This window comes from Marmota monax, unplaced genomic scaffold (assembly GCF_021218885.2).
Source record: "Marmota monax isolate L192 unplaced genomic scaffold, Marmota_monax_Labrador192_F-V1.1 WCK01_AAM20220418_F8-fsc00012, whole genome shotgun sequence".
In the NCBI taxonomy this organism is placed as follows: Eukaryota; Metazoa; Chordata; class Mammalia; order Rodentia; family Sciuridae; genus Marmota; species Marmota monax.
In genome coordinates, this window is record NW_026695227.1 from 33374243 (window position 1) to 33516181 (window position 141939).

Below are 141939 nucleotides of genomic sequence, written 5' to 3' on the forward strand. Positions count from 1 at the left end.
TAGGATTGGGTCACATTGTTCCCTCCATCCCTCCCTCGTCCTCTCTGATTCAGATAGTCAAGTCTTCTGAAAAGTCAAAGCCACATTTTCTGGAACAACCCCAATTCCTGCCCAGGAGAAGGATGGGGAAGATGACCTTGGCCTGGCCTTGCCCTTATGCTTTTTCCCAGAGCTGACCTGGATTCCCTTAGAGCATCATACACACATGTGTGATTCCAGGGATAATCAGGCCACACCCTGAAGTAGGTCTGGTGGTGCCAGAAAACTTGGATTCATTTTAGAATGTTGTCTGGGACCATGACTTTCTCCTTCCCTGGCATCTGACCCTATTTTTCCCATAGAGTAGAATTCCTTTTTTCTCAGGCTCTACCACATGGACTCTTAGGGTGGCAAAGATATGGGATTCCTCCATACACACATCCCCACCCACGTTCCACTCCCTCCCTCAACCTCCTGCTAGACAGCTAGCCAGCCTCTGCTTGAAACTTGATAACTCTCCAAGTGGCCTCGCCCATCTCAGGATCAATAGAAAGGTGCTTCTGACATACAGCCAAATCTGCTATAGATCTCACATGTGCATCTGGGTCATCAGCTGGGACTTACCCCCCTTTCCTATGGAAGCTCTTCAAATCTTTGCAGTTAGCTGTTCCATTACTCCCAGCGACTACTGTCCAGGTCCTCCCATCATCCCTCATGTAGCCAGGCTTCTGATTTACCACCACCATGGTCCTGGTCACTTTGTTCTCAATAGGCTCCTATTATTTATCACTGTCCTCAGCATTCAGAGCCTTCAGAGGGTCCAAATACAGAACAATCCCTCTTCCTGGCTGTTGCCTTCCTAGTTCCCATGGCTTTCTCCAGCAACCACCACGCCCCATTGACTCATGTGTTCTCACTGTCAGCTGAACACTGTCAATCATTTTTATGTCCACAGCTGTCTGTCCACATCTTCCCTGCCTAGTCCTTGTGCGCTCATTTTTTACTTTAAAAATAGGACTTTGCACTGTCCGCCCTCCTCTTCTTCCCTTTGGGCAGTCCTTCTGCCCACCTGCTCTCTTCTCAGCCTTTCCCCAATAGGCCTGCTGCCAAGACAGGTGAGACGGGAAGAAATTTCTCAGAGTGACTGTCGGGTGTGCCTGGGAATGCAACGTCTTTTCAATATGGGTTCGAATGTGTTCGAATGAACCCCATATCCAAATTCCATCTTTATTCCTTCGGGGAACAAGCAGGCAAGTCATAACTATTATGTGAGTCCTTTACTTGGACTCCGAAATGCCATACAGGATAAGGCGATGGCTTAACCTGCTCCATTTTTAAATTTCTGCAACTTTGCTTCTCTCAAGGCATCAACCAAAATGTTCCTGCCCTTGACCCCCACTCGGTAACTGGACCTCAGCCCCTTGCCTCCCTGTTTGGTTTCTCCCATCCTGCTGTCCCTTTTGCTCACACACATCCATTCTCTCTTACCTTCGAGTCTCTGGGCATACTAGACCCCTGTCAACACCTGCCCCTACTCTTCTACTTTCCAGTCTTCTTGAAGTCTGTTGGGACCAAACTCCCTTCCCCAGCACTGGCACCTATTGCTGGTCCCACTGCTCCTTTCTGGTGGGTCTACCCATGTCCTCAGAAGGCCTTGCTTCCACCCTCAGGCTAGGTGGTCCATAGAGGCATACACACTGGCTTCTCCCCTATCAAAGCCTCCCTCTCCCCCATAATAGATCATCTGAGTTGTGAGCACTTTAAGATTCAGAGACGTGTTCATCCAACACGGCCTTCCCAGTGCCCAGGTCACTGCCTGCCACACCAGGAGCTTAATAAATGCCTGTTGAACAAACATGTAATTGGCTTTTGAATGATAGGCCACTTTAAAGATTAATAAGATTATGTCTGCAAGGCTCTTCAAGATTATATATTACTTGTACAATAAAAATGATAAAAATAATAAACCTTAATTTCCCAAATATGAATAATTTCAAAGACAAGAAAAAAATAACTCATTTCCAGACCAAGTGACATTTTGAGACCACAGAAAAATTTATTTTAGAAAGACTGGAAATGCCAAGCCCTTCAAGGTACACCTTTCAACCAGGAAATGATGAAGTCAAAGGTACTTCCCAAGGGACCCCCCACAGAGCCCCTCAGATGCCCCAACAGAATCACGGATGTGGAGGTTGGTGTCGAGACTCAGGAAGCCAGTGAAGGGGACTCCAGATCCTAGAAGCAAAGCCACACTCCCCCTCTCAAGCCACATGTTGGCTGACATTTTCCCCTGCCAGACCCCTCCAGCATGTCTCAAGCACCTTTTATAAGACCCTAAAGTAGAAGTCAAAGTCTCACAAAGTGCTCAAAGAGAACAGAAGTGAAAAGGGACTTGTGAGGTCTGGAAAAGGGCATTAACTGCCTGGGACAAAAACAGGCAGCTTCCAGACTGGCTCAGGACTGGAACCATCCCAAGTCAGATCCTCACAGTCCTCAGGCTTCAAGCCCTGGGCACCCTGGGTGGATCAGAACAGGGCTGCAGATGCCCAGCCCACTAGGCAACTCTCTGCAGACCCATAATGGAGCAGAGTGCAGGAAGGGGCAATCTTCCAAAGATGGAGCTGTCTGGAGGGCAGGACAGAAACAGAACTCGATCATCTGTCCGTCATACCTCCATTCACTGCTAAGAACAATCCTCCCTTTAGACAAAAACAGGGGGTTTGACATACTCCCACAGGGGGCTGTAAACCAGAGGGATAATGCTTCTCAACATAGAGATTCAGAATCAGGACAGGCATGACCTACAGGCATCTCAGATAGTCAGTACATCAACCATCAAGGTCAAAGTATGAGGTTACAAAGAATCAGGAACTGACCCCTGGTAGTTTCCTCTTACCAAGCCAGCTACTTGCCCATAGGGATCATTTTGTGAGCAACCTGAGGGATGGACTGTGGATCATGCAGCTGCCAAGGTACAAGAAAGGAAGCCTGGGGTTGAGATGCTTGGTAAACCTGAGGTACTCTCAATCATCCACCTTGCAGAAGCTCTGCGACTTTCCTGTCCATCAACTATGTAGTGTCCCCAGGGTAAGGAGCAGGGTCAGACAGGGGATCCCGAGTGAGAGTGTAACTGCCTTTGACCACAAGCCAGTGCCCTCCAAAGACAGAGCTGCTATTTGTGCTTATCCACCCTGCTTCCTCGCCTAGAGTGGAATTTATTAGCAAAACTGCTGAGACCCATCAGGAAAAGCTAAGTGAGAGGGAGTCAGGAAGGGAATAGCGGGGAGGCGACAGGAGAAGAGCCAGGGGGCGCATCCTGTGTGTGAGCCCTGAGAGGCGCTGCTCTGCCCCTACTCCACGATTCGCTTGCGGGAGGTGTTGGTGGAGGTTTGGATGATCTGCACGCGCGAGGAGCCGCCACCGTATTTGCTGCTGCTTTTACTGCTTCCTCCATAGCTCCCGCCGCCGCCACTCCCATAGCCGCCTCCACTGCCGCCTCTGGCGCGCCCTCCTCCGTAACTTCCCCCGCCCCCGCGGGAGCTGCTGCTGCTGCCGCCGCCGCCACCGCCACTGTAGGCGCCACCTCCACCACTGTAGCCGCCGCCACTGTAGCCGCCGCCGCCGCCGCTGTAGCCTCCACCTCCACCACTGTAGCCTCCGCTGCTGTAGCCTCCGCCGCCGCTGCTGTAGCCTCCGCCGCCGCCACTGTAGCCTCCGCCTCCGCCACTGTAGCCACCGCCCATGGATACCTGGCTACTCTGCACCGCTGTTGAGGAGAGGACCGCGTAAATGGTTCGGAAGGACCTGGCAGGGGGACTTAACTGCACTACCCCTTCAACCTAAGGGCTCCTACATCCTTGATCTTTGGTGGCATCAACTTGCAAATAGATAACCGCCGACTTGCAAATATACACTTTGGACATCAAAAGTATTTCCATTTAAAAATCGCTCTTCATACTACAAGGATGTCAGCGCTCCTTTAAGTAACACATTCTCCTTGTTTATTGAATATATGCCCTAAAGAGTTCTAGTCACTGCTGAGATTAGGTATCACAAAAGTTTAAGATACACAGACCTAAAAATAAATAAATAAATAAATCATAACCATTGCAACAAATTCTTCTAGGCTTTGTGGTGACATTAGTATACTTTGGTATTCTTTCTTCTAGATTAGAAGCAAAAGCGCCCAATGCCAATCCCTGCTGGTCACCTGGCAACCCTACCAAGCCCATCCTCTGCCCAGTGCCAACCAGCCTCTATCCCTGGACTCTGGTACTTACAGATGCTCACATGGCTCTGCAGCTCTCCTGACATCCTGTAAAACCAAAATACAGTCATTAACCACACTCATGAAGCATCAGGACATCAGTGAAGGCAACCTGAAGATAATAGAAGCAGAGATGTCCCCAAGCCTCGGGAAACTGTGTGCATGGGCAGAGGCCAGGGAGACAGTGGGGCCAGAGGACATTTTCAGCATTTTCACGAAATCTTTTAGCATTGGGGTTGTCCACCTGGTGGCATTGGTGTGAGCTGGGATATGGAGACACTGTACTTGGAGGTGGGTGATGGTCACAATGACTTTTCCTATACCCTGCCAATTCACACATCTTCTGTTTCTAACTCTAATATTTCTGCTTACACTGGACCACCAATCTTCCCAAGAAATCTGAGAAGATTATCTTCTCTCCATCCTGGAAGCACACGGTCCATGACTACATCCTCATTTTGGCTGAGAAACATGACTGCTACACCCACCTGCTCTCCTCTCCCTCCAGCAGCTTGCGGTAGGTGGCAATCTCAACATCCAGGGACAGCTTGGCTCCCAGCAGTGCCTGGTAGTCACGCAGCAGCCGGGCCAGCTCCTCCCTGGACTGCTGCAGGGCCTCATCCATGTCCTGCAGCTTCTGCTTGGCATCTTGGAGAGCTCGCTCTCCTCTCTCCTCTGCATCCGAAATGGATGAGTGCATCTGTTCAATCTATGCCAGAGACAGTTGGAGAAACACATAGTGTTGAGTTTGGGGAAGCTGATCTAGCAGAACATTATGGAAGGCAAGAGGACTGGCCAACCCACCCTGAGCACTTGTCCTACCTGTTTCTTGACATTGCCAATCTCTGCCTGCAGCCTCTGGATGGTGCGGTTGAGCTCAACAATCTCCATCTTGCTATTCTTCAGGTCATCTCCATGTCTCCCTGCTGTGATCTGGAGCTCCTGGTACTAAGGTCAAAGGTGACATCATGGTCAGCACCTGCTACTCACCTCAAACTCCTCCAAGAAGGGATGGGTCTAGGCTGCTCTCCCCTGGGAAGTTCCAGAATAAGCCCATCTGGAGCTGTGGTTCTACACATGTACACATACATATCCACACTGAATCTCTCACCTGAGCCCCAAATATGCACATACATACACACACCTCTGTACTAAAGGCCCTTCATTCCCACTCTGGGTAGGTTTGTATTCCAGCCAAAGTTGCTTCCTGATGCCCTTTTTCACATGCCTAAGCCTTCACACTGGTTCTTACCCTCACTTTTTATACTCCACCATATTCCTTCATATTCTTTTCCAGAGTGATTTCCCTAGCAGGCAGGGCCGCCCATCCTCAGAAGCCCTCAGCATCTTCCACATTCATTCACATTTTCCTGTCTCTGTTTCTGTGTCTCCATTGCCCCCAATAGAACTCAACCCACAGGACATGGTGGGGGGAGAGTTAACTCAAGCGAATCTGTATTCTGATGTTTCACTGCTGACTCTGCCTCTCCTGTTTGATGCCAAAAAAAATCTATTCCATCCCAGAATACCTGTCTGCAGGTCAGTGGGACAGACATCAGCTGGGATTGGAGTTGGCCACGGACAATAACTCATAGCAAATCATCAAATGCCAGTTGTTCAGAATTTAGTTGACTGGGCTGTCAACCTTTGTCTCTTCAACACAGAATCTTTATCATCCACAAAGGCCAAGGTTGATTTATAGTAAAGAAGTAACCAAAGACTAAATTGTGAATGTATTTATTTAATAAGTGAAGGAATCATCTCAAAATGAAATACCATGCTGTTAAAAATGTAGACTATGTAGTGGAACAGAAAGGCATTCATAATTGATAAGTAAAACTGAAAGGAATCAAACTCTGTTTTAACAGGTACCATTATGAAAAAGATTAAAATAATTCTAATGATTAAGGGCAAAGGTTTATAGATAGTGCTCTTGAATTAGGTTCTGATGTCACTTGATATATGTAGGAATCTCATACTGTTATCTGTAAAATGGGGATAATGAAATCCTTACCTCATGGGGTTATTGCAAGGATTAAATAAAATAGTGTATATAAAGCATTTGTGTGGTGCCTGGCCCTTATGAGTTCTCCCTATACGTTAGCTACAAAGAACTCACAGAAAACATCTGAACACATCATATTGGTGGTGAGATATGGGTGATCCTTACCATAATTTCTAAAGTTTCTATAACAACTTTAAAATAAGAAGAAGAACTACCAGCTCTGGGCAGCATCTGCCTATTTCAGGGGTGTAAGCTGTGGGCAGAGCTCACCTTGGTCTGGTACAGCGCCTCGGCTTCATCCTTGCTCCTCTGTGCAATCAGCTCATACTGAGCCCGCACTGCATCAATGATGCTGTCCAGGTCCAGGGAGCGGTTATTGTCCATGGACAGGATGACATTGGTGTCACTGATGTGGGTCTGCATCTGGGACAGCTCCTGTGAGACATGGAGTACCATTGACCCCTTCCACTCTCCTAGAGTCTCAGTTTCTCTTAAGGTTCCCTGGGGAGGCCAAAAGCCTGGACCAGGAAGGAGCCTCAGAGGAAAGTTCTTTCAATTGTTGTATGCAAAAAGAGGGAATGGGGAGAGTCTTAATTGCTTCAAATAAAGTAATGGGACCCAGGTTTACCCTCCAGGGGGGAGGCAGGCTTCTGAACTTAGAGCCCTCATGGCCCCACCTTCCCATCAGGCCTCACCTGTGTCCTCCATCCCAACCTTACTCTTGCTTGGCCGCCATCTTGAACTGTACCCTCTGACAAGCATATTAGCTCATGTGCTTTCAAAGGAAATAGAAAGGACTGCAGTTATGGAGCCATTTGACTAGCTGGGTTACTGAGAAAGTGGCTCAGTTTTCTGTTCTGTAGAATAGAGACACCCAGAAGATAAGTAGAGCTCCTATCAGCACCTGGCCCAGAGCATGTGTCCCCAAGTTAGACATGGGTGATAGGAGGACCAGGGGTGCGCAAGTGTACTATCCCACACCCCTGCAGTTTGTCCTCGCTCCCTTTAAAATCCATAGTCATCTCCCACAGAGTTCTCTAACAGCCCTATTGATGTCCCAGAATGCATGACAATTTCTGGCTGGTTTTGTTCCTGTATGTCTTGGTGTCAACCTCATTTCCCAGACAGATTGGAAGACATGAAGCAGAGACAACTTTTTTTCCTCCAACCTTAGGATCTCACTGTCTCCATCTCCACTGCCCCCACCCAGGAACACGGAGGACTGGAGGGTGAGGAAACAGCTGACTCCAGGCCCACAGAGTTGAGTGACTGGGAAGATAAACTCCTGGTGGGTACTACTAGATTTCAGGCCTCCCCTCTTTCAGCACATTCCCCTTATGAGATGTGAGATAAGAACAGGGTTTCCTATAAGGACTGAACTTACTGTGTCAAATAAATATTTCAGGAAATTGATCTCCCCAAGCAGAGTGTCTGCTTTGGACTGCAGACCCACTTTGCCCATGAAAGCAGCATCCACATCCTAAACAACAAGCAAAGATGGTTTGCTTATCCACCACATTATCCACCACCAGGTATTTTCTACCACACCTGTCTTTCCACCCAGGAAAGTGACAAATCCTCTCTGGGTTTTTCCTTGTCTAAAAATGTCATCACCTTACTCAAATAAGAGGCCTGCAAACCATGGCTTTCTCAGTCAGAAGGAGATAGACATCAACCTCCACACCTTGGTCAATCACACACAGCACCCTTGAACCTCCCCAAGTCCCAAGCCCACATATGACTGACATTCAAAAGCTGTCAATTAATTTAGTTTCATTTTCAGAAGCCTGGAGAGGCAAGAACCAGAGGGTTCCCAAAGAGTCACATTAGAGTCAATTTCAATTTTCCCTTCAGTATAAGGGCTATGCATTTGGGCAATGCACACCAAGCTGGCCCTAGAGGTCATCTTGCAAGTCACAGGGATTTTTCATCCCACCCAGTCTTCTGCATCCACAGCCCCCCCAGGGACTTCCCTTCCCCTCACCTTCTTCAGAACCACAAAGTCATTCTCAGTGCTGGTCCTTTTGTTGATTTCTTCCTCATACCTGTGGCGAGGCAAAGAGCACAGAGTGGCTGCAGCAGCTGACCTTGGCTTCCTGATGTTTCCCCCACCAGCAGCAGAAAGTTCAGACTTCCCCAGACCTCTATCTACTGTCCTGGACTTGAGAGTTCTGATTACAACACAGTTGTCTCCTGCCAGGGCCTGGTGTTCTCACTGATAAATGGCTGGAGCCACCTCCTGGTTCTCTAAACCAACAGAAGGGACAAGGACCCAACAAGGAAAACCCAGAGCCACACAGAATTCCCCCCAAAATACCCATTTTTATTCTGATGTTTTACCTTTGCAAAGTGTCAAACTCAATCATTTTTTTCCAGTTAAGAATCACTTTTACTAAATTTGTAAGAGAAAAAAAAATATCTATAATTCTACCCCCAGGGTTTTATTTTTTCCCTTGTTGATTCATATACATTTGACTCCACACTGGCATTACACAGGAAGAATGTCAAAGTGATGTTAAGAGAAACACCCCACATGGGGAAGAAGAGAGAGGGAAAGGCCACTTAGTCACCTACACAGTTGCTCAGAGCAGCTGATCTGAAATTTAACAGCTCCTGCCCCCTCCCCACCACTGCTATTAATATATTGAGTAGCCTAGCATGTGCAAGTATAATACTAAGAATTGATTAAGCCCAATTTCCTTTGAACTAATGATTCTCAAAGTGTGGTCCCCAAACCACCAGCATTAACATCAATAAAAAATATGTTAGAAATGCCTAAGAGCTGACCCTACCCCAGACCTACAGAATCAGAAGCTTTGGGGGAGGACTCAGTGATCTGATTGCAGCAAGCTGATGCACACTGAAGTCTGAGAACCACAGACCAACCCATCACAATAATTCAGCAAGGTACTTACTATCCTCACTTACTAATATGAGAACTGAAGACAGATTGATTTGTAAGCAACTAATAAGTGTCAGAGCTTATTTAGCTCCAACAACCATAAAACTATGCTCCCCCAACCCACTCAATACAATTGACAAGTACCATCTTACCAGGGCTGCCATATGCAAAATGGCACCCCCTGCAGTTGTGCAATGCAGAGCCTGAATGACTGCACCTGATGGGCCCAGTCCCACCTCTTACATGTAGACACTGAAGCAAAATATCTTGCCCCTATGAATCAGTTCCCTGCTACGATCCTCCCAGACCCCTTTGCCCCGCCTTAAGCCTCACTTGTTCTTGTAGTCCTCCACGACATCCTGAATGCCCCTGATCTCCGTGTTCTTGCGCATCTGCTCCGAATTGAGAAAATCCACCTGCCTCCTCAGCTCACTAATATAGCTCTCCAAGACAGGCTCCAGGTTGTTACTCCGCGTCGAGGTGTTCACCTGCTGCAGTAGCTCCCATTTTGTTTGTAGCACCTGGTTCTGCTGCTCAAGGAATCGCACCTAAAAAACAAAGACCCCAGTCCACCTCAGGCCATGGGTCAGAGCAGCTCTCCCACAGGAAGGGGAATCAGCAGCCCCATGCACATGCAGACCTCAGAGAATCATATGGCTCCTCCAGAGGTCAGAGAGCTTTCCCCCATCTGCGACAAGGACACACAGAAGACAATGTAGTTTTTGATGGTGACCAATGCTTATAAGGTCAATTTGTCTAAAACTAACACTGAGCCAAGTGCTGTGGTGCCCGCCTATAAATCCCAGTGGCTAGGGATGCTAAGGCAGGAGGATCACAAATTCAAAGGCAGTCTGAACAATTTAGCAAGGTCCTAAGCAACTCAGCAAGACCCTGTCTCTAAATAAAAAAATGAAAAGGGACCAGGGATGTGGCTCAGTGGTTAATTGCCCCTAGGTTCAATCTCTGGTACCAAAAAAGAAAAAAGAATAAAATCAACACTGAGATTCACTCTGGTTTGAAGGTGCATTGCCTCCAACTGAGTACCATGTTCATTTAGCTATAACCATTGACATCATTCAATTTATCCATGCCAACATAAGGAAATAATGTTTTGAAACATCTGAAACTCTAACAAATCCAAGGCTCTTTCTCTTGTGGCTGACATGGGTCATGCAATTGAGGACAGGAAGAAGTGAGGAGAAGAAAAAACTGGGCTTGGAATATTAAAATATTCTAATTCCTGAAGCCAGGTGTAGTGATGTACATCTGTAATCCCAATCACTCAGGAGTCTGAGGCAGGAAGACCTAAAGTTCAAGGCCAACCTCAGCAACTTATTAGCAAGACCTTCAGCAACTTAGGGATACCCTGTCTCTGAATAGAAAATAAAAGGGTTAGGGATGTTGCTCAATGGTAGAGCATCTCTAGGTTCATGCCCACTCTTCAAAATAATTTATTAATTAATTTAATTAATTTCTGAGAAAGCTTATCTGAGTGCCCCTAGAGCTACCACCACCCCTGCTGCCTGTCAGCAAGGTTTTCAGTAAATTTACCATATTTAAATGTTTATAGACCCCAGAGAGAAATTTAATAATAAATATTCTCATTTTCTAAATTGTATAATATATTCAAGTTCCCTGAAATAAGAACTTTGGGTTGGCAGGTGTTGGAAATACCCAAGTTGCTTTTCCCAGGAAATAGAGTAGACATCACCCGGTATCTTCATTCCTTCCTCAAAACTGGACACAAAGATGGTATACAGGGGCCAGAGAGGTGGCAGCTCAGACCTAGCACATGAACTGCCCTTCACACCTTACTGACCTACACTCACCTTCCCTCTTCTAGTTGCCAACAGAGGGAGCCTCCCCTCCCATGCATAGATGGAGATGGTGGTGCTGCCTCTGCTTTGCTCATGCACATGGGTATGTGTACACACACACACACACAAACACTCTGTAATCCAGTTCCCTTCTCCAAGAGCTTTGCAAAGGGCAACCCCCTCTGTTTTGTATGGTCAGAGCAGAACCCTGCCAACAGTCCCCTACAATGTGGCCTTAAGGGGAGTATCTAGAATCTCCCAGCCCCTGAGACACTGTCCATCTAAGGGTTAGTCCTTGCCTACTCCTTTTGGATTCTGACTCTACATTGGAAAATGTAAATAGAGCATTATTTCCCACGGCTCATTTTTGCTAGCTTTATCAAAGTCAGAGATTGGGCAACAGGTTTATCAGCTTCGCTCATTAATGCCTGATGAGACATTCCTGCCACTATCTATTTTTACTCCATGTTATGCTCCCAGTCAATTCTACACTCATTCACAGCCCTGTGTTGGGTAGCATGGCATTGTGGAGACCCAAAGAAAGAATCTTGTTGCAGGAACAAAGCTAGATCATATAGGTCCTTATGGGATTGGGCTTTTATTCCAAAAGAGATAAGAAACGTCCTTTAAATGGATGAGTGTTGTGCTCTGCTCTGGTCTTGAGAGCAGGCTGCACAGAGCTAAGGGGAAATGCAGGAAGACCACTTAGAGAGCTTCTGCCTCCATCCAGACCAGAGTCCGCCTGGCTGAGGAACCTCTCTTCATGGTCATCACAGGCCACGCCCTTGGGAAAGGACTGGAAGCCAAAGCCTCTGATACCTTGGCTTTTGCCCAAAGCCCATGCCATAAAACTGGACAGACACTCTGTCAATGACAGGAACCGTAACCCAATGAGAGTCTCAGGAGATCAGTTGTCAGAAGCCTGTGGTCATTTCACTGACCACAATGCTCTTCCTCCCTCTCCTCCATTAGTATAACCTTGACCTCCTACTGTTATCTCCTTCGGCTTCACATCCTTGCTCCAACCAAACGCTCCCAGCCCTTTCTGTTCCTGAGGTGCGATTACATTCACCCAAATTTCCCATTCAGGGTGATCAGAGGAGTCAGAAGCACCTGGCTCTGTGGAACTCCTGTTTGTCTGTAAGCCTCAACACTCTACCCCACCTCCTCCTGTGCTCACATGTTCTGTACCGTCCCCTGTGTTTGCCCAGATATCAGGTAGTGGCCACTGTGCCGCTACCTCTAGACAAAAGGAAATGCTAGAGGAAGCTCTTTGCCATAGATATTCCACCAGCCTCTGCCTGGTGACATGGGCCTGAACCAGACCTAGTCTGAGATTTAATCAGGGAACTAGAAAGAGGGTCTTCCATGGCTCCATCTGGCCCTTTCTTGGTCCTGGTAAGCTACTAGGAGGAACTCAGGGTTGCTACATGGTATGTTACTGACTTCAGCTCCCAGGGATAACCAGCGGCCAGCACATCAGCCTAGGCCTTACCATGGCTTGCCAGCCTGCTATTTCTGCCTGTCTTGGCAGTTTCCCCTTCTCTTCTCCCCTCTCCTTTCTATTATGCATTTTTCTCCAGGATTTTTAACTATTTGAAGTTCCCTGAAGGTATTGTATCTTTATGCCTCCTGGGCCTTCTGCTTAAAAATTCCCTTTGCCCTGAAAGCCCGCAGGGCTCTTCCCCCACCTTCAAGATTCAGGTCAGACCTGGGGCTCCAAAGAAGCCCTCCAAAAATCCAGCAGGCAAAGCTCATGGGAAGCAGCAGGAGGATTTGGAGGGAGCTCATGGCACTCTTTTTGAGATACCATGGCCAGAGAGTACTACCCCTGTTACATACTCCCCATACACTGTTGTAACTCTCCCCTTTAGATGTGGGTCTCCTTGAGAGCAGAACTTGTGTCCTGTTCACCCCTATAGCACCTGTTACAGTGTCTGACATATAGTAGATGCTTAGTATTTGTGGGTTCAATGGGTGGGTAGATGGGTATAGTACTGGATGGGTAGGAGGATGAATGGATGGATAAATAAGTGGGAAGTATATAAATAAGTGCAGTGATGGGAAGATGGATGATAGATATGTATGGATGATGGATGGATGGATGGCTATGGGAGGATGAGTTTGGGGGTGTATAGATGGGTGGGTACAAGGACTGATGGATAAATATGTATGGGTGAGTGGATAGACGAATGGATGAATATGTGTGAGTGGAAGGATGGAAGGAAGGCAGCTAAGAGGGAAGGCTATGTGTAGATATTAATGGGAAGATGGATGGATGGATGAGTGTGGTGTATAAATCAATGTAGTAGATGGGTGGTGGAAAGATGAATAGATGGGTGGATGTGTATGAAGGGTGGGTGGATGGATGGATGAATGAGAGCATATGTGTTGGTGGGTGGGTAGATGAACTGAAGGAGGGCAGGAGGGAAGGATGTGTGCATGGATGGATAAGAAGTGAATAATAAGAATGAGATCACTGCACTGAATATCTATCAGGTATTTCACATCCTTTATCTGTTTTCCTGCCAAAAGGGAAAGTAGATATAAATCCCTCCAAGAAAACAGGTTGAAGCCTAAATGAGGTAAATTCTTTCCTATCCTAGGACAAACACACAGAAGTGATCACTGATTATTATCATCCAACTGAAAAGTGCACACTTGGTGAGAGGTCACTTGGTCAGTGACCAAAGGTTCTGCCTATCTCTAAGGTACTCACCCTATCAATGAAGGAGGCAAATCTGTTGTTGAGAATCTTGATTTGCTCCCGCTCCTGGGTCTTGATCCTCTGAATTTCAGGGTCCACCTCTAGGTGAAGTGGCTCTAGAAGGCTCTGGTTAATGGTCACCTCTTGGATGCTCCCTGGTGGATAAGAAGGACCAAAGCCCCCAAGCCCAAAATTGCTAGCCCCAAACCCAGCACCCCCAAAACTACCTCCTCCATAGCCACCACCTCCAAATCTGCCACCCCCAAAGCCACCACCTCCAAAGCCACCACCTCCATAGCCACCACTTCCAAAGCCACCACCCCCAAAGCTTCTGCCCCCTCCAAATCCTCCTCCTGATCCCCGACCCTGGCAGAAGCCACTGGCACTCCTCCCCACCATGCTAAAGGAGATGCTTTTACTGCCACCCAGATTGTAGAGGCTCCTCGAGCCAAAGCCCCTTCCATGGCTCCCATAGCCTCCACCGCCACCCCTGCCCCAGGCCTGACTCACAGACCCCACGGTCCGACTCCCACCACCACCAAAGCCCGAGGAGGACCTGGCACTATGGGCCCGCCTGCTCCTTGAGCTAAATGCAGACTGAGAACTAAATTGGCGACTCATGGTTGCTGGAGCAACCAGAGCACAGACAGGAGCGAGAGCGCAGCTGGAAGGAGGCAGAGATCAAGAGGGAAGGAGCTGCCACTCCTTTGGAAGAGATCTGGCTCAGTCCCTATATATACACATCTGCTGGGCTGGGCACCTTCAGAATCTTGGGAGGGGAGTATTAATGTGTAGTTTGCCTGCCAGAACATCTGTTTCAAACCTCACACCTATATGAAATTACATTGCAGAAAAACTTCCCCAACTTGATCGTTTATCATTCATCTCTTACCACTGGGAGATGGGACAGCAATAATCTCTGAGGATCTAGTTGCTGGAAACTCCTGCACAATTTCCCCCAAATCATTAGTTGGTCTCTTCCTAAGAAACTCCACTTGTTTGTTTGGGGGTGTGCCTGGGAGATCTGGGGCAAAGCTAGGGGGTGTCTAGTGACCTTGGGACCACAGTTGGGATTACGTGGATACTCCTGAAGTCATAGCACTGTCTTGGTGGGCAACAGGTTTTTCTTTTATATCTTTGTTTTACAACAACAAAGTTTTTGGTTAAGCATTTACCAATACCTAATATTGTCTTCTAGACCAGGAAACAAAATGTCTCTTTTTCTGTTTTATCATTCCTATCCTGTTATAGACAAATTTTTTTGTTATAGACAATATTTTTATAAAATAGCATAAAATTAATTACTCTTTGGTGATTTAAAAGCCAGAGATGCACAAAACATAAGCCCTATTTTTTAATTTTTCTTCATTTTTAGATTCAGCAATTAAAAATTGTCCTATTGACAAAAATTACAGTTGAAAGTCCTTAAATGGTTACTCTAAAATTCTGTACTTATCAATAACTAGTAATAAAGAGTCCATGGCCAGCAATGGCCTGTGCTCCTCCTCGTGGAACATATAACATGCCTGGGATAACCTTATTTCATGAGCATCATTGGCAGCCAACAAAAATGTGTGTTGCCTTCTGGGCCAAAATATCTAGTGGTTCTCATATGAAATGTAATAATACATTTTTTCAACTTGAAGGGAGAAAAACCCCTAAAGGCCCAATCTCCACAAAATAGCTAAGTGATGGTTTGCCCACCTGGATACAATTATTTAAAGTCATAATCCTGAAGACTTCATAACAGAACTGGAAAACATTTATGGACACAATGTTAAATGAAAGGAGCAGAACATACAATAGGGTCTGGGCTATGATCTCATAAAAAGGAAGAGTCCAAAGAAGGCACACTTATAATGCAACATAGAATGGCAGCTATCAAGAATACAAACAACAATAAATGTTGGCGAGGATGTGGGGGAAAAGGCACATTCATACATTGCTGGTGAGAATACAAATTGATGCAACCACTATGGAAAGCAGTATGGAGATTCCTCAGAAAACTTGGAATGGAACCACCATATGACCCAGCTATCTCACTCCTCGGTTTATGCCCAAAGGACTTAAATCAACATATTATAGTGTTGTAGCCACATCAATGTATATAGCAGCTTAACTCACAATAGCTAAACTATGGAACCAACCATAGTGCCCATCAACAGATGAATAGAAAAAAAAATGTGAGATATATATATACACACACACACACACACACACATATGTATATATATATGCATATATATGATAAAATCATATATATATATATATATATATATATATGATGGAATATTTCTCAGCCTTAAAGAAGAATGAAATTTTGGCATTTGCCCATAGATAGATGGAGCTAGAGAATATCGTGCTGAGCAAAATAAGCCAATCCCCAAAACCAAGAGACAAATGTTTTCTCTTATATGCGGATGCTAATTTACAATGTGGAGGGTGGGGGCGGCGCCAGGGAAGAATAGGGTTACTCTAGATTAGGTAGAGGGGAGTAAAGGGAGGGGACGGGTATGGGGTAGGAAGGATAGTAGGATATTTATTTAGAAAGAATAGAGAAGAGGTTAATTATGGGCATTCTTTACAGGTGGGCTTGGAAGTGAGTGGTGGAGGAAGGCCTTGCTGCACGTGGAGAGTGGGCACAGGCTCTGGAGTCTGCAGGGAAGGCTCACGAAGGTGTCGGGGAAGGAGCCCATTTGGGGCCTCTTCAGATCAGATATTGTTACCCTATGTACATATATAACTATACAACTGGTGGGATTCTACATCATGCACAAACAAAAGAATGAGCAATTATACTCCATTATATATGATTATCAAAATGCATTCTACAGTCATGTATAACCAATTAAAACAAATGAATTTTGTTTTAAAAAGTAACATAGAAAGTGAATTGATCTACTACAGATTGTAGGAGGTTTTCTCCCAGGATTTTAAATGTCCTTTTCCTTTGTATTCAAGCACTAAATATATATATTTTTTTTTGCAAAAGTTGGGGCTAAAATCACTTGGAATGGAACCACCATATAACCCCCAAAAGTTGGAGTAGAAATCCCAACAGAGGCGAGAAAGGGCAGATGGTAGGAAGAACAAGAGTTGGCTAGAACAGCAGCAAGGAGAAGCTGCCTAGGGCAGGGAGATTTCCAGGCCTTCTTGTCATTCTCCTCTTGCTGTCTGTGTTTGTTAACCATTTAATGGGTCATCTCCAGGAGACACTATAGGCTAAAAGAGATAGTGAGCCCCAAATCAGCTCCCAGACCTGCTTCTTCCTGGCTGTGTAATATCAAGCAAGCCACCAACTCTAGAGCTTCAGATACTCACAGAATCACAGTGTCTATTTCTCAGGGATTTGTTGCTGGAAGACATGTAGGAAAAGGCAGAGAGAACTAGAATACACTCAGCAAACATCAACACGGCTTCTCACAGATCCTGGTAGCATGACAATTATCTGACTTCACCAAGATTTTCAGTGTTTAAACCAGGACAATCTTGGGCAAATCACAATGGCTGGCTTCCCTAGTTCTAGACATCTTTGGTCTACACAGCCCTATTCCTAACCCTAACACCTGTGCAACTCATGGTGAAAAGTGAAGCCAGGCACAATGGTAAAGACAGCCAGAGAAGGAAAGCTCAGGGGAGGTAGGGGATGGAATACTGTGGGAAAGCTGCCTGAGGGTGAGGAGTCTGAGTCAGGTGGATGGGGAGAAGAGGCCCCAAGTGGGGCCTCTTCAAGAGCCTTCCCTGCAGACTCTAGAGCCTGTGCCCCCTCTCCATGTGCAGCAAGGCCTTCCTCCACCACTCACTTCCAAGCCCACTTGTAAAGAATGCCCATAATTAACCTCTTCTCTATCCTTTCTAAATAAATAGGAAACTCCTTGATGTTAGGTCCAAAGCACATGAACCAGAAGCCCCTTACCTCCCCCAAAAGTGCCTATCCGATTGCTGGGCAAAGTCAACCAATAGCAGAGACCCGCCCACCTAGGTTAAAGTGAAGGCCAATGAGTGGACATCTGGGAAAATCAAGAGCTTGGGCAGCATATGTAGCAACCCTTACTGAGCTGTTTGAACCCTGCTCATTTGATGTTTACAGCCCTTGACCATAATTGGGGAACATGGAGGCTAGCGTGGTTAGTGTTGTTTCGTGGCAATGGTTACAGCATTGAGAACTATAAGTGCTGTGGGTTTTTAGAGAGAAAAGTACCTGGAGAAGACTTCACAGAAACAAGGTCCTGGCCCAAGCCAGCCTCGAAGGATGTGCTGCATGCATCAGGCCACGTGTGCTGGGACAGGGGTTTGGGACTAGGGAGAGACCAACCAAGGCCTAGAAGAAGAAATGGACACCATGAGGAGGGGATGGAGGGGCTATAGCCCTCCTGCCTTGAAGGAGAAGGTGGGGAAAATTGGAGCTAAGTTTGTGACTCATGGAAGGTACCAGCAAAGCCTTGGAGAGGAATGTTTTTTCAAGACTCACCCAAGTGTGTATTTGTCTTCATGCTGACTAGAGGAGGCCATGTTAAACTGGATAAAGTAAAAGAGGAAGCCCCAGACAGCAGAGTGTAGAAAGCTCCTTTTGATCTCTAGCTGTGACCAGATGTCAACATCCAATACCAACACCTCAGTCTACCTCCTGTTGGCTGGATGGCCCCTAATGGGCCACTGTCCCTCCCTGGAAGGGTGGGGATGGGGAGGTAGGATACCCTGATAATACAACTAACCAAGGATTTGGTAGATGGCAGCTATCCCCTCTTCCCTCTAACAAGGAAAAAAAAATGATTTAAAATTAAGCAGGAAGTTTTGCTTGTCCTGAAGGAGATGTTTAACCTCAGATCATCATAAGAGGATGAGGAAATTTGCTGGGCCAAAGCACTGTCCCTGAGGTAAACCCCTCAACTTGTGCTACAACACGGAGCAGTGGTTTCAAACTTGCTGCACAGTGCGATAAGCAGGAGAGCCCAATACCACTCCTGCCTGCTCGCCCCCACCTCCCAGGCACTGGGAATTACTGGTCTGGACTTTGGAATTTTTCAAAGGTCCCAAGTGGGCAGACAAATTTGGAGACCACTAGCCTGGAGGAAACAAGACAAACAAAATGACCTTTTGAGATTCCATTGGGTCCAAGGTCAAAATCATGATCATCATCATCATCATCATCATCATCATCATACTAGCCAAACATTTATTGAGTGCTTTTAGTGGGCTGAGAGTGGTTTCAATAAATCTAAATATCAACACCATAAGGAAGGTATTTCAATTGTCCTCATTCTACAGACAGGAAAAGGAGACCAGAGATAAAGCAACTTGTCTAAGAACACACAGAAGAAAGTGGTGGTATGACTTGAACCCAGGTATTCCTCCTCCAGAACCCACCAGACTGCCTAGAGGAGGGGGTCCTTGGAGAGAAATGTGCCGCCGCTTCCTCTCCTCCCCTTCTCCACTCACCGCCACCAGCTAGTGCTGAGAGCCACGGCCGAGTCTGTATGGCCCCTGGCATTTTGCCAGCTGTATCAATCTACACAAGTTGTTTGTCACCCCCCCCCCCCCCCCCGGTTATTTTGCTGTAGCCGGACTGCGGCAAGCTAGCACTCTCCTTAAAATGAAAGTGAAAAGTCAGTTGAGGGCTTCAACTGGCCCCACCTGCCTCCCAGACACTGAAACCCAGGACTGCCAAGAGGGTGAGGCCCAAGCCATTATCAGCCACCCAATCGCAGGCTTAGCAGCAGCTGGAGGCAGAGTTTGAAAGGAACTGTTGGTGTGGCCAGGAGAGGCAGCCCCCACAGCCCCATTCCCCACCTCACGCTGCATCTCCCAGGGTCTGGATGGAGGTGAGTATCACAGGGGTGTGATAGAGGCGTGGGGGTGGAGAAAGGGAGGAAGAAAGAATCTCACTCCTTGGCCCCACCTTGGAGAGAGGGGTAAAGGGGAAAGTAATGGGGCCTTTATTCACCTAGAAATTAGAGCTTTTTGACCTGTGGTCAGCAGAAGAAAGACAGTGATATGACGCAGATGGGGAGAACAGCTTCCTGGACCGAACAGAAGTTCTTAGCCATGGCTTCCCACACTCAGACCACTCTTCTCCCTGCATGGAGATGAACTCACCAGCCCTGTGTCTTTATTTTACAAGGAGGAAATAGGTACAAAGAATGGGGCTTAGTCAAAATTACAGGAAAGGTTGATGGTGCAGCTAGGACTGAAGTTGGGTATCCTCTCTCCCAACCCCAAAAGAATAGGAAGGCTCTGAGAAAGCCCCAGGCAGCCTCTGCCCCTACAGAAAGGGGCAGATGGAGCTCCACCTCCAGTCCCCAACAGGCCCTGCAAACAGGAACATCCCTGGAGATCCTCTTGATTTCTTAGTTAGAGTGGGTGTAGGGGGCACCAACCTAAGCCTCAAGTTTCTCCTCAGGACCTGCAAAGAAGCCAGGACCTCACCTTTAATATTCCTTTGACTAACACCCCAGGATCAGCCTGGAAGCTGAGGATCAGGCCCTCTCCTTCCTTCCCAGCAAACGTAATAGGTGCTCTTGGGCCTGGACATTGTCTAGAAGCCCTCACAAGCAATCAGAGCAGCTCCCCAAATTCCCATGGTGAAGGTCCAGAGAAAATATTGTTCCAGACATTTTAAGGCCCTTGCATCCAACATGTGAAAGTCATGACTCGTTATACACCCTTTTATAAAGCTGGCAAACATCTCATGTCCCAAGGCAAAGGGAGCAACTGAGCAGGTGGGGACACAAAGGAAAATAGGGCTGCGGGTAAGACTCAGGTTGAATTCCAAGAAAAATACTGAGGTCTCAACAGAGGAATGGGGTTGTCTGGGCAGAGTACACTTCCATCTGATGGATCAAGAGGACAGACTCAAGGTTACAGGGCTAGTTGATGGTAAAGTAGGGACCAGAATTCTCAGTTCATGCCTCACCTTGCCAATGGAGGGAGAGAATGAAGTGCTATACAGACATGAAGAATTAACAATTTATCATTATTTCCTCCATTTAAAGAACAGAAAGGTTCCCAAAAATGGTGATCAATGGAAATGACCCAGGATTGTGCTTTACAATGTACCAAGAGTTAAATAGATGGCATCACTTAATCTGCACAACCACATTTTACTGATAATTTTTGGGTGGAGATGGGGATGGCCCAGCAGCCCACTCACTGGGTTCAGATCACACCTGGGCCACCTGATTCCAAAGCCTGAGAACTTGTCACTGAACTCTATCACTTTCTGCTTTATGGGGCAATTTAGGAAGGTTTTAGAATTTGACTGCTGGAGTGTGAATCCTGGCTCTACCCCTTACTAACTATATGAAACTCCAAAAGTTCATTCATCTCTCTATGCTTGTTTTCTGATTTGTGAAGTTCAGGTCCTGGTACTGCCTACCTCACAGGGCCATGAAGACCAGATGAGTTAAGTTAACTCAGCAGAAGTTCTTAGCACAAGACCAGGCAAATAACAAGAGAGCATCTATTTCAGCAATTGCTCTGTTGCCACACAAAGCAAATTTCTATCAATGGAACCATTTTCCATCTGGTTTCTCTTAACAAGTTACAGCATCATTATGAGGAGGAATACACAGCCCTGTGACACAGGATGCCAAAATGCTTTTCTCGAATCATCTATGTAAGTAAACAGGGCAGTGTTCTGATAAGTTTGTAATAAGTCAAAAGACTGTCATTAACTGCAAATGCCCCTGTCTCCAAGCTGCAGTCAGGGTATATAGCTGGGAGTGGCCTTGCTTTTCTTCTTCTTGCTTATTATTTAGGAAACTTGTTTGTGCCCTTAGACCAACATCTCCATTTCTCCCACAACCAGCTTTGTTCCTATGAGTTCAACTTTTTTTTAGATCCACCTCCTACACTATTTGTCTTTCTCTGTTGGGTTTATTTCAGCAAACATAAAAGCCTCCAGGCCCATCCATATTGTCACAACTTGTAGGATTTTCTTCTTTTGTGTAACTCATGAATATTCTATTGTATATTATATATACCACATTTCCTTTATTCACTCATTTGTCAATGTATACTTTAGGTTGATTCCATATCTAGACCACTATGGATAATTCTGCAGTGAACTCAAGATACTTATTTCATTTCCTTGGATTCATAACCAGAAATGAGATAGCTAGATCATATGATAGTACTATTTTTAAGTTTTTGGGGAACTTCTATATTGTTTTCCATAATAACTGTGCTGTACCCATTTATTTACATTCAAACCAACAGTGTCCAAGGATCTCAACATTGCTAACCATCAGAGAAATGTAAATGAACCTCACCCCTGTTGGGATGGCTACTATCAAAAAGATAAGAGATGAGTATTGGTGAAGGGTGTGGAGAACAGGGAACGCTGTTCGGTGAGTTTGTTTTTGAGAGGTAAGGCCATAGCTTCTCTGAGTGCAGGTCACAGGGGGACAGCTCCACATACACCCCTCCCTCTCTGTATAAGATGACTACAGGTAAGCCTTTCACTGTAGAGCTAGAACATTCTCTGTTGAAGCCACAGCTATGTGTTGTGGTTTTCTAGTCTGGGAAGTCTATGCCTCTCTGGCAGCTATGTTTACTCAACGAAGAGTTTCTGTGATCACCATAAGGAGTGTCCTCTCTTTCTGTTTATCTGACATCCTTTGTCAGTCCTTTATACTAGTGAGAACAAGACTTTGTAAGGAAGGTACTCATATATGTACTCCTTTGCCATTTTGTCCATGGTCTCTCTCTCTCTCTCTCTCTCTCTCTCTCTCTCTCTCTCTCTCTCTTTCTCTCTCTGGTACCAGGGATTGAACCCAGGAGTGTTTAACCACTCAGCCAAATCCCCAGTCCTCTTTTTTATCTTTTATTTTGAGACAGGGTCTCGCTAAGTTACTTAGGTTGGCCTTAAACTTGTGCCTCCTGCCTCAGCCTCCCAAGTAGTTGGGATTACAGGCATGCACCACCTCAACCGACCTTGTCCTTGCTCATGGTTTCTGCTGCTTATTTGCCCCACATCTGCCAGCAGCCTCCCTAGTCCTTCACTGAATCTTCATTCTATCCAAGTCATCACTTGCTGCATAAAAATGTTTCAGTCAATGATGATGTTGGTCCCATAGGTTATAATGAGGCTGAAAAGCTCCTATCTCCCTAGTGATGTCGAAGCCATCCTAATGTTGTAGTGCAATATATTACTCATATATTTTTGGTCATACTGTTGTAAACAAACCTACTGTGCTGCCAGTCATATAAAAGTATAGCACTGCAATTATGTAGTGTGTAGTACTTGACAATGATAACAAACAACTACTGGTGTATGTATCTACTCTACTTTTATCATTATTTTAGAGTGACTTCCTTCTAATTATAAAAAGAAGTTTACTATAAAACAGCATGCCACATTACAGAGGCACAGTCCCCCACATCCCCTGTTCACTGTGTCTCACTGCATCGCTCTCTCTCGTGCTTGATTTAATCTCATGTTGTTTAGTTCATCGTGGCCCTGGAAGCCATCAGATAGATAATATGCTGTATGTATAATGAATAGCCTGTGTGTGTGGTAGGCTACACCATGTAGGTTTGTGCAAGTACACTCTGTGATGTTCACACTATAACAAAACCACCTAAAGATGTATTTCTCAGAATCACATGGCTCTTCTGGATGTGCCTGGATTCTGTCCACAGACAGGGCAGGGTGGGGGGCTGTTACCAGGTCACTTGAAGTTCTTCATGTGTTATCCTACCTTAGTGTTTGAAGGTTCCACCCCACCTCATATCAAACATGCTAACAAATACCCCCTGCATACCTCCTTTTTCACTATAAAACATCTGAATTTTTATAAATGTTTGGAAAATATTTGATGACAAGCTATTTTATTAAAAATAGCTATTTATTATTATTATTTGACTACAAGGTGTTATCATTATATTAAAATTTAGCTGTAATTTCTCGACAATTTTAGACATGTTTACAATTACTTGAAAAGCAAAGAAATCTAACACACATTTTTGCAAAAGTGGTGCGATTTTCATGAATCTTTAATGCCATCAATTAGAGAAATGGATGTATGTCATTCAAAGTGCCCAGTGGGTAGAGGCTCTGCCCACCCCCAACCTTGGAACTCTCAGTACTTCCTCCCCAGGGTTCCCCTGCAGGCTCAGGCCTGGGTTCTGTGGGTGAAAAGGACTGTGGGTAACCCACTAGCCTCAGAGATAGACACAATGACAATGGAATCCAGAATGAAAACTCTCCATGTCTGAAACATGGGCATTTTATTAAAGATACATGAAGAACAGAGAATTCCTTTCTTGGGGGCAAAAAGGGACAAGTACTGGTCATAGGAGATCCAAGCACCATCAGGAAGTGGGGACCAGGGAACCCTTATCTAGAAAGGTAGGGAGAGAGCTGATTGGGGCTCTCCTAAGACAATAGAATATGTGGCTGGGTAGGGACACCTCTCAATTCAGTCTCCACACAATCGACTTCTTTCTCCAACCTCTCTAACTGTGTTTGGACTCAGTATTTCTAGCACACATCAGCCTACACTCTCCAGGGAGGCCAGAGCTGAATCCATGCAACAACCTTCATTCAGCCTCACCCAGAACTGTGCCATTAAATCTCAATGTGCATGACCCGCCAGCCATGGTTTCTATTGCTCCCAACTATGACCAGAAAAGTCAGCTTCAGAAACCCAGCAGGGGGCTTCTAGGTCACCTAAATTATCCCCTCATGCCACAAGTGGGAAAACCAAACCACAGACTTATGCAAAGTGGCCCAATGGGAGGTGTCCAGCCCTCTCTCCCTTGTAGCAAGCGACCTGTCTTCTAGCACAGTAGCTACTGTCTGCTGAGCAGTCACTTTGCTCTAGGCCTCTGCTTTCTCACATTAATTCTTATAACTTCCTGATAAGGCCATTATTTTAACCATCCAAAATGGAAAACTGAGATACAGATTGCCTGAGAGGCATGATACTCATCCCACCATGAGTGAGAGTGCTGGGACTTGCACAAAGACTTCAGAGACTGGAAGTAGGAAGGTTATACTTCTGTGGGCAGAAATGTAGGAGAAGAGTCAGAAGCAGATGGGCCAGCTAGGCCTGTTCAGATTTGGGGGACGGAGGAAGATGTGTAGAATCCACTGGGCCTGCAGAGTTCGATCTCTCTGCCTTGTCTGTTCCAGGCACAGCTTCAACACCTCAGTGCCATCAAATCAGAAGTACATATCTTGGCAGGGCCTGATTGGTGGAAAGCAGCAAGAAGGATCTAGGTTAAGGATTTCTCAATCTTGGCACCACTGATGTTTTGACCTCCTAGATGGACTGGACCATCCGGGTAGGTTGATGGGGAAGGCAAGATTTTCCAAAGCCATGTGATAATGTCACCTACCTTGGTCTGATACAGGGCCTCAGCTTCAGCCTTGCTCCTCTGGGTGATTCTCTTCTCCTGGGCCTTGACCTCAGTGATGATGCTGTCCTGGTCAGAAAATGGTTGTTGTCCATGGAGAGGACCACAGATGTGTTGTTGGTTTCTGGCTGCAGCTGGGACAGCTTCTGCTGAGCCAGGCTGACATGGCCACTCCCAAGCAGACCCACATCAGGAGGACAGGGAGCCACCAGCTCAGCAGAGGGTTGGTTGCTCAGGACTCGTGGAGGGATAGGCGTTGGAGACTTTCCCAGAAGGCAATGGCCATGTCTATCACAGAAAATGAAAGTTCAGGGCAGAAGTTCAAATTGCCCAGGGAGAGAACAGAACTACTGTTGAGATGGGCAGGTGGACACTCAAACTCCTGCTGGTGGGTTTCTTCTCATTTAGAAGTCTATGGACAGAGAAAATTAAATTTCTTAGACTTGCAGAGTTGGAGGGACACTGGAAATTATCCAATCCAAGGAGAGCAAAGAGGTGAAAGGGCTTCTCTGGCTCTGAAAAGTTCATGAATGAGTTCAGGGTATCTCAGAAACCCATCCCCCAATTATTTATATACTATTTTATCAAATTCTCAAAACAGTTTCTTCCCCAAATAAGTGATAAACCAGCATTTTAAAGACTTGAATACTGAAACTCAGTGAAGGTGGGTTAAGCTCCCACAAGCCCCAAACCAGTTGGAACAGAGTTAAACTAAAACCAGGTGTCCTGGACCCTAGGCCAGGTCACTGTCATCTGCCCTGCCCTGCCCAGCCCAGGAAACTGAGTAGCATGCACTTCTCCTGGAAATCCTCTACTAGCTACTCCAGGGCCCTCACCCTGTCCTGCCTGTTCTCCTCCTGAGCAGCCTATCAGGGTGGCCTTGAGGTTGCTGATGTAGTTCTCCAAGAAAAGAGTCAAGGTGGTGGTTGTTGGTGTTGGAACGGAGTCCTGCTCCTGCGGGAGGCACCACTTGGTCTCTGGGGCCTCCTTCTGCTGCTCCTGGAAGGGCACCTGCAGCCCAAGAAGAAGAGAGCATCCAGAGAGCTATCTGGTGCCAACCACAGTCATGACAGTTCATGATGTCCCCAGAAATAAAGTCCCATCAGCCTCCCTGCCCCTCCAGCAGGTCTGCATTTTAATGCAACAATAGTTTGATGCTAATCCGATGTGAAGAGATGTTGGTGTAATACAGGTGGGTAGAGACTTAGTTTGCAAATAAGGAAACTGAAGCCAAGATAATCAAGGTCACACAAGGTAGTAACGAAACAACATGAAAACAGAGGTTTCCTGACACATAGGCTCACTATATCATCCATTCATCTATCATCAAATAACAGGGGATTCCAGCATCCTACAGCAGAGCAGACCCCAGGAAGATGTTTCCAGTCCTGGGAACACTGCATTAAGGGAGGAAATAGAGAAGACCATAGAGAAATAGCTCTCAGGTTGACCTTTCCTGAGAACAGGGTCTCAGATGCCCCTCTGCCAAACCCTGGTCTCTGAGCCCTGCTTTTAGACTTCACCACTAACTAAAGATATCTCAAATTTCATTTGCTACAAAACGTTCATGCACCCAAGTTTGAGGGCAAACATATAACCAGGTCAAATAAATATTAATCAACTGAGCCTGAGGGATCTTAGAGGAAGATTCCAAGTCAAGTTGGGGGAGGAGCCAGAGGCTGAGAATGAGCAGAGGCTGAGGAATAAAGAGCAAGAAGAGGGGCTGGAGTTGTGGCTCAGAGGTAGAGTGTTCGCCTACCATGCATGAGGCACTGGGTTCGATCAGCACCACATTAAAAAAAATAATAATAAAGATATTGCATCTACCTATAACTAAAAAGTGTTTAAAAAAAATGATCAAGAAGAGCTTGATCAACTCTTCTTGATCTTTTTTTTTTTAAATACTCTCCAACTCTGCAAGTCTAAGAAAGGAGGATGCATGTGGGCAGGGAGAAGGAGAGCCAATCCAGGTGGGGCAGAGGACCAGACCATTGGCCACAGAGGCTACCAGCCTTTCCTCTTCCAAGCTCAGGTAAGGAAAATGAATCCAGGATTTCCAAGTCCCTCCCTCAGCTCGTGGGAGAGACTTCACCTAGGAAGCCCAGGTTCCTCACCAGTAGTCCTTAGAATACTAATGGTTTATTCTCATGGCCATGGACAGGGGCCTGTATGAGAAAAGTTGTTTGTCACATATGGTGCGAATGTCAGTCACCTTGTTACATGCCCCCACTTCCTTCTGCAGCAAAGACCAGCCTCAATGACTCCACTCCTGATCACAAACCCCAGGTGCTCTTCAGGAAGTGAGTCTTTTAGGGGCAGTCACCCATGATAAATGTCCCTTCCCTTCCTTCTCTTCTGATTGAAACTATCAGTCCCCCACAGGCTCCCCAGTGTCCTTCCCTTACTATATCATCACCTCCCCTTGATCCACCCCTCATTCCTGGAGGCTCAGCACCTCTCCACTTCCGGTGAGCTAACTGGGGGAGGGCCAGTTCCTCCCTCGGAATGAACTCAGTGTCCTCAGACTACTAGACAAGGAAGAGAAAGAGAAGCAAAACACACAAAGCGTAAATTCACACTGACACAGACAGACAGACAGACAGACACACCCTCTCATCATACTTCCCTGTCCGATCTGTTCCTTAGGAAACCTTAAGTCACCTCTGGACACTGTCCTCCTGGCCACCTTCAAAACCCTCATCCTACCCCATTCATTAGGGCTCAGATTCTTGCCCAAAGCTTCTCATAATCTAAGAAATCAAGTCATGGCAGCAGAATCCAAATAAGGGGCATGACTGAGAGGAAACTAGATCCCATCCCCACTGGCCACCAGCTGAATCTTCTTTCTGGACCCTAGCCTCCTCCTCCACAATCTACAGCTGCAGACTTGAGCAGGGAGTTCATCCTAGATCTATTAAAGCCTCAGGGCTCAAAGGGGTTGTGGATGTGACAGAAGGGGACACCAGTGGGAGATGTCTCATGGCCATTGCCATCTCACCCCTCCAAACCCATCTCTTGAAGAAAGGACTCTGCTTCTTAGAAGTGGAACTCCTGGCCCAGTGCCTTCTGGGTCACTGTCCAGGCTGGCATCCCTGATGCTGAGGGTAGTCAGGCTTGGAAAAGGGATGGGGACTCACGACACATAAAGCTGCTCTCTGTTCACATGTGCAGCTGATACTGACTCCAAAATCCAAACAGTGCCTTGGGTTCCAAGTGTGGTTTTGAAACCCAAGAGCAAATGAGCAAATGAGATGTCCCATACTGTCTTTCTGTCCCCAGTTATGGCTTTTCAGATGCTTGCTATTGAACTACAGAACAACTAATTAGTTTCCACTTTCGACAGCTGCCCATGACCCGCCCTTTCTAAATGCACTAAGTCAGTTTGCATTTTAAATATGAAGAACAAACTCCAAAGAGATTGGAGTGGATGTTTGAGGCTTTAGTGAGGGCCCACCCCAAAACCTTCTTTGGCAGTGGCAAATCCCACTGCTCACCCTCACCCTGCAGGCTATAAGAGCCCCGCTGTCTCCTCCACTGCCTCTCAGGAGAGAACCAGAGTGTGCTGCTGCCCAGGCACAGCCAGCCCTGAATTAGCCCAGCTGGGCCTTTCCCTGGGGTGAGAGTGCTGGAGAGACACAGGCCCTGTGCCTCCCCCCAGGGCCATGGCTATGCCTCCCAAGCTGGCACAAGATCAGGGCCCCTCTGCTCTGGGGAAGCCTCACCCTCTCTGGGGAATTGGGAGTCAGAGAAACAATCACTCCTGCCTCAGGACAGCCCTAGCTTATCAGGGAAACAGGACACTTAGATGTGGGAGCTCAGGGCTAAGGACAGGGCCTGCCAGCACATGGCACAGCCACTCACACGGGGCTGGGCTGGGCACAGTGAGTGCAGCTGGCAAAGAGCCCTGCTGTGCAGGATGGTCCAAGGAGAACTTGGGGATGTGGCTGTGGCAGACAAGGGAGGGTCAGAGGAGGGGCAAGGATTAAGCTCTCGTTCCCTGGGGAGACTGCCCTGGCCTGTGGTCTGCAGTTGGAGGGAGCATTGCTCCCAAGGAACTTTAAGACTAGGAGAGCTCTGAGCAGTCTTGTTGAGGAGGGCCAGCTTCATGGCATCTAAAGCTCAGGAAAGATCTTGGGGCAGGTAGCTGCGGCTGTGAGCTGGGCTCAGCTCCAAAGGAGAGGGCCCTGAGGAGTGAGTCAGCCTCTTTCAAGCACCCAGACCCAGCCACCCAGCAGGCCAGCAGAGCAGGGCACGGAGAGCACCCTGGACAGAGCGGGAAGCCTGAGTTCTAGCTCCAGATCCCTCCAGGGTGCTTTTAGCCACTCATAAAATGCAGCCGCTCATACTCTGCTTTGCCTACTGAGTGTTAATTTGGAGGGTCAGGGGAGTCAAATATGTTAAAGGGCTTTATCAACTAGATAGTAGATGCTGTGTTAACTGAGGGATTGTAACCGCAACAAAGTCCAGTCATGGAATGCTGGCCAGGTGGCAGGGTCTACAATTAACAATTATAGATCTCCTCCCATTCAAACCTCATAGCAACCCTACAGGGAAGGGTTTGTAGCTCCATTTTACAGATGAGGAAAACTAAGGCTCAGGAGTTAAATAATGTCTCCAAGAACCCACAGTCAATGAGTGCCAGAGCCAGGCCTCCAATTCAGTTTTGCCCAATCTGGAGCCCATGCTAGGGAGCAAGATGTGCAGCACTTGATCTCCGGAAAAGACTCGCTGTGTGGGCTCCCACAAGGCAACCTGTTTGTGCCCCTGCCCAGCCTCAGCCTGTGGGACTCTGGCTACTGAAAAACTGATGTGGAAATGGACCCCACACTCGCATAGCGTGGTCCTCCAAGACCACTTTGTGTTGTTTCCCCATGAAAGGGGATGGTTTGAGGGAGCACCCCACTCCTGCCTTGATCAGGATCCAGGATCTGAAGGGTGATGATGGGACAGGAGAGGGCCACAGTGTGCAGCCATGGACCACAGTGACACTAAACAGTTCACAACTGGTGATGTCACTGCATCCTTGGCTCTAAGGAGGCTCCAGTGAAGGCTTGTCCTCCCTCCCCTCATCCCTCACCCACTCCTCAGCCACCACTTCCGAGGCATATTCTCTGTGCTGGGCACTGTGCTGGCCTCCTCTGGCTGGCTGGCCTGCCATCCTGTGAATCACGAGGGTCTTGTGACTTAAAACTCTTTCTCTCTTTCCCTTCCACCCTAAATCAACACATCATTCAAGATCCATAAAAGGACGCAATCCCACCATGAGGCTTATATGACCAGCCAGGCCCTTGAACACTCCTGTCCTCTGGCTCCTGGGTCATCCATTGCCCCTATTGTGCCCATAAGTCAGATGAAAACATCTCATTTCCCTTTAACCAATGTGGAAGCCCTGGGAGGGCAGGACCCATACCTGGCACATAGGTTCCACCCCTAGAATTCAGCCAGCTTTATGCAAAAAAAAAAAAAAAAAAGTCACAGCTCAATGACTGATATGCCAACACTTAATAGTAACTGACATCTGTGGAGTGCCTTTAATTTTTAAAGCCCTTTCACTTTATTTAACCTGACAGGCAAATGGGCAAACGTGCCACACGTAGACACACACCCTCTTGTGACTCATAGACAAAATCATTTCATACAACCTGTGACCCCAAGTGAAAATGACAAATGAATTAAGCATGAACTAGGTTTGAAGACTGATGCAGTTAGAAGGTTGATTCTGTCCCCATCTATTATTGGCTCTTTTCTGCCAAGAGACAAATTAGAAAATTAGAGCAGGGAGTCAGGGTCAGGCATGAGAGCTCCTCTAGCACACTGTTCAGGAAATCCAGACAGAGGTGTCTGGCTCTCACTTCCCCCTAAGACTTCATTCCTTCCCAGAGGTACGACATTGATGGATATCTGTTCAGTCCTCCTTCCAAACAGTCGCTCATCCACTCAGCAACCATTTGTCAAGCACCAACAGACATAATGGGGGACCAGTACGTTCTGGAGGAGACCTCAGTGCTGTCAGAGGAAGCAACTGGCATATACACAACTCTTGACAGACAACTGGATCAGAACCATGGGCATGAAAGGAAGAAAGGATATGGAGGCAATCGTAAATGGAGCATTGAGGGATGAGGAGGAGTGGACCCAGTGGACAGGCAATCCAAGAAAGGCAAATTTTCTCCACCTGATTATGCCTTAAAGCATCCTCTGCCTTCAACAGGTTGCTCTCTGAGGACAGCTTCTTTCTCTCCTCTTCCATCCTCTGCCCCACAAACACTGCAAGGTGGCATTTAATAACATTCATCAAAAAAAAAAAAAACCCCACAGTGAAAAATGCAACAATTTGTTAAAAAAAGAAATAGAGACCTTGCAGAGGAAGACAGTGAGGGCAAGTTTCAAACCAAGCTGAGGGCAGAGCTGGGAGAAGAGGGGCTGAGATCCCATGGCGGACCATGTGCTAGAGGCCCAGCACCCACACGGAAGCAAGTAGCCCAACTCTGCCCTGGGCCTGTGGCCTGGAGCCTGGGAAATGAGGAAGCAGGGTTGCAGACAGCTAAGCAGGTGGATTCTGGGGTGGACCTGGCCATCTGTTGGGGAGAGGCAGAGGTGTCAGCTCAGAATTTGGCATAAGAGAACTGGCTGCTGCTGCTGGTGGTGGTCTGAATGATCCTGGTGGAAGAAGCAGAGGTGCTATTGGCTCTGGAGCTCTGGACCACAGGGACATGTCTGCTAGCAGACTGGATGCTCTGGCCCCCAGCTACCCTGACCACACTCTGGCCACCATGGCTGGAGATGCTGGTGCCACTGCCTTTGCTATTGTAACCAGCAACTTCAGAACTAATGGTGCCAATGTTGTGAGCTACAGCTGCAAGGAGGTAGCCAGTTCCCTCTGTGCCCCCATGAGGTATTGGAAGGTGTGAGGAGAGAGAGATGGGATGGGAGCAGTATGGAGCAAGTGTTCAGGGCTGAGAGGGGCCCTGGGAAGGCAGCTTGACCTTCAGAAGTGTTAGAAGATGAGGTGGCTACCATAGCTGGTGAGCAGGTGAGCTCAGCTGTGACAGAATCCAACATACAGAACATCAGTGAGTGCATTTTTCTTTTCCTCCAGTTCCAAGAAGTGGAAAGGCAGGAAACTTGGCAATGCCTTTATTTTATTGGGCATCTCTAAGGGCCAGCTCACCCTTCTGCCCAGCATCAGTTAAGATTATCTAGCAGGTTGTTTTTCTAGGGCAAGAGAAGGGAAAGGGAAGTGTGCTGGACCTCTGGATCACCTGTGTATATGGCGGAGGAGCACAGGTCCCTATCTGTCTGTCCCTTCCCAGGATTTCCCAAACACTGAGGATGGAGAAGAGCAGCCCTCTGGAAAGTAACTTTGAGGAAGTGGCCTCAAAAGTCCCTCAAAACTCTGGGGACTCAGGATCTGAGGCAAGTAGTAATAAGTGGTGAGGTCCAAGAAGCCTTCTGTCAATGTCTGAATCAAAAATTCACTTCTTCCCAAATATATGACCTTCACAGCTGGGCATCTGAGAGGCAGAAGTGAACATGGCAGGACCCCTGAGCCCAGTGCCCTCACCCTTAAGTAAGGGAGACAGAAAGATAGACTTTTAAAGTACCATGAGGCTATGATGTGATGAGGTAAAGAGCAGGGCACTGTGGATTCCAGGAGAGACTGAGCAGGGAAGGGTGGGGCTTGGCAGGAGGAAAAGTTTTTAGAGGAAGAAACATTTGGTCCATTTTTGAAGTAAGGGTAGGAGTTTGAGAGATTGCTAATGAGGATGAGAAAGGACATTCCAGTTGCCACAGTGTGAGTACTGAAAAGGTGTTTGATGACTGATGAGCAACTCCAGACAGCTGAGCATCAGGAGAATGGCCAGATCTCCTAGGCCATCCAGGGTGTCACCCAGAGACCTGGGTTCATCTCAAGTAGAGGATAAGGTATGCTCTGAAACTTCATATATTTGCATGAATGGAGGGCAAGGAAGTAATAGGACCAGGGCCTTACCTCCCCTTTACTGTCACTCTAACTTTGCCAGAACTATCAGAAAGCAAGCTTGATATTGGAAGGAGCATTCTGTGGAGTATGGCCAATCCCAGAAACACAGAGCACACCCCACAGCCATCTGTGGAGTATGGCCAATCCCAGAAACACAGAGCACACCCCACAGCCAAGGCTCAGCCTCCACTGCTCCTTTGCTGAGGGACACCTGCTTCCTGGTGCCACCTCCACCTGCAGCCTCTGGACCATTCTGTGGAGCTCCACCATGTTCTTCTTGGTGCTCCTCCAGGGTCATTATGCCTACCAGCTGTGGTCTCCAGTTCCCCCTAGATGGGAGGGAAAAAGAAGAAACTATCCTGGAAAGTCACAGGGAGCTCAAAAGGAAAATAGAAGATCTGACCCTGGGGGACAAGCTTTGACATGTTCAAAAGAGTTTCCCATCAAGAAGATGCTTGGAAGGAAAACCCTTTGGATCAACTTCAAGTGGTTCTTGCAAAACATAAACAGGAAAGCCTGCTGCTCACCCTGCTGGGTTTGCTCTGCTTATCAACTTGCCCAGTGGATGATAAGAAGGAAGAGGAGGATGGTAGCAGTGGTGATCAGGGGCTTCACTTTGGGCCAGGGAAATCAGTGGGGTGAAAGCCAGCCCACACTCTCCTTGCCAGGATGTGGCTGACATTGCTGCACCTGCCCACAGGGGCACTTTTTCCAATTAGTTCAAAGGTATTCTGTGGGCTAGCTCTGGCCCTGCTGGTATTCATGATGATGATGGAAATAACAGCTATATATTTAAAGCTCTTACTGTTCACCTGAATGCTTGATCCCATTATTTATCACCTGAAGTCCTCCCAGCTCCTTGTCTGTGGCCCACAGAGACCAGATGATCTGCACCCACATCAACCATCCTACCAGCCCCAGCAGCAGACTGTCCTTGTGGTCCTGGAGGCAGTGAATGTAGAACTCAAGGAAAGGCTGCATGTCCTTGGCACTGGCCTTGGAGGTGGCCATCTGCTGCTGCAGGAGGCACCAGTGGGTCTCCAGCACCTTCTCCTGCTGTTCCAGGGACCCCATCTGTGGTCCACCTTGAAGAAGAGGTAGTGGCCTGCCCAAACCCTGCTCATGAGCCAACCTGCCACCAGAACCCCAGCCTCCAAGTACCCAGTCCCAGGGGCACCAGGAGCACAGCCCCTCCCCACAATGGTGCTCACCTTGTCAAAAGGAAGCAAAACTGTCATTGTGGATCTTGACCTCTCACCTCCACAAACTGATGGTCAATCCCCATATTCTAGGGTTTCAGGAAGCTCTAGTTGATGGTCACCTTCTGATTGTTGAGGATAAGTCCTCCTAAAGATCCAAACAATATACACAGTTTGAAAGAATCTAAACAGCATTATGCTGAGTGAAGGAAGTCAATCTCAAAAAGTTGCCTATTTCACTTAGGTGAAATTCTCAAAAAAGACAAAACTGCCCATCCAAGAATAGAGGAGATCTTTCCATCTTCTAAGGTCTTCTTCAATTTCTTTCTTCAGTATTCTCTAGTTTTCACTGTAGAGATCTTTCACCTCCTTGGTTAGATTTATTCCCAAGTTTTTTGTTGGGTTGGTTGGTTAGTTTTTAGGTTATTGTGAACAGAATGGTTTTCCTGCTTTCTTTCTCAGAAAATTCATTATTTGGACTATATGAAAGCTATTGACTTTTATGTTGATTTTTTTTTGTACCAGGGATTGAACTCAGGGGTACTTGACCATGGAGCCACATCCTCAGCCCTATTTTGTATTTTATTTAGAGATAGAGTCTCACTGAGTTAGTTGCTTAGCCCCTTGCCATTGCTGAGGCTGGCTTTGAACTCAGGATCCTCCTGTCTCAGCCTCCAGAGCTGCTGGAATTACAGGAGTGCACCACCACACCCAGCTTAGGTTGATCTTATATCCTGCTACTTCAGTAAATTTTTTTAAAAGCTCTCTGACTCTTTGATGGAGTTTTTTGAGTCTTCTACATACAGGATCATGTCATCGGCAACAAAGATTATTTGACTTCTTCTTTTCTTTTTTGTATCCCTTTAATTTTTTTTCTTGCCTGGTGGCTGTGACTAGAGTTTCAAGAACTATACTGAGTAGGAGGGGTGAGAGTGAACATTCTTGTCTTGTTCCTAATTTTAGAGAAAAAACTTTCAGTTTTTCTCCATTTAGTATGATGTTGACTTTGGGTTTGTTTCACCATACACAAATCAATAAATAAATAAAATGATATTGAGATAAGTTCCTTCTACCTGCAGTTTCTTCAGTGTTTTTAACATGAATGGGTGATAACTTTTGTCAAAGGGTTTTTTCTGCATCTTTTGGGATGATCATGTGACTCTTGTCCTTAATTCTATTTATAAAGTGAATTACATTTATTGACTTGTGAGTGTTGAAGCAAACTTGCATCCCTGAAATGAAATCCACTTGATGGTGACATACAATCTTCTTAATGTGTTCTTGAATGTGGTTTGCTAATATTTTATTAAGGACTTTTACATCTGTATTCTTCAGCATTGACTTGTAGTTTTCTTTCCTTGTCGTGTCTTTGTCTGGTCTGGTGTCGGGATGATTATAAGGTCCTTGCTTAGCATCTGGATGGCCATCTTAAGTGACAACCCCCATTTTAAGGGAAAAGTTTCGCTTTCCCACCCAAGGGCATTTCTGAGAAAGGCTCACCACTCCCTCATACCAACCCAACCCTTAACCACCCACATTAGGACCCGCCTGGCTCTGATTACTGGGCCTCCCCCATAAAAGTCCCAGAACCCAAGCCTGTGTTGGCTGTCTCTCCTGTAGAGAGATGGCCTTTATTTGTCAGAGCTGTATATATGGCAGATCTCTGCCTGGATGTATCTCTTCCTGGTCTCATCTTTCATTTCTCACTTACCCGTCTTGTTCCTCGCTTTCTCTTTAATGATATTGACTTCACAGAATCAATTTGGGAGTGTTCCCTCCTTTTCTATTTCATGGAATAACTCCAGGATGCCAATCTTGGCATCAGTTCTTCAGAGATCTGATCAAATGCAGCTGAGAATCCATCTGGTCCTGTTCTTTGTTGTAAAGCTTTTAATTGCTGCTTCGATTTTATTGCTTGATATTGGTCTTTTTTGGTTTTCTATATCTTCTTGGCTCAATTTGGTTAGGTCATAAGTATCTAGAAATTTGTCAATATCTTCTGGATTTTCCAATTTATTGAAGTATTTTTCAACATAGTTCCTAATGATTCTCTGGATTTCAGAGATGTCTGTGGTGAATGATCTACACAAACAAATATGTTTGATATTTTCCTAATAAGAAAGTTTTTAAAAAGCCACTTCCTCAAAGCTAATTATGACACTTTTCTTCCTCATTATAAATAAGCAGTTTTTGTACTAAATCACATTTTTCTTTTTAAGACACTCGGGTGAAAATATCTTTGCATATATAGATCAAATGTGTAAATTTGATGGTTTGGAGCTTGAGCCAAAACTAAGATTTAATAGAGATTAATATAAAACTCTACACTGTATTTTTTATTTATTCTAATTAGTTTTATATGACAATAGAATGTATTTATGCATTTTGATATATCATACATAGATGGGATATAATTTCCATTTTTCTGAGTGTATATGTTGTAGAATCATATTGGTCATGCAGTCACATATATACATAAAGCGATAATGTCTATTTTGTCCTACTATCCTTCCTATCCCCACATTCCCTTCTCTCCCCTCCCTTCACTTCCCTCTACCTAATCTAAGGTAACACTATTCTTCTCTAGTGCCCTCCCCACCTTATTGTGAGTTAGCATCCACATATTAGAGAAAACATTCAGCCTTTGGTTTTTTGGGATTGACTTATTTTGCTTAGCATGATATTCTCCACTCCATCCATTTACTGGAAAATGCCATATTTCATTCTTCTTTAAAGCTAAGTAATATTATATATATATATATATATATATATATATATATATATATATATATATATATATATATATATATATATTATTAATCCATTCATCTATTAAAGGACATCTAGGTTGGTTCCATAGTTTAGCTATTGTGAATTGAGCTGCTATAAACATTGATGTGGCTGGATTACTATAGTATGCTGATTTTAAATTCTTTAGGTATAAACCAAGGAGTGGGATAACTGGTCAAATAGTGGTTCCATTCTAAGTTTTCTGAGGAATCTCCATACCGTTTTCCATAGTGGTTGCACCAATTTGCAGTCCCACCAACAATGTATGAGTGTATCTTTTTCCCCACGTCCTTGCCAACATTTGCTGTTGCCTGTATTCTTGATGATTGCCATTCTGACTGGAGTAAGATGAAATTTTAGTGTAGTTTTGATTTGCGTTTCTCTAATTGCTAGAGATGTTGAACACGTTTTCATATATTTGTTAATCAATTGTGTGGGGATATGGCACTGATGGGAACTTTCTGGACTTCACAGGTCCAGAAGACTGGAAGGGGCTTCTTTTTTGTGTGGACAGGAGAGTACATCTTGGAAAGGCTGACTCTGCTGCAGTTCTTCACTATTGTTAAGTACTGACAGATTAGGAAGACACACCTGACCTTCCAGCGACCTTGCTTCTCCTGAAACACTTTCTTGTGTTCTGTAAACCTATGACTCCTTCCAAAGTAGACATCTCTGTGGGGTGCTTTTGAGTTAGACTATTCTGGGGCAAGACTATGTCAAGAATTCTGCTTGGAAGACCCCTTTCCTCAACCTACATGTTCCTATGCCAACAACTTGGCAAATAATACTATCACAAAGCCCCCCAACCTGAATACACAGGCAGGCTTTGCACAAGCAGTCACTTGGTAAGAGTCACCATCCTTCAACCCCAATGGCTTGCCTGTATGGTGTTTTTGACTACCACAATGGAATGAAATTAGAAATCAATGATTTTAAAAAAAACTACTGTAAATGGAGACTAAATAATACACTATTGAATGATGAATGGATAGTAGAAGAAATCAAGGATGAAATTTTAAAAATTCTTAGAGATAAATGAGAACACTGATACATCATATCAAAATCTCTGGGACACTATGAAGGCAGTACTAAGAGGAAAGTTTATTGCATTGAGTGTATTCATTAAAAGAATAAAAAGTCTACAAATAAATGACCTAACACTACATCTCAAAGCTCTAGAAAAAGAAGAATAAATCAACACCAAAAGCAGTAGAAGACAGGAAATAATTAAAATCAGAGCTGAAACCAATGAAATTGAAACAATTGAAAAAACTGACAAAACACAAAGTTGGTTATTTGAAAAAATAAATAAAATAAATAAACCCCATGCTGATGAAAAAGAAAACTCAAATTACTAAAATACAAGATGAATAAGGAAATGTCACAGCGGACATGTCTGAAATATAGAGAATAATTAGAAACTATTTTGAAAATTTATAACCAATAAAATAGAAAATATCGAAGATATCGACAAATTTCTAGAGACATATGACCTACTCAGACTGAATGAGGAGATCATACACAATTTAAACAGAACAATTTCAAGTAATGAAATAGAAAATGCCATCAAAAGCCTCCCAACCAAGAAAAGCTCAGGACCAGATGGATTCTTAGCCAAGTTCTACAAGACTTTCAAAGAAGAATTAACACCAATATTCTTCAAAGTATTCCATGAAATAGAAAAGGATGGAACCCTTCCAAACTCATTCTACGAGGCGAATATAACCCTGATACCAAAACCAGACAATGACTCATCAAGGAAACTTCAGACTAATATCCCTGATGAACATAGATGCAAAAATTCTCAATAAAATTCTGGCAACTTGCATACAAAAACGTATTTAAAATATAGTGCACCATGATCTAGTGGGGTTCATCCCAGGGATGCTGGGTTGGTTCAACACATGGAAATCAATAAATGTAATTCATCATATTAATAGGCTTAAAAACAAGAATCATATAATTATTTCAATAGATGCAGAAAAAGAGTAGACTTTTTATAGCATGTTAAGTCTGTTTGCAAGTTTGCTAAAAATCCTTTATATATAAATCAATTTGTTAGGGCTTCAGTTGGGTTGGGGTGAGTTTGCTAAGAAAGTGTTCCTTCAAATTCTGCAGTTCCAACTCTATCCTTCTTTCTGTCAAAAACTCTCCTACCAAAAAAAGAAAGCTATTCCACTGCACTAGCTCAATTTGAGAGGAGGAGGTAGCAAAGAGCTTTAATGATCACCTGTCAGGCTTTAGTTTAGTAAAATACTTGGTAGAACATTTATGTCCCACTTTCAGAAAGAAGGAAAAATACCATAGTTTAATTCCCAATATGCACTTTTGTTTTTGTTTTTATAATTTTTAAGAATAATTTTCTGTACTGGAAAAAATGATGGTTTCCATGTATATTAATATGGAAATATGTTATTTGGTAAATTTCTTTCATGCTCCCTGTAAATTCTATGAGGGCAAAAACTATATGTGCTTTTATCTCGATCCTTGGGCCTGGTGCAGTGTCTGGAGAATTATAGGCACTCAGTCTAGTTGCTGAATGACTAAATGAATAATAGTAATAGCACAGTAGATTAGGCACCAAAAAAAATCAAGTTGAGGGTTGGTGGTGCAAGTCAGAGGTAGAGCACTTGCCTAGTATGTGTGTAAGGCTCTGGATTCAGTTCCCAGCACCACAAAAATAGCAGAAAGCGGTATATTTTGTGAGATGTTACTCTTTAATGTATATGCACATGTACGTATCTCTGTATGTGAATACACATGAATGAATGTAGGAAAACATCATGGGGTGATAGAATAATAGGAAAAATCTTTTTACTTTGCTAAATTTTATTCATTTTTGCTTTAAGTACTTGCTGCTTTTATAATCCAGGGAAATATTTTTAAAAAGAGAGAGAGAGAAGTAGAAGATAATAAAGGACACAGAATGGAAAAATAAAGAAGCTGTTGGTATTAGAAGATGAGTTGTTTAACTCTGAAGAGATAGCTGGGAGGATTTCAAGTGTCAATTTGGGAAGGAATTTGTCACCCCTCTGGCCATTCCACCAGTAAAATACTTATTCTACCTATCTTAGCTGCCTTCAAAGATAAAGAGCTTTCTCTGTTCTGTTTTGTTGTTGTTGTTGTTGTGTTTGTTTTGGTACCCAAAATTGAACCCAGGGGCACTTAACCATTGGGCCACACTTTTTATATTTTGAGTTGCTTAGGACCTCGCTTAGTTGCTGAGACTGGCTTTGAACTCTTGAGCCTCCTACCTCATCCTCCTGAGCCAGTGGGATTAGAGGCATGTGTTACCATGCTCTGCTCCCAGTTCTGTCTTTAAATGGAGAATGGATTTGAGAAATTCTGCAAGGCTGAGAAAGCTCAGGATTACCAGTCTCACACAGACTGTATTCCATCCTCCCCAACCCCTAGCCTGGCCTCAGACACAATGCCCTCACCCTGGAAGTTTCTGTGATACTACTCCACTGGCGTGTAGGTGTCCAGAACATGGTATATGATGCTGATCCAGGAGTTCTGGGAATTGGCCCTTTTCCAGACTCTTTCTTCCTAGGCCTGTCCCAGGCTTCCTCTCCAACATGTTGTTCTTGATTGATCCTTCTCAAAGTTCCAAGTAGTTTCCAGTCTTTTACAACCTTCCTTGTTAGCCCCTTTCACCACCCCTCCCCACAACGGTTCACAAAAATGTCAACAGTTCACCTCTGTCCCGCCTTGAAGTGTGACCTATCCCATCTTTCTCTGAGGTCAGCAGGAATAGAGTCTTCCTCTCCTTATAAAATCTCTATTTATTCTTTTAATTGATCACCAAAATGTCACTGGTTTCCCCATCCCTTCTGCAGGGCCCTAAGATAACACCCAGGACTGAGGTCTTGACATATGGAGCAAATGGATAAAGAGACAAGTAACTGTCCCCAAACCCTCTTGCTCTCATCTCATGAAAGTTGGGTTGAGGCAGGACAGTTGAACCCTTTCTTTTGAGTTAGGCAGCACATGGAGCAGAGCTCCAAGCAGGTTTTCCTGGGGTTGGTGATGTTTCTTGCAATATCTCTAAAGGAGTAATGAGTGTTGAAATCTAGAACTGCCTGCCCATATTCCCAAAGTACCAAATCTGTGCCAAAGATAAGTGGCAAAGGTAAAAAAGGAACTGCTTCTTGCTTGTAAGCCTTGAAAAGATGAGCAAGGCCTTATTGGATGCTGATGTGTAGAAACTCTAAAATGTCTCCTTCTCCACATCTTGAGATCTTGACTTTTATATCAGATGGGGTGAGATAAGGTCCATTGCAGGCTTGGGAATAGGAAGGTCAGGCTCCTTAGACATCAGACAGATGTACAGAAGCCCTCTCATTAGTCTAGCCCTAATATGACTTCTGGGGATAATCCATGATCTAAAGTGACTTACAAACCAATAGTTTACCATGTTCAAAGGCATGCAGATGGGATTGGATATGGGGATAAGGAAAGAAACACAAACTTTAAATGTCATCACTCTGAAGCTCTTGATTTCCTGGGTTTCTCTTTGTGGCTGCTCCATTAACCCTGGGTTGGGTTTAGCTTTCTGAGAACAGCTGGGAAGTTTGGGTAGAAAGGCAGTCAAGCATCTTCCCCATTTCTAATTTTACATCCATCAGGAGTGAGCTACTCTAACAGTTCCACCCTCTCTCTTACCTGATGAGTGAGCATGCAGAGCTATGCTTCTGTATCCATTAGGGTCTGGCTGTCCATAGCAAGCTTAGGTTTTGCTATCCTATCTACCATGAGGTATCTGATCCCATAGAGAAGTCCTTGGTGGCCCTGTGCTTCCTCAGCCATGTGGGAAATCTGGCCAAATCTTGAAGTCCTGTAACAGGAAACCCATTGTCCAAAGGTGTGTGACTTATCACATTCTCTAATATTAGTTGGCCATAAAGACAATATGACTCTTCATTTGTTCATTCTTTGGTCCCAAAACCTGTGTAGGGAAAAGAGAGTGTTAGGTTCCTTCAGTTCCTAGGAGATGAGTTGCAGATGGAGAATTTGTTTTGGGTGCTGAAGTGAAGAGGAGCAAAGGAGTTGAAATCCCAGTGGAATCCATTCTCTTTGTACAGAAACCTCTACTTCCAATATTGGATTATGGAGCCTATCCAACAGCTAGAAGATGGATGAAATGACCTCCCTGGGAGGGGGAAGGACCTCACTTCAACAACATCAATACTCTCAGCTGGACGTGTCACAAGAACCCAACCTAGTGGATACAGGAGAAGCCAAGGTTATTGGGTATCTTTTATTCCCATTACCAAACTTCTGGAAGAGCACCCTCATGCCTGATTTCCCTCCACTTTTGGTTCTTGGTCTGCTCTATATTCCTTGAGTAAAAGGCAAACAACAGAATGTGAAATTCAACACAATTTATTGAGAAGAGGAAGTACAACACAATCATCACCAGAGGATCCTTGGCTCAAGGTACTAAGGGGATAGAGTTGAGTCAGGATGTGATGACTAGACATGGAGAGGGCTCCCTGAGAACCCACAGTCTGAAGATGTTGACCTTCTAGCTCAAGCTCTGACCCCACTGCCCTGTCCTTCTCAGGTGGTGCTGACATGCACCACTGACATACACTCACTGCTGCAGCAGCCACTGACCTCAGACCACCAACTCCTCATGAGAGAGGAAAGTGGTGGAGGGGGAGTAGACCAGGCTTGATGGCCCGGACAGGCTCAGGTGTTGCTCAGGCTTCAATTGTTGCTGTGCCAAGTCAGGGAATCTTCCAGAGACAGTATCATCCCAAACTATAACTAGATCTCTCTGGCCTAGAAGAGGACTTGGAGGTGGAGATAGAGATGGAGATGGAGATAGAGATGGAGATGGAGATGGAGATTGAAAATCCCCTTCTCCAGGGGACTTGAGGGAAAGTATGGTTGAGTCATATGTACCTATTGACCCCAGGCAAAGTGTGGGAAGTGATTTGCAGGCTGGGAGGGCAGCAGGCGGGGATGGAGACTTGGAGAATTGCTGGCTGGAGCTGGATGGCCAGAAGAATGGAACACTGGTGCTGCCCCAACTGCCCATTCCACTCTGCCCCATGGAACTGCTGTCTCCACAGCCAGTCCACTCCACTGCTACCACTCTGGTAGACCCTGCTGTTGCTCCTTCCCCCACTGCCACAGGCACTGCTGACCCCTCCACAGCTGCTATCCCTGGAACCACTGCTGCAGCAGCCACTGATCTCACTGAAGCCTCCATGGACATTTCCAGAGCTGCTGCTTGTGCTGATGATGTTGTTGACCACCATTAAGGGAGAACAGACTCTCAATTCAGGAGAAAGGCCTGGGAAGCTGGAGGCCCAGCTATTTCAGACCCACCCCTGCTTAGCTGTGTGACTTTGAAGAAAATGTTTGGCTTCTCTCAGTCCTCTATTTGCAAACAATAGTGAATGTGGCTGGCTCTCTGGTCCCTTTTTCCATGAACAGGAACCAGAAGTACCCACAGAAATCTCTTGTTCTCCAACCTAGGGGACACCCTACAACCACAAGGTTTGAACTGCTAGCTTACACAAGGAGCAGAGTGTATGGTCATGGCCAAGACCCTGTGGGTGAATCAGGCCATCTTTCCTAAAGATCAGTGCATGAGAATGTTTCCAAATGCCCGTTTTACAACCCAGGAAGGATATTTTTGAATGTGGTACTTACAAATGCTTACAGTATTCTGACACTCTCCAGTCATCCTGAAAAGGGAGAAGAAATGATTTATTTGAGCAGAAAGTCAATAGCCAAACAACTTGGGACTCATATCCTTGGGAGCCCTCTTCCCATGTGTCCCACTAAGGATCAAGCTCCTAGGAAAGGAAAGATTATTCCCAGTATGTTTCCATGACCTTATCTCCCCAGAAAAGAGGGCTGAACCTTGCAGTATCCCCAACAACCATGTTCTATCTTTTCATCTTCCCACTCTCTTTCCCTTAGCCCCAAAGATTTATTCCCAGCAAACTACCAACCCTCACTTGATTAGTTTCACCACTTGATTAGTCCTCATCTCTCACCCCTGCTAAGATCATTTTCAATTTTCCTCTTCCCAGAAGTCTTCCCCATGGAGCCCTAGTGAGACGATGGGGAAGGGCAGTGTAGAACTGACAGTTGTTCAGAGCAGAGAAAATATGAGAGGGGCCATCACCCAATGCATGATAAATTTGATAATGTCCCACCCATAGTACCCCTGTTCAAGAGCTGGTTCTTATTCATGGAGCAGATCTGTCACATATCTGAGCAGACATGGATGTGCTTGTGCACCTTGCCACTGTGTGCTTCTGGTATCAACTACTCCCTCCTCATTCATCTCTTAGTACACTTAACTCATCTTTACTCTCACTCCTTCCCATAGAGACTTCCCATAGAGACTCATAAGAAATCTTTTTTTCCTCATACTTTGGTCCTACTTCCTCCAACAGACTGGGAGCTTCCTGAAGACAGAGACTCTGAATATAGGCAGAGGGTCAGCAGAAATATCCCTGTATCCCCAACCCAACCCTCACAGTTGATATCCGCTAAGATTTACCTGCCAATGTATGTTATATGTCAAGAATCTATATGTATCAACCTCTCCCCCATGTAGACTCAGCTTCAGGGATGGGGTCTCAGAACTATCCATACTGAACTGTCCAATATGACAGCCATTAATCACATGAAGCTGCTTAAACTAATTAAAATTAAATGTAAAATTCAGTTCCTTAGTTGTGCTGGCCACATTTGAAATCTCCAAGTGGATAGCACAGGTACAGAATATTTTTATATTCTAGAAAGTACCAGTGGACAGCCCTGGTCTATAACCTTTGTCATAATCCCAGAGCACTTTCCCTCACACTTTGCACACAGTGAAGATCAATTTCTATTGATCTTCAATTCTATTGATCTTCAATCAATTTCTATTGATTCTTTCTGCTCAAAAGTATGCACTTCAATATTGATGTCCATGATACATTGGAGAATTAGATGATAATGACTGATGAAATAGAATGAGACTTCCATTCTTCACTCTTGTTCAGGAGACTCCTTGCCCATTGTCTGAATTGTTCTCACCTAATCTTCTCCCCTTTCCTTTCACTAAAGGTTATTCTAAAGTACTATCTGGAGAATACTCACCTGCACTCCTCACCCTCCAGCAGCTTGCAGAAGGTGGCAATCTCCATGTCCAGGGCCAGCTTGACATTCATCAGCTCCTGGTAGTCATGCTGCAGCTGGACCAGGTCATCCTTGGCCTTCTGTAGGAAGCCTGCAAGTCTTGGAGCTTGGCATTAGCATCCTTGAGGGCCAATTCCCCATGCTCCTCAGCTTCTGCAATGAATGCCTTTGGCATTCTGGGGCAAGAGGAGGTAGAAGATGAATTAGCATAGTGACCAGGAAACAAATACCTGATTGTTTGCTTTCCCTCATCCAGCATTCCTCCTTCCCCTGCCTTAGAAATCCCAAGAATCTTGCTTTGAAAACAAGTCAGTTTTACAATTGGTTAATTCATTCTTGGCCCATTGAAATCAACTCATGACTCATGGAGAAACAGAACACTGATTTGCTTTCCTAGGCTGGCAAAGGTAGTAATGGTCTGATTAGTTACTGACTTTTTTTTTTTTTTTTGCAGGACTGTTAAAACCTCCCTTGCTTAATCACTTTATTCCGAATACAAAGATGCCATCGAGGTTATGTAAGGAATATTATAAGTAGCTCCACAGAAGGCAGAGCCTGCTGAGAACTTAGTATTTAAAGACAATATTGCAGTGGAAGATTTGCTGAGCAAACGAAAATGGGCAACCATTTCTCCTTAGGGGGCACTACAAGAAGCCCAGCCTCCAGGAGGAACATCTGGGAGAAGAAAGGCTCCCAGAGACTATGCCATAAGATACCATGAGAGTGTGTGGCAAAGGAGTCCAGATGGTACTTCCTTTTCTCCCCAGAGCTCCAAAGACCTCCAGGATCACATCTTTGAGCCTGGACCCCCACCCCCACCCCTTGCTTCTTGATGTCCTCAATGTCTGCCTGCAACCTCTGGATCATCCTGTTGAGCTCCATGATCTCGCTCTTGGTGCCCTTTAGGGAGAGCTGTGCTCTGCAGCTCCCAAGCTGACAGAGGAGAAAGTGATAATGTAAGCCTTACAACATCTTGTCATACTCTTGATGACAGTCATAGGGACCTAAAACCAGAGTTTGGGAATGGGTGAGGGTTCCCACCTTGGTCTGGTTTAGTCTGCGGCCAACACAGACAGGAACGGTTCGGTCACGCAGGAAAATCCTCAGTGAGTTTAAATTAAAGACACAGACACACAGTTACCTTTAAACCAACTCCAGGATGGCTTCTCGAACCCTCAGCCTCAAGCTCCCCAGGGGGGCAGCGAGGTTTTACTGAAGAGGCTATCGAGAGAGAGCGAGCACTCTAGAGAGAGGGCTTTTATTGGGGAACAAAGAATTCTGGAGAAAATCCCATCCAATGAAGGTCAACGGGGGCAGTGTTGCAAGGTCAGGTGTGATGATTGGATCTTTGGGGCAGTGGTGAGACACGCCTCCACATGGACAAGCCCTCAAACCCAAGAAGGGTGGGGAAAGCTCTGCCACGTTAAAAGTGACTGAGTGCCTCACACCCAGCCAGGGAGGAAACTCAGTCACGTGCAAGGATGGTCTGCCACAGTCTGGTACAGGGCCTCAGCCTCAGCCTTGTACCTCTGGAAAATCTTGTACTGGGTGCAGACCTCAACAATGAGGCTGTCCAGGTCCAATTTGCAGTTCTTGTCCATGGAGAGGACCACCGACATGTCGCTGACATGGCTCTGCATCTGGGACAGCTCCTGCAGGGAACATGAATGATTACTGACCCCAGAGGATGCTGGGAATCCTCTACCAACAGAGATACCCCAAAGATGGAGATAGGGGGTAGGACAGCTAGAAAAATAAGCTTATATTTCAGGTCAGACTATAGTAAAGGATGCCAGACAACAAGTCTAAAACAAAAAGACAATGTGTAAATATAGTCAGGTTGTCAGCCTGAAAGCATCAGCTAGCAAGCCTTGATGGATGGGTCTGCGTGGGATCACAGTAAGGAGGGGAGTTATGAAGAATCTGGCTGTGATACTGGACCAGAGCCAGAGAGAAGGTGTAGAGTAAAATGGGCTGAGATGGAGAGAGGCCATGGACCACGACCATGGGCAGGTCCGTGCAGGCGGGGACAGCTAAGTTAACATTTCCTGCTTGAAACAGAGCTGAGTTCTGAGCCCTGTTGCAGGTTTTGGTAGTGTGTCCTGCCCCTGGGCCATCCCCCAGAGTTTTGACAGGGAAGATGACAACAGGCTGTCTCTGGAGCTTAGCAAACAAAGGAATCACCGTTTCACAGACAGTCCTCAGGAAGTTGACTTCCTCTGTCAGGCAGCCCACGTTAGCCCCTTCTGGCTCATGTAAGCTGCATCCATGTCCTGAAAGAAAGAGTCGGAAACCTGAGGACTGACCCGGTCCCCTCCCACCCTCCGCGCTTTCCAAGCCCTCGTCTCTCTTCCTCGTTCCAAGTATGACTTCTCAGCTTCCCTTTTAAAAGAAAGAAAATCAAAGTAGTTTTTTTCCTTTCAATTGCTTTGACCAGTCAAACCTAATGTTGTAACAAAATACAAACTATATTAGCCAATTAGAGTAACCATCTAGTTTTAGGATAGAAAAATCATATTTACCTAGCATGTGTGTGATTTTGGTTATATAGTGTGCCAAAAACCCAGTCTCCTGAATAAAAATGGATATTTTAACTACTTCATCTTTATAATGACTAGCTTAATTAAGCTATAGTTGATTGTGGTTATTAATATCCCCTAGGGTACACATGCAGGCTAAAATCTTGATTGATGCTTCACATAAAACATGCACTTTTAGTTCACATTACTAACCAGCTCATTAGTCACAGTGGATATGAAATTGTCCTCCCCACCAGCAATGTACTCAGAGCAGCTTCCTTAATCAAATATTTCTATAAATGTAATGAAAAATGTAATCCCTGCCCACAACAGAGGGGAAGCAGGAAGCCTGGATCTGGTCCTCCCACTTGCCTACCTTCTTTTTTTATTTATTTATTTTAATTAGGTATCTAAGACAGCAGAATGCATTTTTGAATGTCATTTGGACAGTGACGTTTCAGAAGTGAAAAAAAGAAATAAGTGTCTCACACACTCATGCAGAATCTCCTCCTCCAGCGACAGAACCTGCTTCACGCACATGCAACCTGTGCAGTTACACAAGACCTGGGGTTCAGAAGCTCCTCACGCTGGCTTTAATGCCCTGCTGGCGCCATCTTGAAATTCTTAATCATTTTTTTTTCTTTTTTTTTTAGAGAGAGAGAGAATTTTTTAATATTTATTTTTTAGTTTTCAGCGGACACAACATCTTTGTTTGTATGTGGTGCTGAGGATCGAACCCGGGCCGCACGCATGCCAGGCGAGCGCACTACCGCTTGAGCCACATCCCCAGCCCAACTCTTAATCATTTTTTAACAAGGATCCTACACTATCATTTTTCACTGAGTCCTGAAACTCCTGCCTGAAGACCTCTCAGAGTGCAAGGTGTTGCCTCACCCTCTCCAACTCCAGGGATAAGGTGAGGAGTGGGTAGTTAGGGAAGACATCGAGGAGCCCGGTCACTTGCCTGGGTTTGTTGATCAACTTCACAGAGCCACAGTATATACACAGGGAACCCATAGAGATGTCTGCTCCCCACCAGGTGTTTCTGCCTCTGTTTGCTCTGTTTCTATTTTCCTTAATTAGGTAGCTTCTTGTAGGAATTTGGGCTAAGAATAAATCCATGTCTTCGGAATACCTCAGGGCCGTGGACTCTTGCCTGTTAAGGACTAAAATTTCCCACCATGAGGATGGATTTTGGGAAGACTAAAGAACAGGAACCATTATAGGAGCAAAGAGGTTTCTGAGAAATTTAGATGTGAGTGCCTCTGGATCCCCAGATCCCAGCATAGAACCTGCAAACAATGAGTGGCCACAAACTTGTGTGGTATAGTTGGAATGGAGCCTTCCCAGAACAGCTGTACTCATCCCTGTGGGTCCTGACCCCTGGGGCTGTAGGGAGCTCTCCCCCTTGAGAGGCCCAGTTGACCTCCCACAGACTTCAGGATGTGAAACTCACAGACCAGAGGGCGTGAACTACAATTTGGAACATGCAGGAGGCGACTGACACTGCAGAATCGGGATAGGATACATTGAAATTGGATAGGACACATTGAAAGAGTGCTTTACAGAAGGCAGCCCGAGACCATCCGTGTAGAATTCCCAGGAACAAGGGAGCACTCAGACCCCTGGGCCTGTCCCACACCTACTGATTCAGATGATCAAGAACTAGGACACAAGACAAAGAACTAGGACATTTTGGGCAAACTTCCAAGGTGATTCCTATGTACAGTAAAGTGTACTAAAATGCCCTATATTTTGGGAAGACTTTTTTGTCCATCTGAGCTGGTATAGAAGGGGACCTGCTGGAGAATGAAAAATATATAATAATCAGGCACATAGGAGTGTCAGTCCCCACCCTGTCACCCCGTTTTGCTTGGTCATGCTTCACTGGATATACCCATCCAAAAGCATTGACTGAAGGTGCAGTCAGGAACAGCTGAAATGCCAAATTAGGAGCACACCCCCCTGCTAAACCCAAAAAGGAGAAACTCCGCCACTGGGGCCCTTACTTCTTTTTAAAGTCTTCCACCAGATGCTGCATGTTCTTCAGGTCTCCCTCCAGGCTCCCCTCTCCCCCAGAAACAAATCCAACTGCTTGCGCAGGAAGCTGATGTAGGATTCAAAGAAAGGTGCCAGGTTGTGGGGGCCCAAGCCAGAGATTATGCTCTGCTGCTGGAGCAATTCCCACTTGCTCTCCAGGACCTTGTTTTGGTGTTCCAGGACCCTCACCTGCACCAGAGGAAAAGGCAAAGAGCCCCTTGAGTTGAACAAGTGGGGCCACCACTCCAAATGGTAGAAATGGGGGGCCTAGGAATGCGGCTCAGTGGTAGAATGCTTGCCTTCTATGCATGAGGCCCTGGATTCAATCCCCAGCAACGCCAAAAGAAAAAAACCAAAGGGTGGAAATGTGGAGAATGGACCCAGTTTTTTTGTTTGGTTGGTTGGTTTTGTTTCGTTTCGTTTGTTTTTTGCTTGTTTTGTTTTTAGTACTAAGGATTGAACCAGGGGTGCTTTACCACTGAGCCACATCCTCAGCCCTTTTTATTTTTTATTTTGAGACAGGGTCTCACTAAGTTGCTTAGGACCTCATTAAATTGCTGAGGCTGTTCTCAAACTTGAGATTCTCCCATCTCATCCTCCTGAGTGGACCCAGTTCTTAAATCCACAATTGCCTTTGTGCTTTGGAATTTGGGAAGGATGAGGATTAGAAATGGGAGAGCTAGAATTTGTTGAGCACTTACACTGTGCCTGCTATTTTCACATGTCTCATTAACCCTCACAACCACCTATAAATGAGATGTTATAATCCCCGTTCTGTGGATAGGGAAACTGAAGCTCAAAGAGCTTAAGTTGCCAAAAAAAAAAAAAAAAACTGGATACTAAGAGCCAAACCCAGAACTGCCCTGGGTCTACTGGGATCCTTCAAAACACAGCTAAAGATCAACATGAATAAACGTACTCTAATTGTCTATAGTTGTAAGCTTCTTTGACCACTAGAGAGAAAATGTGGTTGATGAAGTCTCACTTTTCCTTAGAAGTTTCACACAGCTGTCCTTCTCTGGAGAGTTGAGCACAGTATGATATGGAAAGCAGACCAATTGACAATACTCCTCACCGAAAGGCAGCCCCAAAATTCATATCCATGCAAATTTCATTATCAGTTGGTTGGGAATATTAAGCAATTGCTTTTCAAAAGGAATTGAAAGTAAACTGTCCTGATTTGGTAGCTCAAATCTCATTCTTCAAAAAACTAAGAGCATGTTAGGAGCCTATCCTCATTCGTGCTCAACTTATTCCTACAGGGAATTAGGACCAGGAATTCTTTCCCCTATTTCACATCTAGAAAAACAGCCAAAAGAGCAAAAGAGGCCTGCTCCCTGTCCTGGAAGGAGCAAGGCCAAGGTACCTGGCTCTTGGCCTTGCTCCAAGTCTGGCAGGTCCCTGGCATCTTCCCACACCGACCCCCAAGGCAACCCAAATCCTCCACTCTGGGCTTTGCCTCACCTGGTCAATGAAGGAGACAAACTTGTTGTTGAGAGTCTTGATCTGCTCACGCTCCTGGGCCTTCCCTTCCCCAATTTGGGGGTCAGTCTCCACACTGAGGGGCTGCAGGAAGCTCTGGTTAACAGTTACTTCCTGGATTCCTCCAGAGAAGCTTCCAGGGCCAAAGCCACCAAGACCCAAAACCTCCAGCTGCCCCAAAATTACCAGCTCCCCCAAACTCACCTCCCATTGCTCTGCCACCACCAAATCTCTCCATATCCACCCCCAAAGCTACCTCTATAGCCACCACCCAAGCCACTGGCACAGATGCTATATCCTCCACCAAAGCCACCAGCCCTTGAGCCCCCAGCTGCCACACTGAAGGAGATACTCTTTTGCCACCTAGGTTGTAGAGGCTGCGACTGCCAAAGCCACCTGCTGCGCCCCGGAACCCAGAGGCCCCACCACCGGCTCCCCTGGAGCGAGCCACACCGCTCATCCTGCTGCTGCCGGACACCACGGCCGAGTGGCCTGAGAAGCCCTGGCTCCCACTGCTAAAGGATTCTTGCCGGCTTGTCTGCTTATGGTGAGGAGCTTAGACATGAGCTAGAGATCACTTATCAAGAGCTAAGGTGTGAACACAGAAGCTGAGCACAGGGGACACTGGCTTTTATACTCCGAGCCATTTGGCCTGTCAGAAGGAAAAGCAAGAGCTTAGCTGAGAGTCGTCCTGGGTTTGGTTTGCCTTGCAGGAAACAAGCTACTTCTTAGTTCCCAACACACCTCAGATATAATCCCCGGACTAAAATGGCTTTGCTTTCTTAGCTTAATCACCCAAACTTGCCTCTGTTGACAAAAGATGGAGACCTTTGTCCGCCCTTCCTGGGATTTCTTCAGGGAATCCAAGCAGCCCCAAATCCAGCAGGATTAACTGGCTTTGACCCCAGGAGTTAGGGGCCACAAGGATAAGGACCAAGGAGCTGAGTCCTCCTCTAGATGGGCTGGTCCCTCCTTGTGATGCCAGAAGGCCCACAAGCTCTGGTAATAGCTGAGCTGTTTTTGCCTTTGGGCATTCTCTCCTGTGGCATGTTACCTGTGCCAACTCTTCAGAGAGGGCCTTAAGTGAGGCAGAGGGTGAGAGGCACACTGACCCCATGGGCTCCACTCTGTCACTACTCAACCAAGGGCATCCATCTAAGCAGGCCTGGAGTTGGAGCTTAGAGCTGCTTCTTACAAGAAAGAAACTAAAGAGGAGCCAACATGTCCAGCCCCTGGGGAATGGGAGGCTTATGACATGGAGTAAACTAGCGTGAGGCATAGAAAGAGGAGGTGGCATGTGCAGGGAAGACCAAGTCCTGCGTGTGATTTTTAGATCTGGCAACAAGAGGGGACAGAATATGGGAATGCTTCGGATGACTAGAAGAGTCAGTTCAAGAACCTCCACTTGTCTTTGAGTGACAGAGTGTGTCGTGTTAAGGTCCCAACTCAGATCTGAAAGGTATGATCTCCTCCCCACTCTACCGCCTGGTCTGGGTCAGGAACCCTTTCTGTTCTCCCAACACACCCTGTACGGTTCCTGTCACTGGTCACTGCCCTTCTAGGTCCTCAAGGAAAGGGATGGAATCCCACCTGTTCTCACTGTCCAGCTCCTACCTAGAGCAAGCACACCAAGGACATGTTCACTGATAATGACTCTTGGCTAAGAACAGAAATATCTAGGCCCCGCCAGGAATGGTGGTGCACACCTGTAACCCCAGTGACTCCAGAGGCTGAAACAGGAGGATTGCCATGTTCAAGGCCAGCCTGGGCAATTGAGGCAGAATTGCAAGTTTAAAGCCAGCCTCAGAAACTTAGCAAGACTCTAAGCACCTTAGCGAGACCCTGTCTCAAAATAAAAAGTAAAAAAGGGCTGAGGATGGATGAAGCTCAGTGGTAAGGTGCCCCTGGGTTCAATCCCCAGTACCCCCACCCCAAAAAAAGAAAAGAAAATCTAGGCCCACTTCCTGGCCCAGTCTCATGAATGAAAATCTGCAAATAAAGAGCTTGGTGGAGGGGTTTGTATTTCTTTACATATACACATATACATGCATGCATATATATATATATATATATATATACACACACACACACACATATATATATACATACATTTATATATATATATATAAAGAAATACAGACCCCTCCACCAAGCTCTTTATTTGCTAACTTTATATATAACATATGTGTGTATATATATATATATATATATATATATATATATATATATATATAATTTATATATATACAACTTATATACATACAATTTATATGTAACTTATATATAAAAATTTTTTAATTTATATATGTATAAAATTTTTAGTTGAAGATGGACACAATACCTTTATTTAATTAATTTATTTTTTATGTGGCTTATTTTCATATGCATGTATTATGTATTATATGTGTTTATATATATATATATGTATGTGTATATATATATATGTATTTTTCTATTCTATATATATAAAGAAATACAGACCCCTCCACCAAGCTGTTTATTTGCAATATATATATATATATACACACACACACATATATGTATGTATACTTATATAAAATTTATACATATAATTTACATATATAATTTTTAATATATATACTTTTTAGTTGTAGATGGACACAAAACCTTTATTTAATTAGTTTATTTATTTTTATGTGGTGCCTCACTTGTGCTAGGCAAGCACTCCACCAGTGCACTGCAACCCCAGCCCAGGTCTGTATTTCTTAACAAGCCCTCTGGATAATCCTTAGAATCCAGGAAGTTGGAAAGCCCTTGTTTAGACCATAGGTATTCCCTCTGGGACAGGGAGTGGGAGATGGAGGACCCTTGATGGAAGAACTCGCACACAGTTCTTCTGACTTCTGGGAGCTCAGCCATCCCCCATCCCCACGCCACGCCCTCCATGCCCAGCCCCACCACACATGGCAAGAGCAAACTCCACTTGCTGAGTCCATGTGAGATTTCACACAGCATGACAAGAGTAGGAGGGAGCGACTCTAGACTCCCCACACAACAGATGGCTGGCTATCTTCAGAATTCCAGTCAAGGTAGTAGCTAGGATCCGTCCCTCTGTGATAGTTTCCGGACAAGCCAGGCTAAGCAGAGGATTGGTCTGAGAACTGTGAAGGAATGGAGTCAAGGAGTTTCAAGTGCTCAGGAGCTTATTCTCACTTCTCTGGTCTGCAGCTTGCCTATGACCTGTCCACCTGGTTGGACCCTGCTCACCACTTACCAGCTCTTTGACCTTGGACAAGTTTTCTTAACTTTTATGTGTCCAGTGTTATCAACTGTAAAATGGGGCTAATAATAATAGATACTTCGGGATTGTAGTGAAATTAAACAAGTTAAATAAATATAAAAATAAAATGCTAGTGAAGAACTTGACACAGTAAATACTGTGGGATTAGCTACTGTTGGTACTCTGTCTGAGGACATGGAAGAAATAAGTTATGCTGGGCCCTGGCTGCTCTCAAAATGACTTTGTAACCCTAAGGATAGTAGGAAAGGAAGCTGATCATGAGTAGAGGGAAAGAAAGGCAACTGGAATAGTAGGTTGGACTCAGGCTGGGTAACCTTGGCCATGATTTAACACATTAAGCCTGTGTTCCAATCCGTCAACCCTTTTCTATCTCACTGGTTTGTCATGAACTTTGCAGAATGCAATGCAAGTGAAAGTCCTTTGAAATTATTTTAAATGCCACATAAGGGTAAGGTAACTGTGGTCTAACAGGAAGCCTGTCATGGAATTGAGAAGACCTGGTCTCAAATCCCACATCCACTTCTCACCACATGATAACCTTGGACAAGGTACTTGACTTCTACTCTCTTTCCTTATTTGTAAAAGTAGACATCCACCTTCTTCACGGTTGCTCTGCAAGGTAAACACGTAGTGTCCAGCAACAAATGTTTGGATTTTTAAATCAACATTATCATCCATAATCAATGCACAAGGAAGATTCTGTGCCATGTTTTTCTTAGAAACATTTACTCCCACCCATTAATTAGGATGTCAGTCCTTCCTGGTGAGGTCTTTACTCATATTCTTTGGAATTCCTTTCAAAGCAGATCAAATGACCTCTCTGGGAAAAAAACTGAACCAGGCTCAGCTGAAGCCCTACGTGAGAGCCCTTGGACTTGGTGTCTCCAATTCTTTCCCCCTTCCTGGGCTCCAGTGCCAAGGCAGCCACTGGCAGCTTCCTAAGTGTGCCTCATTGCTACCACCCTGGCATGTATGGGAAGAATGTGAAAAAGAGAGGTGATGGAAACATCACTAAAATGTGTGTGTCTGGGTTCAGTTCCCCTCATTCATGTCCCCTGAGCCTGCCAAAGCATCCCCTTACCTAGCAAGTTGCTATTGTTTTCTCAGCAGTTGAATAAATCTGTCGTTGGCAATATTATCTTTATTCATTGTAGGAGATAGTAGAGGAGAACTTCCCAGAGCTACTCAAATTTAACAATGTATTTTTCTATCTTTATTGGTGGGGAGGAGTGGGGGGAGGTTCCAGGGATTGATCAGATTCCCAGCTCTATTTTGTATTTTGTTTAGAGACAGGGTCTCACTGAGTTCTTAGCGCCTCACTTTTGCTGAGGTTGGCTTTGAACTCATCATCCTCCTGCCTCAGACTCCCGAGCTGCTGGGATTACAGATGTGTGCCACCAAGCCCAACACATCTTTCTATCTTAACCCCTAGTGCCATGCTGTTGAATACACTTGGGGAAACACTAGTCCAGCTACCCTTTAAGGGTGGGTGAGAACGGCACGTGGACCAGCCTCATGGTAAGAAGAGCTGCTCATCCCTGCAGAGGACATAGCTCAAGCAACACAGCAGGAAGCTGAGAGCAGACTGAGGCCTGAGGTTAAAGAAGCAGGAAGAAGGTCCCTGGAACACTATAAAATGGACAGGTTCTCTGAGGACCAACTCCCCTGTCCCTGTGTATTTCTCACCATATCTGGAAAGTCACATATCTTGCTGGGACTTTCCAGAAGCCATGCTGGATTTTGTGGAACTCACATAACTGCATCTCCTCCCTCTCTTCCCTTGTCACTTAATGGAGTGGAAAACATGGAGATCTTGGAGATGGGCAGAGTCCCCTCCTTGCTACACTCCAGCTGCATGCCATCTGGGCCTAAAGTTTCCATTCAGCAAATTGGAGTTAGCATAACCTCCTCTTAGGACTCGCAGTGGGGGCTGTCAGAAGTAATGTTAGAAAACCTTTACAAATGTCTGGGGGATTGCTCAGTGGTAGAGCACTTGCCTACATGCACAAAGCCCTGGGTTCAATCTTGAGCACTGCAAAAGAAAGAGAGAGAGAGAGAGAGAGAGAGAGAGAGAGAGAGAGAGAGAGAGAGAGAGAGAAAGAGAATGCTCTTACACAGGACATGTGTCCAGCACTTGCCCTTGTGATGGAAATGTCAATGTACAAAGCCTTCTTGGGAAGTGTCAGTTTGAAGCCAAAGAGGAAGAAGGAATTCTGCAGGGTAGCCCAGTCTAGGTCAATGCAATATTGAAATCTGTGGTAATTTTTGCAATAAGTTGCAAGGGATCATGGTATTTGCATTGGGAGCAACATGCCTCCCTGCCTAGCCAAGCCAGTTTCCTGCTGTAGAGGCTCATGGGTAATGCAATCCATCAAATAATAAATATTTGTTGAGTATTGCATACGTCACAAAAGTTTGAGGATAATATTTTAGAGAAAACAATTTTCCCGGGGCTGGGGTGGTGGCTCTAAGCACTTGCATAGCACACGTGAGGCGCTGGGTTCAATCCTCAGCACCACATAAAAATAAATAAATTAAACAAATCTGTGTCTGTCTACAGCTAAAAATATTTTTTAAAAAAGAAAAGAATTTTGCCTCTTCAAATACTTTCTCCTTTCACCTGTGAAAATATTGTAAAAATAGCATTGCTTAAGTGCACGTCTTCAGTGCAGCGCTGACTTAGGCTACTTACAGGTATCCTTTCTATTTGTCATAAAAATTCTTCAAGGTCAGGATTTTCATTCATATTTTACAGATGAGGACATGAGGTTAATTAACTTGTCCAAGTCAATCAGCTCACCGAGTCAAGATTTTAATCAGATTACCCAACTCCAAAGGTTGTCTTAAATTCATGGGACCTTTTTATTTCTGTGTGGATATCAGCAAGTCAAAAGACATTGCCACAGAGCAAGAAGTCCACTTTGACATTTAAAGAACCCACCCAGAGAATGTGGTGGTTAAATCTGCCTTGAAACATCAACTAGTGTAGATGAAAATGTTTGAAACCTTACGAATGCCTCTCTAGCATCAAAGAGAAACACTCTTGGTTGTTAAGGCATCTCCCCACTTCAATCTCTCTGGCTTCTCCAGCTGGAGATGGAAAATTCTCTGGAGTTGAAGGTGGACCTGCCTACCTGCTTAGGGCCTTCCCTGTGGAAACCTCTCCTGTGGACACAGGAAACTTAGGTTTGGTTGGTGGCTCCTCCGTATTCCAGAAAGTTGTTAGCGCCACTTGCCAGAGCTGCACAGCATACTAAAGAGGAGCACCCAGAGGCCAGGAAGATCTGGCCCCACTTGGCAGCATAGCACAGTGATTAAGCTTGTGGGCTTTGGATTTGAGACCCAGATCTGCCACTTCCACTCAAGCATGTCACTCTGCCTCTCTAAGCTCCAGTGTCCTCAACTGAAAAAAATGAGGGGTAATTACTACCTGCCTCCCATGGCAGCTGTAAGGATTAACTGAGATGACATGCAAGATGCCCAGTGTATGACTTACACCAGGAACAGAAGTCAGTTTTTTAATCTTGTTGGTTTTGTTAAATACAACAGGCACCAATTGCATCCAGGAGTCCGCCCTCCTCTCTTCAAAATCTCAGTAGCACAGTGAGGTCCACTGTTGCAGGCCCTGGGCTACTCGTGAAGGAGCATAAAGATGAGTAAGGAGCCCCTGTCCCTTCAAGCAACTCCCATTCTGGTGTGGAGAGCAGACACTGAGACTTGTCATTTTAATAGAACATGGCACGTAACAGAAAGGTATAAGAAAATCCTGTGGTAGCACAGACAGGCAACCAGCACCATATGGGATCTGGGAGATTTCACAAGGCAGCGCCCAAGTGACTACCAAGGATACATGAGTGGCCAAAGGGGGAGTGAGCATTCCCAGAAAAGGGAACAGAGTGACAAAGGTGCAGGTTTATACCAGAACTGCAAGCCCTTCACAGGTCACGGCACAGGCTTGAAAATCCCTAAATAAAGCCACACTGTTTACCTGGCTTGTTTCCTATGGCTTTGGTCCAAAATAAAAGTCATTTTCATCTTAAAACAAACTTCTCCCCAGGAGTGGTGACATATGCCTATAATTCTAGCAACTCAAGAGGTTAAGACAAGGAGGATCAAGACCAGTATGGACAACTTAGCAGACCCTGCATCAACATAAAAAATAAAAAGGATTGGCGCTATCTCACGGTAGAGCACCCTTGAGTTCACTCTCTAGTACCAACAGAAAGATAAGGAGAAAGAAAGAAAGAGAAAAAGAGGGAGGGAGGGAGAGAGAGAGAGAGAGAGAGAAAGAGAGAGGAAGGAAGGATGGAAGGAAGGAAGGAAGGAAGGAAGGAAGGAAGGAAGGAAGGAAGAAAAAGAAAGAAATAAAGAAAGAGAAATAACTTCTTTCAAATCCAGAGACCCTATCAACTCCACTATAACAATGTCACTCCAGCTAGTGACCCTCTCCCAGGGAGAGGGTGACTGCAAAACCCTCTTGCTTGGGTGCAGGTTTTCCAACAGTAGCATTACTGGCGTTTCCAGATGGCTATTTATTTGTTGACCTGCACACTGTAGGATGTTCAGTATCATTCAGGCTTCTGCCCTCTAGATGCCAGCAGACCCCCTCCAGTTGTGACAACCAAAATATGTCACCAGACATTGCCATGTGTTCCCTGGAGGTAGAATCGTCTCCATTGAGAACCACAGCTTTATGGCCACCTAGAGCCATCTTTTCCTGCCCCCTTGTTCTCAGGGAGTTTGTGGAGCTGTCAACGTTCTCTCATGTCACCATGGATTCCAAGGGTATCTGGAAAACCTCCACTGGTGGTTTCCTAGGAGACCTGCTTTACCTCCAGCCTTCACCTGGGCTGAAGGGTTGGTAGCGATTAGCTTGCTGTCAGGCATGAGAGATGTGTGTTCTGTACTTTGTCTGCCAAAAGGGCTTATAAGGGATGCAGACAAAAAAGTCAGACAAAATATGGGAAAGAGTATTTTCCAGAATTGAGTTTTTTGCAGTCATCCCAAGAGTATTGCGAGGTGTTTGTGTGTCTGGCCTTTGTCAGCAAAGAGAATATACTTGGGCTGAAGTGCTAAGAAGGCAAAGAAGAGGTGGCCCAAGTCCCAGAAGATGAGATTTCTGATGATTAGCTGACAAAATCTCCAACCAACTCTAGGCAAAACAGAGAGGAGTCATGAAGAGATTTACCTCCAAATTGTCCAAAAGTTTACGTGCAAACCTTCATCACCAGCAGTCAGGTCTGGATTACCCATAATCAGGTGTTAAACTACTTCCATATTCTTCTGGAAAATGATCCCAGTTCCCTTAACCCAGGCTTTTGTGGGTGTCTCACTATCACAGCAACACCTGCTCTGGCCTGCAGCCTGCATCCCAGAAGACAGAAGGAAATAGCCTGAAATCTGCAAATACACCTTGTTCTCCTCAATGTCAAGGAGCATGTGAGCCAGTGAGTAACGACTTCTTAGAACAGGAGCTTGCTCTTTTGAGCACTCCTTCCAGTGGGGAGTCAGGGAGAAGTCGGCAGATGGAGAGAGTCAAGGATAGAAATTGGTCCTCTGTGATATCATATGATGATAATGCCACTCCACACCCAGGGAAGAGGATGAGGATCAAAGCATAGGAGAGAAGAGATTCTTCACCATGGAACAGTGGCCCCAAACCCCAGGCATCGAGTAGGTGGTATCCAACAATCACTGTTCTTTCTCCTTGTGATAAAAACATGCCTTGGAGGACAGGAAAAGGATGGACAGATGAAACACCCACCAATCCCTACTCAAAGAATGGAAAATCTAGTCAAGTACAAGAAAGCAGGGGCTGGGGTTTGGCTCAGTGGTAGAGTGCTTGCCTAGCATGTGTGAGGAACTGGGTTCGATTCTCAGCACCGCATATAAATAAATGAAATAAAGGCCCATTAACAACTAAAGAATATTTTTTTTAAAAAAAAAGACAAGAAAGCAAACCTGCCCAGCAACTGAAGAGCACACGGAATTGCACAAAGAAACTGTGTAAGTGACGAGGTGAAGGGAAAAGAAAGGGCACTGGGAATCAGCTCAAGTTCCCTGGAAGGTATTTGCAGGCTGCACTAGAAATTTTCAGGGCTGGACTCAGAATATCAGCCAAACATGGAATTAACAGCTTCTTCAGTCTTTGGTACTGGTGCCAAGGTCAGCTATCCCGGCCACTCCCCTGATGCCTCTAAGACATAGATCTCTCCACCACCCACTCCTCCTGAGCCAAGGTCTCCTTTAAGAAGCTTCATGGATCCCCACCACTAAAGGACTTCCTAGGTAGTAGGGTCTCCTGCAAACCCCACAGGAGGAACAAGGCCAGTGGGCATAGGTGGGAGTCCAGGGAGAGCAGCAGAGGACACTGTCTGAATGGGAGACCTGTGGCAAGTGGATACTGTGGAAAGTGGGCTTTGACCTAGGATGGAAATACTGCTTCCCTGGCCTGGTCTGGATGAACGTTTCCAAAGATAGCCTACGTGCTCACTGGTGCCCAGGCAGCAGGCCATGACCCGAAGGGAGCCTCAGAGACTGGGGAAGTGGAGGAGCCTAGACCAGGATACTTGGATCCATTCGTAGCTCACGTCCTCACCTGCTATAAGACCCCCAACCCCTTCATCTGAAAAATGCAAATTGAGGCCTTGGGCTCCTTGCTCCTGAGTCTCTTCCACAATGATCTTCTGGACAATCTTCCAATGGCCAGCTAACACTCCACCCGGGCTCCTAGGGCAGGGCAGGGCCAGAACAACAGAGCTTTTGTGGCTCAGGCACAAGGTGTTTTCTGCAGGCTATCAGCAATTCTTTCCCAGTGGGTTCTCTGTGGAAAATGCTGGGTTAAAGAACAGGATCATGGATACTGTTTTGCTACGGGACTGTTCAGAACCTCTGATTTGTGCTTCAAAGAAAGAAACTCTAATGGGCATGGGACCTTTAATTTCAAAGTGTTTCAACAGGCTAGTGCTCCGGGTCAGACTTTGAGACAGGCTGCTCTTGAGGAATCCTGCAGTACACACTGTCCCAAGGCACCTTGATGGCAGAAACATTTTCTGGATGTCAGCTGGAATGGGGACCAGAGGAAAAACCCTCTGTCCCCAAGGCCTTCCTACTTCCTCCAAATGAGAGGAGGTAAGAAGAGATGGGTGTTCACATGGCCCAGCCTCCCCCCAGGAGCTGTGAATCCCCTCAGTCCCTCCCCACAGGGCTCAAGGAATAAATGAACAACCAACTGGTGCCCAATCCAGTCTCATTCAGCCGATGGTGGGGACAAACTGTCTTGTGTTAGAGCAGGGAGTGCTCCAGCTGCTCTGTTGACCACAGAGTCCACGTGGGAGAGGTGGAAGGCAGAGAGCCCAGGGAGGTGACCAGAAGGGTAGGTCCAGTGGGAAGAAGGATGTGAAGGAATTCTCAGAGGCCTGGTGTGAGACACAATGCACTTTATTGGTGACAGAACAGATGAGCAGAGGGTGCTGCATGTTATATACATCAGAACCATGGTGACCCTCCCAACCAGAGAGGGAACACCAAGGGCAGCGGAAGGTGGCAGCTGAGGCCACAGCTGGATAATCACAGGCGCAGGCTGGAGCCAGAGAGAGGAGGCTTGGCCAGGGATGTGAAGGAAGAGCAAGAGTGCTCGCCTTCCAGCCCAAGAAGCCGCTCCTTGGAGGCAGGGGCAGGGCACTGGGGGTATCACTGACATTGGGAGGGGAAGAAAAAAACAGGTGGGGAGCGAGACACTGGGCTTGCTGCAGTGCGGGTGCCCGTGAGCACTCTTTATCGGATGTAGCGCTGGGAGGACTGAGAGATTTGGGAGGACTTGATGCTGCTCCCGCGGGTACTGCCTGAGCTGAAACCTCCGCCACTGATGCCACCACGACCTCCAGAGCTGGAGCCAAAGCCACTGCCACTGCTGAAACTGCTGCCGCCACCAAGTCCACTGCCAACACCAAATCCACTGCCGCCGCCGAGTCCGATGCCACTGCCAAGTCCACTGCCACCTCCCAGGCCGAAGCCACTGCCTGCACCACCTCCTACACCAAGGCCACCGCCATAACCGCCTCCATAACCACCTGCTGAGGCCGATGTTGTGCTGCTGCTGTTGACCACAGCTGTCGGGGAGGAGAGGACAGCAGTCAGTGGCCCAGTGCCCACAGCACCGTGTTATAATTAATTAATGAGCCACCAGGCTCAGGGAGATCAGGAGTGATTGGTGTATCTGATGATCACTGTGAGCCATTCTAATGTCATCAGTTATACACTCCAGTAATGTTGTCATTGTGAAGTAGCCAAGGGTTCCTTTTACATATGGTCAACCCTTGATGACCCCCTTGGGTCAACTGTCTGAATTTTTCCCCCAGTAATGGGCTTCTTATTGGATCCCTCTTACTGACCATCTATACCAATTAAAATTGCCCTGAACCCAGAACAATTTCAAAAGCCAATCCACTAGCCCCTCCATTCCCAGAATACTCCTCCAACTTATATAGGAATGTTTTCTTAATTGATCACTACTTTCCTGTATTAGTACAGATATTTGAGAATCAACTCTGATTGTCAGGGTTCCTTTAGCTACTTACAGATGCTGACAGCACTCTGGCACTCTCCAGACATCCTGTTTAAACAAGAAAGCAAGAGAAAGGCAGCTCTGTCACTAAGCTGTCTCCAGCAAGTTCTTAGACCAAGGAGAGGAATAGCAACTAGAACTGAACTCAGAAGCCTGGCAGGTTGGAAAGCTCCATCCACCCTTCAGTGGACCATAACAAGGAGACCTGCACACACTGTCTGCATTCATGCATTGGCTTCCTGTGGACAGAGTGGGCTGGTAAAGGCAAATAGCTCTCTGCAAGATCTAAGGAAGGAGCTTCTTGGGCCCTGCTGTGTCAGGTGGGCTTCTCTCTTTCCATCAGGCCACCATCTCCCTTTACCTGGTCACTTACATGGCCCTCAGCATGTGACTTGGTTCAGGGAGATGGGACTGGAGGCTCACCTGCACTCCTCGCCCTCCAGGAGCTTGCGGTAGGTGGCGATCTCCACGTCCAGGGCCAGCTTGACATTCATCAGCTCCTGGTAGTCCCTCAGCAGCCGAGCCAGGTCATCCTTAGCCTGCTGTAAGGCAGCCTGCAAGTCTTGGAGTTTGGCATTGGCATCCTTGAGAGCCATCTCCCCACGCTGCTCAGCTTCTGCGATGGACGTCTGCAGATTGGCATTCTGGGAAAGGGGAAGTTAAATGAGATGAGCCCAATAAAAGGGTCCAAGGCCTTCTACATCCTAGAATGAATTACCCATTCTAAAGTCGGGGAGCATCACCCCACCCTAGCATCTCCATTTTGTCTCCATCCACAGAGTCACCAATCATCTAGACTAGTTTGCTCTTTGAACTCCTTGGAGGTGGATGCTAGCTAGGATGACCTCCAGAAGTCCATTCCTAGTTAAGAATGGACTTCCTCACCCTCATCACTCACTAGGCAGCCCAGGAGCCAGCATTCAGGATGACCCCACCTGCTTCTTGATGTTCTCGATCTCTGCCCGAAGTCTCTGGATCATCCTGTTGAGCTCCATGATCTCACTCTTGGTGCTTTTCAGGTCATCTCCATGCCTGCCAGCTGTGCTCTGCAGCTCTCCCAACTAGAAAGCAAAAGGGAAGACTTTGCCTGATGTTCTATACCCAACACCCCCTACCAAACCTTGAGATGCTTAGTAAACATTTCTTAAAATGGCATTGAATTGGGTTTCAGCAGGGAAGAGGACAACTGATTTGTTATGGTAGAAAATTCTTCCAGCCTGTAGTCACTGAGCAAGCGAGAATCAATCCCCTGTGGCCTGGCAGAGGACAGTGCAAATATCTCCCCCCACACACACCCAGGGAACAAGACTTCTGCAACTGAACAATCACTGAAGGATATAGAACCAAGAAGGGTGCCCCCAGTAACCTTAGGAACTCACCACCTAGGAGTCCCATAGGCCACAGCCTCCCTGACATCCTCAGTGAGTCCTCTGAGAAATGCCTCACACGCACCTTGGTCTGGTACAGGGCCTCAGCCTCAGCCTTGCTCCTCTGGGCAATGTCCTCATACTGGGCACGGACCTCAGCAATGATGCTGTCCAGGTCCAGGTTGCGGTTGTTGTCCATGGAGAGGATCACAGACGTGTCACTGACATGGCTCTGCATCTGAGACAGCTCCTGCCAACACAAAAGGAAACTATTAACTTTCAGGGTCTCTGCAACAAGAACACAGAGCCCCAGAGAGTCCTGATCAACAGTCCCACTCACTGACTCTTAGTTTTAAAGGTATATCTAGCCCACCCTGCCCCAGCCCTACAGAGAACTCAATGTCTACAGACCATACTGCCAAACCCCTTCCAAAGGGCCTCATCTCTAGGTTCATCGCCAATAGTTTTCAAAATATATACCAAAATGCCACAGTCCCAAATCTGAAAACATCTCCCCCTCCCTCTCTTAGTAGGAAACATTCTCACTGCATCATAGAGGGTCCTCAGGAAGTTGATCTCATCCATCAGGGCATCCATCTTGGCCTGAAGCTCCACCTTGTTCATGTAGGCAGCGTCCACATCCTGAGAGAGACAGGAGCATAAAGGCCTTATTCCTCCAAAGAACAAGCTGCAAACTACAGCGAGAGAACCAGGGGAACCATTGCTTGGGATGGTCCTTGTCCAAGATGGGGCACCACAACCAAGAGGTGATTCCTAGCTCAGAGTTCAATTCTATCAAAAACTAAAGGCCAGTGAACTGACTCTCTCAAGGATCTTTCCAACTAATGTGCATGTGATTTCTGCTTTTTTGCTCCAATGGCCTGAACTTGGAAGCCCCCTGGCAGCAGAGTAAGGAGATCCCCGAAGCCAGCTGGAAATCTGCAGCTACGAGACCCAGAAACCTCACACATACCTTCTTCAAGGTCACAAATTCATTCTCAGCAGCTGTACGTTTATTGATTTCATCCTCATATCTGTGAAAGTAAGAAATAGATGAATTTGGTTATTAATCATCAATACAACTGTTCTGTGAAATCTCTTCCACCCCTCTGTCGCTATCCCAACCTCTTAGATGAACACATCCTCCTATCTCCCTAATTGTTAGGGGGACCAGCCATTCCAATTTCCCAGGCAAACTATCCCCAGGAAACTCCTCAATCCCAAGCAAACCTAAAGAATAGATCTTCCCTGACCTGGCTCATGAGGAAACATTTTGACTGTAATCTCATCCCTCTTGCCCCAAGTTCATTTGTAAAGGACTATGCTTGGAGAAGGGGATTGAGGGGGAAGCCAATGAACCCAACTATCCACCATGAAGGCAAGAAGAGGGAAAGAGGTTAGGTGACACCACAACACAGCAGTCACAAGGAATGCAGACAGGGCCACGACTCTGAGAAGGGTGACCCATGGCATTTTCCCACTCCTGCCCTGTCACTCACTTCTTCTTGAAGTCCTCCACCAGGTCCTGCATGTTCCTCAACTCCGAGTCCAGGCGGCCTCTCTCCCCGAGGATGCTGTCCAGGTAGTTCCGCAGATAGTTGATGTGGTTCTCAAAAAGGGGCTCAAGGTTGTTGGTGCCTGTGATGGAATTGGTGCCCTGCTGCTGGAGCAGCTCCCACTTGGTCTCCAGGACCTTGTTCTGTTGCTCCAGGAACCGCACCTGCAGCACATTGGGAAAGCAACATCAGACAAAACATGCAGCGGAAGAGTGGAGGCCCTTAGTTAGCTCAGGTAGGTCTGGGTGTCTATATCTCCTGGTCCACCAGCACAAAGGCCTAGAAAGCAAGTGAAGAGCTCCAGCTTCTGCTACAGCTGCAGAGAATGTAGTCAGATGGGGGATCAATCCAGGCACTAAATTTGCAGCATGGCTTGGAAAGTTACCAAGAGAGGAGAGATATGCAGGGAAACTGGAAATACCCCTGCCTCAATGAAGAATGAGAAAGATGCTTGGTGTTCCTGGGGACTTCAAAACTCTATCCCAATTTCCCAAAATGCAGCACTCTCTGCAAAAATGTACCCAGCAGCACCATTTCTACATAAGACTACAGACGATGCAGTTCTTCAAAGGCTAGAATCACTGGGAACCAACACTGATTGACATGTCATAGTCAGTACCTCTCTTGAGACTGGAGGGAAGACAGCCCCATGTGAGCTGTCCTGATCTGAAGAAGGTCATGGAACACCTTCCTTTTCCTGAAAAGGTTGAGTAGGGGCACAGAGGAAATCACCAACTTCTCAAAGCCCCTTGGTCCTTAGGGTTCCACTTAAGCCTCATTCATCTCATCTCGGAGGCATCTGTCTCTTTGCAAGGCACAACACATAGGGAAAAGGGCCTCATTAAAAGTCTCAGAGGACAGCTCCTATTTGCAAAGTCCTCAGTTCTGGGTCAAACTCTTCCTCGCAAGTGGCCATGGCTCTTGGTTTGAGCTGCCAGCTCTGTCAGCCTAGGCCTAGGTGAGGCAAAGGGAAGGAGACTGGGGCATAGGGTCACATAAGCAGGATATGGTAGAGTTTGGGTCCAAATAGGGGACCATTGTCTTTCCAACCCCCCCCCACACACACTACACACACTCCTGCTTGACTCTGAGGACAAACTCATCAGCCCTGAATATCTTCCCAGACCCCCTCCCCCAGAATTCTGCCTGAGTCCCTCGTGTCCAGCCTGGCCTGTCCAGGACACACTTAAACACTAATGACTCTAAATATCAAATTCAAAGTCCTTAGCCTAACAATGAGGATCCATCATAGCTTTGTCACCTTGTCAATGAAGGAGGCGAACTTGTTGTTGAGAGTCTTGATCTGCTCACGCTCCTGGGCCTTCACTTGCCCAATCTGGGGGTCAATCTCCACATTGAGGGGCTGCAGGAGGCTCTGGTTAATGGTTACTTCCTGAATTCCTCCAGGGAAGCTTCCAGGGCCAAAGCCACCAGGCCCACCAAAGCCACCAGGCCTACCCAAACCTCCAAGACCACCAAAGCCACCTGCTCCCCCAAGCCCACCTCCCATTCCTCTGCCACCACCAAAGCCACCGCCAAAGCCACCTCCATACCCACTCCCAAAGCCACCTCCATAACCACCTCCAAAGCCACTGACATAAATGCTACGTCCTCCACCAAAGCCACCAGCCCTTGAGCCCCCAGCTGCCACACTGAAGGAGATACTCTTGTTGCCACCTAGGTTGTAGAGGCTGCGACTGCCAAAGCCACCTGCTGCGCCCCGTAACCCAGAGGCCCCACCACCAGCTGCCCTAGAGCGGGTCACACCGCTCATCCTGCTGCTGCCGGTCACCACGGCCGAGCGGCCGGAGAAGACCTGGCTCCCGCTGCTGACGGATTTCTTGCTAGCTTGTCTGCTCATGGCGAGGAGGTTGGTGAACAGAAGAGCGAGAGAGGTAAGCAGGGACACTGAGTCAGAGGAGGGAGAGGGACTGGAGACCTGGGCAGAATAAATCCCTTTATATACATTTGAGGAGGTTGCTGGGCTCCAATGAAGGAGGGATAATTAATCCCAAATATTCATGGGCTGGGTTTGCCCTAAGGCAGTAAGTTTGTTCCAGGCTACCAAACACACCTTGAGAACAAGCTGAAATGGTAAAAGTGCTAAGGTGGCAGGCTTACCTAGCAGGGGGCGGTGCCTGGCGGTGCCCTGTGCTTGGGCATGGCCACCTCCTAGCTTTGTCTGACAGGACCCAGGAGGCACGCTGACCTGCATCAGGGGCTTAGCTCAGGTCTCTCTACCCAGCAACCACCCCTGGGTGCTACCAGATTCAGGTTCAAGCTCTGGAAAAGTGAAGTGGAAGGAGTAGGGAGGTTCTGGGTCCCTGAGTGATGGAGACAGTGAGGCCCACCAAACTCTGGGAAAGTGTCTCCTTAGAAGGGATGATACGATTCACTCCACAGTCAGCACATGGTTACTAAGTGGTCACTCTCGAGCTCAGTGCTAGACTCAAGAACAAAGTAATGACCTCTCTTCCTCCCTTGCTAGAGACAAAGACCAGGATGATCACCAATCTCCCTCTATTCCAGGCTTCAGTTCAGTGGCTTTTGGGCTTATGATTATCTTCTAAGAGAAAATGTGAAGCTCGCCTGAATGCACATTGTTCAGACACTGGCAGAACCCAACATGACAGATATTTGTTTGCTTTGAAAACTTCCTAGAGAAGCTATGGGGCTCCTCTAAGGCTTCCTTTCTTGCTTCCTACATTTTGGCATTCCTCTGGCTTTAGTCCAGGTCCCAGGGAACAGGAAACTCAAAGACCAACTCAACAAAATATTCAACCAATTCTCACAGATCCACTAAGGTGCACCAGGCACCATGCACAGCGCAGGATACCTGGTCAGGAGCCAGATACACAGGGCCCCTGGGGACCATTCTCTGGTAGCAGGCATGCTCCCCTACCAGCCTCAGGAGGCTAGTTCTGGCTAGGCCAGCAGCACTACTGAACAAGTCTGACTCCAAAAGCCTGAGAACTGCCAACCCGGTGTTTTCCAAGGCTTAGGCACTGGCTTGGTTTGTCCAAGAGAAGAGGCAGCCTGCGCAGCTCTGAGCTTGCCAAGTTAGCTGCTTATCTCTTCAGGACAGGTCTTTTTTCGTTGTGTCTCCTGCGTATGAAGCTCTGCCAAGGGTGTGGCCTGTGTGCTCTTGGCAGGAGCAGTCTCAGAACTGGGGGAAAGGAGGAAAAGACAGGGATGTCAGGGTTCATGGGGTAGGGTTGTGGGAAGGGTGACCCAAGTGCATATTTCCCCAGTGGTCTGGTTCTGCCCTTTTGTCCTTCTCTTCCCTGCATGTTACCCTCAGGCTACGCAACATCCCAGCCCCTTTCCTAGGACAAAACCATGAATTTTCCAGAAGTTTCCAGTCTTGGACATGTACTGAATCCTTTGGTTCTTAACACAAGGCTTTGCCAATAATTGATGCTTATAAAGCTTGATTGATGGAATGAATGAATGAAACAAATTATTAATGAATCAATTGATTAATGAAACTCTTAAACTAGATTACAAACAGATACTGGTTAAAAGCTGGTTCAACTGCCATTATATGAGGTGGCCCAAGCTTATTGAGATTATCTCGACATGAGGAATCCAGACAGATTTTTCAGATATGGTGTTCAGATTTGGGAACGTACCCATGCAAAATGAACATCATCTCCTCCACAGCAGGAAGAATATAGAATCACGAATCAGAACCCAATGATCAAGAATCAATCAGAGAATCAAGCCGAAGTTGGGCATCCCTAGGATCTTTTCTCCAACATCTCCAACTTCTTTCCCTGATCTCCCACAACTGCTGCTCAGGTCTTAATGAAATGTGAAATGAGCCCAAGCCCAGAGGTGGCCACACACAGCCCTCCTCCCCACCTTGCTACCTCAGAGGAAACAGAGTTTGAGGGATGAACCAAACCCAGGGCTGAACCAGACTCTCCCCATGACTAACCATGACCAAGGCTGGTCCACTGTACTTTAGCATCATTAAAAAACCATCAAAGGTGATCAATCATCTCCACCTTTCTGGATCTCCATGGAACATAGCTAGATAAAGGAATTCTGACAATAATTCACAAAAATGTATCACACAAATTAGGTCATTTTTTTTTAATTTAAGAGAGTTGAGTAGTGTATAATGCTGCTAAGTGTGTTATTTTATTACGTCACTGCTGAAATTTATTTGCACTATGATGAAGTAATTTGCTACAAAAAATATATATGTATGTGTATTTACATATACTTACACATACTTTTACATATATATACACACACATACACACACACACATACAAACACATATTACATATATGGGGGAGTGGAAACCCTGTCTTTAGGTCAATTAAAAATGAGCTTCCACATGCTTCAGCTTATCCATGAAGTCCAGAGCAGAGGGACTTCAGGAATTCTTAAACCTATGGTGAGTCAGGGGACCTCAGTGTCCCCCTAGGGGAGATCCCAGCCTTTGCCAGAGTCCACTGATTCTGAATCATGCTTGCTTTTTCTTTAAATGGAATAAACTTGAAGAAGAATCTTTGAGAAGCAAGGTCACAACCACCATTGTCAAGAGCTAGTCCCAGGTCTGGGACGTCCCCAGCAGATGGAAAGCGTGACAAGAAGGACATGATCTATACTTATTCTAGGAGTCAAAAAAGCAAAAAAGATATGACCTGGTCTGGGGTGGGGGGGACAAGGAGTAAAAATAAAGACCAGGGAGTACATTGGCAGGACTGGAATGTCAATTATGATCAGAATTATGAGAGAAGGAAGCGAAGGAAGGAGAGGAGGCCATGTGTGAGTGAAGACTCTTGGTGGTTGGGCTGGTCCTCTACACTTGGGGCACCTGATACATATTTTGAGAAAACAGAGTTGGTTTACACTTACCCCCCACCCAAACCTGAATTTGGTTAACTACGAATCCTAAGCACTTTCTGGAGAAGAGTGAGTCACTGGGTTGCAATGTTTGAAATCCAATACTCGCAGGGTGCTGCAGCCAGGAGGCTGCCCATCCACTCCTCCTAGAGACCAGCACCCACCTGGCCTCTCCCACTTGTTAAGATCCTTGTGGAAGCCAATTCATCAAATCCCCTGACTTGTCCAGACCAGCAAGATGCCACCCTGATCTCAGCAAGGTCTTCACGGATGTAGCTTTAGTGCTTTCTGCTCCATCCAGCGGGAGCCTGACTCCTCCATGGGATCAGTGAAATTGGGGTCAGAGGGGCCTCATCTGCCCATCTACTCAGGGGGGACCTATATGTCCCTAGGTCTGAAGTTGCCTTTTAACACACACACACACACACACACACACATTGCATTGTCAGAACTTCTGTTTTCAACGTCCTTTGATAATATCCACTTTTACTATGAATTCAGCAATAGTTGTAAATAAAATTGCATTTTATAATCACATACATTTGGAAATGACAATACCTATATATGAAAAGGCACACTATTCTTCAATCTACTGACATGTAAATGCATTCATGAGGATCCTCAGAACCCTTGCATCAACACAATAACCACCTAACCAGAGCCTTTCAACTTCAGGTCCCAGTCCCCTGCCAATCAGCCTATGTCCCTGCTGGACAGTGCGTATACTCCCTAGAAAGGACTCTGTCCCCAATTGAAATTCCTCACTGGACCATAACCCTCTGCATGTTGTCACCACCTGTCCTCCTTGCCTTTATGTCCATCAGCCTTGGGCCCTGGGCAGACTTCAATGAATGTAAACTGAACTAAGATGCATTTGCTCTTGCTTGGCCTTCACAGTAATGCACACAAACGTCCCTGCTTCTCCATGATGACCCTTACAGTAGCAGAAAATACTCCTGCCTTCCTGGAATGTCCCAGGCTAGATGCACCCACTGTTTCACCTCGTCCTCAGTGTGCATGGTTCCCAGGAGGCTCCCCTGAACCCACTCCCACTTGGGTTCACCTCTTTGTTTTTGATTTTGAGGGAATGGTTGGTTGTATTTGTTTGGTTTGGGGTTTTTATTTTGTTTTTGCAGTCCTGGGATTTGAACTCAGGGGTGTTCTATTACTGAGCTGAACCCCAGCCCTTTTCATTTTTTGAGACAGAGTCTCACTAAGTTGTTCAGGCTGGCCTCAAACTTGCAATCCTCCTGACTAGACCTCCTGAGTAGCGGGGATTACATGGCTGAACCACAGGGCCTTTTAAAATTACAGTGCCTACCTAAGGCATAACACTCAAAAACAGCCAAATGTACACCAAAAACTGGTAGGAAGCCCCTTTCTATCTGTGACCAGGACAGAGTGCTTCTTCCACTGCAAGTTAAGATCCTGTTCCCTTTTCTAACTTTGGGCTCATCTCAATCCTGTCTGGAGCTAAGATAGGGGGCTTTGAAGTCAGGCTGTCCTGGGTTTGAATTCTGGCTCGACTTCTTCCTGACCGTGCCTCATGTTTCTCCAAGCCTAAACTTCCTCCCCTATAAAATGGAATGAATAGCAGATTCATCTTCCCTAGCTCTCGTGAGATTTGAAGTAAATAACATAAGTAAACACTAAGAATGGCACCTATACACAGTTAGCACTCGGAAAATATTAGCTAATATTTTGTGTTTGTTATTTTGTCTCACTTGAACTGTGCTTCTATCCTAATACGAGAAGAGGGCCTCTATTGCTCTGGGGAAATTGCAGGTTAATGCAATGAACTAATTGCTCCTGTGACAACCCAGGAACCCCATTTTGTTAAAATATTTTACTTCATGTCTTTCTTTCACAGATGCAAAGCATCATGCCTGGTCTCTCCTACCTCTTTCTCTTCATGCAATGAATACTTACTGAGCACTGACTGATTGTCAAACACTGATGCAGGAACCAAGAAAACAGTGGACAGACAGAACAGAACCTGCTAGGTCAAGCTCACATGCCAGTAGGGGGCAGACAATAGAGAAATACACACAGGATAGGCAGGCGGTAGAAGATGCTATGAAAGAAATTCAGCAGGAAAGGGATGGGAAGCCTGACCAGGCCCATTTCATAGAGTGCTCTGGGGGAACTAAGCAAATACTGAACACATTAAGAAACAGGCTAGGTAGCCCAAGGGCAAAGGCCGTGAGGCAGGAGCGTGGGGCGTACCAAGGAACTATCAGGGGCTGGTGTGGCTGAAGCCAAGGACGGAGGACAAGTGGTTTATGAAATGAGTTCCGTATGGCTGCAAGACAGATCCCACAGGGCCTCATTAGACCCATCTTTATTTGAGAAGGGGGGTTAAACAAAGGTGAAACATGAGCTTACTTTTTTTTTTTTTTTTTGTACCTGGGATTGAACTCAGGGGCACTTAACTACTGAGTCACATGCCCAGCCCTTTTTTGTATTTTATTCAGAGACAGAGTCTCACTGAGTTGCTTAGCCCCTCACTAAGTTGCTGACTGGCTTTGAACTCGTGATCCTTCTGCCTCAGCCTCCTGAGCCAATGTGATTTCTTTTAAAGGCTCCATCTGGCCAGGCACAGTGGCACATGCCTGTAATCCCAGCAACTCAGTGAGCCCTGTCTCTAAATAAAATATAAAAAAGGGCTGGGGATGTGGCCCTGAGTTCGATCCCTGGTACCAATAAAATAAAATAAAACATCCATCTGGCTGCTGTGTAGAAAGTAGACTTCAGGGGCTAAGGGGGAACTAGGTGAGACCTGTCGGCCTTCCTTCCTTGACTCCAGGTTTTAAATAACTCACTTCCACCTCCTGCTGTAAGAATAAGTGAAGGAGCAACAACCACAAAGCCGTTAAGGAAAAGCTTAGCCTGACAATCGAAATGAGAAAAGGCTTTGCCCTGAATAAGCCTGGATTTATGTGAGATTCCTCTGAATGACAAAAGCCGTCTGCTTATATTTGTGCTGAATCATGTTTATCCTGCATGACTCCTCAAACCAGAGGCTAGTGAATAGCAGCAATCACAGCCTTGTCCTTGCTAGGAGTCACCAAAAGGCCTTGGGAAATTATTCAATAGGTTACTTGACACAAAAGATAAAAGGGGAGGTAGAAAGGTTATTAAGTGATCATTTAACCTGGGAAAGAGGGAGTTAAGAGGAAATTTAAATTTATTTTTCCATGGAATTATTTGCAAAGTATGGATCTCTTTCCATTGAAGAATTTGAGGGAATCCAGTTGGATGTAAAGTGGAGTGTGTGAGCATGGTAGTAAACAGGGTGAGTATGGACACTGCAGATAATCTAAGGAGAACCAAGTGAGTAGTACACACCTGTAATCCCAGCAGCTTGGGAGGCTGAGGCAGGAGGATCACAAGTTCGAGGCCAGCCTCAGCAACTTAGTGAGACCCTTTCTCAAAATTAAAAAGGGGCTGGGGATGCAGCTCAGTTGTTTAGCACCCTAGAGTTCAATCCCCAGAACCAAAAAATCATCATCATCATCATCATCCAAAAAGATTTAGAAATAAGTGTTCAATGAATACCAAAGAGATGAATATTCTTTTGGAGGATAAGAGACAATTCTGCCAAGAGACAAAGGAATACAATAAATGTCTTAGTCCCAGAAACATCCTCATAGTACACAGGAATGAAAAAAGAGGTGGAGCAGGTGCAAGGCTCAGCATTTCCCCTGCATGGAAGGAGAGTGAGGTGCCCTGTGGCAGGCCCCAGACATGAGTCCAAAACATAACATGGGCCTCGAGGCCCCACCCCAAAAGCAGGTAGCCCAGAGTTCCCTTCTCCTCTCCTGCTGAGCTTTATCTCTCAGACATGCCTTGTCTTGCACTTGTCTGGTCTTAGAACACGAGGACCAAGCCCCACACAGATTGGACAATGGGCCAAATCATGGTCTTCCACTGCCCAGATTCGACCTACCTCTCCAGCCTCCTCTCCACCACTCCCGGCCCTTAACCTTGACTGATGCCAAGTTACTTTGGGTTTATATATGTACTTCCCTGAACCACACTCCAAGAGCCTCTACTCTGATATTCTTGCTGCCTAGAGAACCCTGGACCCTGGGCCCTTCCTCCCAACTCCGGGTCTACACCCCTTTCACCCCAGCGACCACTAGAACTTTGACATTCATCTCAGGTGCCACCTCCTCCAGGGAGCCTTCCTTGAATCCCTGGCCAAAGTAAATGCTTCTCCCCTGTGCTTACATCTACCATTGCTCTTAATAGTCTCCTGAAAGCACGGAAAATCCGTATCTCATGTGTTTGCTTCCCAGCGCTTCCCACACTCAGGTGCCATATTCACATAATGCTACGCTTTCCTTAAGGGAGGACCCAGCCGCAGTATGATTTCTATCTCCACAGGTTTTCACAGAGCCAGACACAAAAGAGGTGCTTGCAAACCTTGTCAGGCTGTCCCCATGAGGCTCACAGGCAGAGTCACAGGAGGTGGATAGCCCAGTACCAGAAGGGAAATGCTGCCAGGGAGAAAGGAGCAAGATCAGAATCCACCCAAGGAGGCATCAGGGAGTAGGGCATCGGGTGGAAGTCCTGAAAGACTTCCTGGAAGAAAGGTCTTGCTCTTAGAGAAGATCAGAGTCCTGCTGTCTATTAGGAGAATACTTGCTGCACCTCTAGCACCCAGGTCCTCCCTGTTCTGCTTAAATGTCACCTCCTACCCTCACCCAAGACCAAAAGTAATTCCACCCTCCTCTGGACTGCCAAGGCCTTTGTTTATAACTCCCAGTGGCCTTCATCTGCCTGTCTGCTTCCAATCATTCGCATCTAGTCATGACCATCCGTATTGAAAGCCCCTCAAAAGCAGATATAGCTGTTGATTCTTCGCGGGTCCCTATCACCCAGCACAGACCAGGCACTCAGTGAATATTATTCATTCATTTAATCAACATCCGTTAAACAGCTACTCTAAGGCAAGTACAGTGGCGCTGGAATATCAAGATGAATAGCGCCATGGCCTCTGCCCTTACAGAATCCATAGGCAGGTGGTTTGTTTTGTAAGTGAATGAACAGGTGGGTCAATAATAGAGATGGGTCACTGGCAACTGAAAATCAAAACCCTTTCTCCAGAAAACCTCTTCCTAGCTTATCTAGCATCTCAACATCCTTCTCCTTCCATTTTTGAGAAGCAAATCTGTAACACTTAAAAAGAAAAAAAAATGCATAACAACTGTCTTGCCTTGACCTAAGCCAACCAGGAAACCATGGGAAGCAATGGCAATGCGCCCTGGTCCAGAGACTCCCACCACCGGGACTCTTCATGGCCACACTTTACACTCCAGCCTTCTCTCCACAGGATAAAGGGACAACTGTTCAATTTGGCAAAAAAAAAAAAAAAAAACAGGAACTGATGCTAAAATGGCTTCTTCCCCTCAGCCTGGTCTTTCCCTTTGTCCATGGACTGGCCCACTACCATATCCTTAGAAGACACAAAAGGGCACAGGTCCCTCGTTTGCTTCCCTACATAGCTGGTGCACTCAACCCCGACATCCATCCAAGTCATGATAGTAGCCGTGCCTTACTCTGAGGTCCTCTCATCTTAGAACCCAAAGTCTCGATCCCAATAATGAACTAACCCAAAATCCTACAGTGAGACATCACTAAATAAATCCCCCTTTGCTATGTTCTTCTGATTTGACCAGCAGCAAGGGAGGGAGATTTCAGAAGTGTTAGCAAGAATCTTCTAGAACTGAGAGGACTTAACTCGGCACAGAGGGTCTTGGTGATGGGGAGACCTGTGCAGGTGTAATAGTTGCTTAGAAGCCAGAGGGACCTAGGCCACATAGAAGGTGGGGCTATAGCCAGGGCCCAAAGCCAAGACCCTGGGGAGTGCAGGTCTGGGAGGAAGAACCGAATATAATGAATGAAAGATGCACCAACCCACAGCTGGGCCCTTTAGTTGGGAAAAGTAATTTCAGTATAGCCAGAGGGAAAGATTTCAAAGGCGAGGGAGCCATGGGGCTTCCAAAAAGCAGGTGGTGCACCCTATGTCTCCCCAGAACACAAAGAACTAGCCAGAATCCAGTTCAAAGGATCTGAGAGAAGGGGTACCCCTATGATCTCAGCAATGCATTTCCCCAAAAAACTCCAATAATCCCCTCAACTGACCAACCAGCTCCAAACCCGTGGGTACTATCGGGGATCCACTCCCCTGGACCCCTCAGGAAATAGAGGCCAATGTGACTGTTTTTCCTCTTTCATGTCCAGCAGAGGTCTAAGACACCTGTCACAGAGCCCCAGGGCCTGGCCACTTCCACACTCCCCTTGCTCAGGAGGCAGGAGACTTGTGGCCCATCACAGCCTCCAGCAGGTGACCTTGGGAAGCCCCATCCCTGCCTCCAGGCCTGAACTCTCCTCTCCACCCCAGAAACTCAAAAAGGAGCTAATGAGGCATTTTCCCAGGGAAGGGGCGCAGTGGGGACCCGGTCAAAGCTGCCGGACTGGCTGCAAGGGCTGCAAACACTTCCTGTTCTGACACATGGGGCAGTGAGCTGGGGAGACAATGGAGAGATTAGGGCTGGGCTCTTGAAGGATGGAGCCATCTGGCCGACGGAGGGAGCGGTTCCTCTTGGTTTCTCTTGGCAAACAGCCCCTGCCCAAGCTCCTCAGATTAACCCTTGGCTGCTTTTGGCTGCTCAGCACCTGATTTCCTAGGAGACCCCATAGGCAGGCACTGGCCTGGGCAATTCATGCGCCCTCTCATCTGCATAGTTGGGCCCCCAAGAGCACTGCACTGGAGGGATTGGAGTCAGCATGAACTCCCCGTAGACAAAAAGGGAAGCACCAACTGGTGACCAAGAAAGCATAGCCTGCGCCTGCAGCAGGAAGGATTTAGGTCAGACTGCACTTGGAGGAACTGCAGTCCTCTGGAAAAGGGGAGATTGTGCAGCTCCAGGAAGCTGGAATTAGTCCAGGACAGAAACAGGGTGTTCTCAAGAGCTGCACCCAAATCCTCCCCCTAACTGTCCTCTCCCCACCTCAGGATTGCAACAGCCAGAATCTCCAGGGCTGCCCCAACCAGGAAGATGCCTCCTCTACCGCTCCAGAAGAGCTGCCTCAACTCCATGTTCCATGTTCTCCCACAGCAACCCCAGAGTGACCCAAGCTCCTGGGGAGGCCGGGAAGAGAGGAAAGCGTTAAAGCTCTGGGAGAACAGCAGGCTTGTACTCCCCCATCCAACCACAGTGATCTCGTGGGTTCTTAGAACAGTTCCTGAAAGCCCTGTTGTTCCAGGGCTTTGAGCTCCATGCATGGAGTTTTGTAAAAATAGAGAGGCCTTGCTAGCCCTGAGTGTAGGTTCCCTTCCTAAGCTCCACATCCTCTGTTCTGCATTCAGCAAAGCCACCGCCCCGGCGCCTCTCCTCACACCTGCAAGAGGCCCCACACCTCCAGACCTAGACTCCTTCCCTCCAGGCTCACTCCAGACTCAGAATTGAGAAGGTGCTGCCTTGGGCCACCCTCTGATGGGCCTCCTCTCTATAATTGTTGGTTATCTCTTGAATCTGCACATCTGCCCACAGGCTCCAGACACTGCACTTCTGACCTCGGTAATCTGTGCAACTTACAAATAGAGACCTGAAAAACTAGTGGATGACTTTGATCCATATAAACAGACCCTTCAGACCCCCCAGTGTCCACTTTCACCCAGTTAATAGATGTTCAAGATTCCAGAGACTGCTCCCCAGGGAACAAACACAATGGCTCAGACTGAATGACAAAAGCATTTTATTGAAGATTCACCTGCAGATAGTTAAGAATGAGAAGAGTTGAATGGGACCCGAGCAGTTCTTGTCTTAACCTTGCAGAGCCCGTTGCTACCCGGTGATGGAGAGTGAGTTTGGTTCTCTTGTGGCTGGATATCCAGAGTCGAGTGGGCAACAGTGTTGAGCTGGGAAGAAATGTGTGGCCCTGACAATTCTGGAGAGGGAGCTCCTGGTCATTTTCTCCTCTGTCCATGGGAGGTGAAAGCTGAGACCCCCTCCACTGGAGGTGAGTCACCAGGCCCAAGTCAAAAAGAAGCTACCGAACTCCAAGAGGGCAGAGTCCACATTCCAGACAAGATGGTCCTGGAGCAGAGATCCCAGAGGAGAGTCGAGGGGACAGCATCAGGGTGAACACCAGAAAGGGAAGGTGGAGATGAAGTAAAGGAAGCACAGGGACCGCAGGCCTGGGCCAGGTGGCATTTGGTTGCCAGCAAGGACCTTGTCTCCTCTTATCGGGGTTTCTTGCCCAGGGTGGTGGTAGAGATGATCTTGCTGCCGGAACTACCGCAGACACCGCCGCCAAACCCAAAGCCACCTCCAGAGCAGGAGCCAAAACCACTCCCCAGGCTAATTCCAGAGCAGCTTCCGCCGAATCCTCCACTGATGCCTCCAATACTGGAGCTACCACCGACCACCGCTGCGAGAAAGACAAGGGACACAGTTGTTCCCACAGTGCCCAGAGCCCTCCACCCAGATCTGGGTGAACAAATAACAAGAAGGGGCAGGAGGTACTTACAGATGCTCACGGCACTCTGGCACTCTCCAGACATCCTGTTGGAGGGAAAGAGCCGTGAGTCTCAGCGAGCCCAGAACCACAATTTGTTCAATAAGCAGGTCTCATGCACTGTCCTTAAAGAACAAGATTCTAAAGGCCAAGTGTGAACCTATTATCTACACCATCCTGGTTCTTTTTTTTTTTTTAATACTTTTTTAGATGTTGATGGACCTTTATTTTATTCATTTATTTATTTGTGATGCTGAGAATCGAACCCAGGGCCTCACACACGCTAGGCAAGTGCTCTGCCACTGAGCCATAACTGCAGCCCCTCCATCCTGGTTCTTAATGCACCAGCACAGCATTGAAGCAAGCAGCCCTGCAGAGGCCCCAACTCACAGTCCAGGGCCTCTCTGTCCCTCACGTCACCACCCTGCCTTCCTGCTTCACCTGCACTCCTCGCCCTCCAGCAGCTTGCGGTAGGTGGCAATCTCAATATCCAGGGCCAGCTTCACGCTCAGGAGCTCCTGGTACTCGCGCAGCATCCGGGCCAGCTCCTCCTTGGCCTTCTGCAGGGCAGCCTCCAGCTCTGTGCGCTTGGTGTGGGCATCTTTGAGCGCCAGCTCCCCACGCTGCTCTGCGTCCGCCACAGACGCCTGCAGAGTTTGGCACTGTGGACAAAGACGTTGGACAGGCAGCATCAGTGCCCTGTTTTCAAGATCTTTATACCTGGCCCTTCTCTTGGGCCAGTTTTCCTTGGGTTAGGATGTCAGGATTCCAATTGTCCCTCTTCCCATCTTGCCTCACCCTTAAAAATTTCATTCATTCCAGCGAGGGCCCACCACTGCCCCCATCAGACTGATAAGATAGACAGAAAAAAAAAAGTGAAGAGCCAGGAAACCTGTGTACTGGGGCAGCATCTCATGTCAACTAGGATATTGCTCAGAAGATCCAGGTGTGGCTTCTATAATGAGCTAGAAATGCCATGTAGATAGGCTCAGGGTCTTCTGACCTCATGCTTTACCTGCTTATCCACCCCAGGGCATCTACCTTGCACTTCAGCTAGGAGAAGGTGACACCCACCTGCTTCTTGATGTTCTCAATCTCTGCCCGCAGCCTCTGGATCATCCTGTTGAGCTCTGAGATCTCGTTCTTGGTGTTTTTCAGGTTGTCACCATGTTGATCAACTGAGTTCTGGAGCTGCTGGACCTAATACCCGAGGATACACAGGGAATCATAGGTCAAGAGTATTTGGGTAGGGTCCAGTGAGAGTAGCCACAGGTGACAGGGATAGCCCAAAATCTCAAGTGTTCCCAAGCAGAACAGGATCAATGATGCCTGGCAGAATCTACCCATCTCTGGATGCTCTTGGGATCAAGTGGATGAGCACCTGACATTAAGAGCAGAGTCCTAAAGTCACCCCCATCTCCTGAGACATCCTACCACCCACCTTGATCTGGTACAGGGCCTCGGCCTCAGCCTTGCTCCTCTGGGCAATCTCCTCATACTGGGCGCGGACCTCGGCAATGATGCTGTCCAGGTCCAGGTTGCGGTTGTTGTCCATGGAGAGGACCACAGAAGTGTCACTGACATGGCTCTGGATCTGGGACAGCTCCTGCAAAGCAAATGTCTCCAGTCAGCACCCCAGGAGTTCTCCTCCTGAGCTCTGAGGCAAGCCTCTGGGTTGCAGGTTCAAATGCAAGTGGGATTGGCATTCCCAATGTGTAGGGAGTGGAAAGAAGATACATTTTTAAGTAGAAATCAAATATTTGGTGACATCTCAGGAGAGGAAAAGCAATGCTTCTAATCTTTACTGCTCACTGGGAACTACGGCACTCCCCGTCCAAAGCAACAGGTGTTCCATGTGTTAGATGGAAGGGAATGGAATGGATTCATTTCACCAGAAAAATGGTAGGCAGTAATAAATTCCATCCCACACAAACTTCAGCTAAAATCACTTCTTCTAAGACAACATCTGGTTTTGAGAAGCTCTCACTTGAATCCTTCACTTGGTTCCAACCCTTTCATCCATGACCCTGCTGAGAAGCCTCTGCCCTGAAGGAAGAGAACCAGAGTCTCTTCTAAGCACTGAATCCCAACCAGCAGCCTCAGAGATGGTGGAGGAGCCCTCTCCGTGAATGGAGAGAGAAAGGAGTCCTCACCGCATCGTAGAGGACCCTCAGGAAGTTGATCTCATCATTCAGGCCGTCCACCTTGGCCTCCAGCTCCACCTTGGTCATGTAGGCAGCATCCACATCCTGCAGGGGAAACAGGAGGAGAGAGGAGGAGCAGGAATTATCATGGGGACAAGGTATTAATAAACACCTGCAAGTGTTTTCAGTTGCATTTAGGAAAATCTACACAATGCCAGGTGAGGTGGCCAGGGACAAATTATTCACTAGATTCTGTCCCTAAAGCTACCTGAAGACATGGAACTTAATTGTCTACACAGGCTTTCCTCCCAAGCTTCATTCCTGGAAACTTGGTTCCCTTATCTGCTTCCTTCAGCTGCACAGATGTAGACAGTACCAAGTGAGGTGGAGATGAGCAGAGATGGGCCATGGGTTCATGGCCAGCTGAGGACCGTCACCAATGGGGAGGGGTTCCCTAAAAGCACTTCCCCACCATCTTTCATGCCCCACCTTCTTGAGGACCACGAAGTCATTTTCTGCCGTTGTGCGTTTGTTGATCTCATCTTCATACCTAGGGGTGGGGACAGGAAGGAAAAGACAAAAGCCCACAGTGAGCAAGTGTCTCTGCTGCTTGTTTGCAAACATCTGTCTGGAAATATCCAGGTAATTAGCTGCATTTCCCATGTGCACAAAATAGCCACTCAATGTACATTTATTGAGTAACAGTCTAGGCCCTGGTGTGTTCAGAGACATAAAAACCAAATTTTACAAAGACGATTTTCAAGAGTTAACATGTGAGGTGAAACATCTGCAAGAAACTAATCAATGCTGTTTCCATGGAAGGAACTGTCCTTTGGGCCATGTTGGCAGATTAAATTCTCAAGAATGTTGCCAACACTTCAGTTCCTCTATTTTGGATGTGAGGGAATTGAGAGAGAGGGTGTGGGTCTTCATTTTATGTCTAGTGCTATGCTACATATATTTTCTCTCAATTAATTTCATTGAATTCTTATAACCCATAAAGTAGGAATAGAATCTCCATTTTAAAAAGTAAAGGATATCATCCCCATTGAGGCTTAAGAAAACTGAAGCTCAGAGAAGTTAAGCAACTTATCCAAAGTCACATAGCTAGTTAAGTGAGGGGGTAGTATTCAAGTCAGCTCCCCTGTCTCTACAATCTCTTTGCTTCTGACTGTGGGGCAACTTGAAGTAACTAGACCTCACCCTATGAAAATGTAATCATGTGGATACAGGGACACTGTCTAAAGGACCTTCCTGGCCCGTTGGGATCTCTTCAGATCCTGAGGTTCTAAACCACTGGAGAGGAGTCCAAGGAGCCTGGGCCATGGCCAGGCAGATGCGTCAGATGGTCCCTTCCTTCCTCCCCACATACTTGGTCTTGAAGTCCTCCACACTGTCCTGCATGACCTTCAGCTCCGACTGCAGGCGCCCTTTGTCATTGACCAAGGTATCCAGCTGCTTCCTGAGGGCATTGATGTACGTCTCAAAGAAGGGATCGAGGTTTTTGCTGGATGTGGTGGTCGTCTGCTGCTGCAGGAGGTTCCATTTGGTCACCAGGACCTTATTCTGTTGTTCTAAGAACCGCACCTGTTTGAAGAGGGCACCAGACCACTGATGAGGTAGAAGGATCGAACCTTTGACTAAGGAGGCCAACCAAGGCCAACGCCAACCCAGTCAATCTAAGGCAACCACATAGCTCAAGAGTCACCCAAGTAGAGCTACCACATTGCAACTCCAGGGCTCATTCACTAGGGTCAACATGGTATCCCTGCTGCCCAGGGCTGTGGAGAACAGAGTATGTATGGCCAGAGCAGCAGGGCCAGCTTCCTAAGCACCGGCACTGAAAGGCCCCAGATGACCCACCAGAGAAGCAGGGAGCTTCTATGAAATAATTTAAAAAATGAGGGGATACAACCGTGATCTAAGGCTCTTGCATTCAAGTGACCCTGACCCAAGGCAAAGAGTTCACTAAATACTTTTAAAATAAGCCTTCTTACCAATAGATCTGTGTGTCCCCATGAACAACCTGTGTGTGACAGTATGGCTATCTGTGAGCAACATCCTACTCCTGTTCTGAATCTCAGCTGGACTCCATCCTGCCAGGGACATCCCTGGACTTTCCTCTCTAGGAAAAGATGTAGCCTGATAGGCCAAAGAAGCAGCTGAGTGTGACCTCTCCACCTATGGGCTTCAGAATAAAAGGAAAACAGGTAAAGAAGATTGATCACCACCTGGGCAGAAAAGGGGGAGATGAGACGGAGAAGCCCCCAAAGAACTCTTATTCTTGCTTTCATGTCTCTGTGTCCTAGAGTCACAAGGAAGCCTCCTTAAGTTACCGCGGGTTTATTCAAACTAGCAAGAGAAGTAAATGCACGCATTCAGCCTGCACCAGGAAGATTCGTTCTTGCCCAAACATCTAAGAGGCCTAAGACTTTGATACGCCATGACCCAGGACAGCCGAGACCAAGGTGTTTACACTTGTCTACCTGGTCATCAATCTCAGGTGACTCAGCTCTCTGAGATGACCCGATCACCATAACCTACCATACTAGGCTGGGATTGAGCTTTAAGGACTTGGCTCTCCAAATGCTCATGAAGAGGAAGTTGGGCAACAAAAAGAAAAGAGAGACCCAGCTCCTCTTCAAACAGACAGTCGAGCCTACAGTGAGAAGAAACGAGATAACCTCCCAAGATCCTGCTGTGGCCTAGAATCTTCCATGGAAGTCAGCAAGTTGTTATGTGCAGAACCAGCTTGGTTTTCTTCAGCTCCCAGAACAGGAGTGCCAGTCGTTAAACTACTGAAATTAACTGTTTTTTTTTCCAAAACCAAAACCTGACAGAAAAGCTAGGAAATAATGAGCCCACTTGATAGCTAGTGTGACTAGAATCAGAAAAGCCAAGTGATTTGCCTCGTAGCACACAGCTCGTCTGCCCTCTCATACCACAGACTCAAAGTACCATCTGTGTCCCCTTCATCGCTGAAAACTGAGGCCCAGAAAAACTCAGTTGCTATCCCTTTGCCTACAAGGAGCTCCAATTCGGGGTTCCTTCCACTCACTGCCTCTCTCTGTCCAGGACACCAGTCACGCACCTTGTCGATGAAGGAAGCGAACTTGTTGTTGAGGGTCTTGATCTGCTCGCGCTCCTCAGTGCGCACTTTCTGGATCTCGGGATCTATCTCCACGTGGAGTGGGGTCAGCAAGCTCTGGTTGATGGTGACCTCCTGAATCCCCCCAGCAGGGCAGGCAGCGAGGCCAGAACCACCCCAACCAAATCCACTTCCAAAGCCACCAGCACCAAAGCCACCAGCACCAAAGCCACCAGCACCAAAGCCACCAGCACCAAAGCCCCCGGCACCTTGGCGAGACCCGGCCACACTGAGAGAGATGCTTTTGTGGCCGCCAAGGTTGTAGAGGCTCCTGCTGCCGAAGCCCCCAGAGGAGCAGCGGCCTGCACCTCCAGACACGGAGCCAGAGCTGAAGGCAACTCTCTTGCCCCCACCAACAATGGCTGAGCCACAGCTGAAGCCCCGGGACCCGCCCCGGACACACTGCTGTTTGGCGATCATGGCTGAGGAAGCAGGACAAGCTTGGAGCTATGAGACAGAGGAGAGAGGGGCCAGGCCGTGTGTGCTGCAGTCCTCAGCCTCCGTCTCTTATATGGGCTGGAGCAGCAGGGCTTGGTTGCAGGGGCATAAAGGGAAAAATCCAAAACATCTCTGGGCGTGGCCTTTGGCACAGGCCCATCCTCTCACACCTGCTCAGCATGTCACTAAACACACCTACAAAAGTCATTCGGAGGGCACAGGTCCTTGGATCCCATCCCATTCCCCTCTAAGAGAACCTGAACTGGGCCCTAAGGCCTGCTGGATCAAGGCCTTGCCCAGGCCCAGCCCTGCAGCCTCCCCCAACCGACCGGCCTTCCATCTCCCAGCACCACAGAGGCTTAGTGCTCCAGGCCAGGCATCCTGTCCCACCCCAGGAGCCTGGGCTCAAGTGCACAGCCTGCCGCCCACCAGTTCAGCACTCCTTGAGCAAGCCACCCTCTGAGGCTCAGGTGCTTAGCCTAAAAGTTGGAAATAATGCAAATATTTGAGCTTCGTCACTCTTCAGAGCAGATGAGATCGTGGTGAACCAAGTGCTTCGGAAGCTGTGAGGAGCTGAACAGACACTTGTCACCATTGTCATTTTTATTCTTCCACATGTGTCTGGCCCCATGTCACATTCAAAAGAAAAAGCCTTCCCTGGCGCCCTTCAGATCCAAGCAAAGCCAGGTACCGAGTGGAGAGAGGGAAAGGTAGACCTGGGGCCCTCCCCCTCCAGCCCTGGGGACCCCTGTGCTTCTGTGGTGGGAGCAGGGTGGCACTCCAGTGCCCTGGACAGTGTGCACCTGCTGCTCCCTTTGCTGGCCACTCTAAGCTTTGCTGGGCTCTACCAGAACAGGGCACATTCTGGAATGATCCCAGTGTTCAGGACAGGAATTCATAACATTTTTTGGTGCTAGGAACCTTCTGCAGAACACCATTCTGCAGAAACCCACCTGTTCATGTGTAAAATTCTAGCTTCAAACCCTTATATTCTACAACGGATCTGTGTTCAGATGCCACCCGTTGCCACTAATTAGTTCTGCAGCGTCAGGCAGGTCACTTATCCCCTAAACACATCCAACTCATCTTCTCATCTATCGAACAGGACACCTGCCTCACAGGTAATGAGATAATTTGCCCCCAGTGCCAGCCCCTAGGTTAGCAGACGCTCATTCTCTTCCTGACCAGGCTTTGTCATTAACGCTCATGAGAAAAAGTTAGATGCACGTGAGTTCCCCCTCTGCTCCTCAGCCCCTCGTGGGGGAAATGACCCCAAATCTGAGGAGCAGCAGTGACCCATGTCTACGTGAGTCCACAGGCTGGAGCTGGCCCTGGCCTAATGGCAGCAGGAGTGAAGACTCCCTCGTCGACACAGGGAGGGCAGAGCCCTGAGGTGGGAGAAGGTGGTCAGAAACTCCCAGGGCTGCAGGGAAGGCCAGGCTGCCCAGGGTTCAGCCATCTCTTCTCTCCCTCCTCCCTACCCCAGTCCCTCTCCCCTTGCCCAGCCACTGTCCAGGAGGCCTCTAAGCAAATGGAACCGGCAGAGGTGCTGGGGCTGTGAGTCCTGGAGGCCCAGGCCCCGCGCAACCATCTACAAGGGAAGGCTGGAACAGTGGCCAGTCCACTGGCAGCAGGGTACCTTCTAGACAGGCCTGTCTCCTACAAGGGAAGAGACTGGACATTCGCTCTTTCTTTCAACCAGTATTTATTGAGCACCAAGTTTGTGCCAGGCGTGATGCAGGATGCTTCACATACACTGGACAAGTAGTCTCCTTGGAGGCTCTCTGCAGCTGGCCTCGCTGGCTCTGTTACACTCGATGACTTGGACACTCAGAGAGGCCAAAGAGCTCCCAGATTTGCACAGCATGTGGTAGAGCCGTGACTTGAACCCACATCAGACTGGTCTCAAAGACTCCGGGCTCCAGGCCTCTCTGCCTGATATGAAGTGAGTATGTCCATTTTGTGCATTTTGTGAACCAGCCAGTCCAGAAGCGAGCACCCGAGCAAACCTGACTGAGCCTGCTACTCAGGAGCAAAAGGGCTGGAGGGCACTGGCCTCCCAGTGAGGATCCCCTGGAGATGTCCACCCGTCTCCCCTGGGAGCAGGGAGTTCTGCTCCCTGGGAGTCCCCCATCAGGGAACTGAGTCTAATTAACTGGTCCCTGCCCCCAAGGGGAGGTGGGCTGTCCCCCACGTGTGGGCCTGGAGCCCCGTGCCCACCACCTCGTCTCCATCTCTATGCCTCCACCAACCGCTCTACTCTCTGCTGCCCCCAAGGGTTTGATGGAGACTTTCATGAACTTGGTGGATGTTTGCATCACCAGACATGAAGCCCCCAGTGGCTCATGTCCCCTGGGTCTTGTAGCCCTCTAACACTAGGGGGAGAAGATGCAGGCACAGCAAGCCTAGGGCTGCATCCAGAGCCCCAAACAAAAACCAAACAAGACTGGAGGACACTTCCAGGGGAACCAGATGTAAAGTGATGGATGTTATTTTGTGCCTGTGGGGCCGCAAACTGCAAACTCCACTGAGGACTTTCTGGGGGTAACTGGAAGCATATGCCATCCCTAGGACAAAAAGTAGGATAACTTTTTTATCTTAAAAATGGTGCTTTTCAAGTAGAAGGGACTTCCTTAGAACTGCCATTATTTGTGAACACTAGGTGCTCATTCCTCACAACAACCCTAGTAATGTGGTGTTGCTATGCCCAGTTTAGAGCTCCAGCCACTGAAGCTCAGAGAGGCTATGTAACTTGTCGAAATCACACAGTCCCATTCATTCGTCTGACTTCAGAGCTTGTGATCTTCACATCTAGACTGCAGTGTTTTACATGGTGACCCTGCCTTACAGGTCCACCATTACAGAATAGGATCTTGCCAATAGGTTATGTGTTCCAGGGACGTGGTTCAGCTCCTTTCTGTCCTTACTCTTGTCACATGATTGGTTGCTTGGTTTATGTGGCCCAGTTCTTAGGGGTACTTGACAACACTGTCCTGAGGGGCTAACCCTGTGTCCTCCAATTAATTAAATCTAAATTTATCATAAACCCAAATCAATCAGAAAGTCCTAGTGTAGCGTCATACCTGTGGCCTTTTATTAAATCAGAATTGCCAGAAGTTCACAAAATCCTTGAACTGTAGCATAAGAAACTAAAGGTAGACATAAAGAAGACCTTTTCAACCAAAAGAGCATTTCACCCTATGGTAAGAGAAGAAGAGAGAAGAGTTTCTCCTTCAGGGACTGCTGTCTCCTTCCCATCTAGCTGGAGTTGGCCAATGGAGTGAGGTTCTCCCTGGCAGTGACAGCTGAGAGCTGGGCCCCCTCCCCACTCCCCAGTCCCCCACACAGCTTTTACTGGTGCCCTCGGTGACCCTCCTTCCTCTGGCAGCTCTTCCTGATCTTGACATGGGGCGGGAGCAGGGCGGGAGGGTGTGCCCGCCTAGGGCTTTCGGGGTGAGCCCTGGGATTACGGATCCTGAGGCCCTCTGTCACTGTTGCCCCAAACCCGGTGCACCGTGTGAGAAAGTGCTCCCGCCCTCGCTGGCCAGGTCCGTGCCGTGCCCCGCTCTGCCACCCAGCCTTGACGTTCTGAGTCACTCTCGGGGAGCAGCAGCCAACAAGGGGATCAGAGATTCTGCAGAGAAGGGCCGTCAGCATTTCAGGAAGAGGCCGCGAGGGCAAGAAGAGGGCAGGGACTTAGAACAGGGGAGGGGTCTGGCCCAGGGCCCTCTTCCCCAGGGCTGCAGAGCTGCCCACTTGGTCTCTTCCCTGGGCATGTGCCAGCAAGGGCTCCCCAACTTCTGGCAGAGAAATTACTCTTGCAACAAAGTAACACAGGGAAAGCAGAGGTTAGAGGAGGGACCCAAGCTCCCTGCAGCCTGCTATCCTCCGGGCCCCCTAGAGCACCCCTGGGGTCCCCAGGTCCCAGGAACTCTGTATGAAAACCTCAGCAAGGATTTCTGAGTAATATGATGTGGATCGGAGCTCCTGGGTGGCAATGTAACGGCTGAATTTTATTTAACTTAATGTTTCATTAAAACTGACCATTGTTCTATTTCTAAACCCTAATTTTAAATTCAATAAAGTTTTTTTTTCACTTTGGTATTGGTTTATGGTGGCTTTTAGACAGGCCCTTCCCTCTCTCAGCCCATCTTCTCACCTACGAGATGACACGTTTAGACAAGATTATATTTAGCACTTTCTCTAGCTCCAGTACCTCCTGCTTCTCCGTTTCCTTTTCTGAACAAGTAGCATCAACCAGTGGTTAACGGCTTGGACTATGCAACCAGATTGCTTGGATTCCACACCCAGCTCTGCTACTTACTAGCTGTGTGATCCTCAACAAATCACTTAACCACTCTGTGCCTTTTCTTTCTCATCTGCCAATGGGGATGATAACAGTGCGTCTATCAGAGGTTATTGGGAAGATTGAGTCTGTTTGAGGCTTAGCAGCACCCAGTAGGCACTCAGAAAACTTTAGCTCTTATCACTAAAGCGTGCACATCAGAGCGGTCTGCACCCCTGAGAAGAGATGGGTCATCCTGCGAGTGTGGCTGACTCCCAAACTCAGGAGCACCCGGGTGAGGGAAGCAGACTCTTCCACTGCTCGCCCTTGTGTTCTAAGCCATGCTGAGGGTTCCGGCCAGAACCCCTCTGCTGGCACCCCTTGCCCGGCAGAAACTTGTACCAGCTCCCCAGACTCCTCTGAGGAGGGCCCCATGTCCAAGATCCAGCGACAGCCAGGCGCTCTCCAGGCAGGCGGGAGGGCCCAGCGCAGCCTGCACACGGGACAGGAAGGAGCTGGTGGCAGCACTGGGGCCCGGAGGCCAGGCTGAGCAGGCAGCCTGCGGGAACTGCAGGAGCATAGATGGAAGAGGGGGTCCCGCTGGGGCAGAGAGCTCTGGAGCTGAAGGGGGTGGGAGGAGTCTGGTGAGAGGCAGAGGCAGGGGCAGAACGGAGGTGGCTTCAGGGGAGGAAGGACTGAAGGCTGGAAATGGCACCCCCAGGGCCTCGGACCCACCCCCAACAGCTGTCTTCACATTAGACCAGCTCAGTGGCAGTGGGCTTGAGGGTTCATTCTGATGATCATTGAGCCTCAATTGCCTCATCTGTAAAATAGGGGATCACATACCCCCCCATCAAATTCTGAGGTGAAATAATGTATTTGTAAACCATAAAATTCAATTGAACGTGCATTGGCACGGATGACTGAATAAGGGGGCTGAGAGAGAAACCATCTCACTCCAAGAAGGTGGGAATCCAGAAGTCAAGGAGAAGGGAAGTATGCTTAACTCATGTTTTCCTCACAATCCTGATTTTACAAAGGAGGCAACTAAGACTCAGAGTGGTTGATCGACTTGCCCAATGTTGCATAGCTAGTAAGTGGCAGAACTGGAATTTAACCTGAGTCTGCCTAGTTCTGAAGCCCAGGATCTCTGCACTGAACAAATCATGCTGCCTGCCCCTCAGAGAAGTGAAGGGCTGAATGAGCACCAGGGGGCATGCTGAGTGACAGGCAGCCGCCCAGCAGCTGGGTCAGGCCTTCAGCAACTTCCATCCTCCCTCAGAGCCTCAGGGTCCTCCCACAGCTACACACAGGCCCTGGGGGGAGCAGCAGCATAGAGCAAATACACTTTGGCCCTCAAGGTGACCGGGACATAGTGAGTGTGTGGTGGTCAACCATCCGGTGCTTATTGACATGACTCACTTCCCAGGCAGGACAGACTGCAGCCACAACCGCTGACTGGAGTTGAAGTTTATTGAGACATATCACAGGCACAGACCGGGTACGCGGTGGAGGAGGGGGTGGGTGACTGGGGAGGTTGGAGGATTTGGGGGAATCACTCTTCACTTCCCCCTTCCTCCCCCGCCGGCCCTGGATTCCCAGCAGAAAGGCAGAGGTGGTGAGCAAGACAGAGGTGGCCTGGGACACCCAGTCTCCTCTCAGTGGTCACCATCAGATCACTCGACCATGCTGCTCAAGATGAGGACCTTAACCTCCCAACCCACAGCACCTCCCAGGAGAAAAACTGGATAGATTTGAGCCCTTCCCCCAATACAAAGCGTACCCAAATAGTGTGGTGTGAAAATACACTGGGTCTGTGGTCCCCAGGGCTGTTCCTGAGAAGGTTGGAGAGGATAGCAGGGATGGGGATGGGGCAGCGAGAGGACTGCAGGGCCCCCGGCATGCCTGTCTCAGCGGCTAGTACCTCCTGCTGGACGTCTTGACCGTGGTGGTCTTCCGCAGGATGGAGGTGCCCCCGGAGCCGGCCCCGCCTTTGACATTGCCGTAGCCCACGTTCGTGCTGAATCCAGCCTTGAAGCCAGCCCCGCTCCCACCTAGGGAGACGCCACCCCCAAAGCCAGCCGCACTGCCTCCAACCATGGTGGTGGAGTTGCCAGTCACAGCTGCAAGGCAAAGGGTCTGGATTAGGCCAGAGGCAGTGCCAGGAAAGGGCTGGCAGGGCAGGGCGGGGCAGGGGGGGCAGAAGATCATCGAAGGACTGGAACATGGGAAATTTCCCATGGGAACTGGGGAGGGGAGCCCAGCACAGGGAGCTCGCTCTCTGGGACGCTCTGAAGGAGAGCACACTTTAGGGCAGGTTCAGGTTGAATGGACAGAGTGTTCTGGGGCCAGGCCAGGGGTGGGGCAGGAACGGAGCAGCAAATACTCACAAATGCTGACAGCGCTGGGACATTCTCCAGACATCCTAGGGAAGCAGAAAGGCCAGGAGAGGGGTCAGTGACCCCAGGAACCCGGGAGAAAACCCGCATTAGATTACATTAGACTGGATCAGGGCCAAGATCAGGTGACAGTAACAAGACCAGGAGACATAAGTGTGTGCATGCAGCTGGACTGAGACCCGTGGGCCTCCCATCATGTCCCAAACCAGTCCTCTGGGACCAATGGCCCTCCCAGCACATCCTCTGGCCACGCCCCCACACACACCTGCCTCCCCCACCCCAGGACCATGGATGGCATCCCAGCTCCAGGAGAGACAAAGTCCCTGGCCTCACAGAGCCGCCCCAGTCCTGCCCTCTTCCTCTCCACATCATGCTGAGGGAGATGTGGTTTTGTGGGGGTTTGGGTTTTTTTCAAAGTTTATACTGGCTTCCTTTCTCCCTGGCTGCGGCCACCCGCAAGATTAAGGATCAAGTTTGTACCACCCAGGAAATAAGCAGCAGAGGCAAGGAGTCCATGAGGGGAGGGAAGTGTCCCCGAGGTGAGTCAGGACCCCCTCCCGGTGCTTCCTCCTCCCAGGGGACAGGGACAGGAAGCCCTCAGTGGGGCAGAGGGGCCACCACCTGCTCTCCTCGCTCTCCAACAGCTTGCGGTAGGTGGCAATCTCCACATCCAGGGCCAGTTTGACGTTCATGAGGGCCTGGTAGTCACGCAGCAGCCGGGCCAGGTCCTCCTTAGCCTGGTGCAGGGCCGTGTCCAGATCCCCGAGCTTCTTCTTAGCATCCTTGAGCGCCATCTCCCCACGCTGCTCCGCTTCGGCGATGGCCGCCTGCAGCTGCTGACACTGCCCCAGGGGTGAGAGGTGTTGGGAGCACCCTCTAGGGTCATCCCATTCATCTCTCTGCCCTCAAGTCAGGAGTCACCTTCCCCAAGTCCCTGCCCCAACCAAGGGGGAAAGAACAGAAAGAGAAATATGCCTCTGAAAGAAGGATTATTAGAAAGCAGGATCATGTGGCAGCACTGGGAAGCCTTGACTGAATTCTAACTTCAATCCCTCCAGCTGCAGCTCAGACCAGTGCTTCAGAAGAGATAGAATAAATGATGCAATCTCACTATTAGCCAAAGTCTTCGTTCTGATCTGGAGAAGAATTCGTGCTTTTTAGCCATACCCTAGATGGGGTTAGCCTCTGTGACCTGGATTCTGGAACCTTCTGCCTCCTCCAAGAGATGGGATGGATCAATCTCCTTAGAGGAAGTAGCCAACCTGCTCTACCACTTATATGCTGTGTGACCTTGGACAAGCCCCTTCCCCCAAGTCTCTGGGCCCCAGTTTCCTATCCTGTAAGTGGAACACATTGACCGTGATGGTCCAGCATCTGAGTCGTCCCATCTATCAGAAGAAGAGCCGGCCTTGCCCCTCAGGGTGACCATGGAAGAAGGCCCTCCAGCCCTGCCAACACCTGGCCTGACCACAAGGCCCAGAGAGAGGCCCACCTGCTTCTTGGCCGCATCCACCTCACTCTGCAGCCTCTGGATAGTGCGGGTAAGCTCCGCAATCTCGTTCTTGGTGTCCCGCAGGTTGTCCCCATGCTTCCCCGCCGTCACCTGCAGCTCCTCGTACTAGAGCCCAAAGAAGCAGCAGTGAGCATCAGAGAGTGAGCACCAGGACCACGTGGGTAACCACTGGCCCCAGAGCCACCTGCCAGTGGAGGCCTGTGGAGGCTGAGTATACCTGGTCCCCAGGGCTCCCACGTCCCAGTGGCCCAGGCCATCGGAGGTCTATGCCCAATCCCTGACCAGCCGTTCTTCTCACCTTGGTCTGGTACCAGGCCTCGGCCTCCGCCCGGCTCCTCTGGGCAATCAGCTCATACTGGGCCTTGACCTCGGCAATGATGCTGTCCAGGTCCAGGCTGCGGTTGTTGTCCATGGACAGGACGACATTGGTGTCAGACACGTGGGTCTGCACTTGGCTCAGCTCCTGAAGAAACACAAACAGCTACTACCAGGGTGGGGTGGGGAGCAGGGGACAAGGACAGTCATGGTATCAGGAGGGCAACCCTAGGCTTCCCCAGGAACCCCCCTATAAAGAACCCATGACTGCAGGAAGAGGCTTCGGTCTCCCTGCTTGTCACCTGGGCTCCCATTTTTATAGGCTTCATTTATTTTTGTACATTTGCAGGCCACCAAGAGATCAGAGAGGAGAAAGAGAACACACACTTTCTGCTCTAACGCACTTTCTGCATCTAAGGCCCAGATGGCTTCCTCTGATCACTCCAGACTGTCCTGATACTCTTGGGCCCTTCCTGAGTTTCTAGGGTCCATCTGCAATTACATGCAAGCAGTGAAGGTGACAGAGAGGGAAGATGATAGGGAGCTGAGGGTCTCTGTGTCCTGGTCACTGGATCATGATTACATTGGCCTGGGCTGCCACCAATTGCCCTAAATCCCACTACCCTGCCCTTAAGTTGGGTCTCCTTAAGTTGCTTAGGGCCTCATTAAACTGCTGAGACTGGCTTTGAACTTGTGATCCTCTTGCCTCAGCCTCCCAAGTCCCTGGAGTTACACTGTGCCTGGCTACACTGGAGTTTTCAAATAACTAAATTGGGTTAGCAGGTAGTTGTGGTGGAGCGCTTGTTTAGCATCATGGGGGCCTGGATTCCATCCCCAGCAACACACACATGAAAAAAAAAATCTAGATCAAATAACTAAACTGAAAGTTTACCCAGTCTACAAAGGACCCAGAGCAGGGCATTACTAGTATAGTGGAGAGCGGAATCAAGATTCTCCATGCCCACATGGCTTCAAATGATGAGATGAAACCATAGGAAAGAAAGAAAATTATTAACTCCTGCATTCTGTTCCAAAAATTCAACTCCCTAAATACAGAAAGTTGGAGAAGAATTGATGCCAGTCTTCCTTGAAAACATTCATGTGAAAAAATCCAAGGGTTGTCCAGGGATAAGATGGCTTCTATAAAGAATACACAGACTGGGGCAGCATTACGCTGCATGGATGGACATCAGTTCTCCCTCCCAACCCTCTGTTTTCTGACTACTTCATTTAGAATCCTGTCTCCTGGAAAGCACCATAGCAGATATCTGTAATCCTTACTGCTTAGGAGGCTGAAACAGGAAGTTTGCAAGTTCAAAGCCAATTTGGGCAACTTAGGGAGACTCTGTCTCAAAATAGTTTTCTATTTTATTATTCTTTTATTTTATTATTTTATTATTATTCTCTTTTTAGGGCTGGGGGTGCATAGCTCCATGGTAAAGAGCCCCCGGGTTCAATCCACCAAAAAAAAAAAAAAAAACTGTTTCCTGAAGTTTCTCACAGATTTTTTGTTCCTTCATCATCCTGGCCACTAAAAGACTGTTGTGGGAAAGACGAGTGTCACATGGAAGACAACTGGATACATGTAGCCCAGAGGGCAGAGTCAGGACCAGTCAAGAGACGAAATGGGAACAAGATTCAAGTCAGGTTTCTAAGAGAGCACTCAACAATGGCAATGCCTACCCTCAAAAACAGTGAGTTCCCTGCACTAGGAGTGTTCTAGGGGAAGCTACCTGACCCCTGTCAGGGAGGTCATAGGAAGGTTCTTACACTGGACCCAGGATTAGCCTTATGGTCCCTGATGATCTGAGGAGCCTACGATTCTCTGGCCACTTTGTGTTAAATTCAACCCTGTCACCTTAGTCTCCAAGGCTCCCTGTCTCCTGGGACCCCACTTGGATCCTTTGATCTACCCACTGCCCCCACCTCATCTCCTGCCACAATCTGGAACCCTTTCCCTCCTCTCTGCCCATCTCTGCTCCTCCATCCTTTGCTCCAATACAAACTGGATAGGAAGAGGGCGACTGAACAGTGTGATGAGAGCCAGATTCTGGAGTTCAAAGTCAAGTTTGAATCCTTACACTGCCTCATCCTAGCTCTGTGACAGTGGACAAGTTACTCTTTGTGTCCTTGACTATGAAGCAGAGACAACAACAGTACCTACTTTAGGAAGTTGTGGAGAGGATTCTCTAAGAGGCTTGACAGGTGCCTGGCCCATGGAGAGCACTTCATGCATGGAAGGCAGCGCTAATTAAAGGATTAACATCCCATCTTTTAACAAGTTGCACTGGTAAATTCAGTTCTGATCTCCGTGGGGAGTCCCCAGCACTGTAAGGGAATCCTCCCTGTCCTTTGGCCACCTCACCATTTCGTAGAGAGCCTGGAGGAAGTCAATCTCCTGGTTCAAGGAGTCCACTTTGCCATGCAGATCCATTCGGCCCATATACGAAGCATCCACATCCTGGCAGGGGAGGGGATAGGAGAGAGCAAAGGAGATGCTCCATTGACAGGGGTCTCATCTCTCTGGGCCAACCCAGCACCCTGGCAGCCAAAGGACCACCTCCTCAGTTCCCCACTCCCTGCTCACCTTCTTGAGCACCACAAACTCATTCTCCAAAGCAGTGCGCTTGTTGATTTCATCCTCGTACCTGTTATACAAGGAAGGCTCAGCCCAGTTCTGCCTGTTAGGCATTGGACCCTCCTGGCTTTAAGGAAGCCCTGATGGGTCCCCCATTGCCCAAGAATGCTTTTGGGGAGCAATTTTTGTTGTTTTTGTTTTGCAATACTGGAGAGGCCTTGTGGTTCCTGCTGATCTGAGGAGCCTACAATTCTCTGGTCACTTCATGTTAAGTTCAATCCTGTCACCTTGGCCTGAACCCAAGAGTGCTCTGCCACTGAGCTACCTCACAGACCTTTGTATTACATTTTGAGACAGGATCTCACCCTGTCATGCATCACCATGCCCAGCTTGGGAGCAATTCTTTAATGTGACTAATCAGTGAAAAAACTTGGGGTACTGTCTTTGTTTAAGCATTCTCTCTCCCAATCCCTTCCTGAGGAAAGGGACACAACTTTATGCAATAAATATGACAATCAACAGCAGCCATGTCTTTGGAAGAGAGCCCTGCAGAGGCTTTATAGGAGCAACCAAAGATGTGCCAAAATGGTTACCTTTGCATTCACTTTCAACAACTGGATGTCACTTCAAACAACCAAAGCCTCCATATCCATTTCTGTTGAGACTTTTAAGGCTGAGAAATTGCTAGTGTCAAGTTATGGAAAAACTTGTGACTTCAGGGTCTGGGGTTGTGGCTCAGTGGTAGATCACTCACCTAGCACAAGCAAGGCCCTGGGTTCAATCCTCAGCACCACATAAAAATAAATTAAATAAAGGTATTGTGTCCAACTAAAAAATAATTTTAAAAAAAATTGTGACTTCACATTATAAATACACATATCCACCATCCTCAATAAGTGAACCTTATTTGGAGCTCAGTTACAATGAACTGTATTTTTTAAATTTATGACATTCATGGAACAATTAAAAATTCAAAACTGTCTGGATGTTTGATGATATTGAGGAAAGAATATTTTGTGATTATAATATTATGTTCATGTTTTATTACATTAGGCAGGCAAACTATATAAATAGATCTAGTAAAACATTTGTGAATAAAATGATTTGATGACTGCAATTTCTTCAAGACAATAAGGAAGGAGGAGTGGGTAGAGGGAGAGATGAACTGAGATTGGCTCTGAGTCAATAATTATTAAAGTTGAATGGAACGTGAAGGTTCAATATACTATTCTCCCTACCTTATAGAAATGCTTTTTTTTTTTTTTTTTGGTACTGGGGATTGATCCCAGGGGCGCTTTACCACTGATCCCCATCCCCAGCCCTTTCTATGTTTTATTGAGAGATAGGGTCTCACTAAATTGAATAGGGCCTCATTAAGTTGCTGAGACTGGCTTTGAACTTGCAATCCTCCTGCCTCAGGCTCCCAAATTGCTGCAATTACGGGTATGTGCCGCCATGCCCAGATGCTTTTAAAAAGAAACATATTTTTAACTACAAACAATACACAAACTAAGTCACCAATTCTCCAGGCAGCAGCAGGTCCCAGAACTGAGCATCCGAGGGAAACAGGTAGATTCTAGAACCCTGGGAGTGGGAGGCTCTCTCCAGGAGATTCCCACACTGCCCCTTGCCCTAGGCCAGCCTGCCCAGTTCTCCTCACTTGTTCTTGAAGTCCTCCAGGAGATCTTGCACGTTCCTCAGCTCCAAGTCCAATCTCCCCCGCTCGTCCTGCTTGCTATCCAGCTGCCTCCGCAGGCTGCTCAGGTAGGCCTCAAAGATGGGCTCCAGGTTGTTTCTGGTGACACCCATGTTCTGGCTTTGCTCCTGCAGCAAAGCCCACTTGGTCTCCAGCACTTTATTCTGCTGCTCCAGGAAACGTACCTAAGCCAGAGAAAAGAAGGGTATCATCCTCTGGCCACAGGAGGGACTGAGGACAGGGACCACCACCCCCCTGCATCCCAAGCCAGCATCACAGTGGCAGAGCAGCAGCACTTGCACCCTGCTGAGGGGAGAGAGTCCTGAGGGGACAGAGTGCTGAGGGGAGCATCTCTGCTGGCATGACAGCCCCACCTGATGAGAAGGACTCTTAAGAATTAATAAACACAAGAGCCCCGGCTCAGACATTTACAGGTTGGCCTTGGTCACACCACTTCTCCCTTTCTTGCTTGTCCTGAGTAAAAAAGACCAGGTCAATTCTGAATTCTGAATCCTAATTCTACACCAAAATCAACCGTCAAAAATGCTGATAAGGCCAGGTACAGTGGTGCACTCCTGTAATCCCAGCAGCTCGGGAAGCAGGAGGATTGCAAGTTCAAAGCCAGTCTCAGTAACTTAGCAAGGCCCTAAGCAATTCGGTGAGACCCTGTCTCTACATAAAATATAAAAAAGGGCTGGGGATGTGGCTCAGTGATTAAGTGCCCTTGGGTTTAATCTCCAGTACAAAAATAAATAAATAAATGCTAATGATACACACACAAGCAAGAGAGAAAAATTGTGGCCAAATGTTGAAAACTACTAAATCTGAAAGCCTATGTAGGACTATTCTTGCAACTTCTCTGCAAATTCCTCATTTTTTATGTTTTTTGTTTGTTTTTTGGTTGGTTGGTTTTGGGGTTTTGGTGTTTTGTTTTTGCTTTTGTTTTTTTAATATCTATGCCTGGGACCAATTCTACAGGCCTAAAAGGAGGCTCAAAGGGTGGGTTAACAGCACTCCCCAGGAAGAGGGGACAGCTCTGCCCAGCCAGACTCTGAAACACCAGACACACATCTCTCACCCTCCAGTGACCAGGCAATGATTCTGGAAGCCCAAGAAAAGGTTTTGCCTATTTGACCCTTGGGACAGTCCCACAGAAGAACCAAAAGTCACTAGGGGAGAGAGCAAGGAGGTGGGCGGGAGGCCTTGCTTCATCCGAATCTGCCATCTCCTGTCTCTCCACCTCCACAGGGCCTGAGCCACTGTCACACCACAAGAGAGCTCCAGGTAGCAGGTGAACCTCTTGGTGCCAAGAACGATGGGCTCCAGTTCTGCCTCTGCCTTCGTGTACCTGTATGAGCCTGGGAAAATCCCTCAACCTTTGTAAACCTCAATTTTCTAATCTCAAAAATGGTACTGGCCCAGCACAATGGCACAGCCCTCTAATCCCAGCAGCTCAGGAGGCTGAGGCAGGAGGATTGCAAGTTCAAAGCCAGCCTCAGCAACTTAGCGAGGCCCTAAACAACTCAATGAGACCCTGTCTCTAAATAAAATATAAAATAGGGCTGGGGATGTGGCTCAGGGGCTAAGTGCCCCTGGGTTCATTCCTCAGTATCAAAAAAATGGTACCAGAGTCAGGGAACCACTGAGGGTATTGCATGAAAATGGGGATGTGAGTGTTCTTTGCGAAAGCACAAATCACTGGACCAAAGTACAGTTGTCCACCACATCTTTCCCCACTTCCAAGGCTCAGGGCCAAGAAAGACAAGGCCAAAAGGATGTACCAAGAAGTGCCAGAAAACAGTACAAGAGTCACCCCAGTCAGCCTGGAGACCAGAGAAGGATGCAGACACTCCCAGTCTGCAACAGTCCAAACTCCACAGCCTCAGGGCTTGGTAACCTGGTGACCACCCACCTCATTGTCCACCCCAAACTGAGCTTCTTGACTTCAGCAGGGAGCAGAAAAAGGAGAAGCAATGGAGGACTTCCCCTGAGACCCCCCAACTGTGTTCTGACCACATCTGGCCCTTAGGCCTCCTCCAAGCCTGAGAGAGCAGGGACAGACGGAGGCCAACCTCAGCTTTGGATAACTTGTTGAACTCCCGAGTCACGGTTTCCCCAGCTATAGAATGACAAAAATACAGTAAGGGCCACCATACTAAGAGGAGCAGCAAGGACTATCCAAGTTTTGATTCTGAGACAAGACTGCCATGTAGTTATATTAAGGATGACCATAGAGCTGGGACTGTGGCTGAGTAGTAGAGCGCTCGCCTGGAACATGCGAGGCCCTGGGTTCGATCCTCAGCGCCACATAAAAATAAATAAATAAAATGAAGGTATTCAATGAAGGTCCAACTACAACTAAAAAAATAAATATTTAAAAAAAAAAAAAGGATGACCATAATAAAGGCTCCCCCCCCCCCCCGCGCCCCATCACTGGGCTTGGCCAGGAGGCCTCATGCTTAGAATGAAGATTCTACAGAAAGAGGTGGAGGACCATCCCCATCCACATCTCAGCCCCAGGCTCAGGCCCAAGGAAACCAAATCCTCCCACCCAGCCCCACCCCAGTGTCTGCCCCTGCTCCCTCCCTTAGAGGCCCTGCATCCACACCATGCCCCCCACCTTGTCGATGAAGGAGGCGAACTTGTTGTTGAGGGTCTTGATCTGCTCGCGCTCCTGGGTGCGCACCCGCTGGATCTCTGGGTCTATCTCCACATTGAGGGGGGTCAGCAGGCTCTGGTTGACAGTGACCTCCTGGATCCCCCCTGGAGGACAAGCAGGCCCGAAGGTCTGCCTGCCAGCCCCCAGGCCCATGTAGGCCCCACTGCCAAAGCCGAAGCCCCCCAGAGCCCGGCCCGAGGAGGCCCCTCGGGCCACACTGACAGAGATGCTCTTGCTGCCTCCCAAGTTATAGAGGCTCCGGCTGCCAAAGCCACTGGTGCTGGGGCCACAGCGAGCCCCACCACCACCGCCACTGCTCCGGGACATTGTCACCGAGCTGAAGCTGGTGCGGGTTCTACACCCGCCCCCTCCACTGGCTGAGTTGGAGCTGAAGCCTCCTTTGGTTGAGTAGGTTTGCCGAGACAGGGAGGATCTCATGGCTGGCAGAGTGGCCGAGAGCAGGCTGAGAGCAGGAGGCAGCGCGGGAGCTGCTGGGCCACCAATGGCGTTTTTATCTTCTCCCAGCTGGGCTGGTTCCTGGGCTCCACACGCACCCCTGCCTCCTTGCCCCAGGAGGAGAGGGAGGGGCCATGGGCCTGGAGGGAGTCCCCTCTCCCCCAGCAGGCAGGAGGGGCCGGCCCCTCCCAGCCCTCACCTGTGCTCCAGAGCTGGGGCTGAGCAAGACTCTCCCCCTCAGGCAGTCCTCACTTAGAACAGGATGATAAGGGCTCCCACATCCACCCCCAACACCCAGTGGCTGACTGGTTCTCCTCCCACCCAGCCCTGGTGGCCTCAGTCAATGGGACTCTGTGTTCTGTGAGCTTCCTCCCAAGGCCCTGTTGTAAGCCAAGGCCCCAGGGCCCTCTGCTGTGCAGGTGGAAGGGAAGGAACGTTGGGCAACGGGCTGCTGAAGAGTGCCCAGGCCTGCTCCAGTCCCACTCCTGGCCCATGGGCAGCCTCCCTGTTGCCTCCTAGCAGGTCCTGGGTTGGGGGCACAGGTGACAGGGTGGCAGTCTGCTCTTTCGACTGGCAGATGTCTGTTGGGTAGAGATACTGTGTGGAACAAAGTGAATTCAAGGATATAAAGAGGCCCCTGCCCACCCATGGGCTGTGGGCACATGATGAGGGGTAGAAAGCTCTGGGGTCTTCAGGCATCTCCCTGGGGCCTGGGGTCACAGCACACTCTCCTGAGGACTGGATGTGGGTAAGGAGCTCCTGCCATCACCTGAAACCCCTGACTTTCTGCAGGTAGAATCTCCCTAGAAGGGTGCGGCCACTTTGGAAGGAGCTGAAAGTGGGTGAGGGACACCTCCCTTCATGGGTGGAAATACAGATCCCAGAACAACAGAAGCCCCCAAAAGCCTATGCAGCACCCCCATGAGTCCCCTCTTTCCCTGCCCGTCAAGAGCCCAAATTCTTGACTCAGAAGGGGCCAAGGGCATCCTTCAGCTGAGGATGTAGCTCAGTGGTGGAAACATCTGCATAGCACTGAAAAACATTAAAAATCACATAATCCCTTGCTCCCTACCCACCTCAGGCAACTCAAACCAAATCCAGCCCCAAGCAAAGCCAGGGAGACTCCAAACGTTAGGACTGTGGGCTGATTGAGGAGGTGATTTGGTGGCCCTCCTAGCCCCCTTCAGCTTTCAGCAATGAAAAAGGAAGAAGAGGAGAGTCCTCACACCCCACTGGGCTACAGCTGGGAGGCTCAGCCAGCTTGGCTCCCCGAGACCCCAAAAGAGAGGCATGGGACCCCAATGGAAGAGGCATTCTCTATTCCCCAACGGAAGGTAGATGGAGAGAAAGAGCCCTCCAGGCCCCAAGGAGCTCCCTGGAGGACCATAAGGGCTCCCTATTGTTTGAAGAAGTCAAGTGCAGCTCCCACGAGGAGTGAGGTAAGGCATCCACAAGACTAGACCCTAATGCCTGAGAGACTGTCTTGCCTGCTTGGAGTGAGGGTGTCAGACATTTACAGGAGCAGGGCTTAAAGACAAATGCCCACTAGCTCTGTGTCCTCAGGCAACTCTCAACCTCTCTGGGCCTCATCTCTTTGGCCTATAAGCATGGCCCACAGAAATCCTTTGGGAAAATGATGGCCTGTGAGCCCTAGACTGAGCCATCTCTTCCCACCGGCCTTTGACTCCTTTCCCCAGGCTGGGATCACTTTCTCAGCCTCCCTTATCTCTCCCTGCACACGCAGCGCAGCGTGGGAGGGAATATAGTCATGAACCAGCCTAGCCTCCAGGATGCGGCTGCCAGCCCCCTGGAGAGGGAGTGATGTCAGTCCTCTGAGTCACCATGTTGCTGGGGTGGTGGGAGTGGGAGTCGGGTCGTAAACACAAATATACCCCACCCCAGAGACTGACATTCACTCCAAATACACCCCACCCAGAGAAACACTCACTCACGCAACTCATTCACAGCCGTACCACGCACGCCGTCTGTGCCAGGTTTTGAGCTGGAAGCTAGTGACAGGTGCACAGGCCACCCTGGCCCACTCTTCACGGAGCACACAGCTGCTCAGGAGATAGCCTCCCGCACACCCAAGCAGAGCCATGCATGGGCCAGACCAGACAGAGGAGTGGGCAGCCCCTCTGCCTTCCCCAGCACCACCCCCCACTCTACTTTCAGACATCCTCACCCACACCTTCCTTCTGCTCCCTCTTAAAAAGAAAAACTCAGACTTTTAAGATTAGTAGAATTTATTTGAGCAGTCATAAACAGAACAAAGTAAAACCAAACAAACAAACAAAAAAAAAAACCCAACCAGTGAATTGGACAGACCTCAGAACCAAAGCAGCTTCAGAGAACTCCGACCACTGACGTGAGCCAACAGCACTTACAGGAAACGGAAGGGCACTGTAAAGACAGCTTAACTGGCTCCGGCTTAAATGGTTAATCATTTAGAGTGCCCCCCACAATTAACTAGAGGTCAGATATGGTAATTAAACTCCATATTGGGCTGGTCTCTTTCAAATCAATGGCCTCCCACAAAGATTATTTAACAAGCCCAGGGAAGAGCAGCTTCCTCCCCTCCATTTCTCCATAAGAGAGAGCTGCTTGTTACCAAGGTGCTCTAGGTCCGGAGACCAAGGCACTCACTGCCCAAAGTCCTTCCCAGCCATCAGGAGGCGAAAACAGATTCCATGCTACTATTGCTGCTGCCAAAGGAATGCAGCAAAACACCTGCTCACAGCAACTGAGACCCTAGTGTGGGCCGGGGGTGCTGAGCAATAGGGAAGACACAGGAGTGAGGAGTCCCCAGGGAGAAGTAGAACTTTCTGCTAATCTAGTAATAATCATTGTAGTCCGCATTTATTAAGCACTGGCTACATGACCCAAAGTGGCCTAAGCATTTCCTGTGGGATAGCATGGTTATTCTCTATACTAGTTATGCTCCATTCGCTTCCTTCCCACCCCGGAGCTATTCTCTACCCTCCTCTCCTGCTGTGGGATGCTCCCCTGCTCTTTGCCCTCCAGTAGAGTTGACCAAAGGGAGAGGAAACGGGAAGGAGGGAGAGAGAGAGGGCAGGTACTATTCCCCTCTTCCTCCTTCCTTCCCCTCTGGGATTACGGCTTCCAGAGATCCCCTCTCATTTCCTGCAACTCTGTATCTGTCTTCTCTTGTCCCTTCAGCTCCACACAGGGCAACCACCTCCTTTTGATTTTCCCAGGACCGTGCCAGGTTCAGTACTGCACGTCCCCTCCGTACTAGACAATCTGGGGTGGTTGAGCACCCTGGCTTAGGGGTGGTAGAGGCTTCCCAGCTTCCAGCTGGTGCTTGTCTCCGACCCCCTGGTTCTCCAGGTCCAGCTACAGAGTCATGGTCTCACCCCTTCATGCCTCCCTCACACGAAGCTTGGGTCATTTTAATGGAGAGATCCACGGAGCTAAAGAAAGGGCTTCCCTCCCCCTAATGCAGGGCGAGGAGTGGTGTGATGCCCCACGGCACAGGTATGGAGTTGACAGATGAGCCAGGTTCCCACTTTGGTCTGAAAGGGAACAAGGGGCAGGAGCAATGGCAGAAGCCACCTGACTGCCAGGGGAGGTAGAGAAACGTCCTCCCAGCCCCTGCTAGCCCCAGCCCTGCCTCCCACACTCCCAGCTTCCAGCAGAGCTTCCTGAAAGAGGAAAGCAGGGGAGGTTTTCAGCTTCATGTTCAGACAGGCTTGAGGATGGGATGGAAGCCTAGAGAGAGGGTAGGGGCATAGTTTCAGCCCCTGGTCCCCAACAGAGCCCCAGGCGGGAGCTAAGCTGAGATCCCCTTCCTAGGGGCAGAAGAAGCTTCCCAGAGGTCCCAGGCCAACAGAGAAGCTGAGTCCCCAACTAACCAGACAGACACAGAGCTCAGGACAGCAGCAGGTGCAACCTGAATGTGTTGGGGACAGGAAGAGTTCCGCAGGGGAATTCAGGAAGATTTCCTGGAGGAGAAATATTGGGTCATTTTGATGAAAAGACCCATGGCATCCCTTGGCAGCCCCACCCACACCTCCATAAGCAATCCTATCATTCAAGTCAACTTAGCTCTCCGATCCTCACTACCAGAATGACAAAGAAATGTCATCGTGAGTGAAGTGTACAAGTTCGGGGCAGGGATGAATGGCTGGAAAGAGTAGCAGAGGAGCTGCACATTGCCACAGGGAAACTTCATCTCTGCCCTCCAGCCTCCCCCAAATGCCCTTGAACCCATATGTGAGGCTGTTACTTAGCATCTGTGTTCAATTATTGACCTGCCTGGGCATTCCTGTCCGGGAGGGCAAAGGCCAAGTTAAGATCAGAGATGAGAGAATCAGGCTTGCCACCCTGCTTAGACCTGGTGTGGGGGGTGGGGGCATCACTGGGAGGGGACTGGAAGAAAAGACGGGACACAAAAGGACTTTCCACACGTCCTCATTTCCCAGCACAGGAGATCTGAATTAGTCACAGGAGGCCTGCCCTCTGACCCTGAAGCCAAGGGCTCTGAGAATGAAGATCTGGCTGTCGGAGGTGGGAGGGATTATGCTGGATATCCAGAAGTAGGGAAAAACACAGTACCCAGTGCTTGCCAGAGTAGCCCCAGTCCCATGGCAGCACCTTAAGTATTGTTTGCCCTGTGTCAAATTGGGGGGAAGAAGAGAGGGAGATGAGAAATCAGGGGAGAGATAAAAGAAGATACACCAGGGAGAACTGGATTCTGTGCCATTTCACAGAGGCCTAGAGGGGGCTTGCAGTAGGTGGGTAAAGAGGACAAGAGAGAGCACTCTTGGTTCCAACCTCCAGTGTCTGGTGAGTGGGTCTCAGGCCTCCCCTCTCCTGCTAAAAGACAAGCTTTGGAATGGAGATGTAGCCTGGTCAAGCCCAGCCGGGAGATTTTCCCGCTCAGCCTGAAGGCCACGGAGAAAGGAGAGAATATGGTCAGCTGGCTGGAGGACCAGGCACAGGGCACTGTGACTTGGGATGGGCAGCATGCAAATGAGATGTAAATAAGTATGCAGAGCAAGGCCAGCCAGGCTGAGCACTCAGAACAGCAGGTGGGTGGGACTTTATTGACTGTCTTCAAACCCGCATAGGCTGGTTTGAGCTGCAGGCAGTGAACATGGAGTTGACCATGCAGAGCTGGGGGATGAGATGGGAGCTGATAGGTTCAGGAGGGAGGAGCTGTGTCACTCAGTATGTGATGGACGTCTTCACACTTGACTCTACTGTTTTCTTCAGGATGGTACCGCGGCTAGAGCAGGAGCCAGAGCCAGAACCAAAGCCAGAGCCGGACACAGAGCAGGAACCCAAAGCAGGTCCCTGTCCAGAGCCCCAGTTGGCACTGAAGCCTCCTGTCACAATGCTGGAACAGCCGGACCCAAAGCTGCCTCTCCCGCCTCCGGGTCCTCTGAGTCCACAAGTGCCCACCTGGCCATCACCAACTCCTCCAGACACCACGGCACTGCCTCCCACAGTCGCTGCCAAGAAATGTACCAGGGTCAAAAGCAGGGTCATCAGTGCCCCATGGGAATACCACTCTCAAAGTCCCCAGATACTCACAGATAGTGACCTGGTTGCTGCATTCCCCTGACATCCTGGGCATGGGGGGGAAAACAAAAGGAAGAAATGCTAAGGAAATCTGCAAAGAATGCATCCCCAGGTGTTAAGCCTCTAGGAGCAGCTCACCTATCCTCTCAGCATACAAAATCCAGTCCCCAATTTAAAATCCCTCCCAGCAGAGTCAGTTGCTCTTAGCAACTCACAGTGTCAAGAAATCTTTCATAATCTACCCCTCCTTTTTTAATACTGGAGATTAAACCCCCAGACACTTTACCACTGAGCCCATCCCCAGGCTTTTTTATTTTTTATTTTGAGACAGGATCTCACTAAGTTGTTTAGGACTTTGCTAAATTGCCAAGGCTGGCCTCAAACTTGCAATCCTCCTGCCTCAGCCTCCCAAGTTGCTGGGATGACAAGCATGCTACACTGTACCCGGCCTCAGAATTCCCTTTAGCAAGGAGAGCATTTTGTTGGCATTCCATCCTCCTCCTCCACCCTATCACATATTCCCAGGTCCCTTCAAGCTGCCCCACCAGTACTCCTCTCCCTCCAGCAGCCTGTGGTAGGTGGCGATCTCCACGTCCAGAGCCAGTTTTGTGCTCATGAGTTCCTGGTACTCCCGCAGCAGCCGGGCCATGTCCTGCTTGGCCGTTCTCAGAGCACCCTCCAGCTCGTCCAGCTTGGCCTGAGCATCCTTCAAGGCCAGCTCCCCACGGTGCTCAGCGTCAGCAATGGCTGATTGCAGGTTGGCATTCTAGAAAGCAGTAGAAATGAGAGAGAAAGTAGCTGTAAGTCCAACACAGCATCCCAAAGAACCCACTGTGGATAGAGCTGGAGGAACATCAGCCTCATGAGCTCAAAATTATCCATGACTGCCCCACTCCCCATAAGGAACAGTATAGCCTCCAATGCTTTCTTAGTTCCTGCAGGGAGTTCAATAGAGTCCCCCAATCTTTTCCTGCTTCCAGAACCTCAGGATATGACTTATTTGGAAATACAGTCTTTCCTGATTTAATGAGTTAGGATCTCATGATGATATCATACTGTATCTAAGGTAATAACTAAAACAGTGGCTGGTGTCCTTATCAGAAGAGGAGAGGACATAAATACAGACACAGAGAAGAGGCTGTGTTGAAACAGACACAGAGATCAGAATTATGCAGCAATAAAACATGGAAAGTAGCCAGGCGCCGTGGTGCACACCTGTAATCCCAGTGACTTGGGAGGCTGAGGCAGGAGAATCACAAGTACAAGGCCAGCCTCAGCAACCTAGAGAGGCCCTAAGCAAGTTAGTGAGACCCTGTCTCAAATTAAGAAAAAAAAAAAAAAAAGGGTGGGGGCTAGGGATGTGGCTCAATGGTTAAGCGCCCCTGGGTTCAATCCCTGGCTTTTAAAAAAAAAAAAAGGAAAGTTAAAGAATCCCTGGAGCCACAAAAAGCTAGAAAGGACCTCTCCATCCCCAGCAGAACCTTAATAAATCACCATGATTTCAAACTTAGAGGCCCCAGAACTGCAAAAGAATAAATTTATGTTGCTTTAAGCTGCCAAGTTTGTGACAATTTGTGCAGCTGCCTACGAAACTAATACTACTCCCTTGAGCTCAAGAGATCCTTCCCATTTATTTCCCCCCCAACCATGTAAAGGGCTCCTGTCCTGTATGGGCCTTTATCCTCAGGTCTCATCTTGAGGGCAGCCAGGGTTCATAAGTGGCTGGGGACAGCCCTGTTACAGTGTTCTGTCAAACCCTTTGCCCTGAGTTTCCATCTGAGAAGCAGCCTCTGCATGTGTTTTCCAATTAGTAGGGGACCCAAGGAAGGACAGGCTCCCTGACTCATCAGCCTCCCATCCAACTAAGAAGGAAGGGGTTCCCTAAAGGCACTGTTCCACCCCCAACAGGGACCACCATGGGAACGTCATCTCCACTCTATCCCTGAAGAAGCTGAGACTCAGAAAGGTAAAGGGTAGCAGAGTGGGGACCCAGTGCCAACCTAGGGCAACTGGCATCCAGCACCTGGGACCTAGCACAAGAGCACCGAGGCCATTAGGCTTGCATAGAAAAAGGAAAAGGGCACTTGATCCCCAAGAGGGAACTCTCAAGAAATGCTCATGCCTTTGCATGAGGAGCCATGATTTCCAGGCCTGAGCCCCTGCTAGACACTCCTCAGGGCTGGCCCTGGAAAGACCTCTGGCTTCAGAATCAGTGGTGGACTTGATTAAAAAGCAGGAATCTGGACCTCACGCTTGGAGATTCTGATTCCCCAGGTCTGCCTGGGAGCCTGGAATCTGTGTCATATAGATACCCCAGGGGATTCCACAGCAAGGGTCCAAGTCCTTTGGGAAAACATGGAAGCAACAAATTGAGCACTAGGACCTGTCCTATGCCTCTCAACCTCATCTCATTCCAGAAGACAGCTGTGAGGATGTTTGGGATGAAGTAAGTGGCCTGCCAATGCTCCAAGAACCAGCCCCCGGGGAACCTGCCTGGGAGTGTGACTTGATCATCAAACTGCCCTGCTTAGAGAATCCACCTGCCTCTGGCTTCTGCTCACCACCCTCTGTGGGTCCCAAAATGTATTCTTTGGCTTTGGGAAATACAAGTGCAAAGACTTGAGTGCTTTTTAAATCATAACCCTTCCCAGCTAAGAGTGAGCTTTCTGCAAGGAGCAGGGCACCGCAGCCCTCCCCATATCCTGCCCTCCTCCCCTCAGAAGCTTGTGAGGCCCCTGCCTAAGGAGGGCTCAGCCCCCACCTGACCATCACCCATCTTGCCTTTCTCTGGGCTCTCACTGTCCCCAAAAGGGGACAAGGAAATTCAGTAGTTGACCATAAGTGCCTGCTTGGTTTGAGGAGTAAAAGTCAAAAGAAGAGATGGGAAAAGAGATTCAGAAGCCAAAAGCAAGATGTCCACCTGGATGTGGTAACAGTCCCCCTGGGGTTTTTGCATGCAGGGGCCCTTTCCTGAAAAAGTCAACAAACAGCCTGGAGGAGGCAGAATTCATCCCAGAGGATACGTGGGGGTCTCTCCACCCCAATTACCCTAAGCCCCATCCGGGTACCAAGGCTTCCCACAACCCACACGAGTCTAGCCAGGAAGAGCCTGGGACCTGGGGAGAGCCAAGGCACAAAGCAGTGAGCCAAGGCCCTGGGAGCCTGACCTGCTCCTTGAGACTGGCGATCTGACTCTGCAGCCTCTTGATTGCTTGCTGCAGCTGGGACATCTGGACCTTGGTTTCCTTCATGCTGTCCCCATGAAGCTGGGCCGATGCCTGAAGCTCCTTGTACTGAGGGGAAGAGGGGAGACACCAGTGGTTGAGCAGACCACCCCCTTAACCCCAACCCCCTAAACCCCACCTCCCAGCCTTTGGAGATGTCTCTTCACATCCTCATCTTCCAGATGTGGGTTCACTGCTTGAGACCAGGACATAGCAGTTGTGCCTACGGAAGCCCAAGCTTGTCTCCGACAATTGCCTTGCAGAGGATATGCTCCTGCCCACCCAACCCTGGACCTTCAAGGAGGTTATCAGAACTGCCCCAATGGAACCGAGATGGGTGACCACCCTAGGGAGCAGACATGGAGACCCAGCCATTTCCAGCATCATGCCATCCCCCTGGCCCCAGCACCTTGGTCTGATACAGGGTCTCAACCTCAGCCTTGCTGTTCTGGGTGATCTCCTCGTACCGGGCGCGGACCTCGGCAATGATGTCATTGAAGTCCAGGCAGCGATTGTTGTCCATGGACAGAACCACAGATGTGTCACTTGCCTGGATCTGCAGCTGGCCCAGCTCCTACAGGGAGGACTGACTCAGTGGCCACCAGTTCCCTCTCCCCTGGAACCCCATGTGGGGGAGGAGGCCTGAGTTTCTTCCCACATTTTGTCAACTGGCCATCCTCACTCAATCTTAGTGGCCTTGCATATGTCCTGCCCTCTGAGGGCCTCAGTCTTTCTTCCCTCTTGAAAATAAGGCCATAGGATGGATGGTCTCTAGTAACCCTTGAAGCTTGACCATTAAAGGAAATGGTGTTCAAGACCCAAAGTCACCTCCTCTGCCCTTTATCACTGTCCTGCCCACATGCTCCTACTTCTCTCCAGCACATGCCCCCCTTGCAGGGGCCACGTGACATAGCACACCAGGCTATGGGCTGAAACCTTTGCCCACAATCCCAGAAACCCTCCTTCATGAACTTCTTCACCTCCTTCAAACCTTCACTCTAACTTTACCTCCTTATGAGGGCTATTTGAAATCACCATCTGCCCCACATTCCCAACCCTCCTTTCTCTATCCTCCATTGCGTTTGTCACCTTCTGTCATACTGCACAATTATTTACAAGCCTAGTGCTTACGTCTGTCTTCCAAAAGAAAACAAGCTTTGTGGGTTTTGTCTGGTTATTCATTGATGTACCCCTGGTACCTAGCAATCCACATAGTAAAAGTTTTCAATAACTGATTGTAGAATGACTGAATAACCACAAATCTAAGCCACCCTAAATGGCTTCTCCTCCTGGTCACTCCCCACATGGCCACAGGGAGCCTGCCCACCCTGTCCCCTTTATCGCTCCCACCTGCCCTTGGCAGATCCTCACCTCTTCATACAGACGCTTCAAGAAGCAGACGTATTCTCTCAGAACTTCCAGCTGGCCTTCCAACTCCATCTTGCTCAGGAAAACCCCATCCACGTCCTGGAGACAGGAAGACAGAAATCACGCATCTCTTACTTTCTCTTTGTGAACTTTACACTGGCTTAGAATTCTGGGCACCCACTGCCCAAAGCCACTTTCCAGATGCTTCTTGCTTCCTCCTCCAGCCCCATCCTGGCCCGCTCTCTTCTTTGCCCTACTCTGGCCCATGCTGCCTTCTGGAAGCTTCCTTGATTGACTCCACTCCTTCCCCACCCACTCTTTCACTGACACCCAGAGCTCATCACTTAGGGCTTCAATTGGATCTTGTCTTGGAGTCCCTTTTCCCAGGGAGTGGGGGGTCTGCAGGTAGGGTGGGTGGTGTCCTCACTCAGGACTTCCACCCTCTGCTTCCCAGTGTAGGAGCAGGCTCCATGCACAGTAGGGCTCAGGGTCTGAGTGGAGCTCTTGACACCCCCTCACCTTCTTGAGGACCATGAAGTCATTCTCCACGGTGGCATGCTTGCGGGCCTCCTCCTCATATCTGCCAGGTAGAGAAGGACAGTCAGGTGCCAGGCCAGAGCCCAGGGCCCTGCCTCCCAGCATGCACTTCCTGAGGAGGGCTCCCCTGCTTTAGATGGTCCAAAGCAGAACCAGTGACCAGCCCCCTTCTCTGCTTTCCTGCCAGGAGGCTCTGTCACATCCTAGCTATGTTCCTGTGCCACTCTTCCAGCTCATGTCCCTGTGACAACAGGCCACATTACTTCACAGTTCCTGGGGCACATTCAAGTGCCTGTTCTCAGTTATTATTCACACCATCACCTGCAATAGGCTGTTTGGGTTTATCAGGGGGAAAAGACTTAGCCAGGGTCCCACTGATGATGAGCCTGCCATAGCAGATCTAGAATCCAGGTCCCCTTGCCCAGTCCTGGGCTCCTTCCAGCCCTTCTTCCTCCTCCTTAGAGCCCACTCCCAATAGCTCTGGGAGGTAAGAAAGGTGGATAAACTTTTTCCAGTGCATGGATATGAAAAATGAGGCTGAGAGAGGTATATGGCTTGCCAAGGCCACACAGCTAGTCCTTGTCACAGTCTCTCCACCCATGCCTCCTGCCAGTCAATGGTGGTGCTCCTCACCACCAGGTGACCTATCTGGGAGCCCAGAACCACAGCCCGACTGTGAATCATGCCCTGGGCCTGGGGATAATCCCAATAAATTGATTTCCTTCCACCCCTGAGACAGAGAACATCTGAGTCACTTTAGCCCACAGCCTGCTAAACAGGAATTTCTTTAAAAAAAAAAAAAAAAAAAAAACCTACTGAGGCATTGTTTAAATAGCTCTTCCCATCCCAGAAACATGGGCCCTCACAGCTGGGGCCTAGAGGAAATGGGCCTGGACCCACCGGAAACAGATCACCCTGACCTTCCTCTGAGTCTCTCCAAACCTGGGTGGAGGTGGGGGCTGTGGGGTCTCCACTCCCTGTAGCAGGTGGGGCCCTTATGAGTTAGGGAAAAGGGAACGCAGAGCAGAAGAGGGAGGACAGTCATGTCCTCTAGGCACAGGCTACAGACCACTCGGGTCCTCTCCTCGCAGACCCCAGGGGGCGACGTCAGTACCTACTTGGCCTTATGCTCCTCCTCCTGGTCCTGGCAGGCCTTCAGCTCGGCATCCAGAGCCCCTCTTTCTCTCTGCAGCTGCTCCAGCTGCCTCCTGAGATGTGCCAGGTAGTCCTCAAAGACAGGCTCCAGGCCCCGGGGGCTGTCACTCACCTCCAACTGCTGCAGCAAGTGCCACTTGGTCTCTAGGACCTTGTTCTGCTGCTCCAGGAACCGCACCTGCAACCCAAGCATGGGGTCCCTGAGGCTCCTGTGGGACTCCTCAGGCAACCTCTGGAAAGTAAAGCTTCAGAGGCCTTCCTGTCAGCACCCTGTGTCAGCCTTCCAAGCCTGGTGGCCTTTCATCAGAGCCTGGATACATCAAAATGATTGGACAGTCTAACAGGGAAGGGTCTTCCCAGCAGCCTGGCTATTTCCTGTCCCTGAACCCCAGCCATGGAAAACAGGGCCTCAGCAGAACCAGGCCACAGGGGGACTTCCTTGTTGTGGAATTGACTAGAAAAGTGATAGAAAAAGGTCTGATTTCCCCATTCTCAGTCCATCAAGAGCAGCTCCTCTGAGGGAGGGGGGAAGACAGTTCGAGTTGACCCTCACCTTGTCAATGAAGGAAGCAAACTGGTTGTTGAGGGTCCTGATCTCCTGGGTCTCCTGCGTCCTCACCACCTGGAACTGGGAGTCAATCTCAATCTTCAGTGGGGTCAGCAGATTCTTGTCGATGGTCACTTCTTGGATGCCCCCAGGAGGGCACAGGGAAAGCCCAGGCCCCCCACTCCCCTGCCCAAACCACACCCCCTGCCTTCCCCTCGACCCCCAGGCCCTCCCACGAGAGGCCCCTCGGCAGCCGACAAAGGAACTGAGGCTCCTGCTGCTGAAGCTGCCCTTGCTGCGACCCCCTGAGAGAGCAGAACAGGCCGAGTGAGCGCTGAAGCCCCTCTTGGCCCTGCACGGGGAAAGAGACATGGCAGAGACAGTCGCACAGAGGCAGACAGACAGACAGATGGTCAAGGTGTGTGTGTTTCTGCCCTAGGGCCCTGGCACGAGACTTTTATCCCCTCCCGTACCTGGGCTGGGCCTTGGAGAGCAAGATGCTCTCTGCCTGACTGTGTCTGTCACTTGGCTGCAGCTGACCTACTCTGACACACCTGGAGAATAGATGTTTCGCACGTGCAGAACTCAAGGAAGAAGGAGACCCAGGCCCTACCCTGGGAGCCCCTGGGCGGATGGGACAGACTGGCCTGCCCTAAAGTCAAGGAAGCAGCTGTGGACCTGGAATACAGTGCTGAGGATGGGGAGGGACGTCCCCAAGCAAAGGCACAGAGGCCATTCAAGGAAGGCTTCCTGGAAGAGAAGGGGAAGGAGAGGAAGGAAGAGGGGGTCAGATGAGGCATGAGAGTGCCCTGGGGTGGCCAACACAGGAGAATGCAGCTTCTAAAAGGAAGCTGTAGCTTAAGGAGGCCTAGGAGGAAGGCACAGTGGAGCCAGGAGGTGAACAGAGGTAGAGATGCCATCATGAGCTCAAAGACACTTCAGGATTTGGAAATGACAGAAAAGCAGGGTGTCCCAGTCCCTCCTCTTTCCCAACCCAGTAATCATCCATGAGGCACCACCCGCTCAAGCAGGTAGCTCCAGCCAGGATGGCCTGGATCCGTGCTTCTGAGCCCAGCCTGTGTCCCTGTCCCTCCCACAAGCACGATGCCAGGCCCATCCACCTGAAGCTGGCTCTGCACATCCAGGATACACATCAGAGGCACCCCGTCTCCAAAATAAAATGAGCATTTAGAAGGCTATTCTTGGAGGACCAGGAGCAGAAACAGCTGATGTGGGGTTCCTCACAGGATAGACTCTGTCTCAGAGCAGAGAGATTGGCCAGCGGAGAAGCACACGGGCTTCACCTCCCACCCCAGGCAGGATTCCCAGGGGAGGGCACCCAGCTGCTGCACTGAGGCTTCTCCCTGCCAGCCAAAATAACTGGATGGCCCTGATTCTTAGGAATGTCTACAATTTCCTTACATGGCGAGAGGGCTATTCCTCCCTGTTCTAGAACCTGGTGCATTCTAAAGAATGAAAATGCAACTCAAAGTTTGATAATGCAACTCAAAGTTTGATAATGCAACTCAAAGTCAGGACAGACAGAGACTCAGCACACTGGATGATCAAGAGAGATGTTATGAGGAAGTCAATCCTGCAGATGCTCCAGCCTGAGGCCCAAGGACTGTGGATGTGTCTGAAGCCCCTTCCTCTTTCCCCAGATCCCCTGGATGACACTGAAGGGGAACAAAGGGCTGGTGAGAGCAGAGCAGTCCAAGGAATGAGGGGTCAGATAAAGAAGAAGAGAGACAGGAAGGATCCAGGGGGTGGTGAGCAACCCCAGGGAGAAAGCTGCATGAAGCTGCCCCAGAGTCAAAAAGGGAGAGCTGGTAATGGCTTGGATTCCACTGAGGACCCAGCTCCAAACCCTACCCCTGGGGACTGCTTTCCAGAGGCAAGTTGGGGACCTGCTCTCTGGGTCTGGAATGTGCTTGGGAAAGGGCTGCATGAACTAAACTCTACCACCCTGCCTTCTCCGAGTTCAGAGAGAAAGACAGAAGTCATACTTGGCATGGGACCAAACCCACCTCCACGGAACTTCCCCATATCTGTAATATTACTGGATATTCGAACCGGAAGGGAGCTTCAGTGTCATCTGAGCCAATGTTTTTGTTTTATACTTAAGGACTCTGAGGCCCCAGAAGGTGAGGGGTGAGGGACGGAGACTGCGTGTCCTTGGGTAGACTTCAAGTTTCCTCAGATGACCTCTAAATCTGCTTTAGCCCTCACTCTGGGATCTAAGGCACTTGCTCAAGGCCACTACACAGAGACTCAGGCTGGAGCCATCACCCCCACCCAGCTCAGATCATAACCCCACAGAGCAGCCCACAATGAACCTCCTCCCTCTTCCTCATACCTACCCTTCAAATTTTTGTGAGAATACCACAGGACACTAGATCATAACTACAGAGTCCAGTCTACCACTCTGTCCCACTCAGGGTCTGAAACACACTAGGCATCAGTAAGATTTGTTTCAAGAGATGAATTCTGAACCATTGACAATCATACCAAGAGACCTTCTTGAATCCCCAGATTTGCAAATGCTACCATACCAGATACCTCCCCTGTGAAAAAATTAGTTTAAAAGATCATGTAGTTGCAACCACTGTAGAGATCCCTCAGGAAACTTGGAATGGAACCACCATTTGACCCAGTTATCCCACTCTTTGGTATATAACCAAAGGATTTTAAATCAGCATACTACAGGGACACAGCCACATCAATGTTTATAGCAGCTCAATTCACAACAGCCAAACTATGGAACCAACCTAGTATCCTCCAGTAGATGAATGGAAAAAGAAAATGTGATACATATACATAATGGAATATTACTCAGGCCATAAAGAAGAATGGAATTATGGCATTTGCTGGTAAATGTGAGACTATCATGCTAAGTGAAATAAGCCAATCCCCCCCCCAAAAAAAAAAAGTCTGAATGTTCTCTCTGATCTATGGATGCTAACCCATAATTAGAGAGGGTAGGGAAGAGAAGGATAGAAGTTTACTGGATTAAACAAAGCGGAATGAAGAGAAGGGAGGGGGATGGGAATGGGAAAGGCAGTAGAATGAATTTGGACAAAAACTCTCCTATGTACATAGATGAATACACAAACAGTGAAACTCCACATCATGTACAACCACAAGAATGGGATCCTAATTAGAATGAGTTATACTCGTGTATGTATGATATGTCAAAACACACTCTACTGTCATGTATGTCTAAAAAGAACAAATTTTTTATAAAGACCCTGCAGTGAAGGAGGGAAAGACCCAACAGTCTGGAGATTGAACTGCGCCCCTCACTGGCTGGGTGATTCCTTCTAGCACACAAAGGAGCAGGAGAGACCAAACCGTGCGGCAGTGAAATGACAAATGGCTCAAGCTGCAAAATCATGGTAAAACCAACAGAGCTGAAGTTCTCCCTTTCCTCGTCTTCCCTTCTCTCAGTCCACCATCCCCCACCACACCCCTGCTCTGCAGCCCCCCCACCCCCAGCTGCTCCCTGCTCCAGGACAGGCCCTGGCCACAGCTACAACTCCCTGACTTCTTTCTGTCTAATTGTTCTCAACCTGTTCTTGTTTGTACATGAGATTTGTTTCTTTTTTGCCCAAATACCACTGGTATATCTGAGTCAATCAAATATAGTTGGGCACCTACTATGTGAAGGGTGCTGCGCTGAAAATTAGAAATTTAGCAGAGACCCAGGCTCAGCCCCTGCACCAAGGAACCTGGGAGTCTGATGAGGAAACATATGAAATAGGTAATTAGGCAAGTCTTCAATTGTAATTATGATAAGGAGAGAAAAGTGCAGAGCATGAAGAAGGCCTAACCCAGTTCACTCCTTCATTTATTCTTGAATATTCCAGGAACACTCTGCCTCAGGGCCTTTGTTCTTGCTATGATAGCTCCTCCCAGCTACCCACACAGGCTGCTCCCTTGCCTCCCTCATCTCTGACTGCCCTCCACCAATACTGCAACTAAGGCCATCTCTCCTCTGCCACTTCTTAGGCCCTTCCTGGCTTTATTTCTTTCTACTTAACACCTATCCCTTCCTAAGATGCCCTGAATTTTAGGATTCATTTTGTTGATCAGTCTCCCTGCTCTAGACTGTGAACTCCTTGAGGGCAAGGACTTTGTCTCTTTGGCTCACTTCTGTATTCTCTAATTGCCTTGTGTCCAGTAGGTGCTCAATAAAAACTTGTTGAATGAACAAATCTCTATTGGGTCTCATTTTGCTGATTCCTTGCCATCTTCCAGCCTCTGCAGATCTTTGTAAATCTCAATTCTCATCTCTGAAGCATTAGTCATCCCTCCTCTAACCCCACCTGTCCACCTAAGCTGGGAAGTGTTCATACATTTGAGAAATATGGTTATGAGTGTATATGTGTGTACACATGTGTATTACTGAGCATCTATTATTAGCTGCACACTGAGCTGAGGGGTACAGGAGATATATGATGGATCCCAACCGAAAGAATATCCAGGCCCATGCAAGGAACACACAGCTCCCAAGAGGAGCTGCCCTAGTCAAGGCCTGTGGGCATGATGGTGGAAAATTCCTCTCTTCACTTTGAGCCCATAGTGTAATCTTGGGGGAAAGTGAGGGAAGAGTCCTGTGGCACACCCTGAGAAACCCTCCTTCTAGTTGGGAATCCACCCAGTTGTGCTTTAATTCAGACCCCATTTTCCCATCTTGCCTGTAATAGGTTGATGTCTCATTGAATCCTAGAGAGCCTTTGTCAGGCCTATAGTAACTATCAAGATAATAATAATGTCAGCGAGCAATTTTTTTTTATTTTTTATTTTTTTAAAATAGTTATGCATGACAGTAGAATGCATTTATGCACTTTGATATACCATACATAAATGGGGCATATCTTCTCATTTTTCTGATTGTACATGTTGTAGAATCAATCATGCAGTCATACATGTACATTAGGCAATAATGTCTTTCATTCCACTCTCCCTTCCTTTCCCTCTACCTAATCTAAAGTAACTCTACTCTTGCCTAGTGTCCCACCCCCAACCATTGTGAATTAGCACCTGCATGGCCTTTGGTTCTCTGGGATTGGCTTAGTTCACTTAGCATGATATTCTCCAGCTCCATCCATTTACCAGCAAATACCATAACTTCATTCTTCTTTAAAGCTAAATTCACATGCCAACTTTACAAATATTAGGCATTTAACCCTAACAACTCTATGAAGCCGGTACTATTATCATCACCATCTAACAGAAGGGGAGGCTCACAGAAACAACAAATAATTGCCCAAGGCCAACCAGCAATTAAACAGCAGAGCCAGGATTTGGACACAAGTAGTTAGGCTCCACAGTCTTTGCCCTTAAACACCACACTGTGCTCTTCTCAGAGACCCAGGAATGTGAGTGTTAAAGAGGAGAACTAGAAGGACTTAAAATCAGCATACTATAGTGGCATGACCACATCAATATTAATAGCAGCTCAATTCACATGTGTTCCAAGCTATGGAACCAACCTACATGCCCTTCAACACAATGGAATATTACTCAGCCTTAAAGAAGAATGAAATTATGGCATTTGCAGGTAAATGTATGGAACTGGAGACTATCATGCTAAGTGAAATAAGTCAGTCCCCCAAAACCAAAAGACAAAAAAGTTCTCTCTGATATGCAGATGATAACTCACAATAAGGGATGGGGAGGGAAAAATAGAAGTTCATTGGATTAGACAAAGGGGAATGATGGGAAGGGAAAGGGTATGGGAATAGAAAAGACAGCGGAATGAATAAGACATAACATTCTTATGTTCGTTATGAATACATGACCAGTGTAATTCCACAACATGCCCAACCATAAGAATGGGAAGCTCTACTCCATGTATGTACAGTATGTCAAAATACATTCTACTGTCATGTATATCTAAAAAGAATAAATTTTTTAAAAGGGGGGGTAGGGACAACTTAGCCAACTAAAGCCCAGACTGGTGGAACAACTTATGTAAAGTCATACAGCAGATTCAAAACTGAAACTCATCCCTAAACATTCATGCATTCACTCAATGTTTATTAAGCACCTACTAAGTACCAGGTACCAAGCTAGCCCGGGTAAATACAGATTAATAAAAATTTCTGCCACACAGAAACTTGCAGTCTGGTGAGAGGGTGTGGGGAACCCACATGAAAACCCGTGCAGGTAAATGGAAGAAAGTGTTGGAGGCCCCACAGTAGACATGAAGGAGCCCGGGGGTCTTCCTGAAGCACCAGAAGCAGGTGCTCTTATTCTTGGCATGGTCAAAAATGATGAAAGTTATCTTCTGGGGGCCTAGAGGCTTCCCGGGCATAAAGAGAGCAGGGAAGAGGCTGGGAAGCAGACCTGGAGCCCAGCCCAGGTCAAGGAGAGGCTGGTCCGCCCACACTCATTCTGGTCCCCTGGCTTTCCCAGGGCAACGAAGGGGTCGGCGTCAGTCATAGTGATGGAGGAGGACTGAACAGAAGAGGCTCCAATATCCTACCCTGGGCTTGGACAGCCTGGCCTCCCCACATGCACGGCCCAGGGACTCCCCCAACCCAGACACTGTGTGTTTTTTTTTTCAACTGAGAAATACATGGCAAAGTCCAGCACAGAATATTCTGATTATCCCAAGCATCAGCACACACCTCGCTCCGTGCCATCCCGTCATCTTGTCACTCCACAGGCACTGTAATGACTAGAGATTTTTCTTTACATAGAATTTAAATCAGTTCTTCTTCTTATCCTGAACCTAAGCAATAGTGTCCTAAAAATCGTGGGCTCTGTGTGCTAATTCTAATTTTCTAATTCACATTCAAATAAAATAGAACAATTAAAATACAAAATGTGTTATGTTCCTGCCACCCAAGTGCACCCTGCTCTCCTCCCACAGCTCACATGGCCCCTCTGGGACATAGATCAAGGTGGACAGCTCTGCTACACGTGCCCCTGAAGGCTTTCCCCACAGCCGGCAAAGACAAGGAGGATGTGCTATTTCTCCATTTCTTATACGTCTCGGGACCCGCCAGGCAAAAGCAAGGAGGAAGCGGATTCCAGAGTCTGCCCTAGCCTAGACCAGGGGGCACACACGCTGGCATTCTCTGACCCAGGTCCCCTTCTGCCTATTGGGCAGCCCCTGCTCCCTTCACTGAACTGGCACTGAAGGGAGGTGGCAGTCACCTGGGGAGTGAGTAACAGGAAAGGGGGACCCTACAGGTGAGCTCCAATGCTGCCTACATAGCCTCTCCCTGCCCAGATAAAAATGCCCCAAAACCCACAAGGAGCTGGGCACAGTGGCGCACACCTGTAATCCCAACAGCTCAGGAGGCTGAGGCAGGAGGATCACAAGTTCAAAACCAGCCTCAGCAACTTAGCAAGGCCTTAAGCAACTCAGTGAGGCCCTAAGCAACTCAGTGAGACCCTGTCTCTAAATAAAACATTAAAAGGGAGTAGAAATATGGCTCAGTAGCTAAGCACCCCTGGGTTCCTTGATACCAAAAAAAAAAAAAAAAAATCACTTTTCTTTTATATTTGTTTGTTGATGCTGAGGATTAAACCCAGGGCTTTTACCACTGAGCTACACCCCTGGTCATTTATTTTGAGACAGGGTCTCCCTAAGTTGGTAGGGCTTTGCTAAGTTGCTGAGACTGATCTGTGATTCTTCTGCCTTGGCCTCCAGAGTCGCTGGGATTACAGGCATGTGTCATCACACCCGGTTTACAAAACACTTTTAAAAATTTCTTCCAGAGACCCTCCCTGAGTGCCACACAGTGATCTGGGCCTTTGCAGATCCTTTATCCCCTTTCCTCCTCACCACCATCTGAGAAGCAGGAGTGATTTTTATACACTCTACAGACGAAGAAACAAAAACAACTGTCCAATATCTCAAAGAGGGAAAAAGGCCAAGTGAGGCTGTGAACCCAGGCTCTCTAAATACATACCATCCAGGTGTCTTCTCGGGAACCCATCACATCCTCTGAAATGCTTTGATGCAGCATGGATGTGTATGTGTTTCCTTGTGCAACAAAAAGCACCCCAGTGCTGGAGGTTGGGAGAGAAGACCCTGCTCCTCTCTGCTAGGGCTGGGGCAGTGGTGTACTGTCCTAACACAGCTGGCTCTCTGTGGGGAAAGGGACAGAGCCTGTTTTTGCCATTTTCAATGGTCCCACCATGATGGTTCAAGCTACCAGGTGATGTCTTGAGTTGGGAAGAGATGGGTAGGAATAATGTCATCTTGTCATTCCACATACAGGCACTATAATGGACTAGAGATTTTTCTTTAAATAAAATTTAAATTAGCTCTTCTTCTTAGTTCTCAACAGAGCTGGCTCCAGCACACCAGGGGCTGGGATTGAAGAAGGTGGAGGCCATTTTCGAATGGGAGTCAGGGACCATCAGACATGTTCCTGGACAGAGCTCGGGGACCCCTGAGAGGGAAGAGGGAAGTATTCAGACCAGACAACTTGAGCTGAGAGTCCTGACTTGCCCATCCAGGGCTTAGCATGCAGCCACGGCCACTGTGACCCAATCAGGTTCAGCCAGTCGGGTGCCCTGCTGCTAGCAACCAGCCCTGATTCGGCAAATATTATGAGACACGTTACTAAGGATGGCCTCCCAACAGTCCCCAGGCGGAAAGGCAACTTGTAGGGGAAAGTTCCTAGCATTCTTACAGTCTGGGAATGGATGGCTGAGGCTCCCACAGGGACTCCTGGACTGGAGATGGGGAGAGGGGTGGACATGTTGGCTCCAGGCCCTGCTACCACCTCACCAGCTTTTTCCCCCTAGCCATCTGGAGAGCCCTGCCCTGAGTATAGGGGTTGGGGAGAGATCCTGCCCTGTCCCCAAGGAACTTCAGTCTGAGAAAAGAACAATATTTTCAAAACTACAAGTTCCAACCCACTAATGGATTGAGAAATCCATTGAATGGATCTTGACTGGCACAAGAGACTGTCTTGCAGGCTGGAAGAGTCACGTTGCACTGGGAGATTTGGGAGTATGTGTAAGTCTTGTAGAACTGTGGCAGAAATTGAATTTATTACTAGGGACCATGAGCCCAAAAAAAGCTTTAAGAGGCTCTGACAGAGGCTGTAGTCCCCACACCCGAACACACACAAAGCCAAGAGAATAAGAGCAGACCAAGGAGCAGCATCAGCTGTCAGGCCTGCAGAAGAGACTAGAGATTTGTCCAGGGAGCTCCTCCAGCAGAAAGGTAATGAGAAGAAGGTTGGAAAGGGCAAAGGGGAGACTCGGGAATCTCTTCCAATCTATTCTGAAAATTAGGAAACTCGCATTTACCAAATCTAACACATCCCATGATCTGTGCTCCACCGCAGAAGGAGACCCCTGCTCCTCCCCCCAGCAGCCTTCCTCCTGAGTCCCAGGAGGGTAAGGCCTGCTGGGCTGGGACAGCAGACAGCAGCATGCTGGGCTCAGGTGGGCAGGCCTGACCCAGGGCCTGCTGTGGCCAGGCCTGTGTATGTTGTGGTGACACAGAACCGGCTCAGATTCCACTCCTGCCTTTAGGAATGTAGACTCTAGGTCAGAAGAGCAAAATGACTCATAACCAGAGACCCACACATGGCCAGAGAGCCAGCCGAGAGCAAAACATCCCACATGGCCATGACACTAGCCAGCTGCAGAACGACAGAGCAGAGACCAGGGGCTGGGAGTGTGGCTCAGCGGTGCAGCACTTGCCTACAGCACTCAAGGCCACGGTTTTGACCCTGTGCATGGCAAGGGAAAAAATGTTTAAAAGGAGCAATGAGACCCAACACATCAACTCGTCCAACACCCTTGTTTCACTGCAAAAGAAACTGAGGCCCAGAGAGGGAAAAGCAATCTGTCCAGGTAACACAGAAAGAATGGGACTAAGGGCTGGGGATGTGGCTCAAGCGGTAGCATGCGCGCCTGGCATGCGTGCGACCTGGGTTCGATCCTCAGCACCACATACGAAGATGTTGTGTCCACCAAAAACTAAAATAAATAAATAAATAAATAAATATTTTTTTAAAAAAATGAATGGGACTAAGCCAGGTGCAGTGGTGCATGCCTGTAATCCCAGAGGCTTGGGAGGCTGAGGCAGGACGATCATGAGATCAAAGCCAGCCTCAGCAACTTAGTGAGGCCCTAAACAACTCAGAGAGACCCTATCTTTAAATAAAATACAAAAAAAAGGCTGGGGATGTGGCTCAGAGGTTAAGGACCCCTGGGCCCAAACCCTGATACTAAATCAATAAATAAAAGAAAAAGAAAGACTGGGACTTGCACTTGCTAAGCCAGGACTCATTGCATCCTAGGACAAACCTGAGACTAGAGATACACAAGAGGGGACCACAATACCCCTGTTGTGGTCATAAAGCTCATAAAGCCATCATCCACACATTCATACTGACTGGGCACTTCCTACTGCCAGGTACCGTGCTGGGTGCTTCAGATCAGTGAACGATCCCCTCTAGGGAAGAATGAGAGGTACATGCCTCCTCCAGGAAGGAAGCTGGCTCGGTGACATGCTGGCCTGCCACAGCCTCCTGAGGTGTCAGGAAGCTCTTGGGCCTAACCTTAATCCTTCCTGGTGCAACATCGACCCAGTTGCTCATGAACTTGGAGCACCTGCTTGCTGGCCAGACCCGGCAGGTGGGGAGGGTACTATGCTGCCAGCACCCCCGGCTCCTGAGTCAGCCTGCTCCATTGTTCCAATGGCTTTGCCTGCTAGGGTGGCATGAAAGCCACCCTAGGGAGCTGAGCCAACTGAGATTTGTGGCTGGGGAGGGGACAGGGAATTGGGGCAGAAAGATGTTGGTGGGGGAGCAGAGGGGACAGAACAAGCAGATCCCTCCCACTGCCCGACTTCTTAAAGCCTAGGCCTGTCACTCTGAATATGTAGAGGAGCAAAAAGATCCTAAGCTTTATGGCACTCCCTTTTCTTTTTATAAGTAATACAAACTCCTCGTAGAAATTTTATGTATGTATGTATGTATGTATGTATGTGTTTATTTTGCAGTCCTGGGGATGGAAACTAGGGGTGCTCTACCACTAAGTTATATCCCCAAACCTATTCTTTTTTTTTTACTTTAGACAGAGCCTTACAAATTGCCCAGGCTGACTTTGAACTTAGAATCTGCCTGCCTCAGTCTGTGGAATCACTGGGATTATAGGTATGAACCACGCGCACCCAGCTCATAATTGAATGATTTTGTTGTTGTTGTTATTATTGTTGTTGCTGTTGTTTGGTACCAGGGATTGAACTGAGGGGCACTCAACCACTGAGCCACATCCCCAGCCCTATTTAGTATTGTATTTAAAGACAGGGTCTCACTGAGTTGCTTAGGACCTCACTGTTGCTGAGGCTGGATTTGAACTTAGGTTCCTCCTGCCTCAGCCTCCCAAGCTGCTGGGATTACAGGTGGGCACTACCACGTTCAGCCATAATTAAATGTTTTAAAATAACAGACAATAAGATAAAATTAGAAAAAAAAAAAAAACTCTTCCCAAAGTACTACCACCTAGAAGTAGCCACTATTAATATTTTGGTATGTAACCTTCCAGATTTTTCTATACACAAATGTCTTTCAATATTAATCAACAAATATGAATGTACACTTGGTATGCGTATCCTCGCAATGGGGATATAGCAGTAAGCAAAACAGATGAAAATCCATGCTTTATGGAGTTTGCATCTATGATTATATCCATTTGCACTGAGTACATGTGTGTGTGTATGTGTGTGTGTATGTATGCATGCCCATATGTCTAATATGGCGCTATATGCTACTATGTGTAAGCATCATTTATTCCTATCAATATGAATTTCCCATAAATGGGATCATATTTCACACATGAATTTAAGCAGGTTTTTCGGCCTGTCTGTACCAATAAATACACGTGTAGGTTACTGTGAATGGCTGAGTGATCCCTTGCACAGATTCTCAGGGCTTTTCACCAAGTTCACTGCCTTGTTTCTTTCCCAGAGGAGACATGAGCCTGCTCTGGAAGCCCCATCTCATCTCTCTCCCTCTCTCTCCCCCTGTCTCCTTCTCTCTCTCTCTCTCTCTCTCACACACACACACACACACTCACACATAGAGCCTGGGGAACCAGCTAGTGGCTTTCCAGGCGGTGTGGGTCTGGTCCAGTCCTAGACGTGGATTTTCCAGGATGCAGACCATCCTGGCCTTCCCTGCCAGGCAGGAGCAGGTGCTCCATTCCTCCCACTCCGGACTCCCCCTGCAGGCGGCCGTGGTTCTCACAGCCAGAACAGGCCTGGGCCAGGCAGGAGGCAGATGGCCCTGGGAGTCCCTTTGCACCACCACCTGCCTGTTGCTTGACGTGATAAAGCCAGAAGCCATCAATTCTATGGGGACTCAAAATACTCATGATTGCTAGGGCTTTTCTGGACTTTGAGAAGCCCAACTAGCCTGGCTGAGCCGGGAAAATTCACAGCACATGGACCTCCTAGAAGCTAACTCCTGGCATCCTGGAGATGCCTTGGGCAGAACACAAATGTGAGGTTGAAAATCAGTGAGAAAGGGGAGGGGAGGGGGGATAGTAGAGGATAGGAAAGGCAGCAGAACACAACAGACACTAGTATGGCAATATGTAAATCAATGGATGTGTAACTGATGTGATTCTGCAATCTGTATACGGGGTAAAAATGGGAGTTCATAACCCACTTGAATCAAAGTGTGAAATATGATATGTCAAGAACTATGTAATGTTTTGAACAGCCAACAATAAAAATTTTTAAAAATAATAATAAAAAAATAAATAAAGGGGATGATGTGAGAGTGTCTAACAAAACAAAAAAAAAAAGAAAATCAGTGAGAACGCTGCCCGGGCTGATGCTCAGGGGTCACCCTGCATGGGTTCCCATACTGTCTAGTGTGGTCTCAGGCAGATGACTTAACCTCTCTGTGCCTCCCTCCACACTCTTACCTATAATGAGGGGATAATAATTCCTGTGTCAGAGGACTGTAGTGTGTATTAAACAAGATGATACCTGCAGCGCTCTGAAAGGTTCTCAGCACAGCGAGGTGCCCACCAACTACTAGCATTTAGTACCTGGCGGAGCCCCCCTCCCCCCCACCGCAGGCCTGCCCTACTACCTGCTGATTTTCCCGGGACACCTTCTGCTCTGAGGACAACCATCCCTTCTGACCGCTGTGACAAGAGAGAACAGGTAGAGACGTGTGTATGAACACATGGGGGTGTATCGTAGGGAGCTTGTAAATGAACATGAGCACCGAGTGTGTAGGAGTGTGTGTGTGTGAAAGTAAAGTATAGCTGCTTGTGTGTGGATGTGTAACAGAGCTGTGTGTGTGGAAGGGTGGGGGTGAGTGCATCCTGGATGCTGAGGTACGGTGGGTGGGGGGGGGGGGGAACCTGTGGGTGTGAGAATGTGCACCAGGCCGTGGGTACAAATGTATAAGAGCAGGGCAGGGTCCTGTGTGGATGCCCCCGTCCCCCACCCCGTCACAATCACTCATCTCTTGGTATGGAGGCTTGGTCAGAGAAAAAAGTGCCCCAAACTGGGGGCACCGTGTCCCTGACTCTGGAACAGACTTGATTTTTTTTCTTTTTCAAAGCTCTCACGTTCCCGGAGGAAAAGCTACTAGCTCAGCTCAGCCTGGCCCAAAACCCGCCCCTCTGACCAAACTCGAAACTCAGCAAGGAATCCAACGCTAGAAACCCCCACCACGCTGCACCCCCATTCCTGCCCCAGAATGCTCCCTGAAATGTTCTCTGCTGGCAGGACCCTCCAGGTGGGGGTGAGAGGGTGCCTCCCACTCACCCTTGGGCTCATGTGCTCTTCCTGCTCTCCCCAGCCCCCCTGAGGGCCCCGGGGCAGCTCCCCACCGCTGACTAGAAGATTAAGCTCTTCTTCAGGCTTAAGAGCACCTGCGACCTGCCTGGGCAGGCCCGGCCCCTGGAGTAGGCAGCTCCCTGCCAGAGTGCAACAGGGGCAGCTTCAGAACCCATGGCCAGCTCCTCCAGGAGCAGGCACTCGGCCCACCAGCACTGCTTTAGAAGCAAAATCACGAAGGAGATCTGGAGAAGCAAATCCTGGGGGGAAGGGCCTCTCAAGCAGGGGTGGGATATCAAGAGGGGCCCTTCCTCTGTTGATGTATCTTCCAGGAAGTTGTCTCAGTTGCTAATACTATAATAGGTAGTAAGATCATTGCTTAACACCAGGTACTTTACATATCATACCTCTGATTAACCCCATTTTACAGATGGGGAAACTGAGGCTCAGGTTAAGTAACTTGTCCGGGATCACACCACCAATGGTGAGAGAGCAGGAATTTGAATGCAGGTCTGTGTGCGAAGCCTTTCCAAGGTCTATCTCTGCATCTGTCTATCTGTTCTCTAATTGTCATCTATACCCCTTCTCTTGTCCCCTCAGCAGCAGGAACCCAGAAAGAAAGAGAAATGCCCAGAGCAGATGGAACAGTAGGGGTAGCAGAGGGCTAGGCAGGTGGCAAAGACTTCTAGCAAAGGACAGCTGGAAGAGCTCAGAAAGAAGGGCAGAGATGGCTAAGTAGAGGAAAGAAGAGATGGGGGGGGGCAGTCTCTGTGACACCTGGCTAGGGAGGAAGGACATTTAGTTTTGTGCCATGTGGCAGAGATGGTAGAAAAGAAGTCATGTGGCTGAGCCCGTTAATACATGTCATCCTGCAACATCACTGCCCAAAATGGCCTGGGTGCCCTGCTTCATGGCCACCTCTGGTCAGGAGGTCTCAGACCCAGAGGAGCCCAGATACTGAGAAGCTTCCTGACAACCAAGAGCCCCAAAACCTAGATTGTACCAGGGCTTCCTCTCCTCCAGCCTCCTCAATCCCAGCAACAGGGGGGGGTTGTTCAAACCCCTAGGCCTCTGGGGAAGGGAACTCGGGGGAATCCAGAGTGGCCAGCCAAGGTAACCAAAAGAGCAGGCACAGAGTAGAGTGCACCTAGATGGAGAGTCAGGAGAGGAGACGCAGGCGGGGACTGGCAAGGCGTGGCAAGTGGGGGAGATGGCAGGGCAGGGGAAATGAAGAGCATAGGAGGAGGAAATGGGATTGAAGTGCCAGTGGGGAGGGGTGCTCCTCACTGAGGCCACGCTGAGGCAGATCACACTGAGGTGAGGACAGTGCCAATTCACCTGGGACCCTCACTTCCAGCCTCATCCCAGTTTCCCCAGGCTCAGATAAGTGCCAGGAAGAAACAGTGCCAAACACCACAGGCCCTTTATCTCTACCTGGGATACTACTCCAAGAAAGGGGAAGTAACAAGTGTCACCTGCAACCCTCAACCCTTTTGAAGCCCTTCTGCAAGAGGGAGATTCAAAAACTGACCAAACCCCCTTTTAGAAATTCCTTGGCAGCAGGCACTCTGGCGCATGCCTGTAAACCCCGCAACACAGGAGGCTGAGGCAGGAGGATAGCAAATTCAAGGCCAGCCTCAGCAACTTAGGAAGTTCATGTCTCAAAATGTCAAAAAGGCTGGGGATGTAGCTCAGCGGTAGAGTGCCTCTGGGTTCAATCCCCAGTAACACAAAAAACAACAACAATAATAAATTCCCTGGCAAACCTGGCTCACCCCCATGGTGAGGGTCACACAGTCTAGGGGACTGAAGTCAGACCATCCTTGAGAGGACAAAGGAAGTAAGCAGTGGCCACTGGCATTCCCTGGGACCTCTCAGGAGAACTCTGCTCCCTGGAGAGTGAGGTGGTGGTCCTGTTACTTTTTTTTTTTTTTCAAACTCACTTGACACCTGATTTGTAGAGGGGAAGGGAGACTGTGAAAAGTTCATCCAGTCCCAGAAATGAGATGGTGGCCCCTGCCTGAGAGTTACTGAGACAGGCAAGGAATCCACCCAAGCATTTAGCACTCACCTAGCACGGTAAGTTACTTTTGGGGAAGAAGCAGCAAACACATTGGAGAGGCAGATAGATCTCTCCCCACCCCAGGGCTCCTGAGCTAGGCTTGTCCCAGCCAGGGAGCACCAGCCAGCTTCATTTACATGTGAATGTGCTCTGGCCACCAACACTTGTCACTCCTGTCTCTTCTGGGCCTCTGGTTCACCTCTTTCCCTTCCTCATACCCCTTCCTGGACTCCTAAGGACTAGAGAACCCGGAGAGAGACGAAAGCCCCGAGTTGGTGGGCCAGGGGGCTGAGATGGGACGCGGTATCTGAAGACCGACCGCAAGCGCCTCCGCCGCCGATAGGAAGCCTGGCTTAGGGCGACCCCTACAGGACGATCATAGAATAAAGGGAGGCGAGAGGCGGCGTGAGCAAGCTTCAGCTCCTCCCCACGCCGGATTCCAGGGAAGCTACCCTTGGCCTCGGACAGGCGCCCAGGATTCCAGGGGCAGTACCCACCAGGTCCTGGCAAACCAGAAGCTCACATCCGACCCCCAAATAGCCAAGATCAAGATGGTCAGCATGAGTATATAGTACCAGGCAGCGGAGCAGGAATACTGGGGAGCTCTAGGCTATGAGACACCCATCCAGATAGTACAGGACCTGTGCCAGTCCCCACCGGCAGCCCCGCAATAGAATAGAGCACCCCAGTGGGAAGGGGTAGAACTGAAGAGAACCTCACCCAGCTGTACTGAAGCCAGGGGAATGAGCTGTGGCTAGTGGAACTGAGGTCAAGCCAGGGAGGACTTCTCCACAGCAATGGAGCTACTGGGGAGTCCCTGGGAAACACCAGTTCCTTTCCCATACAAAGTAGGTTTCGGCTTGTCCAGTTCAGCTGGGAGGGAAAGAGTCAGGGAAATGCAGCGACGGCAACATTGGACTAGGGGGAAAAATGTCAAAAATGCTCTGAGGCTGCACTTTGCTTGTTGACATACACAAATGCTCATGCCTTTGCCGCTGGGCTCCTCCACCTGCCGCCCCTGCCTTGGCTCAGCGTGTGAATGGGGGCACAGGGGAGGGCAGGGCAGAAGGGTGTGTGTGTGAACAAGTGAAGTCATTCTCTCTGGGTGGCTCCTTTTAATTAACACCCTGAAAAACTCCCAGCCAGCAAAATTGAGTCTTGCCAACTGGGAGTCCCACCCCTCTGAATCATCCAGACCCTGGGGGCAGAAAGGGGACAGGAAATCTGAAGGCATGGAAGAAAGCGGCCTAGGTATTTGAAAAGTCTATCACTGGGGACATTGGGGGCCAGTGGCCTCTGAGAAGCTTGGATTGAAATGTTGTAGGACAGAGGAGTTGAAGTGGCAGGGCATTGGTGAGATCATCTCCTTGCCCCCAGTTCCCTGAGGGAGACCAGCCCCTGAGCATGACCAGTGTCCAACCCTGAAGGTTACACTACAGGACATTACATCAAGGCCCAGGCCCAGGCAAGGCATTTGGGCCTCCCTCTGGCCATTTTGGTTGTACTGAACATTCTGAGCAGTCACCTGGTCTGTCACCGCCAAACACCAGAATCCAGTCCCCAGCAAGTTTACTCCATGAAGGGGATAGAGCAAGCTTCATTCCCCACCCCACGAAGCCCCTAGCTCCACAGTCCAGGAGCCTTCCCTTTGGCTTAATTTTCCTTGGCCCTCTTCTTTCAAAACCCTTCTCCTGGCAACTGCCTGCTGAACCTCCTGGAATCTGTGAGATCCTTCCATTCCTTTAACCAGAATCTGACACCTTCATCCACTATCAGGCTGGCCACTCCAGAGGACAGGGCCCAAGTCCCTCCTTGTTCAGCCTTAGTCCCAGTAGGTCACAGACCTGCTCACCGTGAAAATGGATGGTGAGGAGGGTGAGAACACTGACACTCAGGACTTTTCTGGATGGGGAGAAAGAGCCCCGGTTTCAGTTTTACTGCTGCTTCCACAAAACCAGTATAGCCTCAAATGTGGGGCTCTCCATCTCAGGGTCAGACTCAGTAACCTTGGGGTCCAGCTCTAACAGTCTTTGCTATTAAGATTATCTAGTATCAAGTGTTTATTGCAGAAGGGGACATAGGGCAGTGGGAAAATGCTAAGTGGAAGACCAGGCTGGAATGGCCATGGTTCAACAGGAAAGGAGTCTCGCACCCAGGGCTGGGTGCAGGGATTACTTTTAGTCTCCCCAGCTCTCCAGAACCATTTTCAAACTTCCCCAGCTCTGGGGAAGGGTGAAGGTCAGGCAAGAGCTAAACACAGGGAGCAGGAGGCAAAGTGGAAAGTGACAGACTGAGACCTGCCGGGGGCCAAAAGGGACCCTCCTCTGGCTGCTTTTGGGGCTGAGCAACCAAATCCTGAGAACCAGAACCCTCCAGCCCAGAGGATTGGGGGGTAGGGGCGGGGAGACAGGACTACCCCCTGCCAACCCCAAAACCTTCCCCCAGAAAGCCAGGTCACCATGCCCCTGCCACTAGCCACACAGGGTACCAACCCTTGGGGGGGCCCCACCCTGGAGTTCAGACTGTTTGGAGAAGGTGGGGCCTAATTTCAGGCAACAGTGGAGAAAGGATGGGGTGACTGCTCTTGGGGACAGAGAGGGGTGTGTTGTGGAATGAAGGCGTCCTGACCCTGGGGCTGAGTGGGAGCCAGGGCAGAGCCGGCACGCCCGACGCGGAGGCCTCCAGTCCCTGCCCAGTTGGGCCTCCAGTTCCCATCACACCCTGGGCAGTAAAACTTGCTTTTATGACTGTCGTGGGGGTTGCTGCTTTCCTTGGGGAAAGTGGGGGACTGTTTGTGTCTGTGTATCTTTGTACCTGTGTTGATATGTACCTGTACACATGTTGATGTCTGAAGCTGTGTGTGTGCAGGTGTGTGAGGATATATCTAAGTGGGAAAAAAATCATAGCTCCCACTTTATTTGGGGGTTTTTTCCCATGTGCCATGTATATTCCTGTAACCCTTGCAACAATCCTTATAAGGAGGGAATTCTAGATATCCCTATTTTATAGGTAGAGAAACAGGATTGGAAAGATTCAGTAATTGAACAAAAATCAGAAAATTAGGAAAGGATAGAGCTGAAATGCTTCCCTCTCCTGCTTAACGTGTGTGTGTGTGTGTGTGTGCTTACATACACATATGTGAGCATCTGGGCCTAACATCTGTATATCTGTCTGTACCTGCGTATCTGCACAGTCTAAACTGCTGTGGTGAATCTGTGTGTGTTGTGTGTGTGTGTAAGTGTGCTGTCAAGGCCCAGATACAGGTCAGCCCACCAGCGGCTAGGGTTACCAGAGTCAAGAACAATGACCTTCCTAGGTGCAGTGTCTGCTATATTTTCTGAAGAAAACAAAGCAGGTGTTGTGGCTGACTCCGGACAGACGGAGACCTTTTGCCATCAGGACAACGGAAATGCCACTGTTGGGCCAGCACAGTCACTTAGCCTAACAGTCTGACCCCTTTCGAGAAGGAGCCGAGTACCCACAAGGCACAATCTGGGAAGAGTATAGAGAGGGGCAAGAAGGAACCAGAGCAGAGGACCCCTGTCAGCTGCAAGGCCCGGCCAATCCCTAACCAGTAGATAAGAGTGGCACGAAGGGGGCTCCTGGGAGAGGAGCTGGGACCCTCGGCTCAGCGCCCTGAGACCCGATGCTCTCTGCGGAGCGATAGACCACCGGACCTGGCAGGTCGCGGGTCAGGGGTCTCCCAGGGCTGCACGGGGTCCTGGGAACTGGCCGCGGCGGCCGGCGGCGGGGGCGGGGCCAGCGCGCTGGGCCGGGTGGCAGATGCCCATTGGCTGGCGCGAGCGCTCCCACGGCCCGCGGGGGCCCAGGGCGGCGCCGGCTGCCTGCGCCCTTCGACTGTGACTCACCCTCCACCCCACCCCGGAGCTGGAAGCGCGCCCAGCCGCTTCCCACCCAAGCCCCGCCCGCTAAGCCGGGACAGCCTGAGTCAGCAGGGGAGCGGGGGCGCAGCCCGTGCGCGTCCAGGGGGCGGGGGTGGGGGCGCGGGGGAGGGGGGTCCAGCGCTCTGGAGGAATCTGGCGGGTTATTGGGGAGCGCAATCCGGTGACTGTGCTTCTGGAAGATCTGTGTGTCGGTCCATGGGGTGGTGGAGACTTCTGACCCTTTGAAATGGGAGGTTGTGTGGCTTTCCTTTGGGGCTGGGGAGCTCTGTCTCCGCGCTCAGCCGTCTTTGTGGGTCCGATTGATAGACTGTGGCCTTTTAGAGTCTCCATGTTGGTCCCTGGGTCACCTATACCATTTCAAGATCATCTTTGCGTCCTTCCACCCCGAAGCATTAGCTTTGTGGTGTTCTCAAGAAACCAAGACCGGTCAGGGGCTATGTGTGAGAAATTCTTCAGCTCTGGTTCTGACCACCTGCACGTGGTCAGGGCTTCTGAGGGTCCGAGTCCAAATGCTAACTTGTAGGTCAAGAAGTCTCCTCCAACCCCTACTACATTTCCTGCAAGATCTCAAAGTGGCTTTAAATTAGATTACTTTTCTATACTATTTATACCTGTAGCATTATTCGTTACATGATCAATCATAGAATTCTAAAGTGATCTTAAAGTGATCTCAAAGCAAGACCTCAAAAGGATCCTTGAAAAGATTGGGGGTTACCGAATTATCCAAAGACTACCAGGTGCCAAGTCCTGTGCTAGGAGCTTTGTGATTCTCTTCCAATGCTTCTCATAGCAACTCCAAAAACAAACACCATCTCCATTTTACAGAAGTGAAACTAAGGCATAGAAGGTGCCCTGTCCAAAGTCCCACTGGAACTGTATATGAGAGACTCTGGATTTGAACCCAGGACTGCCTAGCTCTAAGACAAGCTTTTTAGTTTTGGTTTGGTTTTTAAGACATATACTCTCCACTGACTCTGGATGTCTCCTCAACATCTTTGCCAGGGGTCGCCTCCAATTGGCCCCATTATATTAAAGCATATTTGGGGGAAACTGCCAACTCCACAGGGAGCCCTGTTTTCAACTTCACTCAGGCCTTCCTGTCCCAAGGGAGGATCCCTGGTGCCTGTGAGAGGAAGTAGGGTGGGAGCAGAAGAACACTAAGTGTCAACACATGTGGGATTTGAAGGAGGCAACAGGTGTGCCAGATTCCCAGCAGGGAGCTGGCTGAGGAAGGACACTGCTTGTTCCACATACTTTGTAGGGAACACACACACACACACACACAGCTAATGCTGGACACAGTGCAGATCAAGCAGTGGGGGGGCGGGTCACACACAGACTCACAAACAAGTGCATGTTTCATGTGACACACACCTAGTTTAAGAATTGTTTTAAGCCCAGCACAGTGGCACTTGTCTATAGCCCCAGCTATTGGGAAGGCTGAGGCAGGAAGATTACTTGTGCCCAAGAGTTTGAGAGCAGCCTGGGCAACATAGTGAGACCCCATGTGGAAAAAAAAAAAAAAAAAAAGAATTGTTACAATCACCACACAGATGTAAAGGAGTTAGTAGAATTGTTACACACAGACTCACAATGATTTATGGTCATTTTACACACACACTCAGAACCACAAAAAAAAGTGACTAGGAAGCAAAACAGTGTGGAAGTGCAGAAGCAAATCAGTCCAAGGACCTGACCAAACTGATTCAATTTTCAATCCCAAAACCCAGACCACTCCACCCCTACACCTGCTCACTAGAAGGTCACTGCCAATCATTGCCCTCTGCCCTCTAGGACTAATACCTAGACCATTCATGCACACAAAAAGGATACACAGGCCTTCCAGAAAAGTCTATCTGAGCACTAACTCACATGAGTGTCTTCCCTAAACATGACACAGAAAAGCCACAGAGGCCTTTCCAGCAAGCGTGCACATGGGACATTCAATCACCCAGACTTTCTCCAAACATACATCCATGTAAGACCCTCACTCATACATGCCTGGGGGCACATCACACTTGCACAGTCACCTGCGCCCTCACACAGACTCGTGGATACATGCATATAACACAGGAGGAACACAAATGCACACACAGATCAAATGCACAGATGATAACAAGGAAAAGTGTACACAGCTCAGCCCACCTCACCCCACCACAGAAGGAATTCCCACAGCACACTCCACTGCCCCTCCACCTCCCATCTTGGCAAAAACAAGGCCCAGGCTTGCCCATCAGCTCCCTCCATTCCCTGCCTGAGACAGGCCCTGCCCTGCCTGCCCTGGCCTGCTCAGGGTGGGGCCCTGCCTGCCCCCAGTGCCAGCTGCCAGCTCAGCACCGGGCAGGCTGCCTACTGCTCCAGCACGTTGCCCAGCCCACCGCTCCTCCTAGGCCTGCCACCTCAGCATCTGGGCCGCAGCCTGAGCCCCACCTAGCCCATTTCTGCAGGCCAGAGGGTGGGTGGAGCAGCTTATCCCAGAATGGGGGCCAGCAGTGGGGACCTGATGGCCAGGCTGTAGGAGAAGGGGCAGCTCAGCTCAGAGTCCTCCACCGCCCCCAAGTCCTTTCTCTCTTTTCAGATGGATCCCTCCTTGCCAACACTGGGCCCTCACGATCACAGGTAACTTCCGGCTAGCACAGAGCAAACACACCTGGAGCCATAATTCCACTGTACACAGGCATTCCATCCACACTGTCCCTGTCCCCTCCATCCACGGACATAGGTCCTTGCACACAAGCTTCCAAGCACACACCCCACCCCTGGAGCAAACATACAGCCAGCACTCTCCAACAGCTGCTTAGCACAGGCCCCGCACACCACCATTCCTCACACACTCCCAGCATGCCACGCGCAATGTCCAGCACCACCATATGCAGCCACATGAAAGTCCCATCCCACAGAGTTTCATGCAGTCTCCATAAAACATGCACAGCTGGACACAATGTCCCTGTGCATGCCCCAGCACACAGACTTGCACCATGTCATGAGGTACTTGTCACTGTTCCCACTGCAGCCATGCCAGCCCTGCTCTGGGGGGTCTGGCTGGGGGGTCTGGAGGGCAAGTCTTTGTGTGCTTCCCCTCTCCATTGGGCTTGCAGTTCCAGGACATTACAGTAGGCTTTATTTTGTCCCTCCTCTGTCCAAATCCTGGATCTAAGATAAGAGTGGAAGTTGGGAGATGTCACCCCAGAAGCCAGGACCTCCTACAGACCAATCCCTGAGCATGCAAGAGAAGAGCAGAATTAGGCCAAAGGCTGTTTTAAGCGCAGAGCCATAGGGACCCTAAGGCGCTATGATGGGCCCAGGAAGAGGAGAAGGCCTTATGACTGCCACCCAGGAGGAAGCTGTGCAAGGGCCTCCTCTGGAGAAATAACAAAATGGCAGAAGAGGCACTGGGAATAGGGCCTGCATTTTAAAAGCAGCCAGCACAGTGGCACACACCCACAATCCCAGAGGATCATAAGCTCATAAGGATCATAAGCTCAAAGCCATCCTCAGCAAAGTGAGGCGCTAAGCAACTCAGTGAGACCCTGTCTCTAAATAAAAATACAAAATAGGGCAGGGGATGTGGCTCAGTGATTAAGCACTGAGTTCAATCCCTGGAACCAAAAAAAAAAAAAAAAAGCAGTAGAAGCCCTAGAGAGAGGCCCAGGTCCTCGGAGGAAGATAGGCAGAGGTGTAAGAAGCCTCAGACTCTTTCCTCCTCGGGCGTCTCTCTCCTTCATCCTGTGGCCTGGAGTTGGGTGGCCAGTGTTTACACTGGGGCTTCTAGGGCCAGCCCTGCTCTGTTTTGGGATCCTGATATTAGTAGTATTATGCGTTCAGTTTGTGAAAATTCATCAGCTACATGCTTACAACACAGTACCTCTCTCCATGCATGCTACACTTCAATGAAAAATTTTTTAAAAAATCAATCAATCCCTCATTGCATCCAGAGCTCCATGTCTTCTGGATTAATATGAGCACATCTGTCAGTGCCTGTCTGTGCCTGCCTGCACCTGTGCACATACAACTGCCCACGTGAATCATTCCTTGTCTCTGGTGCCTGAGGCCCTCTGTGTGTGCACCTCCCGCACACACATGCACACACATGCTTGCAAGCACACACACACCAGCTCCTGAGCTGGGAAGGCCAGCAGCTGCACAGGGCAGAAGAGAATGCAGCCAGGCCTTCCTCTCATTTAGACAACTGCGCCAGGCACAGGGAACACAGGCTACGTTCCAGCCACGCTTGGCCCAAGCCAGGTTCAGTGTTGGCTGGGGAGATGGCAATGCAGTGGAAAGCACCATGGGATAGGGTCCAGGTAGTGAAGAGCTCAGACTCAGAGGAGTCAGAGAATTGTACTTACAAAGGAGGTAAAACTTAAGGCAGGCAGATTAAATGTCCTTCAAGGGCTGGGGATGTAGCTCAGTTGGTAGAGTGCTTGTCTCGCATGCACAAAGCCCTGAGTTCAACCCCACAAAAAAAAAAAAAAAATCATCAAATGGATAGGTCAGACATTTGAAGTGCAGTGGGGGTGGGGCTTACACAAAGACGGTGTGGTGCTTCCTCAAGGAGACCCAGGAGGGGTCGTAGGGGAACAGAAAGCAGTGATTGCAGAGGTGGTCCTCCCCTGGGTGAGCCAGCCCTGAGCAAGCACCCTTGAGTATCCTCGAGGAAGGCTTTTGGTCTGGGCTATGACAAGAATAACGTCAACCAGAAAGAGTGCTGTTGGGGACAACGCACTAGACTGGGAGCAAGGACTGTCCCCACCTCTACCTCCTGATTCTTGGTTCCTGCCATCCCCCTCTGAGCCTCCCAAACAACAGGATCCTGAACCTCCGAGCGGCTGACTCATGAGGCCAGCTGTGTTCGGATGGGACATGCCTATCATGTTACCCTCCGAGGTCCCTCACCTATCCCTTCCCCTCAGCGCCACTTGCCAGCCCTGTTCAGGGACGAAACCTCCCATCCTGACCGCAGCCGGCTCTACTAATGGAGCCTGGAGCCAAGAGCTCCACCTGCTGGAAATTATGGGAATCAGCAGGTTAGCACAAGCAGGGTGGCGCCCTCTTGAGGAGCCCCTGTTATGCTCACCTGGTACTCAAACTTTGAGTGACACGCAAGCCAAGGACACACCTTCAGAAACAGGGCTAACCCACCCTGCTGCGCCGAGCACTCTCGCCTCAGCTCCCCCACCCACACACCGTGCAATAATGCCACCAGTGCTAGGCATAGGTAGATAGGGCCTAAAATCCACTCCAAACTCCAAAGTCATACCCTGGTACAAGACTGTATCCCCAGGAGGATGAGGAGCTTCCTCTGGTTTACACAAAGCCACCCTGTAGGTTAGTGGTGACCTGTAACCCAGAAGACTCCCAGGTCCAGCTCCAGAAAAGGAGAATCTGCTTTAGGGCCGGCAAACTCTGCTCTGGGGAGCCTGTAGAGCTGTTTCCTCTCTGTTCCTCTACTGCCCCCTTGTGGACGCCTGAGGAATCTCCTGTTTGCGCAAACGCATCTGGCTTCCCTCAACTCTAGCCCAATGGGGATGCCAGTTATTCAGGGATCCAGACTGAGCACCGGCTGCAGGAAAGGATGAACATCCAGGACTCTCCACGCTGCTACTCTTCTCTGTGTCCTTTCAGTCCGCACCGCAGCATTGTTTCCCAATGCCAAAATTGACTCTCAAAGTCTAACCAGTGAAGACAGGAGCTGGAATTGGCGATTTTTCTCCTTTAGTCAGATTCCCCCGCTCTGTCTCTCCTGGCTTAGACTGCTATGCTTCAGGAACCACGCCAAGCCCTGTCACTTGAACTCAGTCCTCCTACCTGCAACTGGAGCCCAAAGACAAGTTTCCAGTGGCTTGTGTGATCCTGGCCAAGACAATTTTTTAAACATTTGGATTAGTTGACAACATTTAAAAATCAGATTTCATGTAAAATTTTGGATTTTTTATTTCTGTTGCCAAGTTGAAAATTCTGGCCACTGGCAGGGGTTGAAGAAAGAGTCTGCCCCAGACCTGACCCCAACATCTGGGCAACCAGGGAAAAGTGCAAAAGGAGGACCACACTTCCTGCTCTTCTGACCCCAGCTTCCTCCTGCAGTTGAGAGGCCTCACACACAAGCCAGCAGACACCCCAACTGGCCTTCCGAGTGCTGTCTGTTCAATAGAAATACAATATAACCATAAATGTGAGCTTCTGATGGAATTTTCTAGTGACCACATTTAAAAAGAAAAAAGAAATGGGTATAATTGATTTTAATAATGTTTTATGCATATGCCAAATATTGTTTCAACATATGATCAACCTTAAAATTATTCACAAGATATTTTACATTCTTTCTGTCTCATGCTAAGTCTTAAGTCTTGGTGTGTAATTTAGCACTTTCAACCCATCTCAATTCGGACTAGCTGTACTTTAAGCACTCAATAGCTGCTTGTGACTAGTGGCTAGCTTATGAGAACCTAGCCACTAGAAGCCCCAACCCTTCCTCCACCACCTCAGAACTAATAGTAACCAGGAGGCCAAGCAGTGCCCAGCAGTGGGCTTAGGCCACTTGGAAGGGGATTTGGGAAATATGGACTCTGTCTAGGTGGGTGCACTCCTCTGGCCCCTGAGGTTTCTCACCAAGGAGAGGCAGAAGGTCACAGCTAAAGGAGAAACAGTGGGGCTCGCTAAAGCAAAGGTGCCTCTGGCTCAATTCTAGGAGTGGCACTGACTGCTCTTACATGGAAGAGCAACTCTAGTTTGCCACAGTCCTCACCATTCCCTTTTACTGATTCAGCAACAAAGCACATATCAGATGCCATTTCTCAGTATGCTTACATCATCTTAGAAAAAGAAAAAGAAAATTAAACATTCCTGCACCTACAGTTCACTCTATAGTGGGAGGATGAAAGGCCCACGTGCTTCAAAAAAAATAGAACAAATATAATTCTCTGTGAACACAAAAAATATTTCAAATTTGTTAATGTTCAGATAACAAGTATCTGTGCACATTTTTCTACCCCAGATACACTTTACTCTTACCTTACCTGCCTGATCTCTGTTATCATTTGAAATCTTGACCCCCTAAATAAAAATTATCCCCAAGGTACCTATATTCTTACTGTTCCAATCAAACCTAAAGGGAGAAGTAGCTGGAAGGAGAGGCTCTGAAGCCAGCTCCCTTCTGGCTACATTTTGCTGGCCACTCCCAACAATGCCCCCCAGGGGGCGCCAGGAGGCCAGGTGAAGACTCTCACTGGCACAAATGTGTGACCAGCTCTCCTGCTTTCCTGTCCCCCACCCTACAGCATACAGAGTGACCCATGGCTCAGCCCTCTCCTCTAGTCCCACAAGATTCCCCCAGAGGAGACGGGACAGATAAAGTCATCCGTCCAAAGCTCAGGGTTAGGTCCTAGTGCAGCCATACTTGTGGATGCAAAACAAAAATTAAACTCGCCTCACAGAGGGTGAGAATCAAAGGAGGTGAAGCCTTCCTAAGCATATTGGAGACAGAATCCAGTACAGACTTGAGGAAGAAAGCCTGATGCGGTTGGGGAGGTGGGGAGGTGCGAGGTGGGAGATGGGAGGTGGGGAGGTGGGAGGTGGAAGGTGGAAGGTGGGAGGTGGGGAGGTGGGGAGGTGGGGAGGTGGGGAGGTGGGGAGGTGGGCAGGGAGTAGGCAGATGCACTCTCCAGCCCTTCTGCCTTCCTACTTTTTGAGGAGCCCAGGTTTTGTAGAAGTGACTCTGATGCCTAGTGGGGATCATAGAACGGAAGACACAGAGAGAATTCCTCCTGAAGGGGCTCCTGAGGGGAAGAACATGTGTTTTACACACATCACCGCGTCTAATCCGCACAGCCGCCCCAGAGATGCCCTGCTCTCCAGTTGCAAACCCAAGCGCACAGGGGAGGAAGAAGGCCCAGGGTCACAGATCCCATGAGCAGCAGACAGAGGCTGCCACCCAGGTCTTCTGCCTCCTGCCCAAAGCTCAGTCCATGTGTCCCTACCAGAAGATTACAGATTCCATCTTCCTAAAACATTGCCTCCACCGACTCTCTTTCTAGCTCCTCGTTGAGAAAGGAAAAAAAAAAAAAAACCTCCAGTGGTGCCCACCATTTCTGAGGTCAAAGTCAAATTTCTCAGTTCAGCATTCTGGGCCTCCAGAATGTCCAGAGAATAAAGTGGATGAGCTAGAAGGTATTTTTTTAAACATTGTTCAAAAGCAGGGTATGGTGGCACATACCTGTGATCCCAGCAGCTAAGGAAGCTGATGCAGGAGGATCACAGGTTCAAAGCCAGCCTTAGCAACTTAGCAAGGCCCTAAGCAACTTAGCAAGAACCTGTCTCTAAACAAAATATTAAAAAGGGCTGGGTATATGGTTTGGTACTGAGGTTCAATCCTCAGTACCAAAAATGAATAAATAAACAAATAAATAATCCCTCCTTGTTCAAGAAAAAAGAACCAAAGCCCAGAGAGGGGAAGAATTCCCCAACTATCCCAGAGTCAACCAAGAATTTGGAAGTCACTTTTCTGATCCCTGTCAGTGTCCTCTCTACTCATCCCTCAGGCCACCCTCAGAAACAAGCTAATGTGCTCCTTATAATAGGAGCACAAAAAGCTTTATCTGGGATAACAGGAAAAAATCAAAATAACAGAGACTTTACCCAGACAAGATTATTTCTCTCTCAATTTCCAGGAAATATCTGTCAAATCCAGTATAGTACCCCATGATCTTGTTGATACTTGGACTGAATGATCGGTACTCCATTTGCACTTGGTCCCCCAAATTTCGTTCTTCTAGATTGAAGCGTTCTTTTGCAGCAACACTTTGAATTTTTAGGTTTCACTTCGTTTTCCCCATAGG

General features: G+C 48.5%; 5 protein-coding genes and 1 pseudogene across 5 annotated transcripts; all 6 read right to left on the bottom strand.

The window, feature by feature from the left end:
- Positions 1-2016: 2016 nt before the first annotated feature.
- Positions 2017-14399, bottom strand: Krt77 (keratin 77). Its single transcript, XM_058576424.1, has 9 exons — positions 13690-14399; positions 9487-9701; positions 8236-8296; positions 7636-7731; positions 6522-6686; positions 5069-5194; positions 4735-4955; positions 4260-4294; positions 2017-3745 (listed from the first exon to the last, which is right to left on the bottom strand). Exons 1-9 carry the CDS (start codon positions 14296-14298, stop codon positions 3330-3332), a joined length of 1944 nt encoding a protein of 647 aa, XP_058432407.1. The 5' UTR covers positions 14299-14399; the 3' UTR covers positions 2017-3329.
- A 10251-nt stretch (positions 14400-24650) lies between these two features.
- Positions 24651-52320, bottom strand: LOC124087388 (keratin, type II cytoskeletal 2 oral-like; annotated as a pseudogene).
- A 9567-nt stretch (positions 52321-61887) lies between these two features.
- On the bottom strand, positions 61888-67913 carry Krt3 (keratin 3). Its single transcript, XM_046435595.1, has 9 exons — positions 67216-67913; positions 65898-66118; positions 65372-65432; positions 64945-65040; positions 64484-64648; positions 63967-64092; positions 63455-63675; positions 63045-63079; positions 61888-62576 (listed from the first exon to the last, which is right to left on the bottom strand). The coding sequence occupies exons 1-9, from the start codon at positions 67813-67815 to the stop codon at positions 62242-62244; spliced, it is 1860 nt and encodes a 619-aa protein (XP_046291551.1). The 5' UTR covers positions 67816-67913; the 3' UTR covers positions 61888-62241.
- A 10651-nt stretch (positions 67914-78564) lies between these two features.
- Krt4 (keratin 4) lies at positions 78565-85132 on the bottom strand. The gene is made up of 9 exons (XM_046435596.1): positions 84579-85132; positions 82860-83074; positions 81977-82037; positions 81497-81592; positions 80785-80949; positions 80418-80543; positions 79785-80005; positions 79356-79390; positions 78565-79256 (listed from the first exon to the last, which is right to left on the bottom strand). The coding sequence occupies exons 1-9, from the start codon at positions 85053-85055 to the stop codon at positions 79069-79071; spliced, it is 1584 nt and encodes a 527-aa protein (XP_046291552.1). The 5' UTR covers positions 85056-85132; the 3' UTR covers positions 78565-79068.
- A 5696-nt stretch (positions 85133-90828) lies between these two features.
- Krt79 (keratin 79) lies at positions 90829-101087 on the bottom strand. The gene is made up of 9 exons (XM_046435599.2): positions 100480-101087; positions 97824-98044; positions 96173-96233; positions 95951-96046; positions 93569-93733; positions 93250-93375; positions 92379-92599; positions 91749-91783; positions 90829-91481 (listed from the first exon to the last, which is right to left on the bottom strand). Exons 1-9 carry the CDS (start codon positions 100954-100956, stop codon positions 91276-91278), a joined length of 1608 nt encoding a protein of 535 aa, XP_046291555.1. The 5' UTR covers positions 100957-101087; the 3' UTR covers positions 90829-91275.
- Positions 101088-104916: 3829 nt separating this feature from the next.
- Krt78 (keratin 78) lies at positions 104917-113854 on the bottom strand. Its single transcript, XM_046435600.2, has 9 exons — positions 113359-113854; positions 112769-112983; positions 111633-111693; positions 111117-111212; positions 110155-110319; positions 109689-109814; positions 107067-107287; positions 106534-106568; positions 104917-106451 (listed from the first exon to the last, which is right to left on the bottom strand). Exons 1-9 carry the CDS (start codon positions 113722-113724, stop codon positions 106165-106167), a joined length of 1572 nt encoding a protein of 523 aa, XP_046291556.1. The 5' UTR covers positions 113725-113854; the 3' UTR covers positions 104917-106164.
- Between the last annotated feature and the right edge of the window lie 28085 nt (positions 113855-141939).

Coding starts and splice junctions, on each gene's coding strand:
- Krt77 (XM_058576424.1), bottom strand. CDS start 14,298: ATGAGTCGCCAATTTAGTTCTCAGTCTGCATTTAGCTCAAGGAGCAGG. Junction 7,732..8,235: donor ACTTTGTGGTTCTGAAGAAG/GTGAGGGGAAGG, acceptor CTTGTTGTTTAG/GATGTGGATGCTGCTTTCAT. Junction 6,687..7,635: donor TGAAATATTTATTTGACACA/GTAAGTTCAGTC, acceptor CATGTCTCACAG/GAGCTGTCCCAGATGCAGAC.
- Krt3 (XM_046435595.1), bottom strand. CDS start 67,815: ATGAGCAGACAAGCTAGCAAGAAATCCGTCAGCAGCGGGAGCCAGGTC. Junction 63,676..63,966: donor TCGAGAACATCAAGAAGCAG/GTGGGGTCATCC, acceptor CCCCTTTCCCAG/AATGCCAATCTGCAGACGTC. Junction 63,080..63,454: donor CTGGAGGGCGAGGAGTGCAG/GTGAGCCTCCAG, acceptor TTGTTTAAACAG/GATGTCTGGAGAGTGCCAGA.
- Krt4 (XM_046435596.1), bottom strand. CDS start 85,055: ATGATCGCCAAACAGCAGTGTGTCCGGGGCGGGTCCCGGGGCTTCAGC. Junction 83,075..84,578: donor TCGCTTCCTTCATCGACAAG/GTGCGTGACTGG, acceptor CTCTTCAAACAG/GTGCGGTTCTTAGAACAACA. Junction 80,006..80,417: donor TTGAGAACATCAAGAAGCAG/GTGGGTGTCACC, acceptor CTTTGTCCACAG/TGCCAAACTCTGCAGGCGTC.
- Krt79 (XM_046435599.2), bottom strand. CDS start 100,956: ATGAGATCCTCCCTGTCTCGGCAAACCTACTCAACCAAAGGAGGCTTC. Junction 98,045..100,479: donor TCGCCTCCTTCATCGACAAG/GTGGGGGGCATG, acceptor TCTCTGGCTTAG/GTACGTTTCCTGGAGCAGCA. Junction 91,784..92,378: donor TTGGAGAGCGAGGAGAGCAG/GTGGTGGCCCCT, acceptor CTGCTTCCCTAG/GATGTCTGGAGAATGTCCCA.
- Krt78 (XM_046435600.2), bottom strand. CDS start 113,724: ATGTCTCTTTCCCCGTGCAGGGCCAAGAGGGGCTTCAGCGCTCACTCG. Junction 111,694..112,768: donor GAGGAGGAGCATAAGGCCAA/GTAGGTACTGAC, acceptor TCTACCTGGCAG/ATATGAGGAGGAGGCCCGCA. Junction 109,815..110,154: donor AGACCCTGTATCAGACCAAG/GTGCTGGGGCCA, acceptor TCTTCCCCTCAG/TACAAGGAGCTTCAGGCATC.